The sequence below is a fragment of the Anomalospiza imberbis genome, chromosome 6 (assembly GCF_031753505.1).
Source record: "Anomalospiza imberbis isolate Cuckoo-Finch-1a 21T00152 chromosome 6, ASM3175350v1, whole genome shotgun sequence".
NCBI lineage: Eukaryota > Metazoa > Chordata > Aves > Passeriformes > Viduidae > Anomalospiza > Anomalospiza imberbis.
The window spans coordinates 17,806,437-17,939,604 of record NC_089686.1 but is presented as its reverse complement, the minus strand read 5'-3'; the positions used below and the strand labels follow the sequence as shown (position 1 = coordinate 17,939,604).

Here is a 133,168-nt window from a genome sequence, read left to right as displayed (position 1 = left end):
AGTCTTTTGGCTGATAGAGGTATTGTGGGGCATGGTGTGCTCAGATGTCTTGGCATGATGTGATTAGGTACTAGCCTGTGTGCCATCACCACACCGCTCAGGATTTCAAATCTGATGTTTGTGAAGCTCTGGTGGTGATGGGTATAAGGTGATACTGAGGTGAGAGGGCCTTGGTTTTGAGCAAAGTTTTTTTTACCTAATATCCCTTGCATTTTTCACAGAAACGTGGGTGTAGCTGTGGACATGCTGTACTTTGCATAAGCTGGAATAACAAGCTCAATGCCTGGAGCAAGCTCCCACTCGAATGACCTCATAATTGCTCAGATTCGCCCTTGCAGTCAAAAAACAGTTATTTCCTTGCTCACAGCCTGCCTGGTGTTAGGCCATGTGGCTCTTCCTCATAACTACAAAAAAATCTGAACATGGGTCCAGAAGGAAACTCATTTGCAGGGTTTTGACAGACCACATTTCACAGCATCACTTGCTGTTACACACGTGAAAGAACCATCAAGCTTGATTTCTGTCATGACCTTCATAGACTCCAAAAGTGAGGGTGGCAAGAAATAATATTCATCCACCTGAGAGATAAAGAGGTGCTGATTTCAGGGTCTTTGAGAGTCTAAGAGGATCTGGCCCCCATCCTTCACACATTTCTATTCTTATAGCCTTGACAATGCAGCTGTGTTCACTGTGATGATTTTCTTGCATTCACTGAGGCAGAACATTTCCCCACTCTACTGTAGTCAGGATGAGAGAAAGGAAGACAAAAGATCATGCTTAAGAGTTTGCATCAAATGATCCAGCTGTTGTAATTCGCTGGTTTAAGTATACCTACCATTCCCAAAGACTTTTTGAAGGCAAACCCTCTTTTGGGCAGGCTGTGGTCTTGACCTCTAGTAGCATTTGCTACATTTTAAAGATCAGTGTTAGCCCAAGTATTCTCCAAGGAAATATTTCATATATTGCTGCTTTTGCTGGCAGTCAGTGGCAAGATATACTATAAACCTCGTGTTATGAATGTAAGGACAGAACATGTCCTCCCATAACTAAACTCACTCAGCTGCTTATTTATTGCATTACACAGAAGTTGCATCCTGAAAATTACTCAGTAAGAAAAATCACAAATCTAATAATTAACAAATCCAAAGCTTTGCAATATGACAGTCAACAATTCAGGAGAAGTAGAAATCTTCAAATTATTATTTAATGAAACTCCTGTTTCCTCCATTGCATACAGGAATTTTTTTAGTGGCACACAGTTTTTATGGAGCAGTAGCCATTTTTATTCCTTACACAGATTCTTCTCCTGTACCCGTTCACTAGGCACCTCTGCAAGCCATTCTTCAAATGTCTGCAGGGAAAGCTTTTCTTCTCTAACAATATTTTGCTCTAAGACTGTGCAAAAATAGTCTGGATGCGACAGTGGGAGGGGTAGATGAGAGTCAAAACTGAGAAAAACAGCACATACTAAATATTTAAGTGCCTAATCTTTGTAAAAAGGAATTCTCTTAAGTCATTCTTTATCCATTAGTCTCTTCCACTGAGAAAAGATATTTAATGAAAATATCTATAACCAAAAAGAAAAACTTTTACAGCATCACCTAAGCATGGGTTATGCTTTTTTTTTTTTTTGCTTTCTCTGGTAAGAGCACACATTTTATGTGTCTGTCACAGGATATTTGTGACTAATGTAGTGTTGAAACATATTGCATGCTTCATTCATAAATTGACACATTCATGTGGACTGTCTTTTGGGTTTTTCATTACCTGAATCCAGTACATCTTGTCTAAACACAAATGTTGTGTGACACTTCCTTTGAGAACAGCAGGTGAACTCCTGCTTGCTGCACCAAACTCAACTTGAAATAAACAAGTTTTAAAATTAATGTAAATAAACATAACTTTAAAATAAACATAGCTTTCATTTCACTGCCTTCTGACTTCAGGTATGTTTGCTTCATGATTTCAAGATATTGGAGTCTTGGTTTTGGTCTTGTTCTCCAGAAGATTCCTGTCTATATCCACTTGTGCAGCAGACACCAGAAAAGGGATTTCCTTCATGCTTACTGTTCTTTAACTAGATTTAATTTTCTTTAAATTAATTTTCATCAGACTTCTGCTCTGCCTCATTGACCATGCCATTAGGATTTTTCATCTGAACCATTCCATCCACAGTTCAGTCTCTGAACAACAAGAGAGCACCAAATCTGCTAAGTACTATACAGGAAGGGAAAAAAACAAAAGCATCTTACACTCTCACTGAGTAAAAAATGATGTTATGAAAGTCAGAACTAAGGTTTGGTGAAATAAGCAAGACATAAAGTGCTTTTTCAAGATGCCCATTTGTGGATCAAAAACATTCTAAGTTTCCCTTGGATCAATTCTCCAGTTCTCTTTTTGCCCAGCACCCAGGAAGTTCTCAAGGGACTACTTTCAATCTGGAAGAAGCAGGCTATTGGCTATTTCCACAACCATCTTCTATAGAATAAATCCTCACAATAATCTTCCTATTAATCAAGATTTTGTTATCTCAGAAGTCATGCAGAACCGTCATCGTTCTAGGCAACAGACGGGTTACTGACTGCAGAGGATGTGAGTGGGCAGAATGGGGACAAAACAGCTAGAATAAAACAGAATGAACTTTGCAAGCCAGCCATATTTGGTAACTGCCCATTTGTGGGTTTAGTATTTGTTAGGAGCACAGTTCAGCCTTCTACTAATTGTCGGCAGTTTGGTATGTGGAGTCTCACAACAGCCTTAGTCATGACCCAACAGCTTTAGTCATGCAACGAGTTTAGATTCATGACTTCTGTTGCTCATTTCATTTCCCTTTGACAGGAATGTAAAGAAGATATACAGCTGCAAAGATCACCTCTTCTCACTGCCTGGCTGGCCTTCCACCATTTTCTGACTGAACCCAGCAGTGGAAAGTGTGTTCTAAATAGTCAAGTGTATTTTTTGGAGATTGGTTGTCACTCCTATCCATGGTTTTGGATTAATTCTTTTTGTGGGAACCTACAACTGGGGCAATTGTTCCAGACATGCAAAATGCTGTATCTGCAGGACAAGTACCTGGCACTGAGTATGACCTACCTCATCCAGGCTTTTTCTGTCACTGCATGCTCAACTAGAAAAGAAGTTCCTTTCAGTGGATATTGACACACTGTCTCCAAAACCAAAACTTTCTAAAGGAGAATCTGGACTAAGTCAAAGTCCAGGCAGCTTCTGGAAGATGAAAGAAATTGCTTCCCAGGAACATATCTGTCCTACCTCCTGGAAGGAAAGGTGGGCTAGAAGCTGAGGAGTTGCACACCACGAGGTCTCCTGGTTCACATGGGCCCCTGGGATGGGCCAGCCCATCCCTGTGAGAGGCTGTACCCACCTGCCAGCTGGGGCTGCACCGCAGCAGGGACGTGACCTGGGACTGACATGGCTGACAGCCTGTTTTTTCAGGCCTCTCAGGGACAGACAGACACAACCGGCTCCATTCCAATCAGGCAAATGAGGCACAGCCAAATCCCAAGAAGAGCACACCATTAGAAATGCAAGGTTCAGTGGGATGGGCAGCACTAGAATGGGTGCTGGAACCACACTTGTGCATGGCTTGCAAACCCAAGGCAAACGGGCATAAGGCAGCATTTTCCAAGACAGTGTAGATACAGATTCCAACATCATCTAGACTTCAAAGAGTACCCAACCCAAATGACTTTTATTCTAAGTAAATTTTATTCTACAATGCCATTACAGTTTTTCAAAGCTGCAATTTTATGATTCATCTAGATCGACTGTTATAATAGCAAATCTTTTAAATTAGTGCAGTGTCCTTGCACTAAAGAAGTGGGAACGGTCATGTGAAGTAACTTACCAGCACGTTATGGGATTTTTCCTACCCTCATGCCAATTCAAACAGATGTATCTGTCCTGTGTTATCCATTAACATTTTAAGTGACAGAAGATATCATTTGCTGACATGCAGAAAATATATAATTAAACAGCTGGCTAGTCAAGAAAACAGCTCACTGAAGAACATATGGAAAGTAAACTGCTAATAAATACATTGGGAAGCATGAAGTAGTATATTAACTCATTTAGGTGATCCAGAGGGACTTATGATTTGCCTTAATGAGATACCTTTGGGGCTTTTTCATTTGTTTTAATTTGCCTAGAACACTACTGCAATCAAATGGCATTAAGGAGGACCTCAGAATGCAAATTCCTGACCAGCTGAATGATGTTTAAATAATGAAATTAACCATACATTTATTAGAGTTCTGTACCAGCACTCCAAGCTGGCAAGACAAAACCATATTCACTTTCACATAGTTTCTGCTGGGAGACTTGGAATATGATTTTTACAGATTGCAGGGAGGCATGGGAATTTATACCATAATGAAATCCATCAGTTCATTATGAGCAGAGAAGTGAAGATCATCCAATATTTTACTCTGCAGAATAACTTCATTAAATAACTATTCCATTTGCAGTGTTTTCCATCAGAAAGTCAGAATTTCCCCTTAAATATTTCCTTACACTTATAAGAGATGCTGTCAGATACTGTAAGTGCAGAGTAGCATATGATATAGGTAAGCATAACTTTATATTCTGGATAGAAAAAGTTGATGTAGTGCTTAACTCTGCAAAATATTGAGAATGTATACTTACATTTAAAGTTGGTAAAGATGTGAAAACCCCTCTGTTGAGAAGTTCAGTACTTATTCTTCAGTACTGTTGAAAGTTGTTTTCCACTACAGTTCTCCAGCAGTAAGCCACACCCTCCATACTGAGAAAGCAAATACACTCTTCCAATATAAACCAGTTTTGGTACTGAAGAGGAAAGTCCTCAACAGACAACCAAAGATGAACATTATTTTCTGCAGAATTGTCATTAAAATATTGTCTGAGTATTGCTGTAATGCACAGCCAGCCAGAGCAGAACACCTCATGTACATGAGGTAGCCTCGGAAACACTGATCATTTCTCAATGATCTTTCATCCCAAAACTGTAAGAGTGACTTTGGGACACTTCCCATTTCCCTGCTTTCTGTTATCATGGAAACACCTGCAATATTGAATTTAAATCCAAATTTTGCTAATATATTTTTTCCTGTGTTCAGTCTTTGTTTAAGAATCTGTCCACATCAGCTGGTACTTCTAAATCTTAGTGACACTTTCTAACAAGCAATGTATTGGATTTCATAAGCTATTTAAATATAAAACTTCACTGAAATCTCCTTGATCTTTTATCTTTTTCTGCTAGCTATAGATATTTAAGAATATTTTCCTGTCTTTCCTTCTTTTCCTTCTGCTTGTCACAGAATTAAATCCTTCAAACAAGAACAGCATGACTTGTGCAACAATGATTATTATTCACAAGAAAATTGGCCCATCACACAGTATGTATTCATTTTTATGTGTAAATGGGGAGCTTTTGAGGTTTGAACATCACTGTAGAAAACCAGAAACCTAAGCATCTCTAAACTTGCTGTCATTGTACCCAAATCCTCTGCAGCTTGGCCCTTGTAGAAGTATTTGCATACACTCAAACCAAGAGGAAACCTTTCAAATCTGGCTAGCCTGGCTTGTCCAGGCAGAGCTCTGAAGGGTGAGCTGGTGAATAACCATGCTCAGCACGTCTGCCACGTCAGGACTGGGGCCTGCTGAAATAGCCATCTTTGGACAGGGTCGGGACAAGTGAGAAAAGGTGAAATGTAGGAGGAAATGCAAGAAGCCTTCACTGAAAAGCTAAGCACAGAGAAGATTACATGCAAAAATGGCACTTATAAAAATGAGATTCAAAAATGCCTGGCCTCAGAGGACATTTGCAATCACTGCTGTGCTACAAAATACAGAGCTCAGGTTCATCTCACTTTGAGACAAAGCTTCTGCTGAGTTTCTTCTTCCAGTCCAGATGAAAAAGGCTACTCAAGAATACTCTTTAAAATGTGACCAACTGAATTCTATGGCAGAAAACCTGAACTTCAGCAAAATTTACCCTGAATTTGCCTTTTGTTTTAGTGGGATTTTAAAATATTTATCTTAAGACAGTAGCATTCCTTATTGATCTTTAGGGGGATCTCTTAGGCTCTTTCAATGTTGACTTAGAATACATTTGAAATAGTTTCTAAAGGATAAAACTTAGCAGGGCTTGTTAAAAAGCCTCACACAAATCTGTTAGGACAACCTTGCCTGCTACATGTTTGGAACATTGATGAGAGAAATCCAGCAGCTGAAGGTGGGTGGAAAAGAGTATAAGCCACCTGCTCCTTTAGCTGGTGGAGTGGCTGAGCTGGACAGCCTATTCCTCCCTGCAGCTAAATGCAAAATTTCTTAGGGAATGAATCAACAGACCCTGTTCTCAGAAACAGAGCCATTTGTGACCCAAGCAAGTCAATACTAGCAGGGTTTTCACCACCCTCTGTAGTTTTTCAGTAGCTCCTTTTCCTCTGCAGACTGAAATATCTTTAGCTCTTGCAGCACCCTTCTGAATCAATTTTGTGTCAGCACACTGGTGGTCCAGAACTGAAATGGAATTAACCTTTACTCCATTCTGCAACAATATCACTCTGTTCTGCTGGAGTGGAGGCATAAGCTACTTTTTGTCTGGGTTTTGAACAACTTAACATCATATCATGAGGAGAGGAAAAGATATTAGATAAAGAAAAATGGGGTAGGAACTATGCTTCTATTTTGGGAGGGAAAAAAGAAGAAACTGTACAAGCAACAAAGAACAAACTTTTTGAATAGAGAAGACAGAATAAGCATCCAACTTCTAGAAACTTTTCTCTTAAGGATGAGAAAAAGGCTTCTTGGGGGGAAAAAAAGATATATCCATAGAAACTACACACATTTCAGAGGCAGTTTTCAAGAAATTCTGTATAACATCTACCACTTAGGACAAAGACCCCTTTACCATATCACCTCAAAATACAAATGTGATGTGGTGCTTTTGATACAGCTAAAAAGCCATGCATGACACAGAGGAGCATTAGCAAGGTCATCACAGAAGTGTCTGCACAGCAGAGTTCCTGTTGCTTCACTCAGGCAAACATAACCTGTATTTGAGCTCTTACATCATTCCAGAACTGGCTGGGCCTGTTTTCCCCAAGTTTGTAAATTTGTGAAAATGTCAGCCACAACAAGAAATCTGTGGCTTTGCAGGTATGCCAGGAGCACGTGCCCATAACAGGACTTTGCAAACGAATCCTTGGAATGCAGTTCAGCCAGACTTGAGCTAAGGGTAGCATATTCCCACAGCCACTCATGTTGAAGTAGGTTTCCCAAAGTAATTTTAATTTAAAATTATATGACTGCTGCTTAAATACTACGGATATACTTCCTGTGAATTAATTACCAACTTAGATGAATGGACAAATTATTGTCTCCACAAAATAATTAATTCCCCCCAAAATCTCCTTTTCCTGGTCATTACTGAAAGCAGAATACATCTGCAGAATCCATCAAAGCAAATATTGCAATTACACACTATTCAGAAAGGCCTTGGGGAGCAAGAGGGTTTTTTGCATGTTGACTGTGGCCTTTCAAACACATTTCATAAGAATTTGGTCAAAACTTTTGTTAGTTTTGCAATAATTGTCTTTTTAATCAAGCAGTTGTTGAAATTAAGGTGGAAATGATACCAAGGCCTGATTTTGGGCATTCCAATATACAGATTAATCAAAAAAACAATAAATTTGTTTTAAAGTAATTTATTACATATGTATGAAACATTAGTTCTGTATATATATCTAATGCTGTAGTATTTTAATACAGCCTAACATGAGTCAAACCTTCCTCTGCATACACTTTGGCTAAAAGATGTCAGTCACCTGTTTTATTGCAAATTTAGTACTTTTTCTTGTGCTTTGGTTTCAGTAGGCTGGCACTTTGCAGGCATTATGAAATAGTATTTGATGCTCCATAGTTGAGAGTGAAGCTGGATGAATTTCATCTGCACAGATACTCCATTAGTCCTTAAAAAAAAAAAAATATTTTGTAACTCTCAGTTAAATTTTTAGTTTATTACCAAATCTCAATTTGATAATTTTTAGGTGGTAGGCAAAAATATCCTTGCACTGGGAGGACTCATTATCAAAACATGAAGGAAAAAAACCAAATTGTCCTGTCTGCCTTGAGTAATTGTACAAGACTTCAAGTGTATTATTGAAAAAATTGTTATTGAAGGCTTCTGGCAGTCTGTTTGATTTTTCTGCATCATTACATAGATTTAAATTCCCACAACTTTTGAAGGTTGTTTCCCAGCATAGACCAAACTTGTTATAGATCAGATACCTTCTTGTCTAAACACACTCTGCCTGTACTATGAAGAGATGGCCTGCACAGTATTAGCAGAAATAAAGCTCTGGGGTCTGCCCTTATTGTCCATCTGCTCCGTGCCTTTGGCAGAAATGAGGAGCCCAGGTCACAGGCTGATGCTTCATGCAGCTCTTACCCAGCAGAATTCTGCTGCTAATAGAAATATCAAATAGGAAATGCTACAGAGTAGCTAGCACTGGCAGACTTCCTAAAGTCTCTTTTTTGGGGCTGGTTTACAAACTAAAGCCTTAATAAGACTTTATCACCTCCTTTAGACCTGAGACAAAGGGAAATGTTTTCAAGCCAGAGGAAGCACTAGAGGTAAGGTTTCCACCTATGCATTAGAGAGGATCCCAGAATGAGATCTGACTTGCTTAGGCAACCATGCACTCAGTAGTAAGCCTGAAGATTAGGATTAGTTTGCTTGTGAACGCTTTGACAGCTCAGCTGCACTCTTCGGTATCTGTAGTGATGAAAGTGGTCAGGTAGCAGCGATGGGCTGTACCCAGGCTGGACTCGTGGTCAGTCATGCTGAGGCTCCTGCCCTGGCTACCTCTGAACTCTGCAAGCCCAGCAGCTTGGGTGAGGCTAGGCACTGGAGGCCTAGACAAATATTAGTACTTCTCAATATTGCAAAGTTTATGAGGGTTGCAGCATGAAGATGCTTGTCTTCATGTGCTAAGTGTGGCAAAATTTTACCTCCAGCATTTTTTGGTGCAATATTTGGGTTACAGTATTTCAATTCACTGCTTTCAGATATTAACATTTTCCCATACATTTGAGTAAAATCAGTTCTGTGGGTTTCTTGGGAGGAAAAGGCACACTGATTCCTTTCCTTTTGTGTCCCCAGCTCATGTCTGGGATCAGCACAATATTTCAACTTTGACAAACAGAAGCTTGTAACTGGATTAATAACTGTCTTTGGATTAAGGAAAAAAAAATGAAGTCAAGCTCTTTAAATAAGCTGTTTAGCAGCCAGGAGATAAAGAAACCCCTGAACGTCACAGCTATGAACATAAATCTGAAACTACAGGCCCATCAATTCCTCTGGGCAGGTTACCTGAACAAAATCAGTGATATGTAGGTAACTTTGGGCATGAAAGCTTTTTTTCACAAGTGGTTTAAACTAAAACCAAATAAAAATAATATTTCCTTCCTTTTAATTATCATATTGAAGCAGAAATCACCTACCCATGACAGAATTTTTGAGAATTATGAATTTTTGAGAATTATGAATTTTTAAGCTATTAAAAAGCAAAGCAAACAAAGTTGTGGCAAGGCAAGGAATTGCACACAGATTTACCCTGTGCCATGGTCGATGCACAGCCCTAAGGAGTCTCATTTGGCCACTGTAGACTTTTCAGGTTGGAGTCTGAAGAACAGACAGGTCTTTCAGAGTCTGGGCAAGACCTAACATAAAGAATAAATCCAGAAATTTTAGATATTTATGGCATTCCACACTGATGAAGGCTGAGATTTCAAGTGCATTTTGTGTTTTTGACATTATCTGGCTTCAGATAGGATCATTGCAATCAGAGAGAGCTTCCCACAGGGAAGGCATTTTCCACAGAGCAGCACATTTATCTCCTCACCATTTATTTCACTTCCCAAGGAACCAGATGCATCTATCCCTGAAAAAATTCTGGCTGAGGAAAAAGAAACATTAAAATTGACTCCATATGTGATTTAAATGAAGAATAAGGGAATGTATCTTCACAACAAGCTTGTGTGAGACGTAGATTTGGACCTGCCTGAGCACGTCCACGCACACGAGTGCCCGTTCATGGCAGCAGGGATACGTGTCCTGCTGCTCTCCTGGCACCACAGGCAAGAGCAGGTACAGGGGCCGTGCAGACACATGCACTCCCACACAGCTTTGCAAGCCAAGCACACTTCAGGTTTCCAGGGCTGGAGTGTTTCCTTGGCACTAGCTGGTGTACACACTGGAGTCTTCTGCACCTGTAACAGAGCACTCACCCTCATTTTCTAGGTCTGCTCCTATTTACCTGTCCTAGGTATTATAAAGCTGCTGCTGGGTTGCCTAGCTCTCCTGGAATTGCTTCTGACATAGATTTCTAACTCTAAAAGGTTCACTCTCACTGTGTTATCTTCCAAAGTTCCAGCTCCTGCTACTTGCAGGATCAGAGTAAAAATTTGAATTCTTTTCCATTGTTTTTTTACTCTACTGCCTTGAGCCATCTGGATGATAAGCATTAATATAAATGATTGCTTCAATTATTAACACTGGTGACCTTTGCTAAAATGCAGCAAGGAGGAGAAAAGCATAGTCAGGGTGCTTTGCTAACAGTAATAATCAGCAGGATGTCTCAGTGGGAAGAGAAAAACATGGAGTTATATTATCTGGCAGTTCAAACAAGGAGGCAGAAGAGAAGCAGAAAGCAGGAGGAGAAGGATTTGATGCATGTTCCACTTCTACCTCTGTATCCCATGGTACTGTCATGTAAAACATTACAGAGAATTTAGTGAGACATGAAGCCAAGAGATACACTTGGTATGGCCCAGCACATCAATATTCTTACTTGGTTTGGAGAGCTGAAGCACATTTCTAAAATGCTCTAAATGCTGTGATTCCCAAACAGACAACTAGCTTCTCGAGTAGTGTTTTTGTGTTTATTTGTCCTGGATTGAACCTCTGAGGACCACACACTGTTACAAACCACTTAGGTATTGCCAAGCTTATTTCAAGTGTTTGGGCTTATGACAATGCTCAGGCAAGGGACTGAATAGGTAAGCAATCTTCTCCCCTGGGGATGATGGCCTTGGTCTGTGCAATGTGCAGAGTTCCCTGGTTTCTCCTGATTGCAATCCCTGTGCTGAATGGCAGGTGGGGGAGATAACACAGAGCAGAGAACAGCAGCTCTCCCTCCCATATCCCACTACATCCACTCCACTTTGGGGTGAATGATGTAGCTCTGTCTTAATCGCAGTGAGGGAACAGTCCAAAAAACACCAGACAGTGAAGATTAGCAAAACAGGAGTCCAATATGGCAGGATGCTCAGGCACAGAAGCTGCCAGAGAACTTAGTAATTTTACCATCTGGTTGTTCTCCAGTTCTCAGTCATTTTCAGCCACATGGTTTCCCCAGGGAATATGACAGCAATTAATGGTGATTTTCTTAAGTGGAGACATTTCTGTAGTGTTGTGGATGAAGTCCTGTGTGCTGGCTGGAGCAGCAGTGCCTTGGATGATTTTCATGCCCTCATCCTGAACAGTAGGGTAAAGGCACAGCTTTGCTTCCCAGTGCATGGAGCCCTGGTAGCTCAAACACAGAACAATGTGAGACCACCAGGATTTTCAACCTATGTTCCAAGAGTTCTGGTACAGAATTTTGGTGCAAGACTAGCAGTGTACTGCGTGAAATACAGTAAAGAGGTTAATTAGAATTTACTCACTGAGTTGTGAAAAAGTCTCTGTTCTCTTGTTGAGATGCATTGGTTTTGTTGCTACCAGTAACATCAATGTTATAAATAGCTGTGCTGAAAACAGTGCCCAGGGCACTTGAGTCTTTTACCACCCACAGAGCTATCTCTCATCCTCAGTTCCTTCCCCTGACTTGTTCAATTCCCTAGCACACAGCTCTCCTAACCCAGAGCATGGGGAGATTCTCCTCATGGCCATTCCCCCCTTCCTCTCTAAACTGAAGGAGGAGCACCTCGAGTAGCCTGGAGTCTATCAGATGGACTGTCCAAGCTGATCCAGGCACAGCAGCTTTGGGGAGAGCAGGTAAAGCAGCACATCCACAGCTGGCATGGATGCTCTGTACTGCTGCAGGGGGTCTAAGACACTTGGTAGTAGTTAAATCTCCTCAGTAGTTAAATCCAACCCTCTCCAATTGAGGGTTGGATTTCCCAGACTAGAGTTTTTATTAATTTAGTCTTCATAGTTTTTAGCAGACAAAGCAGGTGACTTGATCTGAAGTGCCAATCCTACTCTCCCAGTATTAGTTATCTTCTTTGATGGGACAGCTCAAACTGCACTAGGCCCTTGGAGGCTGGGGCAAATAATTGATAGAGACTCATCAATTACAAGTCCGTCTGCTCTCTGAAGGACTCCACCAAATGCCTGAGAAAGGCTCTCAAGTCTTTCCTCTCCTGGAATAGAAGTATTGGCAACATTGGCTTGAGATACTGAGGCTCTCCCTGAATTAAACAGGTGGTGACTGTCAGCAGCACAATGGGTCTTACCCAGGATGATGCCCACAAACATCCTGGCAATGCTCCCTCTTCTTCTAACCCCAGCAGGATCTCTGTCCCAACACCAACTGGGTGCTCAGTGACCTTCCCCAGGCTCAGGTGGCAGCTCTCCCCAGCTGCACTTTATGCAGCACCAGTCCCTGCAATTAGCTCTGATGTAATTAGAAGCAAGGAGCAGAACATACTACGTATGCAGAGATGGTTTGGGAGCTTGAGGCAAAAGGCTTTTGTCCATCAGCTGGTGGGCTGAGTAACTTATAAATTCTTAAATAACTGGTGCTGGGCTCTAGAAAGTATTCAGAGTATAAGAGAAGCAATTTTTTTTCTGTTTTTTATCTGAGGAAGAAAACAATAAAGGGAGACAATAGGAAGTTCCCAGGGGCTTATTTTAAAAGACATTGATCATAAACAACATGAAATAGTATCAAAGACTTGAGTATAAAAGGCAATACAACCTGACTTGTGTTGACTAGAGATTTTGATAACAGAATAGTTGAAAAGCTATGTTAAAAGGAGGTAAATAAATACTCTCAAAGATACGGTTCAAGGAACAATTACTTCACTGTTGTGCTTCTGTTGAGTTCAGACAATGGCTGCAGTTTTCCCCACACTGAAAGAAGAGGCATTTTTCAAGTGACTGTAAGAGCACCTGTTATCTTCTCTGTCCTTTTTGTGGGAGCCATGAGGACACAGCGTGGGAAGGGCAGGTGGGACAGCCTGTGGTGGGGAGGAGCTGCTACCCCAAGGCGGGTCAGAGGAGGAACACCCAGTAGCCACCCAGGACTGTTCTCACCAAGGGTTAGCAATAAAGCCCAGAACCACCCCAGCACATGGAAAGGCATATTCATGCAAAAATTACCATCTCACCTTGGGAGCTGATTCTGTTTTCCTACCATCTGCTTGTTCTATATTTACTGCACAGTGAAGACTGAAATGCATTAGAACAAGTAAGTAGAAAACCAAGCCATATGGGCTCCAGAGTCTTTTGAATCATCTGCAGGCTCATCAGGAATCACTCAGCTGTCTAGGTGAACACTAAGACCTCACAGAGCCAGTGACACTTGCATGGAGATAATTCCTTCTCTCTCTTTCTCCTGTGGATCCCCTGAGCTTAGAAGGAAGCCCAGCATTTATTTCATCAATATTGGGCAATCTCACACTTCAGAGCCACAGCTCATCAGCACTGAGGACTGAAAGGGGTACCAGAAGCCACATACTACACTAAGTAATGGAGGGCAGAACATTGCCTGACATCTCCTTGTTTGCCTAAAACCACTTTACCACAAAGCATCTGGAATGCACAATAGCATTGCCACAAGGGACAGCAGGTCCTAGGTCCTGTGCCAGGTCCACATTCAGCTGGAGAGGTAATCCCCTCTCCTGGCTTGTTACTGACTTCAGACTTCACTTTCTGGATGCTTTTGTCCCCATGACAGAAAATCAGCACCTGCCAGGCACAGTGACAGTACAACCCTCTGAATGAAACAGCACAAGGCCTTTATGAAGTTAATCTTCAGTAAAAATGTATGAAGTCCTAAGAAGGGGAAGGAGACAGGAAGCCTCTTGGGTCTGTTTGAGAGAGGCAGATGTGAATACCTCTAAATGACATATGTGAATTTGATTCATTCAGCAAAGGTCTTTGTTGCCTTTGTACCTGCTTAGGAGACAGCAGAAAGGAGGCATTGCTGTCAAGCCATTATGCACAGGCAGGAATCCACATTAATCACTCCACACTGGCTGCTGACCATCTCAGGCAAAAAGGACACACCGCACTTTGAATTAGCATGATGGTTAGAAGCCACTTGTAAATTAGTGCAATAACCTCAGAAGACTATGGCTGGCTAACACAAATGTGGTGACTAAAAAATGAAAAAATGAAAGGAAAACATAATCAATAATTCAGAAGATTTCCTGAATGAGATACGATTCAGTGTGCTCCAAACCCTTCAGCTCTCATCTATTCTTTCTGCTTACAGCTCACTGAAGCAAGTTAAACATTTTTTGCTCCCTTTGATGCATATATAAACAGATAAACTCATTGAAGTGGCATGGCATGATAACATGTATTTATGATACTGGACATGCACAGCCCTATTTCTCTATCACCATTAGCAGGGGTCCTCTGAGATATATTGCCATATTGTAATGAAGTCCCCATTGTACTCAAGACCAGTCCCCATCCCTGACAAGTGTCACACTGGCTCTGCCATGCTCAGTCATCAGCTAAACATGAAAATGCAGTGCATAAAGAGGTCTTTGAAAATGCAGCTCCAATGTCTTTGCAATTTATGACTGTAAATATTTCCTTATGGGGTTGATGGGTGAACAGTGTCTCCATTCCTCTTTGCTCACAGAGGTTCACAAATGTTTACATTAAATTTAAATTATTTATATAAGAAGTAAAATTCCAAATTTACTCCCCTGCTCCCTCCACATTTTTCATAAAGGATTGAAATGTCCTTTGATACTATTATGTCAAAACCACTTCCTCAATTTGAAATGGAACTAAACATTTACTGTATAGAAATCTATGGAACAACAACTGTGACTCTTTGAAAAGCTTTGTGTGCCCTGATTAACAGGCTACTGAATTCAGAAATAAAGGTTTTCAAAATGTAGTCTTTTGGAGCTGGGCAAAAAGGCAATTATTTTTTCATTCCAAATCCTTTCAGTTATAATACTTATAATAGACCTTGAAAAGTTAGAGGATGAGCCTTAAATGTTCTGCCCTCTTTGTTTTAGGGAATTATATTTTTGCCCTAGAAAAGACTAAGTTGATACAAAAGTGACTCAATCTCTAAAACAGCTGGTAAATATTAGGCTGATATGTGTGATTCTACTCTGACAATTTGCCATATAAAGCTGGTAACTGAACCTGTCCATGTTGTGGTGTGTATTCCAAGCCATAGCAAAGCAGTGCCAAGACTAAATACTTTCTACTTCTTACCCCTGTTAGCCCAGCCCAATTAATGTAACCAAGGGAGAAGGAACTGCACTAAGGCTTTTCTGCATTTTACTTGGGCCTCACTGAGATAATGGAGTGGCTCAGCCATGACAGGAAGTTCAGCTGGAAACAACCTATTAAGGCTGATAGACTTCTAATAAGCAGACCTTCAAGAAGATACTGAAATTAGAAAATGACTCTGTGACATTCCAGATCAAAGACTTCAAGACCTCAGTCTGCCAGAGCAATTTAAAAAGTAGCATTTTTAAAAAAGTTGCCAGAGGATGAACTGGGGCATTATTAAGGCCATTTAAAACAAAAAAGCGAAAAATCAAATAATCATATAACAAAAGAATAACTAATCACAGGCTGTAGAAGAATAGATGCACTAAAGAAAAAGCACAGATTGGCACTCTATTTAGAGATAATTATGTACAACTTGAAGGAAATACAGTGAAGTACAAACAAGTGAGGTCAAGCAACAGATTCCTAGTTTCAAAGCAAAATGTGCTGCACTATTTTAAATTTTTAATTCAGATCCAAAAGTGCAAACCAAATTCAGTTCTTACTAAAATCTGTGATGGGGATCTATTTGGGAAAAGAAAGATACTTTTCCTGGAATTTTGACACATTTTTTTTCTTTCTTTGTAGAACGAAAAAGAAGAAAAGGTATAGGGTTAAGTCTACCTGAGCTTATAACTAACTACAACAAAAGAAGAAAAAGAAAAGGAGATTCCTGCTCAGAGTAAAGCTGTTTTCATAAAGGTATCTGCTCATAGAGGATTTCTCTGGGATGGGTCAAGATGGATATGGATAGGTCTAGTACATACAAGTGGCTTCCAGGACAGCTTTAAGTGTCAAGCCTAGAGGAAAATGTACTACACAGAACAGAAGGATAGCATGGGAGACAAACATGAGAGCCCCCACTTCCTGCAAGACTGTTCCATAAGCAGCAGAAGAGGCACTGGGGTGCACTGAAGAGCCCATTCCCTAACTCTTGACAGGCCAGACTGACTCAGGAGGACATTCCTCATCTCTCCTGTTACTCTCTTCTCCCTGAAGCTCCTGTTCTTTTCCCCTTGCCAGGACAACTGGCCATATCAAAACCAAGAGACCCCTCATCTTCTAAGTATCAGCTTCACCAGATGGCACAGCTGAAAGCACTGGTAACATCTGCATTGGTAACATCTGATGCTCACAAGACTTGGGAGAGGGAAAAAAGGGGTACAGCAAAAAATATTGAACTTGGCAAGAAAAAACAGTGTTGGACAAAAGAAGACTGGATGCTAGTGTAGTAGGACTCTGGAGAAGGGTCCTATTTCAGGATCTCCCTCACTAACTACTCTCTTGTTTCCCATTAACTGATGGAAGTGGGGACAGAATGCTAAGAAATGTGTGGTCTCAGTGCATTGCCCATGTGGAAGGCAGCTTAACAGGCAGTTCCAAAACTGAGCCATTGTTTCCATCTTTGATCAAAGAGTTACTCAAAATCCATGAGCGACTTTTGAAATATTTAAGGTGAACAAAAGCCCCAAAGTATGGTGCCTTGTAGTTGCAAAGCCAAAATAAAAATTCTGCCTGAAGCAACAGGAGTGCAAACTGTGCTATTTCTGAATCTAATTGTCACAGATACATGTGGGAGTTCCCTTTAATTCCCTTTTAGAAACCTGGAACCCCATGACTTTCTGGAATACTTCAACTGGAAAATTGCCCTTTTCTTTTATTGAGCTTTTGATTAACTATAAAATAGTATAGGTTTGTGGAGATTTTTGTATTTCATGTACTAACTTCTGCAAATTTAAGATTTATACCAGGATTTAAACTGAACTGCACACATGAAATATTTTTTGAAGCATCCATGGTCTTATCTATGTACCTTTTACTTTTCTCCACAGATTGAAAACAAAGCAGCAGTATGCAATACACCCAGGGCACAGAAAGGCTGGCTATTCATAATACATCACCAAAACTTCACTCTCTCACCAGGGAAATATTTGCATTATGCTACTGTTTTTCTTTAACTCGTTATGCTGTACTTCCTTTTTACAGATGTATCTTCATGCACTGATATTCCTTTATTGCCATTGCTCCAACATGGGTTAAGATATGCAAGGCTTTTTATCTGATTATCTTTTCAGAACTTGGAAAGAACTTCAGGACAAATCCAATAACCTCTTTTGCATCTAAAAGGTTGATGCTGTAATAGCAAACATTCTTGTCTTGTTGCCTTACCTAATACTAACTTCTGTGTTGAATGAAGAAAAGAGTAAGTCTCAAGTGTCATTCCTCAAGCATTTTGCTTAGACTTTAATGAAAACTTTCCAGGATGTGGTATGTCTTCAAAAACTCTGATACAGGAAATAGAAGAGGTCTCTTGGTTTAGGAAATTAAATGCCCCGATAGAAAACTGCATTCTTTCTCCTTTCTCTCCTTGGATATGCTGAACAAGCCATATAACCAAGATTTTTTTAAGGTGATCAGAATCTGTTTCACCCTCATTTTCTGGACATTTATCCCTGGAGCTGTTATATCCTAAGGTGCTACATACTATTTTACTAAAAGCTCAGGTTCCAAACTCCTCAGACTCCATGGTGTTAATGGCAAGGCACTTTTTGTCCTTCGTTCTGCCCTCTGAGCGGAGGAAAAGCACTGCCTTACCTCCCTGCAGCACCCCTCAAGGGTAGTCAGTGCTTGTGAATCATTCCTGATGCACTCATGATTAACACTACTGCAAAGCACATGAGAAAAGATCAATCCACAGTGTGTGGGTGGAAGAGCTTTCAGTAAATAAGGCCAGGGCTGATATGGTGAACATGAAGGAACAGATGAAGTACTCCATAACTGATCAGAACTCATGGCATGAGACAGAAAACCCATGACAAGTATGAGGTGATGTAAATCAAAGATTGTCCTGTAAAGCAGATATAAGAGGAACTAAGGTGCATAGACGATCTCAATTCCGGCATCTATCAGTTTTGTGAAAGCCTGACTGCAATTTAGCAATTAATTAAAAAAAAAAAAAGTACATGGAATACTCTCAAAGCTTAATCCAGCAGTTTATTTATAGGAAAAGCTGTACCTGAGCCATTGTATAGTCAAGAAAGCATGGCTGGTCAGCTACTACATAATAACAAGTTAGAGCTAAAACCCTTGCTTAGACACAGGTTTCTGTGCAACCTGAATTATCTAATTCATTTCCTTTGCTATGAAGTAGGAATAAGGATATTTCCTAAGTATTTTAACAACAAATAATTGTTATTTCCTAGAAAATGAGATATGGTAAGGAAGTGTTCCTCTGGGGAAAAAAATGTAAGTATACATTAATCATCACATCACTAACAACACTACAATTTTTTCTGCACTTCACATTCTCCTATCTTCCTAATGCTTCATGTAAATTCTGTGACTTTAAAAATACAACACAGTACATTCAATATGAAGCTGAAACAAGAGCCTCAAGGCAGAAAACATCCTCTGTCTAGAATTTAAATTAATACATAGATAGCACTTACTATGATACCAAAATAATTTAAATTATCATGAGTTCATACATGCCCTAACCTTAGTATTGGCTGCTCAATTTAAAATTGGTTCCTTACATTAAACTCCTAATGGGAAAAGTCTATGTTTCCAAAACATGAGCTTGTTTTTTTTATAGTGATTTAGTGAATGTGTTCAATGCACACTGGTGAGTGAACACCTCAGAGCTGCCCAGAGATTTAGTGTAGAACTGTAAAGAACCAATCTGCTCCTAGTTGAGCCATATATGCCTCCTGCTGGCTAAACCATCTGACTTCTCATTTGGGTTGACAAACCAAATTCAGTTGAATTATATGTTGGTTATTCATCTGAAAGGAAAAAAAAAAAGGAAAAAAGAAAAGACAAGGCTTTTTTTTCCTTCATAAGCCCTTTTTTCCCTTTGAAGTAATATATGGCTACTCTAACTTTCAGGGAAAAGTTCATTTTAATGGAAATGTGGCATTTGATTTCAGATCGAAAAAATAATTAATTCCAATTGAATTTGACTGGAGTTTTTTTACTGTTTTTGTATTTCACTGAGAAGATGTTATTTCAATTTGGTTTGACCCACAAATGTTGCTTGCTTTTTTGGTTTTTTTTGGCTTGCAGAGGTTATCTTTGAACTGGAAGATCAGTAGTTCTGAGCTCCAGTTTTACCAAGATTTCATCTCTTTTTCAGTCTGTCTTTAGCTCAGGTTTGTCATACTGTTTGGCTAGGCTTGTGCAATTTTGCCTCTAATGTTTGATCAAATCCCTATTTCAAGTCTGATCCAAACATAGCATCCCTTAATCCAATCCATTCCTATTTCACTTTCCTAAAATAAATTTTAAAAAACAAATCTTATTGTTTAGCAGAGTTGGCTTCTCTGGAAAACTATTCCATCATGACACGACAGAATTTTTGTTACAATTAAAAGAAAAGGTGAGACTTTGTTTCTGAGTATTTTAACAACCATAACAGCAAAGTGAGTACTTCTGTCTCTAAATGGACCAGAGATGCCAAAGGGCTCAGATCACAGTAGAAGAAAGCCCACTTCTGCCTACTCTGCACTACTCCTCACTTAATGCTGGCCCTGCAGTGTCCCCACAGCCAGTGACACATTCACATCTTTGCCTGGCCGAGGGACCCTGACATATCTGAATTTGTGACTTGACAGGCTGACATCTCAGCCAACATCTTCTGATTTCTGCACTCCAGATACACATTGATTGCAATGCAAGTTACCGATGATTACATTAATGGACATGAAAAATTATGGACATGATTACATTAATGGACACCTCCAAAGAGTCTTCACCTTCTCCCTCTAAGACAGTTTTCCTTTCCAAACCACACAGCACTGTAAAACAAAGTCCCTTTTCTGGGTCCCATAAGCACCTGTAGTCTTTTTTTTAATTCTTTGTACAGACTGACCAATAAACTGATTGAATAATTAAGCAATACTGCCAGACACAGAGAGGAAAAGACTTTACTATTTCCTCTTATTGAGCTACAAGGTGTGACATACAATACTTTATTCCTTTGGAATTCTTTCAGCACCTGAGAGCAACCCCAGTGTACTCATTTCCCCATCATCCGTATGCTTAATGGAACTGTACTGTACATGTTAATAGCAGAAAAGTGTGCCTACACCAATACACAGAGATCCACACACCAGAGATGGTCATTGCTTAAGGCAAAGAGCCTGAGGACCACAAATATGATGGTCACTATCATATTTATAGAAAGTACCTCCATTTTCTTGGCCTTCATATCTTGGCCTTACACATGAAAAAAAAAAAAAAACAACCATAAATCAGCAACCCCCTTACAGAGAACCCGGATTAAAATTACTGCAGGCAAGTCCCTTGCCACGGGTGTTAGTGAGGAGCAGACAAGCAGGAATCAGGAACCCAGGGAGGGATGTGTGGCTAATGATGGGCAGACAAGCAGGAATCAGAAACCCAGGGAGGGATGTGTGACTAATGGTGGGCAAGAGAAATTGCCAAGCACAGCCTGAACCGCTTTGCTATTGCATTAAATTGCCTTATTTGGGAATTGCCAAATAAGAGCTAAGAGCTCAGATTGCTTCATACAGGATTGCAAGTGGGCAGGGCTAATTTATTAGTACTCAGCCTGGGGGAGGGAGGTCCATTCTATAGAGAGGAAGCCACCTGTTTTCATAGATTAGTGAAGGCTTAGCAAGGCAGGAAACTTAAGCAATCAAAAGCAGGAACGAAATTATTCATTTAAAGCTCTTGTTAAGCTGTGAAATATAAAATAACTTCCTGCTAAAAAGGAAATCATAGTTGCAGGATGAGTAGTAAAAATTTTATTTTCCTTAAAATAATTTTATTTCTGGGCAGTTTAAGACAAGCCCAGATTTCATAGATTCCTCCTCTTTTCCTTCTCGTAAGAAATGCAGTCATATACCTTTCTCCCAACAGCAAGACTTGCTGTTTCTAAACAACATTATAAATGCTGTTATAAATTATTCTCTGCAGGCAGCTGTGTTGAAGGAATCCAAGGGGGGAAAAGTGACAATTGCAGCCTTTAAGGGGATACTTGCTGCTATTTTGTATTTAGTTTGTTTTTTTTTTTTTTTCTTTCTTGGCTTGACAAAATATGTTTCATTTGTCAAATTGAGCTGCACCAGACTAAAAAATGGAAATGAAAGAATATAACTGGCTTCACAGCACAGCATGAATTCCTCACAAGATAGACCTGCTCTAGGATAGAGTCTGGGCTAAACACTTGAGTAGGATGTTGTTTTACAGACACCCACATTTGGAGGATTAAACATTTTGGTGTAAATCCGACAGCACAACTTGTATCTTTTGGCACCTAAGGCACACCTGAAATCTTGTTGTTACTAAGACAGTGCCTATTATTTCCCTTGTTAGAAAACACACAGTCATCATTCATTTGTGCTTAATCCCTCGAACACCTGCTGCTCTATTCACTGTGGAGGAGTTATTGATTAGCCTTGCTCCAGCCTCTCCACACTTCAACAGATGTGACAATGATTGCCAGGGCTCTTGTTTTTCCTGCTGCAACATCTTAAAAGTCACTCTCAGGTCTGTAATTTGACATCATAAAAATGATCTCGTGAGGTTCCTGTCTGTATTTAATGACTCTTTGCAAAACAGCCTCAGTTTACATGCTGTTTTGTTTCTTTTTCAATCATAGTGTTCCCAGCTTGTGCCCTGGAACGCAGTGGGTGTTTTTTTCCCATAAACCCTTGTAGGAAGAAGAGATATGCATGCCCAACCTCTGTCCATTGTGGAATTTTTTGTGTCTTTTTCTGCCCAGATATTCATGCAAGGGGGAAGCAAGTTCTTCATATGCACAACCAAGATTCAGAGTCACCACATGCTTTGGAATGTAATACAATCGTAATTTACAGCTTTATTCTTCTCAGTCAGATAATTGTACTTAGAGGGAAAGAGTGGCACAGGTCCATTTAGCTAATTGCTTCAAGTCAAACCGATGATGTCCATCCATCCTGTTTAAATTAGGTTCAGTAAAAACATTTACATTGCTTTGCTTCAGAAATGGCACTGTCAGAAGATTTCTCCACCAAGAAAAACATCAGCACCTTGTGTCAGAATGAAAGGAAGGGATGACCCAGAGACATTCTCCTACAGTGGGGAAAGTCTCCAGGATGCTCCATGGAAATGATCTAAAGCTTTGCTAGAAAGCAGTGACAACTGCCAGGCCAAAAAATGTGCTGTGAAACCTCTGTGAGATACTCCTTCCTGAACTATTCACTTTTACTATGTGACTTTATTATTATATACTAATTTATTGTTTTTAAATCAACTTTAATTGGTTTTCTACCATGTAGCAATTTGTTTGAAGAATAGTTGGTATTATGCAAAACAGCAGACTGTACTGAGAAAATCATTTTTCAGGAAGAATCTTAGAGAAACCCTCAGCATCCTGCATACAGATTTTGGAGAAATAAAAAGGTATTTCACAATTTGTCACACATCCACCCTTTGGATTTTGCTGGCTTGTTGGGAGTTTCTTCTTCTTTTCTTTGTCTTTCTCAATCACTTCTTGGAACAGTGACGTGGGTCAGTTTGCTAAATAGGTCAATTTGCTGGAGGACTCCAGAAACTTAAGTACCATCTCTATATCCCAGGCAATTGGTCACAAAGTCAGAGCAAACAGCTGTAGCTTGATAAAGTCTGGACCTGGAAATCAACAGGCACAATGTGCATAAACTTGAAAATGCAAATAATCTTTTTTTTTCATGAAAAATAAGAATGATACAGGGTAGCTAAAGTAGGTCCAATTAAGAGACTCATAACGGAAGACAGAGAGAATTTGGAGATGGAGGTGGGCTTTGGAGAAATATGTATTAATTTGCCCAGTTAACACACAACAAGCAGCAAGAATCAGTATGGACAGAGTAGAACAAACAGCATATAAAAAGGAGTACAAATACAAGAGAGATTGTTTTGTTCAATCCAGAGAAGGTTTGTTGTTTTTTTCTCAAAGTCAAGCAAAGGCTCAGCCATGAGGGATCTCTATACACACTATGCAGAACTATGAACCACGATTACTGGAATTTTTTTATCACCCCGATTTGCTGACAAAAGGAACCACAGCTCAAGAGTTTGCACCCTCTGAGTGGACTGGCCTGTGTTGCAATCTCCCAAGCTAAAGGAAAAAACAAGACATGAGGGAATCTGAGGCCCAACATAGAAAGTAGTCAACACAGAAACATCAAAAAAGCTGCAAAAACACAAAAGAATTCACAGTAAAAGACAACCCAAAACTTGTCTGTGCTTCTCAAGGTCAAAAAGCTTCACCTCATCTCTCCATCTGTAAATTCTTCCAGTCATTCCGGCAAATAATTTCTATGTAAAGAAACTTGGAAAGAGAGACCAAGCCTCCTCAAAGTTCGGATTCATGCTTCCCTATTGACTGGTCATTAAATGCAGAAATGGCTAAGTATGAATAGAAGTATGGCTGAAAATTTGTGTCTCTCTTTTGAAACCAGCCTAGCACCATGGCTTCCCAAATTAGACACCCAGGAAATATGGGAATGTGGATCATCAACCAAGAAAAGGCAGAAGGGGCAAAAAAATGCTCAAAGGTACAGGAAAAATTATATTACCAGCATGCACTGTTTTCTACAGATACGCAAAAGAGGAGGTTCATTACAGTTCCTCTCCCATTTCTGGATGATAAGACAACAGAAAGAGAAGAAAAAAAAACAACAAGGAAAATGTTTTCATCTGGATGGTCTTTGTTGCATTTTTTTTTAATCTTTCAAAACATTACATCATAAAATAAAGACAATAGCAGCAAAACTTATCAAGATGGTACAAGCACATTTTGCTCTGCACTCTGGTAATGACATTTCTGAAATTTTCATTTTCTGAGAATGCCTTTCTAAAGCACCATTGAATCTTACATAAAGAGTAAAAGAGGGACAGAGACAAGAAAGTAGATAGAATACCATTGCAAGTGGTTTTACTGATTGTTTATAGTATAATTTGGAGTTGATCAGGAAAAAGTTTAGAACAGCATCCCAAAAAAATGTTTCCCCAAATTTTAAGAAACTTCTTTTTTAAACACAAAGCTGAAAATTACTACTAGTGGTTTCTCAGTACTGTCCAAGATCTAGATCAAGTTCTATCAAAACCTGGAAAAAAATCACTCCAAAACTACATTGATACACTGCCCTGAAAAAATTTAAGTTGTTGGGAAGATATGATCTAGACACAAACTCCGCTTTTTTTTCTAATTAAAGCTATTATATGAATCCAGGATCTGAGAAACTGCTAAGTGGTAGACTGAAAGCTGGTATGTTCAGCTTATATCTCACAACAGGCACCATAAGCTTTCCTCTTGAGAGCATTCAGCTCTCACAATAAAAAGGACTTTGGGGATATAATGTATTTGGGAGACAGAAGTATTCTCACATGCCAAGTGTCACCTGCCTTTTCTTTGCTCTGAAGATCAGCGAGGGAAAGCAGATCCTCTTTGCCTCAAAAGGCTAAATGCTATAGAAATGTCCACTTTCCCCCAGAAGCAGCAGCCCTGTCATTTCCTGGTGATAAGACTTAGCTCAGATATGAGCTGTAACCAGAGAGGAGAGAAGAAGTTTGCGTCTACCTGCATGGAGCAAGGAGGCATCACCAGAAATTCTGTGCACAAGAGCCAGTTATGTGTGACACATGAGGGGTGTTAGCATGGGGCCATTCTTCATCTGGTTCCCAAGAACTCCAGTGTGGTGGATAAGGCTTGCCTTTAGGGTGACCTTCCCATCACAGCATGATCTAGCTCACAGATTATGCACAGGCTACATCGGGACAACTCCAAGTTAGCTTGTGCAACAGCTTCCTCCATGATTTCAACAGCACAAGTCAACAGAGACTAACAATGTTATGAACTGCAGTTGCAGCGGCTGGAAGAAAAAATACAATCCAGTTTAGCAATGGTATTAAGAAGAGTAACTGTTACTGATAGTAAAGGAGATGGGGACCTTGGGAAAATTTCAGCAACCCAAATGAATTTTCAGATCTACATTTTTTTGGTGATACATTTCAGCCAACCAGTTTCATACATTAATCTACAAGCCTTTATTTGAGTTCTGCAGATTTGTGTTGATTTGCCTTGTTTTTCATTGATAATTAAATGCCTAGGGAACTGTTTCTGAAGCTGAGCTTATTTGTGTTAAGTATTGATATAATGCCATTCTAGTAAGTATAAATTGCACAGTAGAGATGAGTTATAACAGCAGGCCTTTGCTATAAAAAGCTTAAAAATAACAAGGCAGCTTCACTTTACTGCAGAGACTTAGAGGGGCAGATTTTGGCCTAGATTAGACAAAATGTAGCTCAGAACAAGTAAATGTACAGGGAAGACTGAAAAAGTCCCCAGTCACCTTTCAAATTCATATCTATTTAGTAGGAGACCTCCTGCTCTCGGTTAGTACACAACATAACATGATGCTTGGTCTTTACCTGTAATTTATTTCTAGTGGACGATGGGAGAAGAGAGAGTAGCAGACATCATGCAACCTTGACAACACAAATAAACCCCTGAGAAAACCAAAGCTGGCAAACAAACAGCCCATGTACAGCATAAATACAAATACTTCAATGAAGGGCTTTTAAGGACAAGCTTTTAATAACCTGAACTCAGACATAATTTAATTTATTATGGGTTAGAGATTTTTGTAGAATGTCTCTGGCATAGCCCTTTAATGGCTTTGGAGGAAGCAGACTGGTACTAGCGACATCCTAAAGCCAGGCAGCAGAAGCTCGGGTGATTTATAATTTCATGGTCACAATCCAAATCAGGTTCCATGAATATAAATCACTGGGGGGGGGAGGGGGAGAGGGAGAGATTATTGTATTTTATTTACTATTATTTCTAGGATTTATTAGAAATAATGTTCTCTATTAAGTGGTAAAGAAATTACAAATCTTTTGAAAACCAATATCTGCACAAGTTCAGTGATGCTTATGATGGTTAATGGTTCAGAAGGATCCCCAAAGTGGCATAACAGAATTCTCCTGCACAAGGCAGTGGAAAGTGGGACTGAAGAGCTGAAAGCTGTAGGGATACAGTAGCTGATTCATCCTCTGTGTGTGAGGGCTGCAGCTACATACAATCCATGTTTCCTTATTTTTTCAGGTCCCAATTCCCATGTCAAGTCATGTTATGCTCAGGGCAGGATCAGAGAGTTAAAGTCCGTAACCCACCCTTTTGTTTGACTTCTTATTTTCAGGCTGCTGGGAAAGGGCCTAATTTAAAGAAAGAAGTTTTGGATATGGTTTAGACTACTTTTGCTAAAACTTTTCTATAATGGCGAAATAGCCTCACTAGAAATAACATGACAAGTTTTTTATAGGTGTTACTAAATGCCAGAAGATGAGAATTTTAGCCATAAAAACACTTGATGGTTGAACTGAGATTCTCTCTCAAGTTGTTGCAGACAATTAAAACCAAGGGATGCCATTTAAAAGGGAAAAAGCAATTTAGCTCATTAAAATGTCAGTTTAGGTGTCAAGATGTTTCTGTCTGGCTCCCTATGAAATACACCATTTACACTTCCCATATTGTAATAAAAAATTATGTATATTGAGGTATTTAATAGGCAATCATCTAGCAGAAAATATTTATTCCTATCATAGCCCGACAACTTTCTCAGCAAGTTTTGCAGACACAGAAATGGAGAGGAATGAAAGAGAGCATTTTGCTTTCATATAAAAGGTCATCAAATGCTCTGCTCAGTATCTCACTGAGAGTTTATTGAGCATCACCTTTTGTCCCTGAACTATTATATCCCATACCAGGGGATGCTGAAGAAACAGCTGATAAAATGTCAGCCAGGGGCTCCTGCATGGCATGGCCAAACAGAAACTAGAATGACACAAACACCATCACCTAGAATCTGGACAGGGGACAGACTGATAACTCAGAAAGTTGTGATTAATACTATGCCAAGATGTCATTGTCCTTCTGTTCCATCAGAGCAAACAGTTCTGAGTCTGCCCAACAAATTTTGCCTCCTCATTTTTCCATGTTGACTTGTTTTCTGTGATTTGCCTGTTGTCCAACTCCCTGTTCACACAGACAATTCCTACAAGACAGACTACTTTCCCTGACCCTAATCAGAAGAAATGCCCTGGCAATGGCAAAAGTTTATATTTCATATATAGAAAATGCATCTCCCATATCTTTACAGACGTCTGTGTGACTATGCAGAACTTTTCTATTGCAGGCAAGCATTTCTTGTGAGAAGAACTCATCTGAAGAACAGATAACACTGCATGCATGATGTTGATCTTGGCATCTGGTAATCAAAGAGAATTATTTGCAAAACTGAATGTATTGCATGCTTTCAGAGTCAGATGAGATGTTTTTGGGTGCCAGATCCTTCACAGATGCAAAGTGCAGGATGATGTAACAAGGAATTATTGCAATTCTCAGACCCAAATTGTACATCTCAGCACTTCTGAACCTTTGCTGGAATTCAAACACAAATCTAAACTGTAGCTTTCACTCCTAACCTCCTACCAATAAAACACCAGATCTGAACAGCCTTGGTACATCCAGATATGCTTCATCCATCCTGACACTACAGAATTAGTGATGCTCATGGATGAGACTTCAGAACATTTGCTCATATGTGGAACTCAAGGCCTGCCCAAAACCAGCAGTAACAGGTAAGCTAAAAGCTCCAGATCTTGAGGAGACCTGCACCTTGCTGGTGTTTGCCTGGGGCTTGAGGAGCATGGGATCCTAGGATGGTCACCAGCCAGCGTGTTTGTGAAGCCAAGCACAGGGCTGTCTGGCACAAAAGTCTCCAGAAGCCACGACAGCTCTTGAGTTAAGTGGAACTTTCTGAGGGTCTGGGCTTACTGCCCTGTCTCTGGTAAGGTGAAGCCACAGTGCAGCCCTGCACCTTAAGAGATTCACTGGTGAAGTAAGCAGAATTCATTTTCTCTTGGATCTTATCAAGTTAGAGCAATCCCAAATGACCTGTAATTTTTCAAATGTTGCTTTTTCTTCCTTGATTTTCAGACAGATAATGAAATTAGAAATATGATAAGACATTTCAAGAGACGTGGACCAGTGGACAGAACAAACTTAAAATCTTCTTTCTTCCTCTGCACTAGTGGAATTTGGCTCACTCCTGCAAATTCAGCAGAGTCATTACATATGCAAATATATATATATACTCAAAATTTGCATACACAGTGCCATGCTTCCATTCATAGCTATGGCAATCATGAATTCTGGTGGCCAGTTTGATTTTGAGTTGTCTTATGGTGCATAAAATCTCAGAAAGTATCACAGAATGATACATGCACTTTTGTGTATGCAGACATCAGCATGCAATTCCAAAAGCCTGTGTCTGCATGACCTGTGGATGTCTGCATGTTTGACTAGCTTGCAAGAGTCTCTGCAATCAACATCCATGCTTACCTTACCTATAAGCCTACAGTTTGAATTGCAAGAATATTTAGGATTTTGTGAAAGCTCAGGGAAAGCATTGCTGGTACAATCATTTGTATCTCATTTCCAGCATGCAAAATCTTCTATTTCCAATGGCCCACCCAGTAGCCCACAGGCCAACACTATAAAAAATGTAGTATGTTTTGCAATTCCCATTAATTATTTTGCAGCATTTTCTTTGAAAACACAATTCTATTTTTCATATCCTTATGCCCAGACAGCACAAAGGATTTTTAAAAATGCTCACATTTTAGTTACATTTCACTTTAGTCTAGAAATGCAGAGAGCTCATGTTTAGTTTTTATCAATAAAAGGGATAGCAAATTTCCAACAAAGATCACACTTGAAAGAAAATGAACAAAATAATTCAAAATACTTGTTTAAAAAGTTACAAAATATGACAGCATTAATGGCACTTAAAGTTATAAGCACTTAAAAGATTACCACAATATTTTTTTCCTAATTTTCTTTTTTGTCTTTTCTTTTTTTCTTTTTTTTTTTCTGAGACTATGACGGCAGCTTATGTCTAAACCAAACCCACTAAAAGGGAGCAGAGAGACCTGAGATTCTATGGTAGCCCTGGCTCTCATTTGAATCACATATATGCTTTTATGTCTATTTTTAAAAATTCAGATTCAGCTAGAGAACAGCAGTTTGCTGACATGCAAAAGCTACAGCTTCCCTTCTGTCCTTATAGTCTTACAGCATTAAAATAGAAGGGGCTTTTTCAGTGGTGGAAAGTGTGAATGAGAAATTCTTTAAAAAAAAAAAGTTGGCCCACTGTTTCATACTTTTAGCCAAATATCATTAAATTGATGTTTCTTTTCTTTTAAGCAACATAACATGAGATGTATTTTCTTCATGTGCACTTTCTTGCTGTGACTTTACACTGAATTTTCCTACATGAGAAAAAAAATTCCATTTGTTTCTTTTCTTTTTTTGTTTTTTTTCATTGCTTAAGATAAATACCCACAGAGTTGTTTTTTTTTTGTTTTGTTTTTTCTTTTTCTTTTTTTTTAATGAAAAGAGCAATCCAACCCTTACTTATGTAAATGTTGATTTTCCAACCAGCACCCAGCTGCTAGCTGTGTCCACAGACATTCTTTTGGCATTTAGAAAGGTAATGCATCTGACTCCAGTATAGAGGAAAAAAAAATCTAGCTTGGATCACGTGCCAAAATGTAAACTAAGCCTTACTGAAAGTTTCTAGTTCACTCCAATCATTTCTCCTCTTTTTAGTCACCAGGGGAAGGCTTTATGAATGTATACTCCATTACAAAGATACACTGTGTTTCATCCCTTTCATAGGCCCTGCTTGCATAGCTGCCCTTTGTCTAATATCACACCATGGTAGGAGCCCTCTGGTGATACTGCCATGGTCCATTCCCTTCCTTTGTGTCTTGCCCTGGTAATCTTATAGAGGCTGAAATTTCCATGTGCGTAGCTTTCTGTTGCCATTCTGCAGTGCTGTGTTCCTGATTTGTTTTGGCAGAGCAAGCTTGAGTCTTTATGGCACAGTGAAATATTCTTGGATGCTATATAATTCAGACTGGATAAGGAGTCTGTATAAGGCACGTGTCTCAATATATATGTATATAAAAACACCAACATTGTTAATTCAAGTCAAGCATCTTTTACATTTAACTTCTGTCTTAAAGTAACACTTTGTTTTTATGCTTCCTTTCTTTGGCTTCATTGGGAATCACTCCATTTTCCAGGTCTGAGTGCTGCTGGATACAGTTGGTCAGAACTGCAGTGCTAGAGGTGTTCTTGGAATTACACATCTTCTCTGTCTCCTCTTCCTTTTTTTCTTCATCCAAGGAATAGTTTCTGAAGGTCTCATAAATTTTATGCATGTCCTCAGGCATGGTCTTTTTGAGGTCTTTGTTTTTCCTTTTGGTCATCTTAGCGGATGATCCAAATTTGTTAATGATGTTGTCCTCAGATGCCCCCTGCCCATGCTTGTTGAGCTTATCTGACCCTTTAAGGCGCAGGTTGTTAGGCCTGTTGTTGATGCTTTCCTGAGAGGAGGCTTTGAAGCGTCCTGTTTCCAGGGTAGCAAAGACAGAGCGCTTCTCTGGAGAGAGCATGTCCAAGGAGTGGGCTCGCTGCTCCAGGCCCAGGCGCCTGCGCTCCATGCTCCGGATGGTGGCTGCCCGTTGAAGCTTGTCATGGATCTCCACACTGAGCCGCCTCCGTGTCTCTCTGAACTCAGCCGTCACATTTGCTTTCCACTCTGCTGCGTGGGCTTTTATTTCTCCAACCTTCACAATATGAAGAAAGAGAAATTAATTAAAAAAAAAAAAGACAAATCTTTCCATCTTTCCTGTAGAACAGTAACACAAGCACTTTCTTCTGTGGCATGAAACTGGGGAGAGGTCCTATCTCCACTGCATCCATCTGGACCCAAACTTCAGTAGTAAAGGGATTACACTGGGCAAACTCTAAACATACCAACTTGGTGGCTTTTGTGACATAGAACTCATCTGCCTGTGTCACTTTGCCACTCCACACATTTTATAGCTGTGTTACATGGTGGGACATGTTCATGCTAATCCATCCTTGATTAAGAATAAAATTCCTGATTCATAATGTCAGCAGTAGATGGTCAAGAGTGGGCAAAGTTAATCACATATAGTTAAACCACTACACTTCAGAACAGCACAACAACCCGTGCAGCAGTACAGGAATGTGTTTTCCTGTATTGCTTATGGATGCAGATGTTTAGTCCCACTGAAGTTTCTGTTCAGAGCCAGAGAGTCACAGAGCAGTTAATGTTTAATACCCATTAGCTGATTTCAAGTGGCCCTCTGACTTCTCCAGTCTAGGGTTCATTTTCAGGGACAAATGTAGCTGTCTTTAATGGAAATTTCCATTGCACAATTGTCCAAATACCACACTGTCAAGCTATCTGGAGTTTTCAACACACATTCTGTATGGGCATATCCTTGAATGTCCTACTGTCTTTCTCTGTTTTACTCCTTTGCACTGGAGGCTGGAATAATGCTAAGAATAAAACACTAAGTGATGGCTGTATTCAACAAATATGCCTTCCAAAATGAGAAAAATCAAGATAAATGACCAAGCAATATTTCAGTTAAAACAGGCCATTCTCAAAGTTCAGCTAAACAGATTCAGGAGTGCAATGTCTGCAGGAGCCCACCATGGTCAATGGTTTGCTTGTGCTGCTGCAGCCTAAACTCAAGTTTTTGCATCCAATAACCCACAAGGAGTCATCTTTTTTTTTCTGCAGGCCAGATGTACAGGTGTCCATTTAGCACTGTGGCAGAAGGCATCTTGCATCTCTGTGGGAGACCAGATTCTTCACTGTAGATGCCTGATGATCACGGAACAGCCACAGTCTCTGCAGTCCCCTTTATTAATGGAGATGCATGGGGGATGCACCAGGCCTTGGGTGATGCAGATGCCTTCAAAAATTAGAAACAGCACTACCCCCCTGCCAAATTTTGCCTGCTATTTGGTTAACCCTGCCAGGTAAACTTTGCTAGTAAAGCACGGTTGCCTTAAAATTTGAAATTATATTACTAACATCTTCCACCACAGGCTTCAGCTCCAGAGGCATGGCAATTGCCTTTCTATTTTCCACACTTATTTGAGTGTGGAAAATATCCTCACTCAAATAAGTATGGAAAATAGAAAGAGCAAAATAGAAAAATAACAAATAGAGCAGTATCATTTCTGAATCAGGGAGGGCACGTTCTGAGTGAATTTAGTCATGCTGTCCTTGATGCTGATTACTCAATTTCTTCAACTTTTAGAAACAGAGTACACAGTAAGGAACCTGAATCTAAACTTCTATTCAGAGCCATATTGTCTGGCATAGGAAAAGACAGGAAAATCTCCTAATTTTTAAGGAGAAGACACTGACATTTTTAGTACAATTTCATAGCTGGTTTCAGAATAAAGGCTGGCATCTCATTCCATAACTGCAATCCTACTGATGTGTTCTGTGTATTTTTGAGTAGTGATAGAGATGTAACAACCTTGGTTGCTTCTGTTGCTTTTTCCCCTCCTTTGTGAAGGAGCTGAAGATCAGAGCTAACTGTATACCAAAGGCAGACAGTGAAGCGCATATTGAGCAATGGTCATGCAGAGCAGCATCCTTATTGAGACAAGCAGGAATCAGGCACTTAAATCTCTCTCGTAAAATGACAAACCACTGAGAAATTACTGATCATACCTCTTCTTGTGTCTTCTTGGACAGGACTCTTAACCAGTCTCCAATCATACTCAGAACGGCAGCAAAGTAGGCAAGGCCAACAAGGATCCAGAACCACACTAAGGGTTTATACCACTCCATGTATTTGATGTCAGCATTTCCTCCTGAAATAAGCATATAATTATGCTTACAAATCATGAGGTGCCAAAATCATTACAAAATATCTGCAATTCTGAAAAATGCCTAAAAGTATTTCCTAACTCTTGTCAACAGCACTGTAGTTCTGATAATAAGACAAAAAGCCTGTCAGATGGGAGGAACCCAGTCTGTTTTAATTTAAGTCTTCAAAATTACCTACTGTTCTACTGCTATGTGACCTGACAGAGCACTCAGTAAATACTTTCCTTTGTACTGTTCATATGCTGAAGCGGCTCTGAAATTCTACATTGATAGTACTTGCAACAGCACAAACATCTGTCCAAGAAAAAAGTTTAATACAGCTAGTCTTCCTTATTCTGAACTGCCTGCAGCCTCATAGTTAAGAAAATTTATAGATCAACCCCTTTAAGTGATAGAATTTCAAGACTTTTTGGGTTTAGCTCCAGGTTTGAGAGATCTGTGTGCAGAAAAAAGAAATGTAGCTTTGTCTACAAATCAGGGTATCTGACAAGAAGCCAACCATGCATTAGCCCTGAAAAAAAGGCTGTACAATCTTGGGTGTCATTCAGAGGGATGCATTCTCTAGCCAGTGACTTCATCGGAGATATGGATCAAACCAAGCAACAAATATACTATACAGTTCTTCATGCAAGTCTCTGGATGAGCTTGCAAAACAAGAAGTGAGACATTTGGCAAACAAAATGAACTACGAAGACCCCCAGATAAGTGTGGTAGCAGCCAGGTTGCTGCCTATTACAGAGTAAAATACAGAAATTTCTACAAAAGAAAGCAACCACAGTTTCAAGACTCTCAGACCTATCACAGTGCTATGTGCACTGCAAGAATGAGCCAGTGAGAGGCAGGCACAGCCCTGAGTGGGAGTGAGCAGGACAGAGTCTTCAGAGCCCCATGGGCACCGCCATATCCCTCAGTGCAAGTGAACATCACCTTGGTGGTATCTGTGTCGATCCCTGCCCAAAGAGGAAGCCTACCAGGAGACTCAGGCGGAGGTCTGCACATTTCCTGTACTCCAGCCTTGGTTAGAAAGAGCTAAACACGTATACCTCTGTACAGCTGCAGAGAGATTTTAGGGGTTTTCCCTGTTAAAATCACCAGACGACACAGCATTTTCCCTTTTGCTTTTGCAATCTGAGACATTTCTATGACTCTTTAATTTTATCAAGATTCAATACGAGTGTAGTTAGAGTGTTTGAACACCCCCATGAAAGGTCAGACATTTGAGACTTGGCAGGGACCCAGACATTGGTTTTGATGTTAATCTCTCCCCATAGACTGCTTGAATCACACTCCTTTTTTCCAGTCGTTAAGAGTCTGAAACAATGGGAGGTAGGGACTGCTGTTGCTATGGTACGAGAAGCCTCCTCTGATCATACATGTCCCTGAGGAAGCTCACTAGGAAATGGATTGTCTGGCTCTATCTTGCACAGTAATCAGGTGACTGAGAAAGTATGAGACCACTTTTTTCAGCCTATCAGATACTGTGTTTTTTCAGGCTCCATGCACAATTTTATTTCCAACTGTAGTACAAAAACCTCCCAGTTTCCCAAGAACTGGGATTTGTTCTAGGTGGAATAAACCAGCATATCTTCACTGATGCTGTTTTAACCATTAAGATGTAGTATATTTGATTTGCTGTTGAAGGAACAGAGATACTGAGAGATTAGAGTGGCAGAAAATAAAATGGGCAGAAAATGTCGCTCGAAACCAGCAATAAACCGCAAATCTCCTGGTGATAACCTGCCTTAAACTCTTATCATGAAAATGCCTCTGAAGTTTTCTTATTCAGGGTCTTCTATATGATTTTTGAAAAAACAAGCTTGTTAGTAGCCACCCAGCTGTGGATCATATTCTCCTAATCATGTGCATATAGAACAATTTAATATTCAGAGCTTTTTTATTACCACATTATTAAACAATACTGAAATGTTGTATTAAGAAAAATATTGTAAATTATTTTTATTTCACACTGTGATACCTCAAAGAATATCAGTGAATTCCTCTAAGTGGTTAAAATGGGCAAAGCTCACACAATCACTTCTGTAACTGAATGCTCCTAAAACTTTCTTTTTTATATGTGGGTCTTTCTTTGTTCAGTGACTTTTTTTTTCTCAGTAATTCATGTCTTCTATGCCAGTATGTCATAAAAAGCAGGATTAGAGTATTCTCTATAAAAAAGACTTGTCTACTGTTTTTCAGCAAAGAAAATTTTGTAGTTTTATTTGATGTTTTTAACTCATTCTGTTTATAGAGACTAAGAAGCATAATATCACTGTTTTTAACACAGGCAACTTAATACCCTTAATTAGGACCACTAACAGGAATGAGAAGTAGAGGTCATGGAGTGATGGGAGAAAATTCACTTATTCTGACCCCCTTTTTGTTAGCAGAGCAGTTGTGTGAAAAAAAAAAGTCACTTTCATCTCTTCAGCCAACTATCTCAATTCCCTCTTTGGAAATTGTATATGGGTAGATATTTATAGTTCCTGCTCGTACTGTATTAATCTTGGAGGGTCTCCCCCAAGCACTGACATACATACCCCATTAGTCCTTCTTTCCTACAAGAGTTTTCCTTAACAGGGCAACTGCAATGTCAAAATTTCTGCCAAGGTTAGGAAACAGAATGCAAGTTTTGAAATGCTGCAGCTCCTGTAGTAGTAGTCCACAACTGCATCTGACCAGAGAATTCTACAGACCTGTGGCTCAGTTGTCCTTTGTGAAAGCATCCTCCATTCATCATTTGGGCTACTTGCTTCTGCAGTCAGCCTCAGACTGAGCCCTAATGGACTAATACAGATCTTTAATTCAATGGGAAAGTAATTTTACTTTTGCATAATTCATTGCATGATAAAGGATAATCAGGACTTTCCAGGCTCCTGTTATCTACACTGCTGAAGGCTCACAATCTACAAATGGCAAGGCGCCTGGACCTTAAATCAGCCTGTGTTATACTGCACAGTAATCCCAACAGAAGCACCTGGCATCATTTCATTGGAATATAACACATTGTGAAGAGCCTCCTCTCTATACCAGAAAACAAATTCTAAGAGCCAAGGCCCTTGTGCACAGCATCTTGGCTCAAAGCTGCTCACCTGCTACAAAATCGCCAAAGCCAACAGTGGTCAGAGTGACAACTACAAAGTAAATGGACTCCAAGGCTGTCCATCCCTCGATGTATTTGAAGATAAATGCAGGAATGGTGACAAAGACAATGCAGCCTGCCAGGATGAAGACGATGGTGGAGATCACCCGGATCTTTGTTTGACTCACTTGTTTATTCTAGAAAAAGGAAATAACAGGAAAAAAGTGTTTGAGTGGATTTCTGGAACTGTATTCTTTGTGAATGACACACTGATTATGCTGGTGTTACCTGGTATGTCTCTTTCTGCCTTTTGTGACCTTGTTGAATGGAATACAACCCTCTCTCCCTGTTAGTGAGAGTCCTGTCCAGGCGATAGTAAACCCCCATGTGTGGCCCCACTTCATCATGATTCCCATTTTCTATGCACTAGGAAGTGAGTACTTTACCACAGCCACCACCTGGAAAAACATTCCTGAGCTTCAGAAAGGCATCAATATGCTCCATGTCAGGTTCAATGTGTAAGAAGAAGTGCACATTCACACCTCCATACAAATAAGTGTACACCCACATGGCCTCAACAGCACCAGGCATTCAACAAACAGGACCAAGATTAAAATGGAAATAAACCCCTTTTCCCTCACTGAAAAGATGCAATTTTTTGTAGAGATAACTCATGCTTTGGGTTTTCTAGACTCTGGATTTCCGGCTTTCATTCACAAATATGAAGGTTAAATCTTCTTTTCAAAAATAGAAAGCTGTATTATTGGTTTATTCCAGAAAAAAAGGATTTATGTCAAATACCAAACAGCCTCGGATAAAATTACCTATGTAAACCCAAACTGGAAAGCTCTTGAACAAAGAGTATGTGTTACTGGCTTCTGTAAACTGAATTCAAATATAGTCAGTGTAATTGTAATATTTTACACTCCCAAAACTCTCAATTTATTTAATATATACTTGGATTTTGTTTCTATTAATATTGATGAAAGACTGGATTAACACAATTGATTCTAGCAGATTTATTTCAGATTTTCCCTGCTGTGAATAAACTGAGCACACAATAAAGTTTCATGAGAAACCTGCAAATTACTAGAAACCTTACTGTGGATTAATTTCAGTGGCTGTGTAAATTCTCTATTTATCCTGGAAAAGCAATGTGGAGGTCACTGTAAGTCATATTTCCAAATTAGTTTTCCAAATCAAGCATCTCAACCCAAGAATGAGATCTCATTTCAGATTAAGGAATTGCCTTAGACAGGAAATAAGATCTCAGAAGTTATCTTTGTAATATATAGAAGGGATATTGCCTGAACTGGTTAATATCTAACCAGCTTGTGAGCAATACTGTGCTTCCCCTAAAACGGAAGCATTTCTTTTAGAGATGCAGTGCCAAGACCCTCATTAAGGGTCTCTGATCTGGGATGCATTCAGAACCAGGTAGCATAAATATGTCATACTTCATAGATACTTTTAGTTCTGAAACTGTTTAAGATGATCCCTACATCTACTATTTTATTTGTGTGTGTTTATTTTCTGTGTCTGGATGGATGAATAGAAATAGTTCAATAAGATTAGTAATATGATGCCAAATATAAGATATGGAAGAAATAGCCAAATACCAAGGGGAAAAGCAACACAAAAATATAAAATCTGAATTCATTCCTTATTAACTCTTTTTCCAAAGAGCCATTCTGAGTATTTTGCTAAAATACCAAAGGACAATCTATCTTCTTTAAGAGGTATGGACACACATTCACAATGGCAGGATTTCAGACTTATTCAATGAGTAGTGAAAGGAAAAGAACAGATCACATGGATGTTACATAGTGTCCTACATTGGCACCCATGCCTTTTTTCAGTGAGAACAAGGATTTAACCAAATTGATGTTTAATTTCTAGTTTGACCAAGGCAACTTCTTTACTTCTACTAAATGCTTCCATTTCCTCGTATATAAAAATGAAATGTCAGAAACCTTGCCTTATGTAAGTTAGGAGACAAGTGCCTCTTGGGCATCCTTGAACAAAAAGTAATTTGGAGCTGCATGGGCATCAAAGTTATGTACAGTAATTCTTCCTCCAGTCCCCACACAGAAAAAATTAAAATGCATTTCAGTATGTGTCGGAATTGTCTCATGAGAGAGACAGGAATGAAAAGAATGCCCTTCAAATCAGTAACAAATGTTCAGGACATCCCCTTGTCCATGAGCAATAACCTCAGCCAAAGGTTTTTGGTTTTTTTTTAGTAAAAATGGTAACAATGTTAATGAAAGGATCTGTAAAAGGTCTGACTCATGGTTATTGTGCACCTTTGTCATTCACACAAAAGCAGAGCAGCTGAGGGTACAATTGAAGGCAGAAAGCAATAGTGAATCAGGCACAGCATTTTTAGAGCTGCTGAAAAGAGCACAAAAGCAGGACTCAGAAAAAGAATTACTTAATGAACAATAACACATGAAATGCAGGACTGACACGAAAAGGAGGGTCTTTTTACAGTTAGGCATCCATTCAGAGGAAATTCACAGTAGGGTCTAACTGCTACAGATGAAAAAAATGCTAAGGCATAATTGTACTTATAATGGAATATGTACATTGCAATAATGACACACTACAAAAATGTAATCCACTGTAGTGTTACACCAAGTCACCAAGTCATTATTATAATAAATAAATGAATAAATAAATAAATAAATAAATAATCACATTATATAACACTAAAGGTTGAGAAGTCTGAATAAGTTCATACAAATTTCTCTTTTAAACAGTATTTTCAGCTTGGAGCCAAATATTGTCAAATAGCTGAGCAACTTCTGCCCGGCTATGAAATCATCTGAACCCATTTTGTGGCATGAATACAGAATTTTCTATAGGTGTCAAAAAGAAATAATAGCAAACCTCTTCCTCCAGAAAACGTAGCTAATCCTATAGCTGTTTAAGTAAAATTAAAAAGCCTTTAAAAGAGACGCTTTCCACTCTTTTTTTTGCAAGTTTGTCTACCAACAAGTTCTTTCCACAGTGACAAAGCAGATAATTTGTAAGACATTCTTCAAATATAAATAAATTAGTGCCGGCTAATTAGACCAATTTAAATCCACCTAGAACTAATCTGGAAAACATAAAAAAAGTAATCTAAGAATCTAAGAACTGAGAGTTTTCTGGGCACCCATCAGGGTCATTCTCATTTTTCACTGACAGTGCTGATTTTATTCTTGAGGTGGCTAGGTGCTAAAATGGCAACATTACTGATGTCAACTTGCTTACATGAATTCAAACAACCTACTGTCAATCTGCTCTAGTGCCAAGAGCAGTAAGGACAGACAGAGCAATAAAAACACCCTTATCAGTGGAATTTAGTTCTTATCCATCTTTTCCATCAGTAACTGCAGCTTCGCTTTTTCCTCATTTTGTATTATATATACAAGGGTTTTAGTAGTTTTGGTCTTACCTAATAATTTCAGGAGTTAAAATAAACCTCGAGGTATTTACTTTCTTTTTTCTCTCTCTGGCCCAATAGATCAAAGCCGATGTAGTGGATTATTTTATGTTTTCTGCTTTCTTCAGGTGAATTAACTGAGGTGCAATTTTTCTGATCTGATGGTTGGCACTAAAAGTACCAAACAGTGATTTTAAGTTTGCAAACTGACACCACCCAGTTGATATATATTCCTATGAAAAATGAGCAGGAGTCATTAAGTAGGGGATCAAAAAAAGCTACAGTCATTTATCAGACTAGACTAAATGCTAATATATGGAACATGTACATTTCCATGAGCAGCATATTTCACATAAGCATGTTCCAAGAGTCTGTAGTGTCACCTCTCATTTCATAGAAAGCTCCCCCAGTATACAGTACTACTAAACCAAAAATAGCACTGGAACACTTGCTGCTTCACAGTGAGCTCAGATGGATTTTCCATCTTCCAAAGTTTTCCTTTTCTGAATTCCTGACAAATCTCCCCAAGGCTCCTGGCAAGCTGGCTACCTTTATTTGCTAGATGACCAATGGCATATTTGTAGAGATAATGTAATATACCTGCATGGAAAATGCTGTCCTCATCTCTCCAAAAGGCTCTGTATTTTGAAACACATTTCAAACAAAATACATTTCTTTAGTATTTCTTTTGTTCCCTTCACTTACTCTTAACTTTGTGCCCTTCCCCATGCTGCCAACTATTCTCAGAACAGATTGTCTCTGCCCATGCATTAATTAAACAGCTTGTCTTCTAAATCACTTTCTCTAGACCAAAATATTTTAACATTAGGAGTGACAGTCTTTGTACCAAAGCCATAAACCAGAATTTCACATATATCAGCTCACAAACATTTGATATATCCGTAGTCAAAATATGTTTGCAAAGCTAATGTGGATGGTGCAGGCAGTCACAGTTCACACTGCTTGTCTTTCAGCTCAGCCAAATGCAAGCCAGTCCTGGTCCAGAGCCTGACACACATAGACAGGTGTGATGCCCTTCTCAACAGGCTATATGGAAATCTGGCACTGGCTTGGTCATCGTGATTTAGTCACATCAACCTCTTTTCTGCCTGTAACAGTCACTGTGGATTTCATTGTAACTTGTCTGAGCTCCTTCACGTTCAAAATGAGATGGAAACTAAATGTATTTTAAATATCACTGACTTGGACATAACACCTAAGAAAAATATAACAATATTTTGTTGTTCTCTGTTCTCTGACACTACTGGTTCCTGTCAGCTCCAACAAACCCACCTCAGGGCACTGCTGAGCCACTGAGATGACATGGTGGTACCTCTGGGAAAGTGTGTTTAAGAAAGAGCAGGAATGCTGGACAGGCAGAAGACAATGGAATAGAGGAAAGAACAAGAGAATAACAAGGTCAGGTGAGTGGGAGCTTCTCCATGGAAACACAAGTACTGCAGGGTCTGCAGCCCATGGAGGACCAGCAAAGGAACAGAGGAAAAGAGTTAAGAACAGCAGAGAAACCACTGTGTTCTGACCCAACCCCTGTGCCATTTGCTGCTGCACCAGGGGGACTGAAGGCGACCCACAGTAACAATATGGGTGGAGAAGAGGTGTCTGGAGTGAAGTTGAGCTTGAAAAATGGGGAAGAAAGGCATTTTGAGTGTTTGTGGGGATTTTGTTTCCAAACACTCAACTCAGTAATTAATATTTTTATGCCAATTGTCAATAAATTAATTTAAAGTCCAAGAGTCAAGTTTGCTTTGCCTATTGGAGTGCATGGTAAGTGACTTTGCTATCTTTATTTTGACACATGAGGTTATTTAGAGAACATTCTAATGTTCTTCCCATGTTCTCTCCATCATTGTAGGCGAGTGAGCAAACGGCTGTGTGGGTGCTTGCTGCCAGCCAGGACCTGCTCACCACAACAGTGAAGAAGACAACACTCCTTGAAAACAAGCAGCAGAATTATAATATATATTAAAATATATATTACATTTCAGATACCTCCATGGGTTATGAAAAAGGGGTTGAACCATTCTACTAGATATGGGCTTCCTCTATGCTCTAACTTCAGTGCCTCAGTGTTATTCTCGTTTTCATGTTGTATAAAGAATGCTGCTATGGCTGCACAAGACAGTGCAGAATCCATCCTCTGCTTTTTAACTGTAGTCAGCAGCAGAGGAGAGATAGATATTAAAAGCCGTAAGCAGTCACATTTATTACTAAGCTTGGGAGGCACAATCCTCAACTCATACCAGACACAGGTCAGAGTAAAGAAGGATTTATTTTATTTTTAACATCATTTTTCCCCATAAAACCACATTTCTGTGGGGTGTTTGTCTAGACCCAGATGGAATATGCAACAAGCTTCTCACAGAGCAGCAGCTTTCTCTAATGTCATTTTTGTAAATCTCTGTGCATGGATATTGCTGCAGTCATAATGTGATGCACTGTGTCATGAAAATACAAAAACACTGTCTCAGACATTTTCTAGGCTGGATATACCCTTTTCCAATCTTCCTCTTACTAGAAAGCACATTTCTGATATGGACCCACAAATTTATGCATGTTGCTTATTACAAAAATAAAAATTACGATCCTAAAGCTCTGTTATGCTGAGCAGTATCCAGCCCAAGAGAAAAAAAAAAAAAGAAGCAAAAAACCAAACTGAATAAGAGGAATACATGTATATATATGCTTTTCTCAAACACTGGAGCAGAAAAAGAACAACAGAGGTTGATGGCATAGACTTCTGCAATTTTAGAGGCTGAGTTTGTAATGTGTTTCTCCTACCTTCCCTCCTTCAACTCACATCTGAGTTACACCTATACTCCCCCACAAAGAGAGTGCAAAAATGGGTTAATAAAGATTGTTCCACATAACTTCCCTGTCCTTGTATGGATCTGATCTTGCCATTCCTGGTATAACATACTCACCATCAAAGACCAGAGGATAACAACAAAATTAGCAAAATGTCTGCTACACTTAAGTTGCTTTACTTCAAGTGGAATAGCTGTAAGCTTCACTAACTAAATTAAATACCCAATTAGAGGGCCTAAAATGTCAAAATCTGGGATCCACAGATTTTCTAATTGACTATTTAGTACTATCTTAGGTCTGTGCAGAAAAAGATACTTTTCTGCAGCTCAGATATAATGGAGGGCGTAAGTGATCCAAAGAATAAACCCAGCATATTCAAGACAGTGGTTTAACCTAAAACAGAATTCAGAGACAAATTTGTCTCTGGTTGATGAGGAGTCACCACCCGTAATGAAGTCACAACCCTCACCATCAAGCCTACAAGCACCCCTATTTTAACCCTGCTCAGGGAAATGTGTCTCTTAGAAGGAACTTTAAGGTATTACAGGCAAAAGAACAGATCATGAGCTGAGATTGTTTACATGCATTTGTTCTGGGTTTGTAAATCACCTTTCTAATCACTGATTTTTAATATTTCTTTGCTTTTTTTTTTGGTGGAAATTACTCAGCAAATTGTTAGGCTGAGGTCTGAACCCTGAACTTTCAGCTCATAAACCTTGTATAATTTTGGAATAATACTGTGAATGTGCAACAGTAGGTTGAATTTCACACCCTGTCCTAACAGCTCTGTTCAGAGACAGGATGCCAGCAGATGGCAGATAGATCACTGCATCAGACAGTTACTCTGTGGAACTTATGTGAATATATATATTTTTTTAATTTTACCTTTTTCTTTACAGAAAATCACAGTGAATAACACTATATTAAAAAAGAAAATATAAAGTGTTAATATGCTCAGTGGGTTTTTAGTAGCTGATGTAATAACACACTGATGCTGCCTAGTAATGCAATGTGGTTATACAAAATAAAAGAGATTGTCTTGAACAGAGCAAATCCATGAACAGAGGGGAGACTATGAAAAAAGACTGCATTTTTAAGTGCTCCTCCTCTACACAGTTACTGTCTTATACTAAGTTTCTTTCCCAGATTCTGTTTGCCATTCACTTTCAGGGAAGGAATTTGTACAAACAACTCCTGCCACTTTAGTAGTAAGAGATCAGAGAAGCCAAAAATCTTTAAAAAGAACTTGAATCTTTAAGTGAAAGAGTAGCTAGAGTTGATCAGATGTATTCAGAAAGAATACAGTTTAGAATACCTTTCTTAAACAATAAAGTTTACGAAAGGTAGAGCTTTAACAGGTGCTAAAAGAAATCTTTCCACCAGCTCAGTGGGACTACCCTTACTGCTACGCCAGCCCCATCCCTACCTGCCAATTAAGAACTACTTTTCCTAGGACAATTCCAAGGTTAGGTGATGTGTACTGTTACCTTTCAGAAAAATAATAACTGTAGATCACTTTCATAGCATGTCTCTGAAAACTAGAGCAAAACATGTTCTCTGAGCTGAAAACCTGAAAAGTCAAGTAGCAGATGTGTCTGTTCCGATGAGTCCCTGGTCCAGTGAAGCACAAGTTGCCTACAGAGGCAATGCCTTTCTGCACAAAACTGTACTTTCAATGGTGCAGCCTTGCCACCACTCATGTCTCTGGCTGCTTGCTCACATCCCAGTATTGCAATTCAGTCTACCAGCTGTGCTGCCAGACCTGTCTTCTGTGTCCTGGTGGAAACCAGAGGAGTGAAAGCAGCAACCAAGCCCAGGAGCTGCTCACAGTGGCCTCACCTCAAAAGCCAGAAAATCCTGGAGTGCTCTCAGAAATTCACTGTGCCCAGGCTGAATTCCTGCATCAGTACTAAACTGCAAGATAAGGGAAGATCATTCAGGGTATGCTAAACCCATCTACTTCTGGTGAGAATCTAAACACTCGTTCAAGATTTGAAAAAAGACTGTCTGAATTAGCCTATATTTAACTCATGATAATGGCAGCTGCTGTGTTCTGTAACAGTGTACTCTGCCTATGGAGTGCCTTCTATCTTTAGATGCTTGCAGACACTGTTTGTACAGAGCATGTCAAGAGAATGGGGCTTTGTTCTACTGTTTATTAAAGAAACATACATGCATGAAGAAACTTATGAACAACCTGTGAAAGATAAAAATACTACTTTTATGGCATTATGTCATCTTAAAATGCATGTTTCATTTCTGTTGTGTCTGGCCTCGTACATATTCATTTTCTGGGGAATCATACTCGTATGCATGTAAAAACAGATTGGGACCCAGGTTCTGCCCTAGATTATTGAACATGGAACATACAGGAATAACCAGGAGCTCAGAAGCCAGGGCTTTTGTGGGGGAAGCTTTAGTTTACATCTCTGACCTGGTTGATGCTTATTTACTTGTACCAAATATAATCATTCCATTAGGACAGATGGCATAGACTATTCAATGCATGCTGTTTGGGATAGCATCATCCTGCCAGTGCCTCCGCTTCCTAAAATGGCACATGAAAATTTCTATTTTTTACAAAGCATTGTTTTGCAATGAAATACCTCCAGCCCTACCTACTCATAAATGAGTAGCTGTTTTCCTGGCTAGTTACACACTGAAATAATGGTAACATTTTGGATTAGAAGATGAGTGGTGGCATGTGCCCAGCTCCTCTGCTGAAATATTTTGTCTATACTGTTGGGGTAGTGTGTACTTGAAAAGAGCAGATCTCTTTCTCACTTCATGTAGTTCAAATTGTTTTTAAAATTCCCACAGAATGCATGGGCTAATTACTGCATAAGCTAAATGTGGGATTCCTAGGGTCTAATTTGTGGTGTTAATTAAGGTAGGGTTGGTGGGACTCTGCTTAGGTCATGTCAGAGGCAGCAGAAGTGCACTAGCACAAGTCCTCTGGGAGGAATCCTCCTTTCATCTTTCCAGATATGCTGAGGAATGCCAGAGGCAAGCTGTCCCTAGTGTGGCATGGGCTCCAGGCTCACAGATATACAGCTGGAGGGAGCAAGAGACCTGTTAGGGAAATGCTTTGGGTGAAAGGACTGTGGTGACAACAGAAAACTCTTCCTCTCCTTCCCACGTGCCGATGTGTGCATACCACATCTTGCCTAGCTTCCAAAATGATCCTAGCCACAGTGCAAGATCAAGTTGCCCTCAAGTCCCTTTGAACTCTACAGGCAATGACAAAGTTGCAAGGATTTCCAGAACTCTCGCTGCCCTGACACCAGCCCTGCAACATTCCTAAGAGTGAAGGGCATAAACAGAGGCAACTGGATACGTACAGAAGCAGAGTGCTGAGGCATAAGAACATGGAAATTTGATGCATTATACATGTGCTAAGTTTCTTCCCATTCTTTCCACAAGAAACTGGACTGTCCCAAATTGCCTGTGAGGACAAATAATACAGGTAGGTAGTTTGTACTCTCTCTAGAGCACTGATGCACTCAGTGACTTCTCAGCTACCTCCAGAAGATTCGTCAGGCACACCACCGAACATTTTACTATGTTTTTCGGTGTCTTTTTAGCCTATGTTTGTTCCTTTTAGTTTCTTGGTAACTACTCTCCTAATTTTTATGTCCTCTCTTTACAGGTGGTAACAGGTTGTTTTACACCCACAAACATGCTGAATTTCAGTTCATTACAGAGATGGTTACAGAATAAGAAACAAGAGTTACACACTGAATTAAAATTTGCTCAGTGATCAGCATTAAATCAAGAACTGTTACTCGAGGCTTCATCTGATTAGGTACAAACATTTATGAAGCCTAACAATGTAAATATAATGTGATAATAAATTACACAATTACTAAAATAATAATGATTATTATATTTTACATATGCCAAATGTTAAATAATTACCTAAAGTGAAATCACTGGTATTAAGACTATTTACTAAGATGCTTGTAAATTCTAAACTCTATCAAAAATATTTCAAATAGCTGAAACTCATTAGTAAGAATAACAAAGAAAATTATATATAACCCTGTTCACCAAATCACAAAATAACAGAAGCAATGGAATGTAATGGATTTCTGACTATCAAAATAAAAGGAATAAACACACATCTTGGCTAAACAAGAGGACCACAATCTCTAAATTCCTTTGGAAGCTCACAAAATACGAAGGAGGAAAACAAATACTTTGGATGGCTATAAGCAGTAAGCAACCATATTGACTCAAGAAAATGAAGGAATACTTTGAATACCAAAAGAACTCACATTATGTGCCAAATGGCTATATTCTGTATGAAACATTAGTGTCAGCATTCATCTGTGAATCGTAAAATACTTCAAGTATGTATTATGCTTTAACAGGAAGGCTGGACTAGATGATCTCAAGACATCCCTTCCAGCCCCAGTCATTCTGTGATTCTCTGATTATTTTAATCATAAACTATCCTACCAACAGTTTAATGGTCTTGTCCATGTCACTCAGAATTACAACACTCAGCTGACAATTAATCAAAGATTTTCTGACTCTCAATCCATATAATGACTTCAAGATTGTCATTTTTCTTGGGCAGAAGCAGGCTGGAATGTTCAGAGATTCCACTGAAGTGAAGCAGGTGTAATAAAAAGGTAGACAAAAAATAAATTAGGGATCTTAGTCACGTTTTCACCAAATGGAACTGAGACACCTTTCAATAAGTTTCTTTTCTTTAAATTAAAATATAAGCCTTTGAAGTGCTCTCCAGACAGGCATGTACATGCTTACTCACACATAATCACTAGTCACTTTTCTACACTTATTCTGATATAGTATTTATGTCTGGTCTGGGACACCTAAAAGTCATTTAATCAAAAAGGAAAGTGCTCATTCTTCAGTCTAATACTTAATTACTTCCTTCCAAAAACAGTTACAACCAATTTGCTTTCATCTGTGGGAATGTTTTAGAACTAGATGTCTATTAAACTAACCAGCTTGGGCAGCTTCTCATCCACTCCATCCCTGGAGAGACTTACCTTCAGTTATGCCACTTCCAAGGGAAGTATCACACAGGTCACCTCTAGAACTTCTGCCTCAAAGTGAGAATCCCTGAAGTGAACCACTAGCAAGTTAGAAAAACAGCATTTGCCAGGTCTGCGGCACTGCTTGCGAAAGAACCGCTTACAGCAATTCAGACTCAAAAACAGAGGGTACTGGCAACATAATGAGGAAGTCTACACAAAAATTTAGGGTAGGATGTCTTCCTAGTAGGTAGGGCAGAGAATGATCATGATTTCAGCCAGCGGCATTACAGCAGTTTTTGTAGCAGAGGTGCAGATCTACACCAGCACATCTGTCACCCTGCAGTGAAGGCGTATCACTCAACCATCTCTCTTCCCAGGTTCACATTCACAAAAGCAACCCTGCTTTCCTGCTTTTCTTTCAGGCTGTATCAGTAACACAGTCAGGACCTACTCCACATCCCTGTTCTTTCAGGGAACCATTACTTTCTCTCCATTTTCAGTGAATAGATGTACATATCTAAAGCAACTTGAAGTGTTTTGAAGACTGTTTTACAATTCCTTGTAAGGAAACTAACTTAGGAGACATATTCCCCAGAAATACCCTCAATAAGGAAATTCAGAGTCTAACCTATAGCCCCTGCATCATCATCTAGAGATGTCTGTTTCTCTTCACTGACTACAGAGATCCTTACAGACATTAACTATCATCTCAACATGCAAAGATTTCACGGTGTCCAACATTTAAAAAATGCCACAGGTAATAGCAACAAAATTAAAAGCAGGCTATACAACACAAGAAAAAAACTGTCAGTGAACTTACTCTGAAAACTTTTTCCACCCTTGCAATACTCTTCCCAAAGATGGTTCCAAGTTGGTCTCCAATCCCAGCCAGCAGGAAGCCAAACAGTGGAATCCCAAATAGGGCATACAAGATGCAGAAAACCTTGCCACCAACAGTGCTTGGGGCCATCTTCCCATACCCTGAGGAGAAAAACAATTGTCAGTCTCTCAGAACTTATACACAGCTTTTTAGAAAACAAACTAATTGGTTTTTAAAAATTGCTCTTCCTGCAGGCATACCTTTGTTCCGCCTATAATTCCTATTTATAGACTTTCAATGGCATGATGTCAATTCCTGGGTAAGCCACCCTCTGTTATTCCATTTTTCTTGAAGCCTCAGTTACCCCTATTTTCTGTAGATTCTGTCTATCTAAAATTGCTGTTTGCTTAATTGATCTAGCGGATGCCATGGCACAAAAATCCCTCCCTGCTGGCCTAGCACCTGCATGCTGTTGTTCCTCTTGGCCTGTGCCAATGGTTTCCTGATAGGGGTGTGATTCATCTGACAAGGTTAATTTTCAGTGGACAAGGCTCATTTTCAGTGGTTAGCTCATACTTATCTCAACCTCTTAATCACACTGACTAGTTACACTGCAGCCTCCAAACTGTACCCACACCACACAAATCTACCCTTTAACTCTTTTTCAGTAAAGCATTATGACTCCAGTAGACATGGTATTTCTGTTAAAATGTTAAAGAGGAAAAAACCCAAGAATTGTGACAGTAATATTTGCACCTTTTTATTTAAGATCAGCCATTTTAATTGAAATGCCACAGAGATTTTAACGATACAGAATTACTTAAACATTAAAAATTATCACATAATCACAAATCACTGATGCAATAATGTTGCCTTGAGAGGCTACCTCGAACAGAGGCTAGACAGTGTTAAAGGAATAAAGTTGGTATTTATTAAAAGGCCTTCAAAGGATACACCTTGGGCAGTACAAGAGCCCAGCCAAGGCTACAACTAAGATGGATGATGGGTCACGAGTTTCCACACTTTTATAAGTTTGGGTCCGTTTACATATTGGGGTTAATTGTCCAGTTACAGCTTCAGGTTATGAAGTCCCATCCTCCCAGATTACTCTCCTCAGTTTCCCATTGTTTATACATTTTGGACCTGGAGTTGCAATGCTATCCTTGGTTCTTGGGCTGGAAAAGGATTGTTTTGTCTAACTGAACTGTGAGAACTTGCTAACACTTTATATGAAGTTCAGAGTTACATACTAATGCAGTACAGAATCTGGAAAATACGAAAGCTAAAACTTAAGGCATCAATAAAGCATCCAGAGAGGAGGAAATCTATGTAAGTGCCAGGTCCTATTCCTGTTGGGTTGGTATCACTGGCACTGGATATATCTCTCTGTCATGGGATGATGAAAGAACTATGTTGACACACAATAATGCATGTGCCATAACCTACTGTCCTTTTCACAGCTGCATCCGTCATCCCAGATGTCTCCTAAAATTCCAAGAAAGTCCAGGCTCCATGGGCCACTGGACTGAGGTTGACCAGGTAATCTCCTGAAGTTTCTGCATAAGAGGAGCCCTAACAGGCCTCTGGTGGATAAACTGAAACCATTTTCATGCCCTGACACAATATACAGACTTTATGCAGCCTATAAAAATCTCATTCATGGAGAATTTACAACAAATATGGGCAAATATACACGGTCTTTTCAAAAAGTTATTTAAATAGCAGATGTCAATGAATACGCCTGCATGAACTATGCCTACATTGTGGCACTTATTTAATGAGTAATTTAAAAGCTTGTCACTTGGGTCTATTGAGTAAACAAATATTAAGGGGGGGGGGGTTCTTTTGTATGAATCAGAAATGTTTTCTTTCTTGCCACCCTCTGCTTTTATGCTACCATCAAAAATACATGGTAATGTTGCTTAATATAGAGGAACACAGATTGTACACTCTATACATTTCACTCTTTCCCCCTCCCTCTGACAGCAAAGAAAAGGCAGAGCCAAAGGCACAGACTCTACTGTTAGAGATGATCACCACAGCAAGTCTTCAACTGCCACAAGATTTTTTTTGTTGTTATTGTATTACCTGCATAAAAAGCCTACAGAATTTAGTCAGATTCTCACACTTTATTGAAGGGTTATGTGATTATCAAGTGCATGCAGCACAGCTGTAATGTGGAGAAGCACTTTGTACAATATTTAAAGCAGAATAATACTCATAGAAAATGAAAATAAAAATCAACAATTTGCCAGTGATTTCCAAATAATTAGATCTCTTGATCTGATTATTATGACAGCACTGAAATCAAGCTTAAAATTATAAAACTACTGTATAATTTTCTGCAGATTAACTGTATCAACAATGCTGTTGGTTTATTTTCTTTTCCTTCAGACCATCTTCTGAAATCCAAGCTTGATGAATATTCTTCAAGAGAGGAACTGGCTTATAGAGGAGATATTAAAACCCTTAGCATATCTAAGGCCAACATTCAGAGGTCAAATACTAAATATATTGGACACAATGCATGGGGAGAGAGATGATAAGGGCCTGAATAATTATCTTATTAAAATTAATCGTTCAAGAAAAATGATTGAGCTGTTCAGTATACTCTTCATTTACTACAGAGAAATGTGTAATAATTAAGGTAATGAATTCTAGAAAGAAAAAAAAAGTTGGTTTTTTTCTACACAATGCATCCTTTGTGTAATTCCTTCCAATTGTTAGTAGGAAAGCAAGTAAGAATTTTAAGAAGGGTGTAATAGTTATAAGAATACATTTCCAGTTATGGAAAGGAGGAAGGCATAAGAAGAATTGCTTCTTCTCAAGCAATTGCTTGTAGATTGCTTCAATCTACATCAAGAACAGGGTTATAACGCCTGCAGGAATGTTACCTGTTTTCAGCTCAGCATTGCTATTCTACCCTAATTATGTAGACACCTTCTGACACTTACCCAAAGACTCAGTGCCCTTAACACATGCTGGAGTCATGTCTTCTTCTAACAGAGAAATACACTTCAGCTACTTTATTTCTTTGTTGCCTACCTTCCTCAAATTTATTCCATTATCTATGTCTCAGTGTGACTGTGTCTTTTTAAAAAATAAACAATAAACATACCTATAGTAGTGATGACTGTTCCAGCAAAGAAAAAGGCACCTCCAAGGTCCCAATGACTGCTGTTGTTAGAGGAATTTCCAACAGGACTGACTCCTGCATTATCAGCATCAACAGCATGCTGCAAAAAAAAAAAAAAATGCAAAGAATCAGCATTATGCATGCCTTACTGTATCCTATGCTAGTTGGTACAGGCTCCAAAGGGAAATTTCTAGGACCATGGAAACAGCTTCAATTTAAGTTTTTAATATGTGCTCATAGTATAGTAGCCTTTTCTGTGCACATAAATTGAATATATGAGGGAACTGAATATCCATTAAGGTGGAAGAAAGATACAATGCATAAACAAATGACAAAAGATACAAAGCAGTTGAGAAGTAAAGGACAAACACCACAAATTCACCCATAAATATTGTTCTTGTAGTGACTACTACCAAAGGAAAAAATCCTCATTGGGAACAGCTCAAGACAGAAGCAGCTAGAAAGGTGGTAAATACAAATAATATTTGTGAAATCAACTGAAGCTAGTCAGCCAATTAAATTCCCAGACTATCAGTAATTGTTTAAGTAATTTATATTTTATGCTAACAAAAGAAAAAATATGGCATATATATATATATATATATATATATATATATCCTGTTTGAAATTAACAAATAAGGTATCTATGGAATCATAAATAAACTTTGTGATCAGCTCAAACTTCCCAGCTGCTACACTACACATGATCTCATGTCCACAAATACAGCATGATACAGAGACTCCCAGACAGTGCTTGAATGAAATATATTCTGGACAGAAGCTGAGGTAGCTATACTTCTACCCGCTCACTGTCCTGTGTCCCACATAATACTGAATCAAACCAGGCAGACATATCAGCCTCCTGAATGTTTGTTAGGAATTTCTAAAATTGCACCATATTGTATCATGGGGACATACACATTCACTTTTCATTTTAGCTTCACAGTCCAAAGGAAGACAGAGCTGAATACATCAGCTTACAAAGCACAGAAATAAATCTCTCATCAGAATCTGGTATACTCACCTGAATTGCTCTAAGCCGACTTTTGAGATGCCCTTGGGTATGTATTTTCAAGTTGCTTTTAGATCTCATACAAGCTATTCTTCATCATAGAGAAATTCAGACCTCACTCTTGAGCAGAAGCAGAAATGACAGCCTTTCTCCCTTCCAAATGTTCCCAACTGAGTCTAATTTTCATAAAACCACTGCAGAGGAACCAAGCTTCTCTTTTTCTGCCTCCTAACATTTCCAGCTCTTTGCTTTGCTCCCATTCTGCTCCAACCTCACTTCATGTTGCTGTCATTAGCTGCTGACACTACTGCCAGACCTTCTCCTTCTCTTTCTGTTATTTGCTCCTCCTCCTAAATTTTGCCACCAATCTTTAGCCTTGGTAGTTTCAGTGATCTTATTGCTGGGATCAACAAGTGAAGCAAAGTGCTACCTCTCGCATCCTCTTTGTCTTTGGCTTTGTTCAACATGGAATTCCCACCTATCAACACAGGTTTGACTTTTCTTATTGCATTTCTTTAATTATTTCTTTCTTTAATTTCTTGCATTCTCTTTTCCTTGTGATTTATGATCTATGAATTGTCACGGTGGTTTTCTATTTCACCTTTTCCTATACAGTCTATGTGCAAAGCAAGGTTAGCCATTCCATTTTAACATTGCCCCTCTTCTTACCTGATCTTGTCTATGAGTTCTCTCTTGATCTTCTCTAAAACCTCACATTCTCTTATGGGTTTAGCACTGACTTTTAAACACATCCACTTAACACCACTTGTCTCCCTAGCCTTCATGATACACTTTCCTCCACATTAATCTCTTTCCACCAATGGCTTATTGGTGGAATTTGCCTCATCTTTTCTTCCACTTCCATTTTTCTCACTCATTTTTGCCTATATTTCCAACTGACTTCATGGACATCAATGTTCCTCTACTGCTTTTTTAGACTGGGCAAATTTCAGCTAATCTGCTTCCCAGCTTTTAGTTATTCATCACATTGTCTCACAAAAGGGAAAGGAGTGGGAGGAGAGGTGTATGGGCAAGAACAGAGACAGCTACCTCCAAAGAGATCAGAACAGACAGCCTTTTTTAAAAGTAGAGCTACTACCTGCCAGGCTAAGGTGATAGTGAAACTATAGCATAAGCAAGTTCCAGGCTGGACTGGTTTCATTTCATGTGGGCAGAAAGCCAGGGCTCCTCAGCACGTCTATACCTCAAGAAATAGGGATATAGAGAAAGGATGTGTTTCAGACCAAACCTTTTGGAAGGGCTTCTGTACCAGTTGCTGGCATACTGCAGGTGGTGTGAAAGCAGAGATCATTTGCTGGTTTATGCAGAACAGCATAAATCAGCACAACAGACAGGTTGCCCGTTTAAATAGCCCATGACACACTGTCAGCTACCCTGGTTACTTCTGCCAAGGAATGCTGTCTGCCCTCCCCTTAAGTGTGTAAATGTCAGCAAGCTAATTACACTTAAATCACACTTGAGATTACACAGTTTAGCAAGTCTTTCAGGGCCAACCACTAACCCCTGAAGTGAAGGAGTATCCTGTTGCCTTAGATAGCTTTGAGATTCTCAGGCTCCCTTCTCATCCAGAAAAAAATCATTTTTTCTTTAAAGCTTCACTGACATCATTCATTTATAAATATCCAACTATTCCAATGCTGTCTTTTAATACATAGTATTTTGCATACAGCAATGGAGGACAAAAAGAGAGCAGCAAAACAAAAGCAGCCAGCAGCCTGCAGCTAACAGCATTTATACAACCAACTTCAGCTCAGGCGTGAGAAAAAGATGCCTTACTACTACCACCACAAGTCCACCTACACAGAACCATCCTGCTAGATGGAAACTGACAGAAAATTTAAACGAAACAATTACTGGCAAGACTCTCCCAGTTCACACAGACCACGAAATTTTGCAAGTTTCCCATCTGAAACTTCAGATAGGCTTTGCAGCAGACCTGAAGAGCCTCCTCCTCAGGTTATCTCAGAGTAGGAAAAAACAGCTAATTTCCAGAGTGCTAAACACTATGTTAACAAGCCTCATATATTTAAGATATTTTAAACTAGTAGTTTAAACTACTTTTATAGTTGAAGCATTGTTGACAGTAACAGTTCATGAAAGTGCCCAAAACTGTTTCCCATTTGCTCCTTTCCTGATCTCCTTTTCCTTCTCCAGAGGAGCTACAAACACAATATACAAGTACACAGTATTTTTTCAGTGTAGTTTATTAACTGAAAGAGCAATCTTCTTTACTGAATAACTACCAACCTATGGTAATTTTTTCTTTCGAAATGGCACCCATTTCAGGGAAGGCAATAATCTGAAATACCCCAAAGTGCTGAAATTGTCTTTCTGGATGTTCAAGGTAACAGATGTATGCTAAAGCCAACAGGCAGGTAGGGGTGAAAAGAATGACAAAACTACTGAAATAAATAAAAGTGCTTGATATTATTTGTTTTTAAAAACATGTCTTTTTGATCACAACTTTCTGTTTTGCTCCCTATCATTGCGTAGATGAGTATTTTACTCTCGGCCCCTTTGGTATCAACACAGTACAGTCCTCCTGTAAGAAAAAAGACATGGTCTCGTGACACGGTCTGCATGGGACCAAAGGCAAATCCCAGAGCAGAAGTCCAGCATTTGTGGTGATACTGGGACAATCAAATCCTGTATTCCCAAAGAGAGTGAAATCAAACTGCATCTCAGTCTGAAGTACACTTACATAAGCAACAAGATAGCTGGAAGCCAGTGCAGCTGATGAGGAGAGAGAGGAGCAAAACAGACTGTTTCTGGTTTCTCCATGAAGAAAGGTTTTTATCTGGTTCATTTGTTCATGTTTCTGTAATTTCTCCAATAAGATCCCAAGTATGAAGAAGACAAATCTTTTTCAAGGACCAGTGTAATATCCCTCTCAAGTGATGAGACAGTCAAAGATGTACCTACCCTATGTGTTTTCAAGGATAGGAATTTGATAGGAAAAGAAAATTCTTGTCCTTTTTTTTGCCTAGCTCTATTAATTCCTCTTCACAGATCATTCTAATACAAAAATTATTATCTCCCTCTGCAATTCTTTTTCCAGGCAGATTCCTATCAAGCATACAAAGCATTACTTCATTGCCTTTCATGCTCTCTTATTTCTCAATTAGGATTATTAGGATGCTTCTCATTAGCAAACAGCTTTAAATAACTAATTCTTTAATAACTTTTTAATATACTCCCTCTCTACTTATTCTCACCACCCCTTACACAGTGATTAGGGACTCTCATTATAAATTCACATTTATTCACTTTTCCACATCAGCATTTCCTAAGGACCAAGGCCAGCAATTTTTTTTTCTGGTTTAATCAAAAGTAACAACTTTCAAAGCCCATTCCTTAAATATTTCTACAAAGGACTTTAAAAAACAATCAGCATAAGAGTGATATACCTACACTTAAGAGTGATTTCATAGTCATGCATACACTCTGCCTGAGGGTAGACCTACAGTATTTAACAAGGGATATGCACAGAGAACTAAGTCCAAAAGGTTTATGTCCCTGCTAAAGATGTCAGCTAAGTTCTGGAAGCAGCATAGCTACTGGACAGCTGCAGACTTGTGGAGCATCTTAGGCTCAGTGTGTCTCCTACACAGCTGGAGTAGCTCTGGACTGATGTTACAAACCAGGCTGCCTGCACCAACTAGGACAGAACCCAAGACATCTGAATCCTTTTTTCCTATCCTTTTAGGAGAAATAGGGTAAAATAAAGACAGGGCAGAAGGGAAGTTGGGACAAGATAACCTCCAGAGACACAGGTAGAAGCTTCAATAATCAGATACTTACCACTTTTTTTCTTCACAGCTCAGTCTTTTCTTGTCTTCAGCAACCTGTAAGTCTTCTCCATAGTTAATTAAAAGTACTATTTTTTGCCTGCTCTATCTAGAGTTTTCTTCTAGCACATGAAAATTATTTTCCTTTTACATGGAAACAGCCTGGAAAGAAAAGCTGGCTTATGACACTAATGAACCAAATAAGCAGCAGCAAAATGAAACATCTGTACAGGATGTTCCTTTTCTTACTTACCTTCAGAACTGGTTCAGAACACTAAACCAAAGTGCCTATCCAAAATATGAATTCTTACTAACAAAATGCCCTCCTGGTTGCTGTGTTTAATTTTGAAGAAAGAATTAAGAATTTAAGACCATTTGAAAATTTGTAGAGATGAGGGCATAAGTCTTGCACATCTGTCACCTCTCTCAAAAACTTTTTCCAGATTCTAGGTTCTGCTTTTCTTTGCACACATCTTTTATTATTCTAGTGAATACAAGTACCAATCTCTTCATTCTCATGTCCACTGACAGGACTCAAGGAAATGACCTGAATCTGAGTCGAGAGAGATCCAGGCTGGATATCAGGAGAAAGCTTTTCACCCAGAGGGTGGCTGGGCACTGGAACAGGATCCCCAGAGAAGTGGTCACAGCCCAAGCCTGACAGAGTCCAAGAAGCATTTGGATAATGCTCTCAGGCACATAGTGTGACTCAGGATGTCCTGCATGGGGTCAGGAGTTGGACTTAATGATCCTGATGGGTCCCTTCCAACGCAAGCTTATTATCATTCTATGCTTCTATATTTACAGTATTTTGGAAACAGAATTTCTGCTTCTCAGACCTTAAAATGACGGGGAAAGAGCCTGCTCTTCACACTGCCCATTCCAAGGCCTCTGTGAACATTTTTGTTCCCCACCAACTCAGCTGGTCAATAAACCACTGAGCTGTTTCCCCTAACTTCCAAGAAGTACTATCTTCTTCACGTGGCCTACCTGAATCAGTGTCTCCAGCTCTAGCTCGGTGACACAAACGTGCTCCCGAAGAAAGTCAGCCTTCTCTGATGCGATTGTGTTCTTCTGCCTGCTTTCAAAGGGCTGCTCCAGAGCACGGAAGACGAGTCCTCCCGCCACCAGGTAAACTACCACCACGATAAAGATGGCCACCACTGCTCTCCAATCCATGACTTTCTGCCGGCCTTGAGAAGGGGCTTCCATGGCAGCAACAACAGTGGCTCGGGAGGAAACAGAGAATTGTGGTGATGGGTAGTGCCCGTTAGTTTTGGGCTCAGGCTCACAAGCTGGCACTGGTGAGGGAACAGCCACTGAAACACAAAGCAAAACACCTCATTCAAAATCAAATCTCTTAGGGTATGAATTGATTTACATTAAAAAATTCTCAAATAACGTTTTTCAAGACTTTTACATAAATCATGTTCTTCATATGGATATGGTTCTTCTCATCTGCAAAGTTCCATGTCTTCTTTGTTCATCCATACTCAATGGACATCTAAAGGGTTTGCTTTGCCCATTACCTCTAGAACTTCACCCATTACCTCTAGAACTGGATAGGCCAGTTACATGTGCAGAAAGTTCAGAAATATGCAGAAAACCATTTATGCAAAATGAACATGAAAATTCTCACCAGCTAGCATATAAATTACGCATGATGGTGTTTGGTGAAGGACCCTGGCAGTGATTTATGTCCTTAAATCATAATGCTAATAGTATTAATGGTGCTAAAAAATTGAACTGCTAATGAACACTGATCACTATCTGATCTGGTATTAACAGAAACAGAAAATGCTTTGCAAACCACAGTGCTATTTGGCTCACTAACATAAACTGGCCCATACTATTTACCTGGATTCACAAAACCATCACTCATGAAAATGTCCTTAAAGACTGGAAGCTTCACAAAGTTTAGCATAAATCACGTGTCAGCCAGAGTATATGAGATGTCTGAGGTCAAAATTACATGCCAAGCGCAACTGTGGACCTCTCACCTGGGGACTGCAACACTGTGTAGCCCAGACGACCTTTACAATACATCAGAGCTAACAATCCTGACATCCAGCTGGACTTAACAGCCCGACTACTGTGTCAAGCCACCAAGGCTTGGTAAACCAAAGCTGGGTCACCTCCAAATACTTCAGTTGTTCCATCATCACACATCCCCGCTCTCTGTTGCTAGTGTTACCAGTGGCAAGATGAGGCCAGGTTCCTCAGCATCCACTGATATAATGGTACTACATGTAGGATTTGTAGATGCTGGATTAATTTTAAACCAAATTCCTATGTAATCTTACCATGGTACAGGCCGCTGGCCTGTAATTTCTTTGAAACCAAATTAATTTTTTGCATATCAGACCTAAATCAGATTACAGTTAAAATACAGCTACTTTAAGTGCGTGCTCTGAATTTATTCACAATGTGTCTGCGCTGCTTCACTTAGAAATTAAAGCAGAAAGATTTACAATATCCCATCAGAGTGGCATTGTAACCCCATTCTCTAAAATTTAAACATACAACATGATTATACCTTGATTCTGAAGTGGGCCACAACTCTTTCCCAACAGAAACCATTTTATGATACTGAGTAATTTCAGAACTCAGGCATTTACTACAGACATGTTTTCCTACAAGCAATATAACTCTGAAGCATTGCATGGAGGATAGATCTTCCAGCTTACTTGATAATCAATAAAATATAGAAACCTATAGTTGCTGTACACTTACAGTTAATATTTCATTTCATATATGCTTTAGAGGTTCCAGATACCAAATATCTGGTGTTGTGGTTGATTCCTTTTTTGTTTGTTTTGCAACAGCCTGTGGCACAGCTGTTCAGTTTGACATCCAAAGATCCTTATGATTCCCAACACTTATTAACCAGGACGGGGTAATATCCAACTTAAAAGGATATTTCTCTTACCTCCAGATATACTTCATGTGACTGTTAAGAACTTTATGTGACAATAGGAAGAAGAGTGACAGTGTTAGAAAAAAGTCACACATTTTGTGAGATACCAGTATATTTATTCTCTAAGTCTCCTGAAAGTATTATTGTAAATGCAGTGAATTTCAGCGGGAAACACCAGAAAAGTATGCAAAAGAAACATAAAATATTGAGGTTATATGAAACAGTTAGATCTTCCCTTTCTCTATAGGCAAGTATTTTAAACCTAAGCCACAACATCCCCTTACTGAACTAAATTTGAGTACTCAAAGAAGTGGCTCAGCTGATGTAACTCAGTGTAACATAGCTTCCATAGATTCCATAAAATTCATGCAATTTGAATTAGAGCCCATAACTACTGTATATATTGTAAACCAACACAAAATCTATGAGCCTGAGGGCTGATTTTTCACTCTTCAGATTACTCAGCATCAGGATCCAAGGCTCTCATGGTAAGAAGAAAGCAGAATTCATGTGATAGAATGCCACAGAACAGATTTTCTGAAACAGGTATCCACCTTACCACACCTGGCATAATCCAGTATAGACTGGGTGAGCCTCTCAGTGGAAAGCAATGCCTGCCTTTAATATGACACACATAAGTCAAGAAGATGGAAGTCAAGGGCTGGTATCATTAAAACAGCGTTAGTGAGCTTTCTTTTCCTGTCTGCTAGTAAAAATGGTTTTTCTTATTAAAATAATGTTTCTGACGAAGTGTTAGTAACAGCCTTACAGTAAAATCATGGCCTGTTTGATTCTGTCTTCTAAGGAAAATGTGTTGTACTAATTTAAGAACAAGATGGGAAGTTCACAGTAAAGAATATAAAACGTTCTTATAAATATTTTGTCAGTTAAACAGCTTAGTGGATTACTGTGCTCAGCTTGCTTATCTGTAAAAAGAAGAGGAAAACTGTCTTAGTTTTTCATTTTCTTTTATTAGTAATAGCTATCCTAAGTGAATATAGAATTGTTGATCCTAAAATATTTTATATTATATAAATAAATTCACAGAAGACTATACTAAAGCAGCTAATTAAGTAACTAATGTGCAACAGAAATGGTCTTCTTACAAAGCCAATGCACAAGGCACACCTACAGTCAATACTGCAGAGATTTTAAGCAGGAGTTAGGTATTGGAAGAACACAGTAGATACTCCACCTAGGAGCTATCTCACATGACAATGGTCTTAGTGACTTAAGCACATGGTAAGAACTCATAAATCCTGATTTTTAATTGGAATACTGTCTCTGTGAACCTGTACTCTCACAAAAGTGCTGCCATTTGCCTTTAAGTCATGGCATCATCAACTGGAAAAAGAGAAAGTAGTGCTTACTTTTCTACAAGTTCCCTGGGAGAGTCCATTTCTGACAATAAGAGCTACATAAAAGTCCAGAATTTTAACAAGTAGTTTTACTAAAATCAAAGGATGAACTACATTGGCAATTCAACAATGTGCAGAGGTATAAAATAAATAAAGGACTTCATAAATTACTGCATTTGTGGAGATGGTTTCGACCATAGTTTAGGACAAACATAGAGCAAAAGAGAAGTGGACACGTTTACAATAAATGCAGAACAATCCCTACTTCATTTGTTCATGTTCTTTTTCAAAACAAGCCGCTGTTAGAACAGGCTTTTCCCCAAACAGAGCCTTATCCATGTGTTTATTAAATCATATCAAAGAAGACTTAATCAGCCTCAGTGAAAGCAATGATAGATATCCATTCACATGCATGCATTATATTAGTTGACAGCTAATCTCATAGGTACAGGAACCCTCAAAGGAATATTCTGGTGTTTCAAAACAGGCTTTATCCCAATAAAATGATGCCAGAGAGCAAAGAGAGATAAATTCCTGATTTTTTGGATAACCTTGAAAATGAAACAACGGAAGATATTAATATTACAAGTGAAATTGCAATGTTAGGATCTGTACAGTTGTTCACATCTCAGATCACCACATTACCTGCTCTTGTATTGGTGAATATCACTGCCAGGGCTCACACTGATGCGTGAGGAGCTTAAATCCCTCAGATTTCTGCTAATATGGGTGGGAATTGAGGAAGCAAAACTCTCAGTCATCATGGAGATGAGTAAAGCTCAACTGGTTAAAGTTGCAGACAATTCCCTCCTGCGGAGAGCGGAGCGCTGCCCAGGCCTAGCCCGCAGCAGGGCCTGCTGCCGCTGGCGCCTGGGCACGGCCATCACCGGGGCACCTCCCAGCCTGGCGTGGCCGCACGCTGCTGCCCGGCCGCTCTGCCACGGAAGGGGCCCGGGAAACGGCAGCACGTAGTCCAAGGGTGATCAGAAAGGACTTCAGGGCCTTCAGATGTTTGGTAAGGGAATCTGGGGGGAAGGGGAGGGTTATTGCCTCCTCTCTAGTTACAGCTGAAGGCAGCAACATGGGAAGAAACGGGCAAACTGAGTCCGTGGCTTCACGGCTGGTGTCATCATCAAAATTTTGGGGGTTTTGACAGTGGAATGGTTCTACACGGCCCCAGGCATGCTGGCATCAGATGGGATTCACCTTTCTCAGTGGTGGAAGAGAGTCTTTGCTCAGGAATTAGTGGGGCTCACTGGCGAGGCTTTGAACTAGATGTGAGGGGGTAAAGGGGCAATATGAGGCTTGTCCCTGGCAAATGTGAGAAGATAAGAAAATAGACAGATAGAGGGACAGGGTGCTAGCAAGGGCTCTTTGCAGTGGCTCTGAACTGTGCTAGCTACCCTGGACCATACCTGCAGTCTCGGGGGATAAGCCAGGGAGTCCTAACACAAGACACAGAGAAACACCAGGGAAATATCTGAAAGGAATAATTCCTCTAGGAAGGCCACCTGGCAATCCCCAGGAGCAAGAAATTGGACAAGCAAGGCAAGACACTGGTATAGTTGAGACAGAGTAAGGAGCTGCTGGTCGAACTAAAGGTAAAGAGAAGACTGCACAGATGGTGGAGACAAGGGCGTGTAACCCGGGAAGAGTACAGAGATGAAGGGATGGGGTAAGGAAGGCTAAGGCAAAGCTGAAACTGAACCTCACAGGGAACACCAATAATAACAAGAACGGCTTCTACTGGTATATTAACCAGAAAAGGAAACTCAAACAAGCCCCCTGTTAAACAACATTGGTAAACTGGTAACAACAGATGAAGAGAAAGCTTCGGTACTCAACAACTTTTTATCTCGGTCTTCAGTGACAGCCTGTGTTCAACTGACTTTTGACTATGAAAACATCAAAATGTTGCTTTGCCACAGTGACCTCTATCCTTGGTAACTATCTTATTCAATATGCTAACAACACAGGAGATAAAAAGAAACCTGGTTTTGGAGGAGAATTTCTTAAATAGTTTAAACCAAATAAATATTTTTAAAGTAAACATGCCCTTCTCTGTGTTATTGATGTCGCAATTTCTATTGTGAAAATATGTAAGACAGGTTTAATAGTGTCTTATTTAGTACCTCATTTTCTTCCACATTCCTGTGTTACACAGGCACACAGGAATGTATGTGCATTTTAATGAGAGAATAATAGACACATCTAATAAAAATGCTGCTTTCACAGGATTCAACACAGAATTGCATAGAGGCCATATGCATTTAGACATTCATAAACTCAGCAACAGGCTTTAAGCTTGAAACATGAATTGATCAAAAATGAAACCGGACATTTCATCTCCGATTTTAGTGGTGCCATCAAAGGAAAGAAACAAAATAATTTCAGCTCAAGTAAAAAGGTTTGTTGATGGATGTCTAAAGGTACATACTATTTTTTTCCCAAAATCCTCATAATACAACAGGAGGTGTCTTTAAAGAAAGGAAATAATGCATTCTTCAGACATGTTCATAGTCAAACATCCAAAATTTCCCATGAAGACTTTCTTATGTTTATATTAAACTAGAAATTTAGTTAGAATTATAATCTCATCATGTAGTCCGGTTTCACTGAGAAAATTCAGGAGCAAATAGTCTTCCTTACAGCTTTTTTAACATCCTACATTGTGTTATTGGCACTTCTACATCCTTCCTGTAGCACTACTTAACAAGCCAGCATTCCTTCCTGAACTACTATAGAAATACAAATTTTTTGTCAAGTGTATGAAGTTGCAGGACAGAGCTCTTATGCATCAAAGCTCAGAAATGCCTATGAGGTGTTAACCAAGTCCACTACAGCTTCTCTGAAATGACCACTAAGAGTAGGTGGATCCACCTTCCTGAGAATGGATCATAAAGGACTGGGGGATGAAGGGACTTCACTGACCATAATTGTTTTAAAGTCATTTATTTCAATTTAACTGGACAGGTTTTTTTCCTCCCCCAGATCCTCTCTGAAATAGCCACACACTGAATTTAAGATTAAAAGGCTTCCTGACTGAACAATATAGAAGGCAGGGAAATGAGCAGTCTACCAGTGGATAAAATATTAATCTTTCATTCCAAGGCTCTTGCTCATCTCTAAACAGAAGTTCCTGGGGGATGTGGGCATCTAGCATTTGCTTCCAATCTCAAACCTTTCCCACAGACTCCCCAGGTTCTTTCAGATAAGGGCTGCTGGAGTTAGGATAGCAGGGTTCTGCCTGGAAGTCATTGCAAGTGTAAGAGGTATGTTAGAGAAATTAGTGGAGGCATTCAGTGCATTAAGCTGTCACCTATATGAACTTCTCAAGAATGTCACAAACAGAAAATGCATGCAGATCTACCAATGAAGGGAACTGGATGTCTAACAGGAAGCAAGTGAAAATATTGGAACATTGAATTTTCTGTCCATGTGTTATCCAAAAATCATTAAACCATCAAAATTTTGCATTTTGATGATATGGCAAATAATTTCTACTACCTGATTTGCTTGTTATTCCACTCTCCCTTAACCCCCATTCACCTCCTTCTGTTGTGGTTTTTAACCAGTTTTGAAGAGAGCATCCATTTAACCAGCACAATGAATGCTGAATTTTTATAACTGGGCATTCAAAAATCTCATGCTGGCTTAGAAAGTCTGGCTTTTAGAACAAAAATCCCAGTAGACAATGGTCATGTTTGCCTTTGTGTTTGTGCAGCATCTTTGCATGTTGTGGGCTAATTAACAGGTGACATTACAGCTGTGATCAAGAAATGGGAGAAAATCCTGCCTACGGGCTATGATTACATCTGGGACAGAACACTAGTATCCCTATGGCAGTTTTTCTGGATTGAGGAATAAGAATAATAAGAACTGCTGTCTGGGGACCGTGGAATACATACAGTCATGGATCAAGAAAACTGTTATCAGTGCTGACATGTTTTACACCAGTTTGGCCCTGGTCCTTCTGCCTATCCTCAAGGCACAGAAATTGAGCAGTGGAAGTCATGGCAAGCTTACCATACAAGGGGAATTTCACCCTACTGCTTCTACAGTGTTTTCTGAGAACTGCCACTCAAGTGAGAAGCATTACTATTGCATTTACTGTTCATGAAAGTAAAGCTTGACATATTGTTTGTTAGGAAAACACAGAGTGGCTCTGAGCATAGAGCTTTTCACTGCAGCAACACCCCCCTGGGTTAAATCTAACACTGTTTTCCCTGAAGAGGATTCTCTAATGCAGCATTAGTGCTGCTGACTTCAGCAACATCTCAGCTGTCTGCTGCAAATGCAGCCATCAGCAGCAAGGCATTACATGGAGTATGAGAGACAGGTAAAGGCTGAAAGGGCAATACACATTAAACAAAATAGATTGGATGTGCTGTTAGAAGAAAAGTAGTATTGATTCCTCACAATTGCCCCTTTCCCTGAGTGGGGTGGTGAGAAGGGAGGAGTATGTTAGGTTACAAACCTGCATAAGGAATAAAGGCACTGTTTTCTTCCTATTACAGGGTAATGTTAGTGAAATAGAGTAAAAGTTCATAATTATAAAAAAATACTGAGTTATCTCTGTTGATGGGGAGAGAAATGTCAGCAATATGTATCAGAGGGAATTGTATCTGACCATTGTTTTGCCATCCCTGGCAGCAGCTTTGGGAAGTATGTCATACAAAAAGTGTTCTGCAATTTCCGTACCATTTGTCATATGTTCCCATCTAGTGCTCAAAATAATGATTCTCAGTAAGCTTCCAAAAAAATCTACGTAATTCTGCTGTATCAGTTATAAATGAAACATACAAATTAATAGCTTTTGGAAAACCCCAGCTACTTAATTAATCTGGAACACAGTTGTTATGAGAAAACAAAAAGGCACGGTTTTATAATGTTTTTCATTCTTTTTCATTAGAAAACTATAGTTTAGGCAAAAATTAAAAAAAAATTAAGCAGCCTAAATTGGAACATGGTAGAAATCAAGAAATTAGTATGGTATGAGTTAAGGTATCTCTTTAGAAAGAGCTTTCCAGTGATGAGAGTGTTCACATAGTGGTGGTGCTGGTGGAACTGTAAACCATCAGAACTAAGGAGAACCTAAGCCTCTTGTCTCTTCCCAAAGAGTTTCTTTGGCATCAGACAAGAACTTAGCTATGCAGTAAGTAATGAGAATGAATTTTACCTTCCACTGAAGGACAGTATCACTCCTATCTGAAATCAGTTTTTCTCCAAAAGAACAAATCTTGAGGGAATCTTCTCCAGTTTCCACAGTCCGTACTACCAGAACATACTGCTCCCATTTACCTGTGCAGCAAGTGCCTGACAGAAACAAATACGTGGCTTAGGTGGCAAGGTGATGGGAGCAGGGTGGCTACAGTGGTGGTCTCTGTGGAAGGCCTGGGGCTGCCCCTTTCTGGACAGACAGATCCTACTGATTCCAACAGACCCACAGCAGAACATATCTGAGCCCATCAGCGAAGCTGATAGCACTTCTGTGAAAGCATACTTTAGAAAAGGAAAATATTGTGCAGACTTTGAAGAATGAGGAAAAAAGTGTGATAAAGAGTCCTAAAAACACCAAAGTCAGTGAAGGAGAAAGAGGCACTCCAGGAGCTATAAGAGGTATCTTCCTGCAGCCTGTGAGTTTCAGAAGAGATCATGCTGGATTTGGTATTTCCCTGGAGCTCATGGAGAGGATCACACCAGTGCAGTTATTCACACTGCAGTATGTGGAGGATCCCAGTCCAGGGCAGGCTGATATTTCCTGAAGTGCTGCTCCCTTTGGAGAGACCATGCTGGAGGAGGTTTATCCTAAAGGACTGCAGCCCCATGGTATGGTCTCATGCAAGAGCAAGGAAGAAGTATAAGGAGAAAGATGCAATTTAGAGGAGCTAGACCCACCAAAAGCCCCCACTCATTATCCCCTCTGCACCATGTGAGGTGGAGAGGATGAAGAAGAGTCAGGAATGAAGCAATAAAGTTTCTAGGAAAAAGTAGGGGAAGCAGGGGAAGCTATTTTAACCTTTGTCATTATTTCTTACCACCCAAATCTATTTTAATTAGCTATAAAGCAAATAAACTTTCCCCACATCAAGTCTCGTTTGCCTGTGATGGCAATCTCTAACTGGTTTCCCTGGCTTTATCTCAACCCACAGTTTCCAGTCTTATTTTCTCCCCCTCTCCTGTTGAGGAGGAGGAGTGAGAGTGGCTGGGTGAGCATCTGGTAGCCAGCCAAGGTCAACCCACCACAGAGAGTTTGCACAAGTGCAATAAAGATGAGGGCACAACTCAGACTGTATTGTTCACCAAAGCTTTTTCTTTGAGTCCCACCAATTACCTGCATGTGGATTTCATGAAAAAGTCATCAGTCCAAGCACTAAGAATATCAATGTATAGATCAGGATTTAAAGTACAATGATGAACAGGAGTTAGCTACAGAGGGAGCAAACATCCTACCAACAATAATGAATATTTGTCACTCTCTACTGGAGCTGGGTCAGTTTGGAACAAAACCACTCATTTGTCTTGTTGAGTGGATTTAATATTTTCACTTTTTATAGCTTTCATTCTGGTTTTCCCTTTTCAAACATAAGCATTTTATTTCACTCACTTTCTACACACATCTAAGAAAAATGGATGCCAGCAGCATACATTTTCACATAAAGCTAAATGTCAAATTGATTAAATATTTCATGCTGGCAGGAAGTGCATGCGTACATAACCAATGAAGTACCAATACAACGTGATGCCTCTGACAATCCTAAAAAAGTATAAGAAAACCTCAGTCTTCTTGTAGATGTTAAATGGCTTGAAATTGGATGCTGGGTAAACCTGACAGGTTGGATTACTTATTAATCTAGTTGTAATCAGTTTAACAAGTATGCAAAAGATTAAAAAGTCTATGCAATTATCATTCCCCTGAGCTATACGATGTGCCTCTGCTTTGTGAGGCTGTTGTAAAACTCTGCTATTCTATAATTTAGCAATTCTGAACCTACTGTCCCTAAAGAGACAGAAAAATATATGTATCAGCAAATTTCATTTTAGTCAAGGAAGTGTAGTGAGAGAGGAGGGTCTGAATACCATTTTCAGACCTATTCTATTTCTGAAAGACAGTGCTACAGAGAACTTAGCAAATTAATTAAATTCAAGAGTAATTTCAAAAGTTGATTAAACAAGCTCTTTTTCATATCTGCATCAAGAAGGTACAATGACTTTTCATCAATCTATTAGCAAATTTTCAAGTCTTTTAGGGGACATGCTCTTTTCCACTACACTTTACAGAATGCCATTCTATCTGTTACAAAATTAATCGACAGCCATAAACCAGATTCTTTCTTTTGTTGGTTTAAAGGCAAAGTATTATAACCACGTGTAAGCTGCTCTAGATTATTATTTACAAGAACTTCCAGATTCTGAACCAGCCTCTCCCCTGTCAGAACTGCAGTCTGAGGGTGCTCATGAACTTAAAATGGACTGCCCAAGAGTTAGTCTCCTGCAAACACAGCTTTAAAGCTCCTGCTACTGAGGCTATGCAAATGTCAGGGAAACAACAGGAAGCCCAAGGCTGGCTTGAGCAGGTATCTGCCAGGACTTATCCACTGACAATAAAAAATCTCTGTAAAAGTCATGGTCATAGGATGCTGGGATACTTTCCCCTCCCTCCTCCCTCTCCCAGGCACTGCGCTATTCTAATGCATACGTGACAGCTCACAGGTCAAAAGAATGGATGTGCTAAGGCAGGACATGAACTCCAGGAATAGCTGAAAGCATCAGGGTTTTTTTTTCTAGTTTGGCTTCAGGACAGCAGTCCTCAGGGAGGATCCAAGCTAACTGGCATTCACAGAAAGATGCACTGCTGCTGACACCATTTGTAGCACTACTTACAGAGCTGCCAAGTCCAGACGAATACTTGATAGAGGTTTGTCTTGTGCTGGAGTGAGATTGTACACTCACTGTTGGAGGGTAGTTTGGATTTTGTTTCCCTTGCTTTTGCCTTCTCTCTCTCCTGACCTCTCTTCTACCCTGCCCTCCTCCAAATCCATCCATCTGCTCTTGTCCCTCACTTCTTTCCAACCGTGCTGGCAGCATGGGAGGTAGCACACCCCTAACTCTCTGTTCAGTTTCTCTTATTGGCACTACCCTTCCCATAGCCTCCAACACCTGAGCCCATGTTCATGTGTGACAGGGCTCATCAATGAACTTCAGGAGAATGAAAAATTGAGCACAAGAGCATTACAGTAAGGAGAAGGAAGTACTGAGGGGAGATTACAAGTGATTGACAGGGCCAAGTCCCAAAAATGGAACCCTCCTGCTTCAAGATTGGTTACTGTGTTTGTTCCAGCACACTCATTGGCAGCAGAGCTATTATCAGCTTTATGAGGCTATTTATAGAGAAACTGAATACAGACAAACCCATGAAAAATTCTCACCTTTCTCTTCCTGAAATAAGACTAAAACCAATAGATCATGCTAAAACCTGTTTCCCTAGCAATAGATTGGCAATTCTTGCTCCTGCTAAAATTGAGAGATCTAGTTCATGCAGGTCTCTGCTCTGCCAAATAGGAAGCAAGTGCTTTTGGATGTAGAGATGACTTTATGAAAAAGAGTTCCTGTCAAAAGAAATGACCATACCATTGTTTCTCCTCATTAGGTAACATATATAGAAAAACTGGTATTTTGTCAGTATGGCACAAGCACCAATGAATAAACAGCTGTTCTCTAGCTCTCTGCAGATTTCACCCTTCAGTGAATAACAGACAGATTGAATAGTGATGCTGCTATTTATCCATAATCTTCTTTTAACAGACTAAACCAAAAATTTTCATTACATCATTATGTGTTTTGTATGAAACAAGTTGTTTAGTTTTCCTCAATAGGAAGTGTCCCAGGATTCCAGCAACATTTAGGAAGAGTCTGAATCTCCCACCACAGGTCTTCAGTGTGTTCCTCTTCAAAGTATTCACAGGATGATCTAGACTCAGGGATTTTGCTGGGATCTTCCATATATTCTATCTCACAGATTCAGAAAAGAAATTCAGCCAAGGGTCTCATGGCCAGACCAAATAGTCAAGGAAACCTAAGTCTTGGAATTTAGCATAAGAAGGCCTGTGTACAAAGGGAAGGACTTTCTTATTGAAAGAAACATAGTGGTAAAACAATCAAGTGGCAGAGACAACAAAGCAAAGATTCATGCTGGCCTTCCTAGAAGAATGCTATCTAATCTACATTTGAAATATGATTGATGCTGGCTGTCTGCCAGAGGTACAGCCTTACAGTGGAGTGAAGGAATTTATTGATCATCTCAGTCATGAGAAGGGGACTTTAGCAGCACCACTAACTGGACATCAGGCTAGTGGTGTGTCCCTCAGTCTGACTACTGATTGGGATCTATAGAAAAATACTTTGAATTCAAGCAAGTCTCATTAGCATTTCAATTAAGTGATAATTTCTCAAATTTTCTGTGCAACAGCAATAAAAGTGGATCTTTCCATGTGGCAATGGTCAGAAATCTTGTAAGGAGCACATCGCTTGGGCTGGTTTTTAGCTCACTGAAGCTATACTATTTGCATAACCTGAGGATCCAATCTAATTCGTGGTCTTAAGTTCTTATACACATTAATATACTCTTAGTTAAAGTGAATGAAAGCTTCCCAATACTTTAAAAACCTACTCTGGAACAGGATGAAGAATACATATAAGATAGGTAGGACAAAATTAATCTCTGCAAAAAAACACTTTTCACAAGGAAGAAAAAGTTGCTGTTTGAAACACATTTATTCATCATAAGCATTTTTATATCCTCTTTTTCTAAATTCTTTATAATAAACAAATTTTTCTTCTACACTTTCAGTGTGTAAGTCAGCAGAAACAACCCTTGTCTCATTTCTTTGCTTGGCTGTAACTTGGAATACATCCCATTCATCTGTCAATACAGATGTGGTCAAATCAATCAGTGCAGCCTAGAGAGAATCTGCTGATCCCAAACCAGACATTAACTGAAAATTCTCCTGGCTCCAATAACCGTATTTGCCTATAGTTCCCTTAACCATAGCACGTCCTTAGACACTTAGAATACCCTAGAATTTCAGATACCTACTTATATTTAGCTGTTTTATTCTCCAACTAAGTCACACTCAAATTATACAATTCAGTTGCCCATACTCACTACCAAGTGAGAGGTTATGAGATAACCTAACTGAAGGTTAGGCCTTAAGGTGTGCTCCAGAAGGTCAGAAGTCTCCCTTAGGTTTATCGTCACATATACCAGGCCTATACAAATATGTCAGCTATCTTAAAGCTCCTTAAATGTCAGCAAATGCTTATTTTTATAAAACAGAATCAACAAAAAAAAAAAAGTCTGGTAGCAATGAGAAATTCAGGTCACAAAGTTACATGTCAGTATATCACTGTAACCCAATAAACAGACTCTATTTCCTATGAAGACAAATTAGGCTGTAGGATCACGAAGAGGTGGCTCTGAGTTTGTTTCTGCTGTTGTCATGATTGCTGCTACTCAAGGCCTCTCTGCCCAATGCTTTCTTGTGCAATCCAAACTTAGCAATGTTAACATTTCAGTAATCAGTGATAGATCTGGGTTAACCTAGAAGAACATCTTTGAGATGTTCCTGCTGCTTCCTGCATTTCAGCTGGGACCTTCTGCAGTACCATTTCTTTCATAATTCTTTCATTAATTAGGTCTTTCACACACAGTAGCTAGCGACTGTCTTTTGTTTCTCTAAGATGAAAAGCTGAAATTTGAGAGGTTAAAGGCCCTAGACAAGCTGTTAGTATGTATTTTCTGTTTTCAAATCACGCTGATATTATTATATTGCAGTATCAAGTAAGAAATAATCCAAACACCCTTCAACAACATATCACTGAATCTTCAAAAACTCAGTGGCACAAGTTTAAAGTGCCAAAATCAAAAATCTTCATCCAGTAAAGTCAGTGGCATGTTGTTTTTTCTTCCTAGGGAAGAAAAGATGAGTCAGTCCTGCTGAGATATGAACATATGGATCTAACAAACCTAGGTACTCAAAGCCTGGTGCTTAAGGCACTGTGATGATCCTGTAGGACAGTGATACCATAATAACTTGTATTGCTTTCTAAGATTTTTAGGGTGTTGTCTTTAGTCATCCTCTGCTAGCAAAATAGTCTATTGTCTTCAGCAAAAAAAAAAAGTATCACAGTCTTGCATAATACAGAGATTACCAGAAAAAGAACTGACGCAATTTAAAGATCTATTAAATGCATCCATTTGGGGACAAAATAGAGGGACAAATGGAAGAAACATTAAGCATGTTTCTCAAATGAAAGACTAGTCAAATAAACAGATCATCATCTAAGATAGATACTTAATTCATGAGATAAAAGTATTTTGTAATATGTCCATGAGATTATTTATAATGTGATTTAGTTTGGGTCACAGAAGACGACCTTGATACATACCTGAGGCACCAATAGAGAACAAAAAGATATTTCAGGGATTTTTAAAATATGAACTATGATAGATGCTTACTTTTAAAAGTCACAAATAACACCATGTGGTTTAAAACAGTGAATTCTAGTTGAAGGCAGACAAACTTATCTTTATGTCCACACATTTATTTTCTTTTCACAGCATTTTCAGCCTTACCACAGGTACACTGTGCTCATTCTGCATTTTCTGCACTTCTGCCAGCAGATCTGACCCTGTCACACTTTGTACCCACTCTTTTGTAATCTATTGTAGCAGCTGGAACAGGGGCACTCCACAATCCATATTTCCTGAAGCAACTTATTTTGTCTCTCTTTGTTAGGTCTTTATTTCTTTTCAAATATCTTCTAAAATTTCAAATAGCAAACTCTCACAAAATGCTAGAACTAAGTATGTCTGGATTTCAAAAAAGAATTTGAACCACACCCAGATTTTGCAACTGATTACTACTCCTATTCAGGACTCCAGATCCGAAGTGCAGCATGTTTCAAGCCCTTTCATACATGCTGTATCTCACACCTCTTGTCACAACAGCAGCTTCTAGCAGGATGTTCCCTTTCCACTTTAAAAGCAAAAAAATACAATTAAGCCAGGCTTGTGCATTCTCTTCCACATTTTTATTCCCTCATATAGGTTTCAATAACAGATTCTATCACCCTACTAGCTTTCATTTCAACTTCCAACACCATGATATACCCACACTGACATTTCTACCCTAACCTCAAAATTGCACCAATGTTCTCCTATGCTCATTATGTTTTAGGACAACTGGATAACACATATTAACACATGTACTTGAGACATTTTGCCAACAGTAAGATTTGTAATAGCATATGGATCGATTAGCAATTAAAGAAAAAGAAGAAATCTGAATTCTTGGTTTCAGCATTCCCAAACCAAGGAAACAGTCCCTAAATTCTGTGACTCATTAACATGGTAAGAAATACATAGTTCAATTTTGAAGTATATTTTTGTTTAAATACTCTGAGTTGATATTTGATTGTGAGAAAAGCAGTCCAGGAAGTATATTGGGAGAATAATAGTGATCCATGGACTAAAAAGGATTGGTACTACCACCCTGAAGTACAAGGGTGTAGGATATATGCTATTCTCACCTGTTATTTTATCTCATTGAGGTAACCAGTGAGAACTGTATGGCACATAATTTATGAAAGTCAGCAGGTTCATCTTAGAGCTTGTTTCCCATTATAGACAAACAACAGAAGTATAATCAATGTCTCAGGAATTGGGATATAAGCAGCTTCTTTTTGACAAAGGCCAGGTCCCCAGATGTTTTTAACTCCTACAGAAAACAAAGACCAGAGATATTCCTATGAAAAAGGTATTTTAAAAGGTATTAATTAGCCTTTTGCTCAATATCACTTCTTTTACATAAAACTTCTATATAAAAAACAGACAACTGTTCAGCATTCATATTCTCTGCTTTGGCCTTTGCTATTACACTGAGGTTATTATAAAATAAAGGTTAGGCACTTGCATCACACTGAGGTCTTGAATAATCTACCTTGAATACTGGTGTGTTGCTTATCCCTTTCTCATATCTAACTCCTCATTTTTCCCTTCCCATTTCACTCCAGGTACTTACCCTATCTAGAGCACAAAATCTAGGGCCTCTGTTTTCCAAGTAATTCCCGGCATTCTCTTACTCTTAACTTAGTAGCCTGCGGCAACAACACAGTTCTTTAAAAATGAAAAACTGCATTTTGCTCACACTGAAGTGAGTGGTAAAAGTCCTAGCTCTGGATTAAATAAAGAGGGTAAGAAATAAACTGTATCGCCATCTATATGCACTCTTCTGTCTGAAGCTGATATAGTCCACACACTAGCTACATAAATTCACATAAATGCCAAAAGCTGAACCAAAACCTGCCCAATTACAACTGGTATCATATATCTTCATCCCAAGAGCAAACTCCATCGCTTCAGGTAGCATCAGTTTTTTCAAGAGTTGCCCAAGGGACATTTCTGTCCAAAAGCCATTAACGGATTACTCTTGTACATACACAGCAAAAAAGAGCATTGGTATTCTTCACTGAAATCATAATCCTGTCCTAACCTCTCCCACTGGTGACAATTCTATTGCTCTTCCTATCTTAGACTTACAGCTTGCTACTGCCTTTGATTTTTTCATTCCTTTTTCCTCACACTACAGATGACATCTTAATGATACCCTACCCTCCATATTTTTTTACCTTGACTAGAGTTCAGTCTTCCTTCACTACTCTAAGAAAGCTACTGTCAAGTCTTTTGCTCTGCCACTTTCTTACTATTAATTTTACTTTTCTGAATCCTTCCTTTTACCATTACCAGGGCACCCTAAAGACAATGACAAAACTAATAGCTGTCTGCTGTCTGTCTTTCTCTCCTCCTAATTCAATTGTATCTTTCTATCTTTTACCACACTGGCACCCACAGTACTCATCTGTCTTCTCTGCAGGTTCCACATAGTCTTCAGTAAAGTTCTGATTTTTTCCTTCTCTTCTTTTTGCTTTCCAAACTCTTCAAATTTTCCACCTTACTGTATTTGGCACTATTGTGTCTACACCATGCACTTCCAGGAGTGTCCCCCAGTTTGTCCAGTTTATACCCTCCTTCAGATATCTCATTTAAATAAACTCCCTGCAGCATTCTACAATCCACACTTACTAGGCACAGCAGAGTCTCAGTCTATCAGATGGGTGGGTAAGTAGCCAATATGACTTTGTGGCACAATTAGCACAGGGTCAGTAGCCTCTTGACCATGGGTCACTGGCAGGGATCAGACCTACTTTTTCACACATCTTCCCAGAACAGTTTTCATCTACTGAGCTAGTAACAACCAACTTGCTAGTGCAGAAAGATATTGTCTAACTCACAGTTGCATTCTACTCCTTTTTACATACCTCCTTGAAAACAGAGGACAGAAACAATCACCTTTATTCTACTCATCTATGCCTTTCTAATCAAGTTTACCTTCTGCATTGGTCTCTTCAAACAAAAGAACAGAGAAAGGAGGTACTGCAGCAATTTGTAAAAATTCAACAGCAGCATCAATTTAATTTGTACTGAGTACGGAAGTTGAAGATTTTTCATATAGTCATCAAGGGATGGTCCACTCCTGATACCTGCATGAAGGCATTTGAGACTCAGCTCATTGTCCCACACATAGGTGTCCAGTGCTGCCTGAGGTCCCTCAGGTCTGAGAAATCCCAAGGCCAGTGACAAAGGACCTATGGAAGATTTGAGCTTCTCTAAAGCAGCAGCTGGGGAATATCAAAGGTGTTCAGATACTTCTAATGGCAAACCCAATTGACTTCAGTGTCTGTAAAGAAGTGTAAATTATACTAGTTTCCTCTAGATGCAAAGTGCAGAGACAACCTTATTTCTTAATTGATGTGATCTGTGTATGATGACAGGCTGTTTTGCTCCCTCCTAATTGTTTTAGCATTTAATTGCAATGCCTAAGCTCTTCTTTCAATAGCAGATTTTAGATTGCTCTAAACAAGTTAATTATATTTCACAACACCCATGTGCATTAAGGAAGTATTAATATTCCTGTTTTCCAGTCTAGGAAAAAGGGAAGACAAGAAAGGGTACGTGGCTTCCTGAAGGTTAAACAGTTAGTCAGTAGCAAAATTTGAAGAAGAACTCCAGATTCTCAACCACAGCTTGAATTTCCCACAGACCATTAACTCCCATGCTAAATGTAAGGATGGTAATAAATACATGATTTTAGAGTTTCAAACTGCAAACAGTGCATTTGTGAAAGGATGCAGGAACTTGAATGTAAACTTCAGAGTTCCAAAACTTTAGTGTTGAGGTAAACATTGAGCTGGATATCCAAAAGGTTCTGACAATCCATATCACTACAATGACAGCAGAAACTGCAGGCACAAAAGAACAAACAAGACTGGATTCCATTTGCTCCCTGCTACGAGCATCACAAGACATCCTTCCCTTGAAAAAGACATCTCACACTCACCCTAAAAGACAGTCACACTTGGGGATAATTTCTAAGCAAATTTGAAGCTGTCTCATCTTTTTTTTTTTTTTTTTCCCTACAAAGAAACATCAATTTTAAGCAGATAATTTTCAGGAAAAAGTTGATATTGTTTTAACATCCAGATGTCTCAGACAGGATAAAGGACACACTCTGTTTTAGGTACTATATAAAACTAAATGTGCAAAGATGTTATGAGCTAATTCAAGCACAGAAAACAGGTGGGTGTAGCAAACAGCAGGAGGACAGCAAGAAAGGAGAGATATGAGCAACAATTATGAGAAGTGAAGTCTTCATATGCTGCTAAAAATCCAATCTTATATTCTGGAAATGTGCACCAAATCTGAGAAGCGACAATAAGAGACTGGCAGATCAAATGTTTTCTGATTAAGAACATACATGCTGATTCCACCAGTAACACAAAATAGCAAGCTTATTTTTTAAAATGTAAGGCCAGGTACTGTGATATCCTTTACTCCTACTCAATATGTCCAGTGCTCCCTAAAATATTCTTGAATTATCTGCTTGGGGTTTTTTTTTTAGTAATTTCTTACCTACCCTATTCATCCACTGAATATAAATTGCATAGGTTTTAATCAACATATATATAATTAAAGGGCATATTTCACATTGGATTGCAAGGCCAAGTCCCAATGACATATGTGATCTAGTTTGATCTGTTTGTTAAGGGGTTCATATAGTTTGTTTGCCTGATGTAGTATGGGAACTCCACCATAGGAATCCAGACTTAACACTTCAAGATTTATTAAATATTTGGTTTATCTAGAAAATACACTCAGCATTTACATGTAACACAGAGATATACTTTATGCCCAAGACACATGAAGATAATACACAACATGGTAAAATCACAGTTTCTTCGCCAAGCCCTGCTTGGACCAGTTTAATGGCCAGGAAATCAGTCTCCCATCACCTGTCAGTCAGACCATTCTTCATGTCAATTATTTTCTTTCAAACACCTTCTCTCCACAAAGTCTTTCTATGGTATATTCATCTTTGCTGATGCAAACTGAGAATACCAGTTCTATGCCACAAGAGAGTCACCAGCAGCCCCTAATCTATTTATCTATGTAAATATTTATAGTTTAGTCAGCATTATGGCATTTAGCATTAATTCATTTCCACGACTATCACTCTGACCTGGGTTCAAACGAGTAATATCATCAATTCCAAGCCAGCCACATCTCCAGAAAAAGATTCCCAACCTTTAGAAATGTGTATATTTTCTAGAAAATATTGTCTGGAATAATCAAGTCTAAACAGTCTTTTAGATGCCATAGCTCTCACTTATGTCCTTGGGCTGCTAGCTTGCTTGGCAGGAGCATCTGTTGATCTATTCCAAATACTGTTAGCCCAAGTTATCACAATTCCTCCTAGACAAAAGTATGGAAACTGCATGTTCTCTGGCTGACAACTAGAACTGTGCACAGTCATAAAATACACTCTGAAATGAGCCTGGTATTAGAGTGCGAATGCTAACTGGACATGAGCTGTGTCTAACTTAGGACTCTTTGCATCCCTTCACCACCAACTTTCTACACATTGATTGTTGTATCTGAGAAAAGCTACTTCAGCTCTTAATTCCAGAGATATCATATAGGATGCAAAACGTATCATTCTTGTACGTGCAGAGAACAGACTATATATGTGATTGTAAATCAAATTCATTTTAGAGTTTTTAGCTATTTCACATAGATCATTGCTAACATTTATATCTACATAAATATATTTTTGTTTCAAAAATAACAGAACTCTGATCTACTTGGTCTTCTACACATATAATTCTTCAGTGGAACTATGCGAATACAATGTCAGTGCACTGTTCCTCTGTTGGTTAAAGGATTGAGACTTTGACAGCTTTTCCTTGCCAAATTGCTTTTTTTCCATTACACCAAATTTTATCTATTTTCTGAGTCTCTTGGAGAATTAGAAAATAACTTTTTTTGCTTCATTCTTGGCAATACATCAGCATCCTTTCTGTCTATCTAACAAAGTCAATACACTGAGGGGAAATAACTGGTAGGATTGTGAAGTTTTTAGCAGGCAGAGAGGAAACCTGTTGGGTTTGGGGTCTTTTAACTGCTACAGTACTCTGTGGTTTTATCACATCCGAAAATTGTGGCCAACCACCTGTTGGATCCATATGCTTTAAAGCTGATTGCCAAGCAAAGGAGCTGCACACAGAATGCCATCCATACATCCTCCCATGTGCCTTGTCAGAGAAGAAAAGCAGAGAGATTTTTGTATTAAAAGACATTTTGCAATTCATAAAATGGATTTAAATTAAGCTGCAGCAAACACACATTTAGAAAAGCACCTGGGTAGACCAAGCTTTCACCACAAAGAATTTAGATCCTAGGATAAGGAATATACTGTTATTTAAGTAATCAAATCTCAGTTAGCACTACTATCCGTGTGTTCATTAGGAAGATGAGGGCAGAGGAGGCTGATGCGTCGATTTCAGCCTTCACCTAATTAAATATGTACTAAGGCTTAAACTAAACCTGAATTATGTGTACAGCAGATTGTTCTGCTGTATTCCTTCTGTAACACGAGAAAATAATGTTTCTAATGTTTCATTTTGTAAATGTGAGGGTATGGAGGATGACAGGCAAATTGACCACTAAAACCAAACCTGTGGAATAAAGAGGAATAATCAAAGCCCATGTTATCACTTCATAATTCCTGCAAGCACTGCTGTACAGCAACTGGCTGCCAGCACTTCTGCTGCAAACCTGAGCAATGGCTTCAAGTTTTTCTGCTCCTGTACCAATGCACAGAAATATGACACACCAGTGTACAAATTACCAATAGAGTTTTTTCAGTCACTTCTGTAGGATGCAGATGAACCTCCTCCCCATGTCAGGCAAGGAGAGTATGTGACTATGGTTTATTTTTAAATACTACTTGGATCATCTTATTGAAAACCACTGCACTGGCGTAAATCTCATTCCACCATCACACAAACACATTCCCTAAGATTGAGTCCAATGTAGTTAATCAAATTATCCATTTGGACTGATCAGCTGTTAATAGGACACAGTAAAGAGTGTAAAGGTCCCTTTGGGCTCCCTTATTTAATGTGTCATTTTATACCATTCAGACTAAAGGTCTGTCCACATTAAAGGTGATATTGCTGCCGCATTCTGCTCCTGCCAACAAACATGTGCCATCGAGGAGCCCCGAACAAGCACTCACATCTGTGTCCACTCCTGTACCACCCATTTAGCAGAGACAATGATCACTAGAAACAACAAAGGAGGCACTGATAAAACAAACAATGCTGTGAGCCAGAGATCACTGCCATGCCAGCCAAGTTTGTCTTGAAAATACTCAAGAAAAAGGGAGAGGGGGAGGCAAGAGAGATATCAAATAAAAACTCTAAAACTTACACCAAGAAGAGGTTTTAGCCATGCAGCCGCCCAAACCCCATATCTCAGTAGCATTTTCTAATGCACTGCTATAGGATTGAGCAAGAAAGACTGAGCAGTGCTCATGGGAAGCAGACAAACATCCAATGCCTCCTCCCATTTGGAGTCACACAGTCTCCTACAAGTCAATAGACACAAGGAATAATAATAATTGTTATTACAGTAGTAATGAGAGTAATAGAGAATCACCAACCTTGAGGATCCCAGTTCACCTGTTTTCTTGGAGTCTCAATTGGAAATTTCATCGCTTCCTTTTTGCAAAGGGAGTAAAAAGAATTAAATAAATTCCCAACCTTCCTGTCTGATGCTGCAGTCAAACAAATTAATTTCAAATTATAGGGAGCCTGCGCTGTTTGACAGAGGGAAACTGGTGGTTGCCAAGGAAAGAAATACACAAATAAATCGAAGAAGGTGGGGAGGGGCGGGCAGGGGAGTGGAGTGGAGGGGTTTGCAGGCACCCCAGCACAGAGAGGGGTATAAGGGATGGACTGAGGACAGGAGAGAATCTGGAGGAGCAGGAACGGAGCAGACTGAGGTAGGCAGCGGGTCCAGGGTGCTGCTGGCTCCTGGGGAGGTTCCCGCAGCTGTTTCGCCCCGTCCACCTGCAGATGTCAGGGTGGCGGGGTCCCCGCTGCAGCGCGGCCCCTCTGCTGCGCCCACCCGAGGGGGACCCGGGCTGGAGAGAACGCCGGCTTGCAAGGATCGGGGAGTCGTCCAGCCCCCCACGCCCCCAGAGACACCTCCCACACGTGCACAAGCTCCCTGGCCTCAGCCATCCCCCAAAAATGAGCGCACCTCAGTTCAGCCCCGGGCACTAGAGGGGTAGCAAAAGTCAGCCGTGGGGCGTGAGCCGCAGCAGCATGGCTGGGGCGAGGCAGGGGCGAGGCTGGGGACCACCCCGGCTCAATGCAGCAGCAGCCTGGCTCGCCCAGGAGAGCGGAGCAGGAAGAAGAGGAGGAGGAGGAGGGAGCCACCCTATAGCTTTGGAGGGAATTCACGGAGCCCCTCTCTGCACTGGCATAAAAAGGGGGTGGGGAGAGCCTGCGAGCCCCTTTGTAAGAGGCAGTGGCGGGTGCCTAGGGAGGGGGCAGGCTCCGGCTGGTACTCACGAGGTATCCTTCCCGGGAGGGGAATGCAGCCTTGTTTGGCGGAGTTTGCAGCCGGAGACACGCTCGAATAAGCTACGAGCAGCAGTAGCGGCGGCGGCAGCACATGGCAGGAGTACGGCAGCATCCAGAGGCTCTGCAGCGCAGGGGGAGGGGAAGGGCAGGGATCGTCCGAGCCCCCGCAGGCTCTGGGACCAGGACCGGGTACCCCGAAAGCCAGGGGACACCTGCACCCCTTTCTGTCCCCGATCCGCACTGTGGACGGGGACAGACAGACACTTTGCGTCAAGGCAACGCCTGGCACAGCGGAGCTGTAAGATGTGGCCAAGCTGCAGGGAGGGGGCAGGAGGCTGGAGGCCCCTCGAAGCTGCCCTAAGCTGTCAGGGGCTTTGGGGAAACGAGGACACTTGTGCAATTACCAGGCACTTGCTTCTTTCCAGATCTTAATTCTCCCTCCTCTTCCTCATTCTCCAGGCTTTCCCTCAAACCCAAAACAGGCTAGTAACACCAGAAAGGTCTCCAGTTCCAGTTACAATACATGCCCCAGCTCCCCTCCCTCGCCAGGAAAACAAAACCCCAGCCCCTCTGGGGGCCTGAAGGAAAACCGTGTGTGGTTAACCCTGTCCTGCCTATTCTCTTCCACAGTGGAAATCAACTCTTTGTGTGAAGGGGATCATCTACGGGGGATGGTTTAGTGGACAGATCCACAAACTCTCATATATCATGGTCAGAGACCACACCAGAATCAGTCGAGGAGTCCATAGATCTTCTGAATTTTCAGGAAATGTGGTTGGGATCTAAACCTGGTGCCTGTGATAATTTGTGCCCTGATTTTTTTCCCTGTACTTTTTTTCTGAACTTCCCTTTTTCTGTTTTTCTTTTCTATCTCTTGCTGGAGGTTAGCTATGTTAGCTATGAGCTAACCTCGTAAGACCAAAAAGGAGAAATCTGCCCTGGTGAAGAAAAAAAAAAAAAATAAAATAAAAAAACCAAAAACCAAACCCAAAGCAGTCCAAAATGTGTGGATGTGTGGTGACTCTCCTCAGGAAACTCTTACTGTGAAGACTGGCACACTCTTTTCACATCCACATTGTGAAACTTTCTCCTAGTCTTTGTTCAACCCTAAACAGGAAGAGGAAATCAGTACTGGGGAATCCACACTTTCATTTAGTGGTGGTGTGCAAGGTCCTGTAAAGCAGCATGTAGTTTGAAGAAACCAGATGGAAGTAACGCAGCAAGTTTTCTCGGGGGAGGTGCTAGGAGTCTCTCCTTCCCCTAATCTGAGCACCCCTGTGGCTCTTGTTTTGTGCTGTACAGGAGGAGGAGGGAGAGGCTGCTCTAAGGGAGGACATGGTGAGAATGATAATGAGCCTGGCTCAGTCAGACTTGAATTTGAGATGATTGCAATGATGACATCAGTAGCAGAAGGTATTTCCTTTGCAAGCAAACCACGATGCATTCTGAACATACTTCAGGATTTCTGCTGACATTACTTTTGTTCTGAGTGGGAACAAAAGTGAGGGTAGGCTTTGCTAATTGTGCTGTGTAATTGCTTAAATTATGGTTAGAGTAACCTAAAAGACTTCAGAAGCTTTCTGAACCCCCAACAAGACCAGTTATCAAATATGTATCAATAAAGAATAATTCATTTATTTATACACACACATGTATAACATATATATGTGTGTAAATAACTTTTCCTTAGCATGCAAAAGTTTCCATCTTACTGCCATCTTCCTTGTATATTACCAGGGAAAACCTAACATAAAGACAAATATTACTGAACTGTGTCACCCTAACCCAAGCACTAGCCTGTCCCTCTGCCATAACGATCAGCAGTTAACTGATGAAGTGTGTATTCTGCCACAGATACCTGTCCACTGAGAACTCACCTAAGATAACCAAACTGAAGCAGTCCACTGATAAGCTGACATCATTAAATTCCTGCTAAGACATGCAAGAGTCTATAGTCTGGAGGTGAATTCTTCAGGTTTAGCACCAGAAACACATCCTGATTGTTACTGGCTAAAGAAGAGGCATTGTCATGAAAATTACATGATAGAGACATCTCACAATTGTTTGACTTACTGTGAAACTAAATAGATAATAATGACACAACACCATATTCATGTTTCTTGTATCCCCTTAATGTTCCCATATTCCCAAAAAATGTCTGTAAGCTCTACATACTTGCTCTAGCTATATGACTGAAAAACCTTGTGGCAAACCAGTTGTGGTTTATCAGGTACATAAATGCGTGACATCATGTAATTGTTCTGCATTTTTTTTAAACCATGTTATGATTGTGGAAAACTTGCTCAATTATTTCAATGCCTCAAACCTGCAATTTTATTGAGTGGGCCAATTTATTCCCAAAGTAACTCATTTAAAATCAATGGGATTACTCCAGAGATAAATTTGGCATCTTTCACTGACAGCACAGCTGCTGCATAGAAACGTAACTATTATCTTATGCAAATAAAAGGCCTTTCACCCCTCAGTGATGTCATATTCTTATGACAGGGAGAACTGGTGCCTTGAAGCTATAGTGTTTCAAGCTGTTACTCTGTCAGCTTTTATAAGCTAAGTGGATTCAGTAATGTTTAATGATTAAATGAAAGATCACCAAGAAAAAGAAACCTAATTTAGTACCTGTATGAGAATTTTCAGGATTTGACTGGTCTTCCTAAGTTCTTACTTCTCATTCAGGGTTTATTGTTCAGACTTAATGTCCTCAGAGCTGAAGGTAGTTGAAAATCAGTGCCTTACAGGACAGGGCCTGTGACAGTCACAACACAAAAGAAAAAAGGCCTTTTATTACAAGCCATCTCATTGAAAAAAGAAAAAAATGCTAAGTGCCCTTTTACTGTTCATTAGTAATATGGTATGAGTGATTTGGAAGTGAATTTGATGTACTTCAAAGAAAGCCATAGAAAAACAGATTAATAAATACCTCTTTTATCTACTTAAATCTAGTGAGCAGGAATGGAAAAATGACTTGATCCTTGATAATAGATGGAAATTATCTGTAGCTTGTGTGTTCCATTTCTTAGATGCTCTGAAGAAATGAGATAGGGCTAGATGGAAGTCTAGACAGTCTTTGTGTCATCACTAACAATGTACTCATTTGCATATATAACTATTCAGTTTATAGTTAACTATATAGTTGTTTGAAATCTGGTATTTCTAATTGTGAAGATTATTCTTCTTTCAGTTTATTGCCACAGGAGTGCTGTTATTTACACTGAGACCTAGAGAACAACTCAAGTGAATTGCATCCTGTTCTTTATATTCTATTGACCCATTCTGCAGTAGTATTAATTTGGACATTATCCAATGCAGAATCCTTTTATAATTTTTTTATTCTCCAGGAAGTTTTCTGTCAAGGAGAATATTTAAAGCCTCCTTTTTAGGATAACCTGAAAACTTCTTGTTCAAATAGTTTTCAGAAGGTTTAGTGTCATTAGGAATCAGAGAGTTAACTAAGAATCAGGACTATGCAAGTAAAGGCAATGTGTTATTTGTATTGTCTTTTATTGCATGGAGTTTCTTACCACTTTTTAAGTTATATCATGCAGTGCCATGTTTTCCTTATTTCATGGATTGATCCTCATAACAGAAAATTTACTGATTGGCAAAAATGGTTTCAGTGAAAACAGTGAATCTGCTTGAGGAAACTATACATCAGCAATAAACTGTGCTGGGATGGTACCACAGCCTGTCTGCAGTTCCTTTGGCTAGTGACACTAAACAGAATACACTATGATCCTGCTTCTCACATCCTAACACATCAATCCTCTAAGTGCCAGAAGAGGACAGAGGGTACCTGGTTCACAGTTTGTAATCACCTTCACCATTCTTGGCTCTTTTCTGGCACCGATTCCTCATTAGCCAGACTCCTGCTTTCAGACACCTTTTATATCAGTCCCTTTGTGTGGCCAGCAGGGACTATAGTGTAGTAGTTGCCTCACTTTTTTGTTCTATTTGAAAAAGTATATGCACATTATTAGTGTATTAGTATATTGTAGGGGTTTTTTTGCCTTGTAAGAAAATATTAACTAAAGCTGCAGAGTACTGAGTCTGTCTGAACCCACTTACATCTGTTTCACATTAGTTTAATTTGACTTCAGTTCAATTACTCCTGCATCATACTCATGAGAGAATTACAATCTGGCTCTCAGTTTTTTCCATGATATCCCTGAAGAATCCTCATAAGATCAAAGGCTGATATCTGACAAAAATAGCAAGCCTGATTAATAAAAACAAGCCACCAAGTTCATTTTAAGCAGTACTATTCTCTTCCCTCATGTCATTTTTCTAAGATTTCTTACTTGATAGATACATGAAACTCTGTCTTAGCCATTTGATAACTTTCCTCCATATTAAACAGGAAATTTGGGAGTTAGCTTTCGAAGATACCTCAATTTCTTTGCCATTACCACCAGTAGCAGAGCTACGAAAGGAAGGGCGGAGGCAGGTGGCAGGAGCCAGCCTAGCCAGCTTTCAGGACCATGGACAGGAACAGCCTCTGCCACCCCGGCCGTCTGTCATCCACGGGTCCCACGGCGCCGGGGCTGGCAGCGCCCGGGGCTGGCTGCGGAGGGGGAGCAGGGCTGTGAGCCCCGCTGGGCATGAGCGTCCATGCCCCGTGGGAGAGTCCCGCCTGCCAAGGCAATGCAGTGCCAGTGCAGTGGCACTGTCACTTTGTGAAAGAACGCAGCAGCTGGCACGGAGGAAGAGTAGCACACAAAATATCCAGAAAGGGAAAATGAGAGGCAGCAGATGAAAGACGATTCAATATCAGGAGCATAGTGACAGAAGTATGGGCAACCATGTTAGTGGTGAGGTCAGAAGGGAGCAGGAAAACCCCAACACTTGAAATACAAATGAAAGCTCAAAGAATAAATGGCTTTGACATGAGAAGTGTAAGGATAAATAGGTGGGACAGACTCCCTAGCATGAATACAGAATGAGGGATAAATAAGTGGAAGAAATACATTAAACCACACCTTCACATGCGAGGTGCAAAACTGCACTGCTTGAGTAGAAAGGAAAGGAAAATAGAGCCAAACCCCCCACCGTTTTATGTATATGCTTGTTGCACTAACGTTCCTTTGTTTAAAGCCTTCATATATAAGAAATAAACCTACAAAGCTTTGCACTTAGAAGACACAGAGATCTTGGGCAAGAGTTCAGATTATTTTCTGTGTTGCTGCCTAGCCTGCATATTTGCTTGTTACTCAGCAGGACCAGTAGAACAAATGCAGCTACAAGGAAGAACGATTATCTTGCACTCTGACCTTACCTCCCACAGACCTGTCAGTGGCCTCATCAGCTAGTGGGGCAGGATCAGGGGCCATCCACACCAAAGACATTAATGCTGGTCTCAGAAGCATTGTCTTACAACCCATTTTGACTGAAAACTTCCGCATTTCTTAGAATCAAGTATTCCACTAACAGCTGCTGTTCCTTTTATTGCAATGCAATATATCTATCAGCAGCCTATTAAATGTGAGGAGTAATGCAGCTATAGAACAGTTGAAGTAGGAAGGAACAGTCTGCACAAACACCATTCACTGTGACTGGTCCTCCTATAGCTTTCAGTTGTGCTGAAAGTTGTGTATATTTCAGTTGTGTATATTTCTTTTCTACTCTCAACAGCAAGGGAAGAAAGAAGCTATACTGAGCATTTGAAGAGCTGACTACAACTCTTGCATTAATCATCATCACTTTTACAATACTCAGGAGAGCTTTACTACTTTCTAAATTCAGTAACATATTTCTCACGTGGCTCAAGTAGTAAGAAGCAGTTCCCAAAATGTGAAAGCAATGGAATTGAGATTGGAGCTGTGGAATAAGGAATGAGATGAGGCTTTCTATTGAGTTTCACTCCCAACACTGCCCCACATTTTTCCTCAACCTTGTAGTCCAGGAGATGCATTTTTTCAGCCAAATGTAGAACTTTTGCAATCACTAGTTTAGCCATTGCTCAGAAGGTTAACACTGGGATTTGCCTGTGTCCCCTTATCTGCACACCATTGCCACCTTCAGTGCAGGAGCTCTCAGGGGAAAATTACTTTGAAACAGGATGATATTTCAAGCAAAATCAAATCAACAAATTATTATTCTGTTGTAGGAAGAGTGAGGGCTGTGTTCTGAGTGTAAGTTAGAAACCATCAATATTAATAGTAGGAACAGTGTGTCAGGCAGTATAACAATCATGAAATCAGCTCATGACTTTCTTAATATACTCACAAGTAAAAAGCTATTTCTGCATTTCTGAAGATGCATAGTCTAACAGTAGGTGCATCCCAATTTGAGTTTCTACACAAATTGTGCATACACATGCATCTAGAGTCACAAAACAATCCCAAAACCAACCAACCAACCAACCAGAAAACCCCAATACAAATCCATGAGGGGAATCTAGTGGATTTGGCAAAAAGTGAGCACTGAAAAGATTAGATTCATTCTAATACATAATGTCACCTTCTAGAACAACTACCATTCTCCATTTCATTAACTGTTTCATAGTATTTTGTGGGAGAAGATGTAGTGGAATTACAACAGTTTAGATGCAACATGGCAAGAGAATGCAGTGTTATTCACACATGGCATATTCTCAGCAAAGTGAGAACCTCACTGTGAATCAACCCATAGGCAGTGACTTCTCACAGTTAGCAGATCTGCTACAGCCTACAGACCAAGAGGTGACATGCATTTCATTCAGCTACCTATCTAAAGAAATATGTCACTGTACATAATTATAAAAATGTTCTGGATCATTTGTATTCTAGTAATATAAAGGCAAAAAAGAGTTTATGTGATTTGAGAACTATAATATATCTTTGAAGATAATATATCTTAATGTTGAAGAATGGAAAAATGTAATGTATATTAATTTCCTAAGCTAACATTTGCAGGTCATCTGCAGGCAGCCTCCTTTATAGGTTTACATTTTGAATGAACACTTCCTTCAAGCCTTTTATGGAGTAATTCAGGAATGCACCTATACTACTCTAAACCAGCTGCAGTTACTTGTGTATGTAATGCATAGAAAAGCCTTGAGATCTTCTGCTTGAAAGGAACAATGGGTATTTTTACATCTTTACATTGTATTTATCTATAAAGCGCCCATTTAGTAATTATAATCTGCCTTTTTACTATATAAACTAATGTGACATAGGCAATATCTAGCTCCTAGAGACTTAACATTATTGAACAGTCAGATCAAAATTGCTTGTATTACAAAAGGCACGTACAACTCTGATGAGCAGTCTGAAAGCAGTCTGGATATTTTTTCCCCTTCTTTTTTTATTATCTCAAAGAAACAATTTCACAAGTTCCCAAAAGTATTTAGACAAGCAGCTCTGAGTCAATGACAGTTAGGTAGGCATCTAAGTATCCTGCAGATCTGTTAAGCACACAACACCTAATGTATCAGTACTGTAACCATGCTGGTAGAATGAAAGAAGTAAAGAATTTAGCACAGCACTCTACTGGCCAGCATTTTGAGTAAAGAAAGGTGATGGAATGAAGGCTCTGTCACCATCATAATTCTCTATATACATAAAGTTGTAATGGTGGACTCCATTGTCAATGAGTTCAGAAGCAGTGCACAGGTGTATATTTATGGCACAAGTTTTCTGAATGCTGAGTTGGAACTCAGAGCAGCTGTGGCTGTAAAACTATTTGAATAAATTGGACTCTACTAACATCAGATGCTGCTAAATATATAAAGAAGCATAGAATTTTGCTATTACAGGTCCTTGCCAGATAGATCAATAATTTGTCATTGCCAGTGCCCATACACACTATTTCAAGTAGAAAAATAATGCAACTAACTTTATTTTCTTTAGCATCTTCTAGCTCAGTATCTGAAAACAGTCCACAAGCTAAAGTGAATCATGAAAACCCTTTAGAATGAATATTATTATAGCCATTTACAGATTATTTAATTGCTATATGGAATGGTCTAGCACCTCATCTAATTTCATGAAAATTCTCAGTACAGTGAAAAGTGAAAATGAGGTTTTACAAAACACAACCACTTAATCAGAAAAAAGGGGTAATTTTATGACTTAAAAACCCAGACTGGTATACTGAAAAACACTATTGTTAATTAAATAGTATAAGACCCAAGACATACACAAAACTGTAATTATCATTTTGCTTGATAATATTATACCTATTATTCCAGCAATTTATTCAATACTAAATCTTTGCATAAAACCACTCTCTCCCTCAATTACCACAAACCTCTATAAATTATACATGCTGGCAATTTCATATCACTTTCTGGCAGTATAGCATCATCTTTTAATTATAATAAATATCTCGTTCTTGATATTTAACAGTCCAAAAATAATAGATCACAAAGGTTCTTTCATTTTTCATTTTGTGTAAGAGCAGAAATTTATACCTGTCAATTTAACCTCATGCCTCAATATCCTTTTTCTGACTCCCATAATGCTCTTTGTGGTTTTGACTTTCATTTCACTGTCTTGAGAAGCAGTGGTCAAAACTGAATTAAACACAGGTATGTTCATTAAATACCTATTTCAACTTTATCTAATTAGAAATCAAACTTTTTTTGCACTATGCTCAGTGCTTTTAAACATAATATTGCTTCTCTCATAACTGGGTAAAGACATTCACTCAAGGTAAACTACAGAAATGCTGGAAACCTATTGTTTGCCCATTTCTTTTAGGAAATTGTCAGAAACACTGAAAGCAGTAATCACTTAAGTTGTGACAAGCTCTAAAACAAATGAGGTGATATTTAGTATTTGTCTTTTAAACATTTTTTTTCATCTTCAGAGTTGTAGCATATTCATGGCACATAGAACATCGTTCTGCTTCACTGACTTGGGATGGATATTTAAACAAATGGGTTTTTTTTTTGGTTATGCAATGAACACAAACCAACAGATTTTGAGATACAGGGACCAGGACTTTGTGCATGAATATTCTCTAAGATTGTAGCTCTTTGTCATGAAGTTTTCCAAAATGAGTAATATGTCAGTTTTGGCTTTAGGGATGATGTAATTAAAACAAACACATAGTGGTAGGAGGAAATCCAGCTGTTGCAACCATTGGATACATAACAGTCTGCCAGCTGATACCATCTTTAGAGCTGGAGAGGCTGCCATGGGAACTAACAGTAAACCAATATAGCTATACATTTTATTATATGACAAATGAGTTTTCAAATCAGTAACACTGCAGCAGTCATAACACAGAAAACATGAGTTAGTTACCAGTAATGTATTCCTCAAAATCTTCTGGAATTCAACAGAAATGGCCAGTCAAATCTTTAAATGAAAGTTATCAGCATTGCCCAATCCCCCCCACCCAAAAAAAAAAAAAATCTTACTTTAACTTTAATTTTAAATCAAACATTTTTAATAGGCTCTAAAGTCTTACAAGGAACCTTGCATTCAATTCAATTTTATTTTGATAATGAGTGCTTTTTAAAATATGTTATCTTCCTTCTCAGACATTTTATTCCACCTCAAAAATTGCTAATGTCACTAGGACCAAGAATAACTAGGGCTACTTAAAACTTGCATTAAGCTTTAATCAGTCAAGCAACTTGTGTCTTAGATTGCTATCTCTTAAACCCCTTTTCTTATGAGATTTGATTAGAACACATTGTTCAGAATGAAATTAGTACACCTGCAGTAAAGTGAACAGAAATTCTTTTCCCATAATTTTCACTGAGGTAAAAAGAACTTCCTAATATTTTCTAATCTATGGTATTAATGTATAATGCACTGGATCCTTACTGAAGAGTTTGTTGCCTTATGGTTGTCCAGTGTCTAAGCCCTTCACAGATGAAGGGCTATGTCCTTACCTATCAGACATAGCCTTATGAGGTTTCATAACACAATGTAGATTCTCCAGACATCCTTCCATAGTTCTGAACAAGCTGAAAAGAGAAACCTTGGTAGAGAAACATGTCTTGCCCAAACAAAGCAACCAGGCTCAAGGGGATACTAAATAGCTGGAAAGCTTTGAACACAATACAGTTTAGAAAGGAGGAAAATTATCCAGGTAGCGAGAGGCCTGATGGCTTGACCTCAGAAGTCTTCAAGGATATGTTTCAAAGAAAGCAAAAACAAAGGACTTGCAGAAGTAATCAGTAAATGCAATAAAGCCCAATAGGCTTATTAATCAAATAGAACTTGAGGGGTTTTTAGATGCACTTAGCTAAAAGGGAGACAAAACATGTTTTCTTGATAGGTAAACTAGACGGATTGAAGTTATTAGTGATGATCCTAGAAAACCAATCCTGAAAACTTTTGATACTGTCATAGTACATTCTGTAAAATAGCTAGTTGTGCAAATAATAGGATGTGGGAATGTGTGAAAGGTATTGCCAATATATATAATATTTGAAGATTATTTACAGTATCTGCAGTATTAATACTGCAGATTTGTGTGGTACAAATTAGAAAACAATTGGTGTTAGCAGCACCAAGTGTAGAGGCATGCCTTGGCAAAGAAAGAAGAATTTTCATTATGAAAAGCAGATGACACAGGAAGAATGAGACATAGGAATATTAAATGAGCATGGAAAGTCTTAGAAAATAAAATTTATATCAACTAGGTTGAAATTTCTAGCACAGATCTTATTAGAGCATATGAAGGAAAACATGAACAGGGGGAATGGGAATGCTAACTTCTGAAAAGTGAACAGAAGAGCATGAGACTAATTCTACCTGAAACTAATACACAACATTAACTGCATATACACTGATCAGGAATATAAAGGTTTTGTATTCCTCTATGGAACTGATTTTTTGAGTAAACATTTAAAGAGGGCTGCAAGAAGAAATACATGCAACTTTTAAGACAGAGATTAAACAGCTTATGGAAGAGATTTACATGATGAAGTCTTTTATTAAATAAATCATTATAATACATAAGACTTTCCATCCTAATTTCTTTCTATATTCTATAACTGATTTGCTTACTCAGACTAAATTCAACTTCTCCTAGTCTTATGTGGAATTTCTAGACTCCACTACAGATATTCATGTTTAATACTAAAAATCACAGGCCTTACTGGCTTCTGTGACACTATCTTAGGCATAAATATTATTCCATGTATAGGTCTCATCCATACAATGTAATCTGCTGTTCTGATATTTATTATTCAAAGGATAGATGTAATTTCTGTACCTATGCACTAACTCTAAACACCTCCATTTTTACTACCAACTATGAATTAAGGTGATTCAGACTGCAACCTACTGAGACACCCAAATTGCTGTACACAAGGTCACACATGTCACTGACAAAGTTATAAAAGGACCCTGAGCATCCTGGCCCTTGGGCCTGTGAAACATCCATCAAACTGAAGCTTCTTTCTTTTCTGATACATTTAAACATGTTAATGGACAGAGGGGGCAAAAAGAGTGTATATCAAATTTTAAACCAGTAAATTTCAGTTTCTGTCTACATCAGAACATTGGATATTCCTGAAATTTTATGTTGTCAGTAAAAACATGTAAGTTTAGTGTGTAGTAGATGTTTTCCTTGGAACATAACTTTTAGATGAAAGGAAGTTCTAAAGAATATAACAGAAAGTACTTACAGTAATTCTTCCAAAGATTTTTTCTAAGTATTAATAAAATTATTCTACAGAAAAAATTACTCAAAGTATTTCATTGTAATAGTCAAACTCCACAGACTCCATTTTGATTCTGGTTATTTTCTTGACTATTGCTTTCTTTCACACATAATTAGAAGTGGTTAATACGACCAAAATTGCCATTACTTATGAAACTTTGCATGCCAGCTATTTTCTCAACCTGTGTCCTTCATCTTCCAGTTTATATAAACACACAGGCTTTTATGAAGTTAATGTGTAAATATTACAGTACCTTTTTCAGGATAAATAACACCCCCACACTCTTCTGAGCGGGAATTTAAGTCCACTTTTAGTAAAACTGTTTTTCATGTTCATGCAGATATTGAAAATGTATCAAGGTGTTTTGGAAAATCATAGCATATGTGTGTGTCTCATTTTGTAGAAAATTCTAAAGATACCCTTGAGAATTTCTCTTCTTGACCTTGACAAAGCTGGAAGAACTCTCTTTAGCACAGAGGATCCCATTTATTCAAGCATGTGCATGGATTAATACGTTGCCAGGTAAGCCTGAGCATGCTGTAGTAGCTGTGTAGAAAGTGGAGGTGCCACACAAAATGCCACAATGACATTCTTCTGTCTGCCTGACATGGGCTAGGTAGACACAGATGATCCATTCAGCCTAAACAGGAATAGCTTCGCTGAATTTACTGAATATATGTCCAATCTGGGTCATAAGTTTCTGGTCTTCATGGAATATAAAAAAAAAATCATTCTGTCTCTCATTAATTAGTATGAGTAAGCATTTCTATGTATCACAGTAGGTAAATCAGCTAGACAATAAAGAATTTCTTATGATCTAGACAACAGAGTTATGACCTTTACATGGGCTTTTTTACCTTTAAAAATCCAATAAATTTCATTAGTTATTCCAGTCTACATTCTTTAATACTTAAGAGTTCAATTAAAGTAATGAGAAAAGAACAGCCCTCAGCAGTCAGCCTTACTAAAGGACAGTTTTTCACCTAGAAGCCTTCCATCTGCAAACTTGCATGGGAACAGCAGATAAACTGAAAATGACACAATATAAGGAGAAATTCTTAAGATATAAGGATATAAGCAGATCTTGGGTCACCCCAGCTACTAGATATTACATTACAATAACATACAATTTATACAGGTTTCTTCCTTGACACATCTAAAAGTAGACTTGTATGACAGTATAGATGCATTATAAAACTCTGTATGGATCTAAGGAGAAAGAATAGTTGTATAGTGTACATCTGCACAGCAGCTTCCTGAAGGGGTTTTTGTAGCAGTTATTCTACACATACTGCAGGGGAGACTTTTCATTCTAAGCTGTTAATTTTAAGGAAGTTTAATACTGCGTTCACAGAAACTTTATATTATATATTCCTATAGTTGCCCTCTTATTTTAGGCTAGCTCCCTTATTGCATTCTAAATCACAAGGTATTAAAAACTATAGTTTTTAAGATCTGGATCATCTTCTCTGAAGTTTTGTTTTTGCATCATCTTTCCCACTGGAGCCCTAGCTTTACAACAATCTACGACTACTGCTGCCATACAGACAAGAACAGAACAACTAAATGCATTGCCATGAAGAAAGCGAAGGAGTCTGCAGCCCTGCCAAAACACATATCTCTCCATCATTTAGAAAGCTGCAATGATATTTCAAGACTGCACATGATTTTAAATAACTTGAAGAACCATATGATCAAAGAACATAGAGCAAACACAAGGCAGAAAAGATTGTACCATTCCTCCTGGAAAAGTAATCCTTTAAAAAATCCAAAACAAACAAACAACATATTTCAATAGCTATTAAATCTATTTTCCCCTCCCACTAGCTGTCTGAAAGCTACTTCAGTTGTTTCAACACAAGAATTTCCTAAGTAGGTAGCAAAAGAAAACTGCCCAGCCAGTCTGTTTAAATGCATTTAGAAGGTACCATGTCCTCTAATCTTTCAGGTAAATGTTTTTAGTTCCACATAGTTGTAGGGTAACAGACTGCATGGTCGATGGTCTGAATGTGCCAGGTGGGAATTGCTGCAACTCAGTGACAGCCCTCTGAGAGCTGCAAGGAGGAATTTGGAATACTGACACACAGAGCCACAGGCAGGTGACAATCTGCACTGAGATAGGGCACTTATACCAAGTAAATACTCAAGTAAACCCAGGAGATTTATTTCCATGATCAATTACATATTGTGATGAATTTAGGACTGTTCTAGAATACTCTGTGAATAGAGTGTGCACATCGGGTTGTTGGGCCATTTCCTGCCGACATACGTATGCTCACTTGACTACTGTAAGGAAAAGCAAGCATAAAAGAAAATCAATGGCTTGAAAGAGGAGGACTCTCCAAAGAACTGCAGATTAATTTTCCAGGGTACACACAAACTGTTTTTCCAAGAAAGCCAAATCCTACAGAAGCAAAGTTGTGACATTATGAACAGATCTCTGTCCCAAGTGAGCAGGTAACCATTTAAGGTCCTGCCAGACACACCATCTTTTTCAGAGGAATGGAAACTTGTCTGAGCTAAACATGCAAAAGAAATTGGACATCTTATGGGGTATTTCCTTTTTTTTTTTTTTTTTTGGACATATTTCTCTCTGTGTTGGTTTGTTGCTGAATATATGAACTGTAAGTTAGGTGTCTACACTCGACGATACAAAGGGCAGAAGTAATAGACAAGGAGGCAGTTGTTCCCTAAGTCCATGCCAGGGTGGGGACAGATGCCCACCTACACTTGCAAATGTGACTCTCATATTCCTGGTGCTTTCCTTTCCTCCCAGTTATGGCACATTTTAAAATTATGTTCTGTTGTAATGTATTCTAAGGAAAAGGGGAAAATGCCTGCTGCTGACAGACAGCAGGGAAAAGACAAATCTTACAGGTTTTGACTATTCTTCAACAATGGTAAAATCTTTGCAGTGATCTGTGTAACTTATTTCTGTACTTTTTTGAGTGGATCAAAATCCAGAATGAATTCCATTTTTGTTAAGGCTTTTTTTTTTTTTTTTTAGTTTAATGCGTGTTATGGGATTTAATGTGCACACTATTATAAAATTGTGTTACTACACTCAAAATATATATACTCTCACAGACCAAAGGGGGCCAAAAGCCACCTCAGGCCCATAAGTGAGACCAATTAGAAATACATAAAGCTTTGGTATGTGTTGCCACTGGTGGTCAAAAATTTCAGAGACAGGGCATCTCTATGATGCTGTGACTGCTGACTGAAAGGGAACAAATGGGAATCTCTGCATTCCCTCAGCGTTGCCTAGAAACCAGGGAAATATTTCTAAAAATGCCTACTTATATTTATGTGTTTTAATTATCTATGTGGTGGAAAAAAGCATAAGAACAATAAGAAAGAGACTATGAGAAATCTGTCATATGGGCTTGTACAGAACAGCCTAATACTGCATGTTGAGCACTACAAACTGAGTATTTGGGAAACTGATACTCAGAATTAAAAAAAAAAGAAACAAAAAAATAGTCCTTAAAAAGTATAGAAAGGTAACTATAAGCAGGTTTGGGGGGTTTTTGGGTTTGGTTTTTGGGGATTTTTGTTTGTTGTTTTTGAAAAAGCAGAGACAATGTTTTCTGTGACATGATCTCTGTAGTAGAGAGTAGCACGGCCAACAATATAGAGGTGAGAATCTTGTACACTTACTTTCATTCTCTCCAGCATCTTCAGGTATCTGAAATGTAAACTGTTTAAAGACTATCTCTACGTTTAAAATCTATAGATTTAACAATCTGAATTGTATCAAAGTATAAACCAGAGATCCTGAAACACAAGAACAATGGTAAATAATTTCCGGAAGCCCTTTTCCCAGATCTCTAACTTCACACACAATCTGCTTTAGAGAAAAAAAAAAGACAAAAATAAACAAAACAAAAAATAAAACAAAACAAACAAAAAAAAAAGGAAGAAAACCAAACAAACAAATGAACAAAACCCACACACAAACTCTTGGATTGTGGTTTTTTGGTTTTGTAGATTTTTCCTGGCACATATTTTCCAAGACATTGACCTCAAATCCAAGAGACATAAAGGAAAATGACAAAATGCTATCAAATTATTTTAATTTGACAAGAAGGTAAGGTGTTTGTGATCTTGTGGCTGGCAGTAGTTGAAATACCACGGCAACTGATGCTTTTATATAAAAAGAAGTCAGAAAGACAGAGGACCACCAGAAGATGGAGGACTGATGAGATTCCAAAGTATATATTCCCTTCCTGACTTCCCCCAGACAAATCTGACACCAACTACATTTAAGGATGATTTTAGAGAAAACAGACTGCCAAAATGATAGCTACAACCTGAATCACAGAAACTAAGGCTACATCAAAGGAGTACTTCATAATTGGTGTATCTAAAATTAAAAGGGACATCACAACATTCAATAGTCAGAAAACTACTGAGAAGTTTTTTTGAAGTATTTGATAGAGTCTACACAAAGTACTGGCATAGATAAACTTCTGGTTTCATCCAGCATGTATGTTTGTGTGACCAAGTAGGAGCACTGACTGAGGCAGAAATAAGGAAGAAAAGTTGTCTTCAAGTAACATCCCCTTGATTTTGCTATGATTTTGAGCTACATTCAAATGCATTTTTCTAGCATGTAAGGAAGTGTAGCAAATCATATAAAACACTGTATTTAGCCTATAATTAGTACTCATTTCTAGGTAGTGAAGAGGAATGTCCCTCCATATGGGACAAAGTGATTTTGTGATGTGTTAGGCTATGGAGCGGGCTGCGGTAACCCTGGCCGGTCAATGAGAAAAATCTTCACACAAAAAGTACAAAAGCCCTCAGAGATTTCACATTAGGGAAGACAGCAACCTGTCACACAAATTGTAAATACCACCCTATTGCTTCTTCACTAAGTTCAAATCCAGCACATCGGCATGCACACATTAATCAGGGATGGGATTAAAGCCTGCTTTTCAAAAGGTTATTTTGTGGTTCATTTTTAAGGTGCTGTTCGTTTTCAAAGACATTGAGATTAATTTCATCAGTGTAACGCACTGGCAACGCTCTAGGCTCTCGCTTTGTCACTCGTTCCCTCAAATATCAGCAAATTGCCGTAAATGTCTCCCGGGCATTCATTATTCTTCAACTTCCCGTCAAGTTACAAGAAAAAGGCCTAGGTAATGAGGGCCCGTTCACGGACGGGGACAAATCCTCCGGCGCTGGACGGGGGATTCGGGCCCGAGGCCCCGCGGCGCCTCGCCTGGGCCAGCCCGGGCCGGGGCAGCGCGGGCGGGGCGGGCCCGGCCCGGCCCGGCCCAGGGCCCCGCGCCGCGCGCCGCCATGGCAACGCCGAGCGGGGCCGGCCCGCGCCCCGCCCGCGCTCGGCGCGGCACGAACCGCCGCAGCCGCCGAGCGCGGCCGGCACCGCCCCGTCGGGCCCGGCCGGCAACATGGGGCTGAGGACGCAGAGCCGCGGCAGGCGGAGCCAAGGTGCGGGGGGCTCGGTGGCGGCTGCGGGCGGAGTGGGGAGCGCTGGCCGCGGCAGGGCGGCAGCTACGGCGCGGGGGACGGGTTGTCTTGTGGTCTCCCCCGTTCCTGCCGGCCGTGGGGGTGCGGGGCGCGGCCCGTCTCGCCGGGGGCTGGGGGTTGGGGGCAGGCGGCGCCTCCGCCTTCCCCGCGGGCGTGTGTGAGCGGGCCCGGAGCCGGCACGGAGCCCGCGGGCCCGGAGGCCGCCCGGGCCGCCGTGGCTCCGGTAGCGGGGCTCGGGGGGCCGCGCCTCGCTCCTGTCCACGCGGCCGCCCCGAGCCGTGCCGGCCCGTCCGTGCCGCGCGGGGAGCCGGCGGGGCGCTGGCACGGCGGTGGAAAGAATCGAGTGCCGCGGCTCGGGAAGGGGACGCGTACAGCCCGTGACCGGCTGTAATCCTCCGAGAGTCCAGGCCTGGAACTGAGCGTCCTACAGCTGTCACCGCACGGTGCCTCCGGGTTGTACCGGCGTCGAGTGCTGCTGTGGGCAGCGCTTCAGGCTGCCGGGATCGGCCGCGTTTGCGAGGCCGAGTTCTGTGCCCACTTCTTTTCTTAGTCAGCCTTCGTCTTCTCCAAAGCTGTTATTCATTGATTATAATGGATTGTACCCTGTGTGTGCAACATCCCCTGGCGTTTAGCTGTAGATCAAAGTCTTTTGGTTTGGTGGGATTTTAATGCAAGCGTAGTTGAATAATAAAAGACTCAAACGTTTTAAAGGTCTTACAAAGTGAATCCTTACCCACATTTAACTATCTGTGGGCTGCTCTGGTGCCCTGTTCCTATGAGTAGTCCTAGGGGCACTTGTCATTCCTGATAAAAAAAGGTGCAAACGTGCAAAAATGCTTGCATGAGCCAACTATGGCTCTTCGAAAATACCTAAAATATTTTCAGATATAAACTTGATTACATGCATAATGTAAAACAATGGTAGGAATTATTCAGTGTTGCATTGTAATGTCAAGATCATACATCGCTGCATAAAATCAGAGCCATTTGAGATAACGTTAGGCTGTTGTGTTGCATCTCAGTGTCAGATGTCACTTCAGGAGACAGTGACAGATGCCACTTCAGAAGAAGCCTGATATCAAAGTACAGTTTGAACATAAATTCTAATACTATATGGGAATATCAAATTCAGAGCCAAAACTAGTATCTTGTGCACCCAATTTTTATGCTCTCCTATGTAGTGTAAAGGAAGTTTTATGACAAATACATCCTTGTTCTGACTATTTTTACATTTGTCAAAATACTTTTATAGACAATCAGAAAGCATGTCGATTGTTGACCATAAAAAGGGAATAAATAGGATACGAGATCTAAATTTCATTCAGGTTGCAACAAGCTTTACTTGAATGATATCTGTTTAGCAAACAAAAAGTTCAAAAGTAGGGAAGAATTACGGTGTGTCTGTTAAATTGGAAAGCCATTGCTTGTGTGCGTAGGAGGTTACAATGGAGGCAGAAACGTGTGGCTGAACAGTCCAGTGTGGATGTTCTCAGGCACGCAGGAAGGATCCTTAGAGAGAGCAAGGATTAGCACAGGCAGAGAGACTAATACACTGAGCTGAGCTGGAAGTCTGTGTGCCTGAGCAAACTTGGCAGAACAGCCACTGGGTTGCTTGCAGTTCATGAAAGGGGGAGAACATATTTATGGTTTCTCAAAAGAGCTGTATCTAAAATGTTAGTACAGAGAAAGTGGGATAACTATTCCATGTCCTGGTTGTATGCCATTCAAAGTTTCTTGTTCAGTCTTAGCCTCATCATTTTAAAGAAAGAAGCAAAGTTTGGCACTTGTTTGTATCAGGCCTTGTTTTGTCTAGTGATAATACTGAGAAAATATATATTTTTTAATATATTGGAGTATGTAGGATTTTTGTATAGGTCTTGTCGAAGTTCAAATAAGGCTGAGATTTTTTTACCCTCCTAGAAATACCAAAGAATTAATCTGCTATGTTTTTCTTTAATTCCAGGTATAAACCTTGAAGTTATTTACTGTAGTATTTTCAGGAGCCAGTTAATATACTCACAGATTTATTGTATGACCTCAAATAATCTGAATACTGTAATTTTAAACCAGCTTTGTTGCTTAAATCCAGTCTTCTGCATTGGGCTGTTTAATTCCCGTTGCTCTTCAGGTATGTGTTCAGGAGCAGCAATACCTAACAGCACTGTGCACTTACTGTTAATCAACGACACACATTTGTGCCACTTTTATCTTACAGCAGTGAGGAACTCATCATTGCTGCTGCATGGAGGCTGCTGTTAGGTTTAGGCGCAGGCTCCCAGGATTTTAAAACAAAATTTAAATGCTTCACATGTTTATAGACAACATAATCTTATTTACATTTTTCCTTCCATTGTAGGAAGTCCTTGCATTAATCTGACTAGAGCTGAAAGTGTGTTAACACAGAGATTGTGAACTACTTTTGTTTTTTTAATTATTCCTTCATTTACCACTTGAACAAACAGCTTATTAAATTTACTAAATTATTCATTTGGTAGCACCAGTTTTTAGAAACTGAAGTTTTCTTTGACCAACAAGAAAGATGGAAAATTATCTAGTTATGTCTTCAAAGAAGGAAAAATATTTACAAGTTTTATTTGAATCATAATAATTTTAACTGAAATTGGGAAATGTTAATCCGTATTCTTAACTTTTTAAGTTAGAATTTTACTTTAATTTACCAAATTAAAACCTTCACTCGGTGAATTGTATATTGTGACTGGGAGAAGAGTCTGATACCCACCTCATCACAGCCTCCTTTCAGGTAGTTGTAGCGAACTGACATAAATTCATTTTCTTTTGCCTGCAGTTCATATCACAAAATGTGCTACTGACACAGCCATTTGTTTCTGCTTTTGGAGTATGAATGGAGCAATAGTTTGCATCCAGAACTTCCCTTGCTGAAGCCTGTAGCTATAAAGATTTTAACAAATATTTTTCCAGAGTTATTTAGTCAGATATGACTAAAGGCAACTGTATTATTTCATTAGATTCCTGAAATTTTTCAGAGGATGGCTTGACTCTTGAAACTGAAATACAATTTTAGTTGCATGGTTTTAATTAATACAGAATACTGTAAGATTATTAATTCTAAAGGTCTGAGAGACCTAACTCTTAGGCATTGAGAGTATGTGTAAAGAAGAGCTTTTGTGTAATCCAGCATAGTAAGTGTATAAATAGCACCCATCTAATTAATGGCTTAGGAGGTTATGTATAGCGCTTGTCAGGGGGTGTATAATTTTTGTTATATTTTGCCTATGACACAAATGATCCTATGCAAAATTCAGAGGAAACATTTGGGATTTTATTTTAAAATTGGAGTAGTGTTATTTCCTGGGTCTCTATTCATTGAGTTTGCTTCAGGAAGTTTAGATAATAATGACTATTATTTCTGCTGGTGAATTCTGCTATTTATTGACAAATGTTAAACGTGATTATTTAAAAGACGAATTCACATATGATACTTTATACTCCCAGGATTGATAAGAGTTTTGTTGTGAGTGAAACCAGAAAGGGGTCCAAGAGGCTTTTGTTCCACTTGCATGAACAGGAAAGAAAATACAGGTGTGATTATGACATGCTTGTTTTGCCTCACTGTAACTTTCAAATAAAACTGAGTACTATCTGCATTCAGTAAGTGGCTAAATCTAAAGCCACGTTTGAAGGCTTCTTGTGATTGCATAGGTGCTGCAGAAAAGTAGTGGAGACTTGCCATGTTTGCACCTGTGTTCTTCACGTAGAGAAGGAGTCTGTGGGTGGGTCACTGCTCTCTGCTGGCATTTTTGTGTATCCAGTTCTGCATCTCTTTGCCAGCTTCATCCATCTGTGAGTAAGAACTAGGAGCCATTAGTATTTCCCAGTGGCTGGGTAGGAGAAAACCCAACAAATTAATACACATTTTTTAGAGAAACTCATTCTGTTCTGTGTTCATTCCCATATATGTTAGTAGAGGGTAAGAACTAGGCAGCCAAGGATAAGCAACCAGAGAAGCTTAAACTAGATGACCAATTAGAGTTCCTATAGCACCTGGTCAGCCACAGCTGAGCAAGTAGGGTGTGTTTGAGGGGAGGAATGGCCACAAGTAAGGAAGAGGCAGCAAACTGGGGACCATGAAAGGAGTTTAAGGGGGATGGTTCAAAGATGTAAGCTACATGAATAGGAAAGCAGGCCTCATTAGTAGTACTACTAAAAGAATATGGGGTTTTTTTAAGTATATCATGCTAATATGAAGGCAAAGCAGTTAAAAATAGAAAAAATTAGTTTCTTATTTAAATAAAGTTTAAATCCAGTGTGGATTTTCCTAACTAGGTTAATGTTTTAATGTACTCTGAGCTATCGTCTTTCCTCTGTGTATTCATATATACAAAAATTTCTATAACATAAGGAATTAATGGATACTCTGGTTTGAAAATTCTCCTAGTACCAAAAGGCAAGGAACATGTATTTCAGGTCATAATTCAGTTTCTTTAAGTATGACCTTGTCAGACATATTAGATAAGATGCTTAAAGGAGTTTCCATGACTGCTTGAAGTTATTTCGAGTTTCACAGAGATTATTTAAACCACTTTTGTTATTTCCTCAGCATATGTACAGCATTAGTGTTCTTGTGTACTGTTAGTTGTATAGACTTAGAAGAGTTAATTTATAGCAGGAAGCCCACTGAAGAGGTCATAAAACTGGTTGTTAGAATAAAGGTGGTAGGGGTAGACATCCTTGATGTGTATGAAATACACAGCACAAACCTTCTGCATGTTGTTGCGTGAATTATCCACTTGGGCAAAGGTGCCTCTTTAACTATTTCTGGTTTAGAGCATTGAGATATTAGGGAAGAAAAAAAGGAAGAAAAAGAGTTGGCAGTAAAAGATTCAAGAATGCCAAACATTTATAAATCACTGTAGTGACTAGAGTGTTTGCAAAGCATTTGTCAGCTTGGGTCCTTACCAGGCTTAGAGGGATCAAATGCCCAAATCTCATGCGAATGATGCAATTCTAGTCTGTTAGAGGCAGAGGTGTTTCTGCATTGCCAGCTGAGAGGAGGCCACTATAGAGCTAGGAACGCGCGAGTCCTGGATCCACCAAAACCAAACCGTGCGCAAAAGGGTCAGTATTGACAGTGATGAGCATATTTTTCTGGAACAGCTGGAGAGACCTGAAGTTAAATCCACCTGGGACTGAGGGCTAAGCTCCCAGGCTAAGGTCTGGGAACTGCCTTTTGGAAATTACAGTGTTCACAGGTCTCTACACAGTTAAGGTTTCAATATCTGGTAGTGCTAGATTTAGATGCCTATATCCAATATCCCACCTAAGGTCTCTGTATTTTTATGGATTTTCTTTTAAGTAGCAAGTCTTGATGGGTAGGGGTAGCGTGATAGATTGATTTATTTACTTAATTTTCATTTGCTTGACTGAAGTACATACTTGTTATAAAAATAGTAAGTCTAATACTTCTGTTTAAAATCTTTTCTTGAAGAACATGCTAATGAAAGACTGGGCTTCTTTCCAGTACATATTCACATTCCAAATCTGAAATGGCTTTGTAGAAAAATCATTTCTATAAATTCTGCATATCCACTAACAACCAGGAAACAAAGTAAACCACCAATTTCTGTAACTTTTAATACTGTAAAATCAGAAGTTAGGATAGGATGCATTTTAAATTTAAATAAAAATATATTCTAAACAAAATATTTTTCAATTCTCTTTGGAATAATGTAGTTATTACATTTGTTAGATACCAGCTGGAAAGAATTTTAGAGAAAGCTGTTTTGGTTTTGTCTTCATTGTTGCTTAGTGTCATAGAAGGAACTAAAAGATCAAATAAATTTTTAGAAGTATTTAATTTGTTTGCTCTCTGTACTTTATGTATGTCAGTATGAAAATCCTGTTTTTGTATTCAGTGTGGACAGTCCACTTACATCTATAAGGGAATTTACATTTAGATCAGATAGTTACATGTGTCATGTATCAAAGATATTTTCCAAGTTATCCTCCCATTATTTGGTTTATATTTGATTAGCTATAAATTACTGAAAATCCCACCTTCTCCTTTAAAATTCTCTTCGCATATCTAAGCATTCAGCTTTGTTTCTGCTGTTGCACAAATAACTGAAAACAACAGCTGGAATCCAAATAAATATTCATTCAAGTCAAAAGACAACCTGAAATTATAGTTGTGAAACTTTTGACCATTAGCACTTTCTACCCTCCGTAAGGTAGAAAGAGTCTGCACATACAAAATTCTCCAGTTTCTTCTCGGACATTAGCAACATGTTTCTTCATTATAAGGGTAATTTCCATACTGTCTATATGTCCATAGTCAAAATAGAGCACATAGAAATATTTTTTATTTCTCCCGACTGACACTTTTTGACAGCTTCTTTCGCCTGTGAAATACTGATGCCGAGTTCTTTTTTCCTTCTTGCTCCTTCCCCGGGTACAAATTAATCGTAAAGGACAAAAGCAGCCGACAGTGGTTTTTCCGGTGGAATTTCCACTGTGCCATCTGCTGGTGGCGCACAGCAAGTGAACATTGTAAAGGCCAGCCTTCCTGCAGTGCTGAACTGTTGTGTCTGCAGCTGGAGACAGTAAAGGCAGCAGGTTTCGGAGTGTCCCTGATGGTGTTTAACGCGGGACAAAGTCATTTAGCTTACTTGAAGAGAATCAACTGCAGAGAGAGCAATGTCTCGGTTTTTTAAGTGACCATGCTTGCCCTTCTAGAATTCTGTCACATAAGGGTGAGTTAGAGGTGATACTGGAAGCACTTACCTAACAATACCACAGGTGCTTCCCTCTGGAATTATAGCCTAGCTGTGAAGCACAGAAAACAGTGGAATATTTAAGTTATTTGAGCAATTCTGAATGAAACACTTATGATTCTCAGTTGTCTGCTGTAATCTGGATTGCAGTTATATGTGCATGCAGGTTTTTATCACTAGAAAAAATTCTCTCAACTGGAATTTATAATCTAACATTCAAGTCCTCTCAAACACTTGCATTCTTCCAACACCTGCATATTGTAAATAACGGAAGTCATGGGTTTCAGGGTGGATCCAGCTAGACTGTGAATACCACTTGTATGTAGTAGTGTATGGCAGAGAAATAAAATATTTTATAAGGAAAGAAATGCTTTATTGGAAGAGGTTTTCAGTCATTGCAGAAATATTCTGACTATGATAAATCTAATAAATTCTTGCTGTATGTTTGGAATTTTAATATTTGAAAAATAATTTATTGTTTGTCTCTATGTATGTTTAAATCACAAACAGAGATAAGGAAGAATTGTACCATGAGTGAAATGAGCCATTTGAAATCGATACAGATGAGCAGGAGTGTTGTCCTTTGGCTTTAAAGATAACAGTATAAAGTTAAAACAATTGCAGGATAGTGTTGAAAAAATCTCCAGAGCATTTTCTTCTTTTTTTTCCTTTGTCCCTTTTCAACTGCTGATCTGGCAACTTTGCAGCAAAAGGAGTGGGAGCACTGTTATTGCAAACACCACAGCTAATACTGCAAATCCACAGGAGCCTGTACTGTATAAAGGCTGGCTTTTCAAAGTATGAACATAATTGAAGATTGCCCTGGTATTTTTTGTGCTTTGTAAAAAGGTTGAATCTGTTGATCCAGATTTAGTGTCATTTCACAACAGGGTAAAATTATTTTAATTTTCTTTTTTTTAAGATATTTTTATAGCCTCCTATACTACTCCTAGTCATTCAAAGTTTAGTACAGTATGGCTTTCTTATAAGGCCTTTGGATAAATAATGTTAAAACATCATTGGATGAATTATTTGTTTTGCTGTAATCTCTAATACTTAATATTTAAGACACCACGTTAACCATCTTGTGCAACATGCCATTGAAATTAAAAACAGAGCTATATACTATAGTAGTTATATATGTAATTGCAATAGTACTTTAACAGTCATTACATAACAGTGGGAAATGAAAAAGAAGCCCTGGACAGCCAGGTGCTGGGCATACAGGAGGTGAGCTATGAGAGGTGGGATTAAGAACTGTTACCATGGCTGTCATCACGGCTCCCTGCACCCCCCGGGTAGTTTGTAATGGTGTCTGCCTTTATCACCTTGGCTGAGGTCACTGGGAGGAGATTCCTGCTCATACTGGGTAGGTCCAGTGTGCTTCTTCATGGGCTGAAAGGGGGAAAGCCAGAGGTCAACAGGAGCAGTAGAGCAGTCGAGTTACCCACTTCACCTGCATGGTGATTGCAGACTCTTGAACTGACAGCTGAGAAGTACGACGGGGATGGGAAGACCGTGTGGACCTTGATAGTTAATAGTATTAAATTTGTAGAACTTGTCTGTACAGTTTTAGAATTAATGTTAATTAAGTGTGATTGATATATTTACTCTGTTAAAAAATCCTGTTTGTTTTGATTTACATCTTATATACCTTGGATGCCTTAAAGCAGTGCTCTGTATACACTAGTATTTGTAGTCCTGGCATATCTCCTGTCCAAATTTGTTCTAAAAGTGTTGCAGATTCTTAATTAGTTCCCATGCCAATTTTTAAATCTTAGGTTGCATGACAGCCAGTGATTTTCAAAGAGGAGATGCAGATTTTTTAATCTACATTCTCTCATTTTTTAGAACAACTGGTTGTTTAAGTTTTGTTGGCATCTCCACTTGTCTATGGAGTTCCCAGTCTGTCAAAGTGCCATGAACTTTGAAACAAATTGGAGGTTAGCATAGAAATAGAATCGTGGCCATATCTCTGTACGGTTTAATGACCAGTGTAAAGTTCAGACTGAAGTGTTCTGATGGTCTGTTCTGCTGTTTAGCTCCCTGAACCACTGAGAGCACTATCATTGTATCTTGGTGTTTAGATTAGGTTATTTAATTGCACTTGTAGTTCAGTGATTATAAAATGATTTAGTAAGATTTTGAAAAAGATCCATCAGAACCATTCTTGCATTCTTTGGAGAAATACTTTATCTTGTCTATAAAAATATGTGTGGGGATTTTTCTCTAACTTTTGGGTTTTGTTTCCCGTTTAGTTAAAGACAATGAATGCTCAGCTCTTGTCATTCCCAGATGTGGTCCAGCAAGTCCATTTAAAGGACACTTAAGTAATAAAAGTAATGGTAAGTAACATGTACTTTCATCAAAAGGTCAGCTTGGTTTATGTGAATTCATTGATTTTATGCTAAAATGTTTTTATTAAAACTTCTGCATCAAGCTTATTTGGAGATATTTAATAGTTCTTATATTTAGTATGCATTACTGAAAATATTTTCAAGGAATAAGTTTTGCCTTGATTGTGCTGCTGGCTACAAATTGGTAGCAAGATGAGCAAATATATAAAGATCTCCCATCTCTATTAGCTGTAATATACATGTATACATATGTTTACCACATAAAGAACCCCTGAGGTTTAACATGTTCCTTTAGAGACAGCAGTTTACATTGGCTAGTGTGTGATTCTGTGCCATACTGACACCTCATATACCTTTTTTTTTCAAAAGAGCGTAGAGTGAAGAACAGGAAGTTTCCATGTTAACATTTTCATAGTACAATTTCAGCCACTTTTGCAGATATTTATTGAATTAATGGCTCATTGTGGAAAGAAAAAGGATTGAAAGAAAGGATGATTTCATGTGATAGTAACTGGTAAAAAAAATACTATCTTTGAGCAAAGAAGTTAAACAAATGGTGTTTTAAAGTTTGTGAGTTTGAATTTTAAAAATTTTAAAATTCTGGGTTTTTTTGCTTTCCTTTCTAATGTTCAAATGTATTTTAATCTTACAGCTTTCTGCATTGGCTCCTCTCGAACTCTAACTGACCAGTACCTGATCAGAGATCACATGGTGGTTCATTATAACAGAATTCTTTCAGCCAAAGGTAAAAATGTGCATGTATGAACGAACTGTTTCCCTCTAAATTTAGCTCAGTCTCTCAGAATAGCCTCATACCAAGAAGGAATGAACTGGATTGTAGTAAGTTTACTATTCTTCCTTTTTCTTACCCAAACATGTGTCAGCAGGGAGATGTGGCTGCTATTTAATAATACTTTTGTATTATTGAGATAGGAAGTTTTGTGTGAAAACATTTTCCTTAAATGTTACCAAAGATCCTACCTTAACTTTAGAGCACTTTGTGCTGTATTGGCTTCATTCTGCTTTCAATGAAATAATGAATTATGAAATAATAGGCTGAACTGAAAGTCATAGTGATAGTCATAACAGCAAACATACAGTAATTATTTTAGGAATGAAGGCAGAACATTTCTACTTAAACTCAGATCACAATGTCTTTCTTTTATTATTTTTATTTCAAAAACTTAATGATCTTTTGTTCATCTTGCAGTGAATAGTAATAGCAAGTTCTAAGGACTGTGAAAATTGCCATGTGTGTTTGCAAATGAGAAAATCATGTTACTGACAGAGTCCATACTCACAAATACAGTACTCACAATGTTATGTCTCGTGACATACTCAGTATCCTCAGGTATGCAGGTAAATCCTATCAGAACAAAATGTACAGAAACCTTTTGAAAGGAGTCTTCATTTAGGTGATGATTCTTCCTTTAAATATGTGTTTTACCCAGGAGCTTTATTTCAAATGCTGTGACCATATTAATAGCAACCTAATACTTTAGGTACACAGTAACTAGCATGTTTTAAAATAAAGAATTAAATTAATCTTTGTTCTGTGTTGTTTATTACTACATTTTTGTAGCTATCACATATACGAAGTAAATATTGAATCACTCACATTTGGTGTTTTTATATTTTCAGCAGCTGTAGATTCTTCATTGCCCAAAAGTAGGTTGACCAGCATCAAACGTAAGTATTTGTTATGTATATGTATTGTTATTTGTTACATGTTGATTCTGCAAATGTTTCTGTAAAACTAACTTAGCAAAAGAGCCAGTGAAGAGTAACAATAGCATATAACCCTTGGCTGAGCATTCATGTGTCTGCTTGTTTATTCAGCTTTCACATCCTTCTTCAGCTACTGGTAGATGCATTGGATCTGCATCAAAGGGAATGCTGGAGAGATGGATCTGGGGTGTCAGTAATTAGTTGTGCTTAGCAGGGCAGTTCATTTGTCAATGGCAAAAGTGTCTCAACTGCAAGAGATAGGATAATCTTAAATATATGGTACAAATGCACAGACAAAATCCTGGACCTTTCTTAACAAAAGCCTTTGAGGATTTCTCTCACTGCTCAATGTGTGCATGTAACTGATTTTTTTTTTCTGACCTGCATTACTTTATATGCTGTTCCATCTGACCAAGATTCCTTTACAAACAGATAAGAAACTCTGCCATTTAGGCTGAAAGTTTTGCAGTTATCAAAGAGGTAATTCCATGGGAAACACCTACTTTCAAATTCATCATTTTTGGTCTCACAGACTTCTCAGTATTTAAAGTTAAGACTACCCAGACATATCTTGTTTAGTTTCTGCACTATCCTTATAAATTCTAGGTTTTTGTAATTAAATTAAAATTATTTCAGTTTTATTTCGTACCTGAAGTTAGAGTGGTCGCATTCTTTTCCTGTAGTTCTATGCATTGTTCATCAAGAAATGCAGATTTCTGTACTGTAATAACCATTCAACCAAGTGTGACATGTTCAGGTGTTAAGCTCAGTGCAGGGTACCATTTCTAGAGTCTCTGGTAAGCCACTGTAGAGTCATTTTTCTTCCTTTGTCATTTTGTGAAACAGATTACGTGGAGATGACAGCCAATTGCTCAGACAGAATGTTGCAAATATGCTGAGGAAGAAAAGTAATGGAAAAGGGGTTTTAGAATACTTTCAAAACAATTTCTTCTTTCTTGCTCAAGATGAGACACGTGATTTATCCAGGCACAATGTTAACTTCAATATAGTTGAATATCAGTGGTATCTCTAGTGTCACTGAGGATGAGGGGTCTGCACCTCTTTATTCCCACAGTAGTTCTCTTTAAGTAGTTCTCTCAGTAGCATGTCATTGCTTCAACTGAAGCATATTATTACTTTTTTCTCTTTGTGTTCTTTGTCTTACTAGTTATTTCATTCCAAATAAAGTTTCTGTTCCTTCTCTATTTCAAGATTTGTGCAAGGGGGTAAATTTAGTTTAAAATTATAGGATTTATTAACAGCACAGAGTTACAAAACAGAATTCCTGCAGATAGCGTTAAAAAATACCTCCTGAAAATGTGCTTCATGTCCTGCTGGAGTAGCAGGTGAGTATTCCCCTTTGGGGTTGTTGCCATGAATCAGTCATTAGTGTTTAAGAATTAAACATGATACTGTAGTTGGCATTCTCCCTGGCCAACTGAATGTGTTCTGTCCTTAAAGTGGATTTAGTTTCCACTGTTCTTTTCCTGGTATCTTAGCTGGCAGCAAAGCAGGCAAGGTGCCATGCCCCTGGGCTAGCAGTGAGCATGTTCCTGTGTGTTAGATCAGGCTTACTGACTTAAAATAGTTGTTAGAATGTGAAACTTCTTGAAATGTGAAACTTCTATGTTCAGAATTAGTCCAAGCATGTTGATTGATACCAGTGGCCATTAGAAGCCTGTGGTTGTGAAACTTGTGCCAGAAAACTTGACAAAGGCTGTGCCAAGTGAGACAGCTGTTGTTACACATGCCTGGTTTCTAACAGTACTAACTTTTCAACCCATATGTTTAGAGGTTTTTCCACAAGGCATATTGATAGTACAGCTTGAACTCGGTGATTAGTGTGCTTAGGAATGCAGGTCTCTTTGATACAGGGCAGGGGGAGAAGAAGAAGGAAAAGAAATACTCTGAGAAGTTACCCACCACAGATCTATTCTAGCCTGGTGGAACTTGAATTCTTGGAGGGAGGGCAGTGAGAGATGGGGAGAGGTAACAGTTCAGACTGATAGTAACATTGGTTTTCTGCCCTTTAAAGAGGTTAAGTTCAAGCAAAAATATCAAGAAATACATATTGTTATGTAATTCTGTATTTAAATGTCAATTTTCCCATGAACACATATATCTGTCTACACTTTACATTATGAAAAAGCAGAGATCTATGAAAAGCTGTCTTACATGTTTTGTTGTTGCTGCCATTTTACAGGAAGCTTTCACAAAATCACTGTCTTTTCTTTTCTGTTAAATCTTGTCCTTAAGGACGTATTTCTGAAAATGATAATTATAAGCAACCAAATTAAGCTCTTTAAATTCAAACACTCAGGTAATTCTAATGCCTGTGTTATATCTTTGGAAAGGTGTTCTAATATATTTATCAAGTCTGAAATTTGGTGAGCAGGAAAACTTACAGGTAAAAAATCTTTATGAATCTGTACTTTTAACTGTAGTGATTTTACTTTTTTTTTTCTTTCCAGAAGTTATTTACTGTAAAGTTTCTTCTATAATAAGAAGTGTTGAGATTTTTTATGAGAGGTAATTAATTTTACATATGTACATCAAAAATGCATTTTTCACAAAAGACTTTAGATCATCTAGTCTGACATCATGAGTTAAGCAAACCAAATGTTCCATCCCGTTGTTCTAATATAGAACTTAACAGCCATATTGAATATGGTAAATAAAGCACATAAACAAGAAAAGCCTGCAGTCTTGACTTGTAAAGGTCAAGAAATAGAGAAAATATTATTTCCTTTTGTAGCTGTTTCAGTAGTTATTCATCATTATTACTGAAAATATGTCCCTGATTTTTAATCTAATTTACCCAGCTTTACCATCTGTCTGTTGGGGAGGACTGTTGTTTTTATACAATTGTCCACCATTACTCAGGATTACAAAATAGCCATAACATACCACAGAACAAGAATAAAATGATACATTTCACTTATTTTCAGCGTTATCTCAGTACAGTGTGTCTAAATTGTCCTTGGGGGCTGTCTCAGTGGTACCTTGGAAAAAACAAATCTCTGTAAAGGGCCACCTAGAAGCCCAATGGAACTCTCTCTAGGGTGCACAAATGGAGGTTTACCTGGGCAGGCTTAGATGTTTCCTTCAGGGCTGGTGCAGCATTCCAGAGGTTGTGTGCAGTCACTGTTGGCAGGCTGCTGTGTTCTTCATAAGGCTGACAGAAATATATAGGAGATGTCTGCTGGATGAGGAGCCCATATGAGCATCAGAGGTGGATGGATTTGGGATAATCCAGTGCTTCTAGCCTCTTCTGAAATGCCTTTGAAGGATTCATATCTCACTGTTAGGCTTTGTTTCCAGGTCTTAGCAATGACCAGATTTCACCATTAGTAGCTTTGCCAAGTAGTATCAGATTTCTGAAGTACATACCCTCTTATAGCCATTACTTTGTATTTGGTACAAGCAAAGCTTTACCATCAAGCCCTTAATAAATACTTTGTCACCCTTTTTTATGATGATTCCTCCCTTGTTTGATGAAACAGTGCTACTGGTAGTGGATGTAAAGAAGGATTGCAAAATCATCTGAGTTATGAAAATTAAAATTTCTACGTTAAGGAATTTAGATTTAGACTTATAAGGGACCTGAACTTCATAGCTAAAGGCAAAATTCAGTTTTCATTTGATGAGGTCTCACCCCAGGTTGCTTAAATTACAGTGTACTAGAAATTCACGTAGAGCTAGGAAACTGATAGTAAAAATTCTTAGAGAAGGAAGAGCTTGCTTGCAGAACTAATATCACTGACTGATACACTGGACAGTTTAGTTATGGTCATTAGGCACTTCAAGCTCAGCCAAGATGATGTTTGTATGATTTATCTAAAAAAGAATTCAAAAGGGAAATAATAACTCCACGTGTGTTATTGCAAAAATAGCTTATATAAAAACACAGTAGAGAAATTCTGAGTGTTGGATAATTCCTTTAAGATACATTGTTCTGTAGGCTGAACTCAAATCTAACTTTGTATTTCATTGTTGCTATCAATTATTTACATCAAAAATGAAATAACTTGAATTTTAACTGTGAACTGTTTTGTGATGTGACATGATAAATTTAGCAATTGGAAATTCAGAGCAAAGGACAACCACTGGCATTCCAGATCATACTGTCCTTCTAAGTGCAGAGCTTTCGAACTGACTAGGACTGTGATACATATGATTAGTTTGCTGCTTCCAGATTTATGACATTTTTTTATAAATTTAAGCATGTCTTAAAATGCTACTGCAGTCTAGACTTACAGAAAAAGTAATTCAGCCTATAGAGGGAGTATTCTAAAAGGGAGATAAAATGATGTGATCTCTGCTTTGAAGTGTGGTGTACTCTGGGAAGAGTATTTGCCTAGGCAAAAGTGACAGATTGATCAGTGTCTTATAGGTATCTCTTTATGAGGAGTGCTGCAGTTTAACATCTGAAATTCAGTCTTATGCTTCCTTTCACTGACAACAAAATTAAGAGAATGGATTCATGGAGTGGATGCAATAAGGTATGGAATCTGGGTTCACAGACTGAATTTATCTGATTTACAGAATGATTAAATAGTTTATATTCTAGTACATTTTCTCTTACTATACTATGAATCTGTGGGGTTTTGAGCACAGTAGTTAAAGAGATACAATTAACCTCTAAAGCTCTAATAAGACTTTTAAAGGGACTCATTATTTGGATTTACAGACCGTATTATTTTATTGCCACACATTTTGTTCTTCTCTTTTAAAAAGATGAAAAGTAACCCAGTGGTTTTTTTTTTTTTTTTCATTTATTTGTCACAAGATTTTTACTATTATATACTTTTCCCATATTTAACTCTACATATGTGACATGTTCCTGGAGCCAGTGTTCAAATAAAAGCTACTTGCAGTGAAACTGTTTTAAGTATCTGTTAACAAATGCAGTTTATGTTTATTTCCCACTAGTCTATGACAGTATGCCAAGGGCACTTCTTTCAAATTTATGGTCCTCACTGAAAGCTAAAGCTTTATATCTGTAATGGATTTGAAGCAGAAGATGCCTTAAACAGTGAGCAGTGTTTTCAATTAAAAGCTAAATCTCTCTCCTGAAATTGGATGTCTCTTGAATGCTGGTCTCTTTCTTTCTGTGATTAATATATTCGCACTGCAACACAAGTGGTTACGCATGACAGCCTTAAGTATCTTCAGCTCCTCTCAGTTGTAATACTGTAATTAATGCCTCAAAGTTCCCAGCAACTTTTCTATCTGGCTGAAGTCAAAGCATAAGACTGGATTCTCCAGTCCTTGCATGGGTAAATGACATGTGAACTAAGGAGAGGTAGGGCACCATGCCTGTTTCTGCATTTGTCTGTGTTACTTGCTGGCTGCCTGAGAACTATCCTGACTTACCTACAGCTGTTTGCATCTACATTAACTCTTTTTAGAAGATTTTCTCTGTTTCTTACTTTTCTGGTTTCAAAATTCCTAGCTTTTACCATAGATCTAGCCTGAAAATTCCTGATTTGGCAATAAGGTTTGTATAATACTAGAGTTTTCTGACATTCTGGTTTGCATGTCTGTGCTGCGTTTCAGTACACGAGTGACTTTATGGCTTTGGAGCACAACTTAATGGATTAGCTGAGCTAAGCTCACTGTATGACAGGTGCGAGGCAAGGACTCCACATTTCCCATGCAGGTGATGGTAGTCCTAGTGGCTCGTTCTGATATCTCAAGATAGCCTTAGCTGGAATCCTTACTGTTCTTTCATTCTTCATTCTTGGGCATAAGCCATGCTTTGGGTGAAAAGTCACAGCGCAAAGTCCTGGAGGTGGTTTTTTTAACATCTTTGAATGCCAGTAGTAAAGGCATTAATGTATGTCAAAATTCAGAGTTTCTCCTGTAAAGAGCAGAATAAGGGACACATGGAAATTCTGTTTTGCAGCGATATTTACACTGCTTTGCACTTTGCCAAGACACTCCTGTTAAGCCATGTCGTGTAGGTGGAACATACAGTAAAATGTTACAGCTTGTATTGTCTCAGGCAAACTCACTTCTCACCTAAGCACCTGAGTGTAAGGAAATTGCTGTTTCAGACACCTACTCGCCCTTAACCCATACTTCTGTATGTATTGCATTTTTGCTTTCTAGGGTTCTTATTCACCCATTGTTGCTCTAGATATTTGTTCAATCAGCCATCACCATTTTACCTGAGCAGTAGTCAAGATGGGAGTTTTTATAGCCTCCGTGCATGTGCACACACAGACATGCTGTATTGGTCCAGAATAAGTAATTCTTTATCGCAAACATATGAAATGTCTAACCTGTCACTAATTTTTGAGTGCTTCTCTGTAACTTTTAAGACAAACACAATTAGAAATAACAGTAATTTAGAACAGACACAATAACTCAGTATAGAAAGAAAAACATTCCATTTTAATTATTTAATGGTACAGTATATTTTATCATTCTGTTACAATTAATATTTTTAATTCAGAGTTGTATAATGTAGCATTTGCTAACTTCAGCTAATTTTTCCCATTAATTTAAGCAGTCTCATAAGTACTCTTATAGTGTATGATGGATAAACCAGCAGCCATAAAAGAAATTACTCTATATTTTACATATCAATTGTAAGAATTAAAAGAAAGAGAAAGAGGGATTTTCCTGAGCAATGAGAGCAAAGATTTCACATCTGAAAGATTAAATCCCATCTTAAAAGGGGACTAAAATGTTTAAATGCACTGAATACACTTAAGTATTTCCTGGAGATTAATCTGTATGTAGAGTACATAGATGAATGCATTTTAAAGGTTGATTAAATGTCCTCAGATTGCTATAGGTCTCAGCTGTGTAGAAGAATGTACCACACCAATCCCTGAAGTTTTTTACATTTCCATGCATTAAATATAGTAGTGCATGTGCAGATTGAGGTCTCCCAGAGTATGATATAAATATATGATGAAACCAGAGAAGAAATACTCAAAGGCCTTTGTGTGTCTCTATCAAACAAATGATTCATGCACTTGGATATGTGTTAAGTGAATGAGAAAATTTTCATTTGGTATACAGACTTCAAAAGCGTGTTTGCTTATTTTTTCCCTATTTGGGAATAAAATTACTTTTTCATCAGCCTCATTTTGATTTTTCAACTTTGCCAATTTTGAGTGTTTTGCCCAGTTCTGGGCCCCTCACTTCAAGGAAGACATCGAGGTGCTGGAGTGTACACAGACAAGGGCAACAAGGCTGCTGAGGGGTCAAGAGCACAAGTCCTGGGAGGAGTGTCTGAGGGAGCTGGGGGTGTTTAGCCTGGAGAAAAGGAGGCTCAAGGGAAGCCTTGTCACATTCTACAACTGCCTGACAGGAGGCTGTAGCCAGGTGATGGTCAGTCTCTTCTGCCAGGCAACCAGCGCCAGGACAAGAGGACACAGTCTTAAGCCATGCCAGGGGAGGTTTAGGTTGGACGTCAGGAAGAATTTCCTCATGGAAAGGGTTGTCAAGCATAGGAATGGCCTGCCCAGGAAGGTGATGGAGTCACCACCTCTGGAAGTGTTTAAGAAACAACTCGATGTGGCACTCCGTGCTATGATTCAGTTGGTGAGGTGGTGATTGGTCAGAGGTTGGACTTGCTCTTGGAGGCTTTTTCCAACCTAAATGATTTTGTGTTTAATCTGTGAAACCTGGCTCCTCACAACATGCAAAAACTTTGGACTGCATTATATAAGATTGAGGTGACTGAAGGCAAACTCATAAACAGAAAATTTACCTGTCTTTTGGGCTACTTTATCTGATGACATAGATACCTGACTCAACTTCTTGCACTTCAGATGAGGTCTTGGACTGCAGACCAGTATGGACTGATAAAAATCCGCCACTCTAACCTGACAGTAGCCCTCTCAGAGCTGGCCTTCATTTTTTTGTGTTCTTGACAAAAATTTGATTGTTCTGCCCTGGATTTCTGTATTTAGGAAATTCCATGTTGTAAGCATGGATTTTTTTACATGTCAGATTTGCTAACAATAAACACAGGGGGTTTTGTGAAATACTGGATGAGGGTATCAAATGACTTCTAGCTGTAAGAAACTGATATAAAGCATGTAACTTTTTGAGCAAAATGCTCTGTTAGCAATACTGATCATGGAAGTCCTGTGTGCTGGTGTTTTTTGTAAGAAAATTTCAGGAAAGTTAAGGCGCAGCTTCTGCTACAAGTACACTCTATTTTTTTTTCCTAGGAGTAGACATAAATTTTATAACTGCTATGTGTTGGAAGTGGAATGTATCTCAACAGTCTGACTTTACTGAGCAATTGGGAACCACTACAATTTTTTCAAATCATTTAGGGAAACAAAGAATATTTCAGTTTGGATCAGACCAACTTTGTCTCTTTCCTCAGTTGCTGACCAGCAAAGAAGAGAGAAGCTGAAAAAGAAGATAGCCAAATGTAGAGAGAAAATAAGTCTGTGTGAAGCTCCATCCTGTCCAAGAGACAGTGGAAGGCTGCTGCCATCCTCTTTTAGAAAGGTATGTATTTTAATTCTGTTTAGTAGATACTAAACAGTAGATGCTATCATACACTCCCCTCCCATCGGGATGATCACTGCTGTGCAGCAGTGGGGGCTGGCATCTTTCAAGCAGCAGAATGTAGACAAAGGTCGTCCTGGCATGTGCCCAGCACTGAATGCATGTCTTGACCTTCTGACAAAGATGTCAGGTATCTGGATGAAGAGCGCTTGCAGTAAATACAAGCTCTAATTACCCTTGAATTCTCTTGCTTTCACCTCAGCTGAAATTCCTGTCCTCTGTCACTCCAGAGTTTTGTACCATTTCCTAAGGCAGAGCTCTGTTACCTCCACCCTTCCAAGCAGAAGAATCAGGAATCTTCCATTTTTTTCTTAATGAAACGTCCTAGTTGATAATACATTTTTATCTAACAGTATACTAAATCATTCAGTTGCATTTCTTGAAAGGAGAAATAATGCTTAGACTAAAACATACCACTCTGTATGTATATGTTCTTCTTATATGCATAGGCTCACTTAGTTTGTCTGACATTTCATCAATATATGCGGTGTGTATTTCTAACTAATAAATAAATATGTAAATAGCCCAATAAATTACATTCTTGTTCATCACTGTAAATGAGCAGTTGCAGTTTGAAACAGAATAATGATTTAACTCTGTGATTCTAACAGCATAAGCTTTATACATTGTTTAAATATCTGTAAAGCTAGAGGACATTTCCAAGTAGTACAGCAAACACTGTCACTTTCTTTCTGTGTGACTGATTTTTGTAGTAGGCAGCCTGAGTGTGACCTTATTGCAGTGCAGAGAAATAATGCTTTGAAATTCAATACTTGGCTTCTAGTTATGGATGAAAGCACAGACATGAATAAGAAAAGGGAGGAAATGTGATATTTAAAATCTGAATTTTATTTTTATTAATACCATTTTTTTCCTTCCATGTTATTTTTTGCGAACCTGGGGCAAGCAAAATTCCTTAAATTGTTTCATTGAAAAACCAAGTAACGTGTGTCTCTAATTACTGCATGAACTCCCAGCTTTAAAATGAAAGGATGCACTATAGCAAAGTGCAGCTTTTTTCCTTTGTTTTTCAAAATAAGATTTTCTAAAATTCTACCTGAATTGAGCTGGCCATGAGTAAAAGCTCTGATTTGAACAAGACTTGGTATTTCATTTCTCGTGTTCAAGTAATCCTATTAATAGGCATTTCTGGCTGCTAATGAATTTTTTAAAATAAATTAATCCATGCCAAAAGTGAGTTGAAGTAAGGCTGCTTCATAGGAGGTTAAATTTTCTCTTTTAACCATTTGAAGTGTGCCATTGCCTTGACCTTTCAAGATGCCTTTCACCCTGTTTTTTGAGATTATTTTTTTAATGAAGAATGAAAGTTGTAGCCATCTGCTTCTGCATATGAAATATAGATTGGGAAACACCATTAACTGGTTCTAGTCTCTTGTTAATTTTGTATGCAACATACATGTGGCTGTGTGAAATGCCCACTGAAATGCTTTATATTTAAAGATTTATTACACTCTTAAGGTACCAGCAGTGTGAATATCTATTGTGCTTAAATTGGTTCTGTCATAATGAGAGATGTCAGTGATGAAACAAAGCAGAAGAACCTTCTGAGCGTCAAAGAAAGTTGTTTTCATTGGGAATATTCAGATTTCCTTTCAGGCTTCATAGTGACAATCACCTCTTGTACTGGTTGTTTGAATTAATGCACACTCAGTAATATCCCTTCTAAATAACATCACAATATTTGATAAAATTAGGAACTACTACATTAAAGAATTGACACCTACACACATGCAGAAAATGAAAGAGTGTACCAGGACCATAGATTTGAAAAACAGTGATACCAAGATACAAGCTAAATATGTTTTTAGAAGGTCCAATTTGTTCATGTATTTGTATGAATCTTCTCTAAAGACAGCTTGTCATTTCCTATAGGAGAGTTTTGCTCTATCCAGACAGCAGAGAACACGTGCTCAGCTGACTTAGAGCAATATTTAAATGGCCTTCTCAAGTAAAAAGAATCATACACTCATTTATTGCAAATTTGCAGCTTCTGTGTCCTGACAGCGCAGTTCATAAAGCATCTCTTTGATCTCATTTTATAATGGTAGATGAACTATTCTCTTGGAAGACCTTTTCATACAAGAACAAGTTAATTTCAAGATTAAACTAATCTTACTGTAATTTCAGTGACCCCAGTAAAAGCTGCCTTGGACCTTTTATAAAAAAGTATTTAGCAACCTTTCTTTTCAAAGTTTGGTTTTTGTAAGGCAGCTGATACTTTAGTGGCTTTTGAGCTGGGAAACTAAAATTCGTGTAGAAATTAAAAGTAACTTATAGAGAAATGTGGATTCTTCCTCCGTATTACTATTGCCCATCAGTTGACAGCAGTATGCTTTGATCTCTTTTTACTGAATTTTCTCTTCCACAGAGTCAATGAAAATTCAGAGGTCCTCTCTCTACATGCTTGCTGCAAAGTACTGTTCAGTTTACCCCAGTTTTGTGACTAATAAAATTGAAGCATAAATGCATACTGCATGAAACTTTTAAAAGGAGTTGCTGAAATGTATCGTTGAGTGGATTTGTGTCTTTCAAAACAGATTATACTTAGTTGAATTAACAGAATTGAAACATATTGATAAGCAAGATATAAGTCAAGATTTTTTACTCCAAATTACATTAGTTATAATTCTTAATAGTTCTAATAGCTAAAGCTCAGATCCTATAATGGATTTTTTAAAATTTTGTATGAAGAATAGAACTAAGTATATTTTAATAAGTGTGCTATTTGTAGGCATGTTCTGTCTATAAAAAACATCAGATGTTTAAGTTGTTTCCTACTTAAACAACTGATGTTTTTTATAGAAAACAGAGCAGAAAGTGAACATGCTTGCTTGCAGTTTATTTGCAACACAGGATAATTTTCTGAAAGTTCAAAAGAGACAAATTGTAAACAGCATTCTCTGACACTTCTTAAAATATTTTGAAGTGACATAGTTCCTTGTTCATGATATTGTTTCTTTGTCTACTTGGAGTGTACTTCTCCCTGTTGGAGTAGTAAAGTTTTGCCTCAGGATAAGGACTTTGAAAGACATTTTTTTCTCAGTATTTGAATGAGTACATCTCACAGCTGGCACAGATGCAGTTTTGGGTTGCAATTCTCTCTAGTCACGAGTGAGCTACTTGGTCTGTTCTACTTACGAAATATTTGAGAAGATGACTGCCTTAAGCTTCCTCATATATAGGGAGTGCTTAAATTTAGGATATTTCCGTGTCAACCTTGTGCTTTTGTCTTGTTTTGCATCAACTCAACTGCTTTTGAGGAACAGAACATGTCATTTTCATGAGGGGTAGATAAATAATTGGCTAATACAAGTTCATATCTTTTCTTAATAATTATTTTGTATAATGCAGGGAACCAGTCCTGGAATGCTCGCAAATGCTTCTAGAATACTGTTTATATTGCAGCTCAATGAACTGCTTTAGTCACTGAGAGTAAAGCATTTGCAAGAATTAAGCTGTTTATAATAGACTCTGAAGGGTATGGAATTAGCTTTTATATATGTAGGTGGATGCTGAAACTTTCCAGTCTTATCTGTTTTTTATGGTGCTGAGCTACCACTGCAACTACTTTATATGCAAACAATCACACTGGTAAGCCTCATTATTCTGCTTGCTATCACAGGCATTTGTTTGGCATTGTAACTGCATGTTATCAGTTCAGCATTTAATTATGCTGTAGTAGTAAAATACAGTTCACTCACATGAGACACCATCAAGAAGAGTTTATTTTGCCTCAGTTAAGTAAAAGAAAAGTTCTTTGCATTAGGCACCTGCAACTCTGGATATTTTGGGGTACTGGAATAGTTTAGATAGATCTTACTGATGTGAGGGAAAATGGTTTTGAAGGAAATATATGGTATGATGGCAGTGTGATCTGTGACTTAATTTTCATGATGAAATACCTGCATTTTTAATATTCCTGTAAATAGCATTTATTGCATGCTACAAAATGTATATTCATCATAATTGAGCTTTAATTTAAAATATTTTGTTTGAAAGGAAAAAAAAAGAAATAGTGTAGATTCTAAGCAATAACAGTAGCAGTGTTATGAGAAAATAGGGCATTTATACAGTAAGAACCTATTGCTAAGAATTTTTAAAAACACCTTTTTTAGGGTTGAATGTTAGAACAGAAAATCTGTGTATATTTACAAGCTATACTACCAATTATATAGGTTAATATACTACACTATATCTTACTGGTTTACTAGTAATATATTACTATCTTACACTATCTATTTGTAGGTTAGAATGTCATGAATTTTCAATAAATGTATAAATACTTCCAGTTTTGGTCATTTGGTTTTTTTTCTCTCCATGCCTACCCCAGTAGGAGACTTCAGAAGTCTCAGGACAAGTATTGATTATCTTGCAGAATCCCCACAGGCACTTTCTTTTACAGTTGTTTTTGTGACTTTTGTTGGCATTCATTCCATTGTCACTTCCTGGTGGGGAAAATCACACATCCAGCCTTCAATCCACATCTTAATCAACTGATTATTTTCAAAAACTTAAGTGTTTTTGAGGATTTTCTCAAAGTTTATATTGTGCTTAGGCAATGAAGCCCCATTGCAAATGCACTGGATCTGTGTTTGTCTTACTCTCTCAAAGTAGTTTCCACATAGCTTAATTCTGAGAGCAGGATAGGCTACTTGGTGATACTGTGAATCTTCTCAACTGGCATTATGGTTGTATGTCATAAATAAATGCATGTCACAGCACATGTATAGGTTATACCGTACTGCATCTGCTCTTTCTCAGGCTTCCCATAGGGCACGTGTTCCTTCAGTAACTTCAGTAATGTAATGCTCCTGCTTAAGAGTTTTTACTTGGTTGCTAGAAGTATAATAGAGATGAATGAAATACATATGGAAATCATCTTCCTTTTCTCACTGCAGAGCTTATGGTCTGTACTGGAGTCTCGTTATCTTCCTGGTCTTTGTTTAGGTGGTGGAAGTATATGGACAAGTTAATTTCTGTGTTAGCCTAGCTGAACTAAACTTCAAGTTTGTTAAAAACCTCAAATTACCTTAGAAATTTAATTTTCTTCTTAGGAAACACCTCTACTTGTATACATTCTCTTAAAATCTTACAACACTTTGTTGCTGATGATGTGGACCTATATAAACTGCCCTAGTGTTGGGAAAGTATGATAGTAATTTTAGAAAGTTAGCTGTTGGTTTTGAATTGGGTTTTCTCAGATGTTATAATTCAGCTGTTGTTTTGCCTGGTGGATTGCACTGGTACAGCAGTGAGATTTTCCAGAATAAAACTATCCTCAGCTTGTCTCCCTCACTGTTGCACTGTAAGCCCCGTCTCTGGGAGTTGTGGTGCTAGATAGTTAGAGTAACACAGTAGGAGTCATCTTTTCTGTATCATGCAGTTGTTGAATTTCATAAATAGTTACATGTGTGGATGCAATAAATTGGTTTATACAAAATTTTGTTTGCTGATAGGTTTCTGGTTTACTCTTCCAGTTCTGCAGTATGCCTGCCCATGGAGACTGTAAAATGTCATACATAATTTTCACTGATTGACAGAATATTCAGTGGGTGGCTGTATCCTAAGTAGGAAAAGAACATAAAACAGCTGTTTTCGTAAGGTGTTTCAAACACATTGTAAAGTAGAATTACGAGTGTGCATACCCTGTCCAGGTATTTATGCTTTGATATTGCAAATTTTTCAAAATTCTATGACTGAAATAAAATTTCTATTTAATTGTTATTTTTAATGTAGAAAACAAACAAAAAATTGCCCAAACCAACCAAAAACCCCACCTTAAATTAGCACTTGAATTTAGTTGTGTTTCTGTCTTATTTGTCTTTGCCACTTGTCATAATACAATTCCGGAATAATCTTGAATTTTTAAGCATGGGATAATTATGGATAATGTTTGCCTTAGCTTGCCCAAGTGGTATGAACAGAGCATATCCAGATAAAATAATTTGCCTCAGTGGAATGATTTCTTGACTTCTAAAAATATATTGATTAAACTCTTGGTTTGATGTAGCCATCAGTGTTCTGTAATAGAGCACCAATGTTTTGCTACTGAAGTAAACCATTTCCTTATTAATCTCTTATTTCCAGTGACTAGGTTTTAAAATCTGTTAGCACTGAGGCTGCTGTGAAACCAGTTTGATTTTACAAAAATTGAAAGTTTTTACTTAGAAAATACCTTCAAGTTGGTAACTCCCAGTTACCAACTGGGTAGCTCCCAGTAATAGCTGGGAGTACCATCATAAGCAAAGCAGGTAACTTGCAAAGCAATCAAATGTTGTTTTATTTTTTCCTAGAGTCTCTTGGAAGCAGATGATCTCTCACCCTCAGCTGGCCAGGCACAGTACCTACCAAGAGCACCATCTCCTTATGGCGAGGATTGCTTGCTTCACTCCAGTCCAGTAAAATGCACCGGGAAATGTTCTGGGAATACATGCGGGATACATGCGGCACCTTACTCACACTCCAGTGTCTGTGTGTCAAGGCCACCAGGTAAACGCTCTGCACTTCCACGCAGTCGCTCCATGGAGAGTTTTGTGAGCGTGAGGTGCCAGAGGTGCAAAGGAAACCACCCCAGAGCCAGCAGCGGGGATCTTCTAGAGAGGCACTCTGAATACTTCACTAGGAGCCAAAAACCTTTTACTCCACGCACCTTAATATCAGATGCTAAACCTTTCCTGTCAGAGTACAGGTTTTACACTCCTGCTCGAAGAAAGAAGAAAAATCACCGCAAGCAGCGCGTGGAAGCTCAAACACAGACTGATATGATCAGGTACAGAGATTGAAACGTTATTGTAAAACTCTGGAATTTAGATGTTATCATAACATTATCTTCATAAAGGCAAGATGTTTTGCTCTCATTACATTTGTATAAAACCAGAATAATTATATTGATGCCTTACTAGAACTTAGAACTAGAATAATTATTCTAGATACACCTTAGCAAAAGCTAGAAAAGAATGTGATTTTCCTTTTTTTCACTGGCATAGTTTGCTGTCTTCTTTCTGGAACAACTGTTTTAATTTATACAGATTGGATACAAAGTGCCACTAAATTCAAACTGTGGAATCTAACATCTGCTGGGGATAATCATTCCTTCTCTCTTCCCTATGCTCTCTGATGTATAGTTCTGTCTTTTAAAGAATTAACCAATATAAGCATGCAATTAGTTCCCCACTGTTGCCCCTGTAGTCTCGTGCTTTCCAGTCTGTTAATTAATACATCATGCAAACATCCTTTTTTAACTCCTGAATGCAGCTCTTCATTGGTTGTTTAGAATTTGAGTACCTTTGGATATACTTTGTATGAAATATTTTAAACAAAATTAGTGTCCTCTTGCATTGAACTTCTTGGCAAGTTGAACAGCTCTGATTTAGTTCTGTTTCTACTGATAATACCTTGTAAAGAGAAATCTTTTCCCTTTTGTGTCCTCCGTGCCTGCATGTCCAACTCCAGTTTTGTCATAGAATAAATTAGGAATTTCCTAAGACTGGAATTATGATAGCTTTGGCTCTGTATTGCAGCTGTTGATTTTCTGGCTGTGGTTTGTCTATTTTCCTGGTGCACATTTAATTTTAGGGTCATCTCCATTCTTAATTCTGAACAATTATTTTGAATAATTCAGTTATCCCCTGCTAATATGCAGCTAAGCAATTAATTTAGATCAGCTGTCTGGCAGAAATTTTCTGACTGTTCGATACTACATTCTGTTCAGGTTGATGAGACATTTCCACAGTGGCACTGCTATTCTCATTCTGCATTTTTTGCAAGTAGTCTACTTGGGAATCTAATACCTCTCTAAATTTTGTAGCTTTCCATCTGCAGACAAAGTGCATGTGAGAAAAGTTATGGGTGAAAAGCAGAAGATCAAATCAAAGGTAATAATGCATCTATCAGTCATCTGGGTACTCTGCCCACACCCCCCACCATCACTGTGGAGTAATACACTTCATCACTGCCACAGCAGTGAGCAGCTGACTTAGGTGTTCTCTCTATTGCCATGACATGAGTTAGTTACATAGAGAAGAGAGAATTTCAGAACACTGAGTGGAAACTGTAAGAAAAAACACTGAGGCACATAAGGGATCTCTTTAATTTTTTAAATTGTTTTTATAAATGCACTATCAAATATCTGCTAAGGTCATAGATAATTGGTACATGACTTTGCAGCAGAAGAAGGCATCCCGTTTGTCTCTTTACCCAAAGTTTCTCAGAAAAGACATGGAATTTCTAGGGCTGCTTAATCACAGAGAGTTGCTAGATTCATTTTAATGGTAAAATTTGCTGTGTATTTGCACTGATAATAAAGATTTTTATTTCTGTATTGTAGGCTGAAGATAAAAGATATACTTTGGATGAGCCTGAGAGAGGAGTAGATGATTTTCAACACTCCATCCTAAGGTGCCTGATTTACAGCAGGAGGGAATATTTGAAATGTTCCTTTCTATACAGCTGGTCCTTAGGCCATAAATCTTCACTAGCATTTCGCTTTACAAGTCCTCTTCTACGGAACTTTTATTGGGTTTTTTATATCAATTACTTTTCCCGACTTCTAAATTCATTATTTTCTTGTGATAAGTTCCAATGGGAAGCCAATTAAGAAAGAGAGCTGTGAAATATATGAGTATTTTTATCAGAATTGACTGATGAAATATTAATACAGTTGTTAGTTTTGTACATCTGAGCTCACAGACTACATAATACTATAACTAAATACTGCATTGCAGGAGCATTTCCCACATCTTTTTCTGAAAACTTAATACTGGGATAGCTGCAATACAAGAGCAGTGTTGGAAATGAGGCCAGAGCCCAAGGGCTCCCAGCTGACTCTCCTCATTGCTGACCTAAGTGTCATGCATGACTCACTGATTTGCTCTCTGGCCTTTTCAAAGGCATTTTTATCTGAGAAAATAAAAAGTTCTCTGAGTTAAAAAAGCATTCTTACAGATAACAGAGACTGAATAGCATCTAAAGTAGCACCAAGGTCTTCTGAGCACTGCATCAAGTGAGGTGGTGTAATACTCTTGAACAGCAGTCTTTCAGGTTTCAGTGCCAGCAGCGTATTTTGCTACTGGAGCAGGGTTTAAGGGTGTTATGGTGGGGTTTTTTGTGAAAAGAAATCATATAATGGCACTCCATGGCTCCAGAAGAAAATTACATGTAAGGTAGTATAAAAGATGTTTGTAATGTTATTCTTTTTCTTGCCCTCTCATTTTCTGATTAGAGAGACATCATGGTGTCCTCAGAAGTCTTCACCAAAGAGAACTGTCGATGAGGAGTAAGTATGCTTTTCAACCATTTTTCTTCTCATTTACAACATCAAACTAGAAGGCTTTCCTCAAAACTGATGAACTTGAAAAATAAAATACTTTTAAAAATTTATGTGACTCAAAAAACAAAATTCATTTTAACTTCAGAAGATTGTACAGTGCCTAGTTTGTTTCCATTTCTTTTCAGGTCTGTAATCTCTGAAGCAAATATTGGCAAATGAAGCACCAAATTGAAGGGCATTCTTACCACATTTCTGCACTGAAATTTGATGAAAATTAGAAGAGTTTTGAGTTATATTCAGAAACACTACTAAAGCTTCACCAAGTGGCCTTGGAAAAGTCATGTAATTCTTTGTGCTTTAGGACAGGCTTGTGTTTGCCTAAGTTAAGGCTTATAATAGAGGTCTCAAATTCCAGCTGTAGGTAACTTTTCTTGACTATAGAGGGAACCAAAATTACAATCTTTAGGCACAATAACAAATTTTATGTAGTGAAAATCATGCAAGATGTATTTCATTTTTTTATTTTCTGTTTATTAAGACTAGAGAATGACTCAGTAGAGTTTGATTGAATGCTTTGGGAGACTTAGAAAGATGTTATGAAAGAGAAACAGCACTGAAATATTTTATTTTGAGGTTTTCTTTCCTGTTGTCTTTCAAGCAGAACTCCAGACTTTTTGAGAGTGTCCAGTTTAGAGTAATTGGCATCAACAACTCTTTTGGATGTACTAAAATAGAGATAAGAGGTGAAACTCACATCTCACCCTAAGATTTTATCCATCAAGGAGATATGTTTAAATGAGTGGATGCTGCCAAAGAAGCAGTTAAATCCTTCTCAGCTTCCACTTAAGACCAGCAATTTTCAGCTGCAGTCAGATTCTCTAGAAGCTCCTTTGGAAGCCTGTACCCAGAGCATCAAACTGCAATTGTACACTTTCTTCCCAATTAGCTCCCCTTTCTTGAGTGCAATGCAGGTTCTGAATACTTGCCAAGATTCACTGATTCCCTTGCTTGGGGTCTCTGTGCTAATATATACCACAACAGAAAGCATAAAGACAAAGCACCATGACCACCTTTATAACAGTCTCATATTTTGCAGTTTTTTATTATCCAGATTGAACAAAAGGCTTAGCTTGTCATGATAGCCTTACCTTTTATGAAACATAACTGCTGATACAAGAACTATAAAATCTTCTTAATGGCCTTACCAGAGAAGGTGATTAAACCTACTAAAATACGTCATATGTGTTTCTGTGGTAAAGCATTTAACACTGGGGTTTCTATTCTTCCTGCAGAGAAGAGGAGCTGTTGTATTTAACTTTCATTGAAGATGTAACAAATGAAATTCTTAGACTTGGCTTATTTTCTAACAGGTAGGTTACAGTTGTTTTCAGTTTTGTAATGCTATGTCAGAAACCCATGGACTCCATAAGTAAAGGAAGTAGTGATTAGTAATAATTTCTTTATACACACATATACACAGTTAGCCCTTGCTTTTGTTTTGTTTCCTCTTCTTTTTTTGTTTTATGTAAGAAAGGAGAGGTAGGAAAAACCTTTGGGTCATCAACTTTGATCTGCTGCTATGTACCATGAGATAAAAAACTTCTGTTAAAAACTGACCTGGAACCCTAGGTGGAAAATTACTAAGAACTCGTTTTAGTCTGCAACATCTGTTTTGCTAAATAAACTGAGTTACTAATCTTTTACACAACAGGTCCTTTGTCCCCTTCTGTCCTTCCTGCTCCAGTATGAATTCAGTCTTCAGCATAGGTTGCAAGGGTAACATTCTCTTGCAGATAAAAGTTCACCAGCTGCTTTCAATATGATACTGGCTCTTTCTAATAAAGAACTCTCAATTTATGAAAAACATTGCAGTATTTCTATACATACACAGAATCTTAACAGAATCATTGCAGTATTTATATCTATATACAGAATCTTAACCCATTTTTGAAGTTCTGCATTCAAGGTATTCTAATTTCATAATATTCTGATCTTGATCTTATCAGTCTAATATTCTGGTTGATAATGTTCCCAGCTGGTTTTGCTATTCTATGTGCTCTTATTTTCTTCTTCTTATGTCAAGGCTGTCAATAAGAATACTAAATACACCGAGTAAAAAAATTAATCTTCAAGAAATTTTGAGAGCAGTCTACCTCTGGCTCTTTACAGTAATGTTTTCTCCACTAGAACCCTTCTTACACTTTTTAAAAAATAATTTCTCATGTAAGCTAGGTTAAATTCACTTGACTTTCTAGAATTCTGTTCCAGTGACTGTGTACTTTAGTTGTCACAAAACACTTTCTTTACAGATTTTTTTTTCTCATTCAGCCTAAGAAACTGAAGAGAGCTCTCAGGACTGAGGTCTTTTCTCTGGATTTTTTTTACTGAAGCTGGATTTTATTCCTTTCTTCCTTCTTTTTACTTATTCCTGGGTATAGCAGCCACTATGGTGCATCCAAGAGATTTTGGATACGTCAGTATGCCAGTAGAATCACCACTGGATTGCAGCACATAGGCACAACAGGTCAAACACACACATAGTTGTACTACAAGTCACCCCACAATTGCCATGTGCTGCCCAAAGCCAAGTCTGCCTGCTGAGCATGTGTCCACTGGGTTGCTGACTACAGGTAGCCCTATTTCTGACAGTGGAATTGAAACAGTCTTAGAGGTGCCATTCAGCTAAGAAATGGAAATAAAAACCTACTGCATTAGGTTATGGGCATCTTGTAAAAGTTGTTTCCTCCTGTGAAATAATTTGATTTTTTATTTATAGGGTTCTGGATCAACTGTTTGAGTGCCATATAGAAGAGAATAAGAACCACCTTGATGAGGTATGTGCTGCCCTTACAGTAGTCTCTGCATGTGACTTAGGTGACATTTCCAAAGAGCAGGGCAAATGCACAGGTATATTGGGGGGTTAAGGTAACCAGAATACGCAGTGGGGAGCCTCTCTCTCTCCAGAAATGAGATCTGCTCACTCATGGATCACGGCAGATTAGGAGTCACAGGTACAGTGATAAAGAGTGGACAACAGTCAGTTCAGTTTGGTGACACTCAATGTTTAATTTAGTCACTTGATTGCAAGCAGCCTCCCTTTCCTTCTGTCAGAGTTAAGCCCTGAGTCTGAGCAGTGCTCAGGTGCCATGGGGCTGGAGAAGTGTCACCCTTTTCCTCCTTCACCCCTTAGGGCAAAATGCGCCGGATGTTGGATGTGCTGAAATCAGACCTTGGCTGCAGCCAGGACAGCGAGACAGAGCTAATCCATGCAGGTCAGGAAGCCTCGGGCCCCCTGGATCTGCAGGAGTTTGATACAACAGAAAAGCTTGAGTGTACTAGTAAAGGTCACAGGCTGAGGAAAGCTACAAAAAATGAAGAATTCCTTGAGACCATGGACTTGTTAAATAAACCAAACAAATGTGAATTACTGCCACGGAGCAGAAGGTCGAGTGAGACACGGGGCAAGGAGGACTTCTCAGAAGATATGGGTGCTGGGACAGAGTCTGATTTCTGTGGTGTGGAATTTGAACACCCAGACACTTCACCCACCTGTGAGGCAGCTTTAAATTTGCTTGCTTTTGACAGTGATTTGGAAGTCAATGAGGATCTTGATGAACTTGGGGAAAACTTTGCAGAGGCCCTTCACATTTCACATAACTATTCATAACTGTAACCAAAACTTACCTGTTAAACAGGGATAGAGCTCCTTCTGTGGTGAGCTGCCATTTGTCAACCAGTAGTAAATTATTCAGTTTATTTTCAGTTATTTCTGCTTAAATACTGCTAAGAACTCTGTAGCAGGATACTGTTAATTGGGCATTGATCTCTATATAAGTTAGACCTTAAAGGATAAACAGTCAGGTATCAGAAGAATTTTGTGTATTTTGCCTATAGTATAACTCAAAACAAACTTGAGAATATTAAAACTAGATTTATATTTTTAGGGCTGTAATAATAAGCTATGAAATATTTATTGATTTAAGTAAATTAATTGATAGTGCAGCTGTAGTCCTGCTATAAAGATCTGAGATGTTGTAGTCTGCAAGAATTTAACAACTTGACATAAACTTAACATCAAACATTGTCCTCTTCCAGAATGGACAAACAGTTCCACCATGTTGTGTACTATGTTACCTCTCACAGAAGCCCACAAATGAAAAAATCAAACTATTTCACATGAAGAAAATCAAAGTTTTTACTGATCTATGAAGATTAACAACTGCAGTTTTTTATTTTCAGTTCTTAACTGAATGAGACTGCTAAGTTCAATTTCTTGCACTGATGACAGCCATGGCATAGCATTCTGCATCAAGCTTTGGTTTTGGAAAAGGATTGAATTGCTTACTGTTTGATGACTAGGACGGTGTAGAAGAAGACACATCAGGCACCTTGTACAGCAAATGGAAAAGAGGTGGTGTATTTTCTGGTTTAAATTGAAGTTAGTACATGCATTGCACAAAATTAACCCAAATGTCATTGTTTAATCAGTGTACAGCTATTGCCTGACATTCCCATTGCCGCGGAATGATCTTAACAGGTTCTGAGGAACTGCTGGCAAGTCACATTGTCTTGCTGTAGGTGAGGAACTAGGAGAAGTCTTAGGTGCCTGGATAAAACCTGTCCTTTAATATCTCCTAGGGTCAATTTCTAACCTTCCTCCAAGGACAAGCCCAAATTGTACCAGTTCTTACATAACAACTGCAACCACCTGCCTCCCCTGTGCCTTGTGAGCATCAACCAAGGTCTGTGATTCTGTCAGCCAGATGACCCATTGCAGCTTAAAGGAGCTCCAATAGACACAGGCCACTGCTTCACTTATGAAGCATAAACTTTTTGACAAAAAAGAAATGTCAAAAAACAGCTAGAGGAAGCCAGTCAGAGAAAATCATGTCTGGCACAATCATAGCACTGCAGTGCAGAACACAATTCCCACTTTCCTGGGTACCTTGTCCACAATAATAAATTGCACTTGTTGACAATGACAGGAGACCAGAGTTTATTTTAGCCAGGTACATGTGGCTGGGCAGATGGGCACCAGCCTTTCCTCTGCCATACTCAGTTGGCTGCCTTGTAAGTCTGGCCTGCAGCACGAGTGCTCTGGCTCACTGAAAAGCAGGTGAGAAAATGTGAGGACTTCTTCATTCCCCCCATCAGAGCCTGTCTTGTTGAAAAGATGTGACCACAGGGCTGAGTTGGTACAGTGCAGGGAGGGTTTGTCGTCACTCACAAGTGATCACAGACCTCCTCCCATCCTCCAGGAAACTCTCTCTCTATTCCTTACCACAGAGAGCTGAACAGAAGGGATGCCCTAGGAAACTTGTTTCTACTTTATGAAGGATTCTGACACACAGGGACTGGTTTGAAAACTAAAGAGCATGTTTTGATGCATACAAGTATAAAGCCTCTATGCTCCTCAGTTCTTCAGGACTTCACCCACTCTTGGGGCCTTCCATTCCAAGTTTTCAATTCTTGGTCAATAATCAGAATTTAGTGTTTTGTCCCTGCCTATCTCTACACTTGGGACTTGTACATTGTAAAAAATGTCACTCAGCAAACTTCAGTTTCTTGTGAACATGAGTCTGATTAAAGATTAATAAGAATTTCACCTTCAAATTCTGTAAATGAAAAAATACTGTAGGAAAACACCACAGCAGTGAACCTCAAAGAAAGGCACAAGTAATGACATACTCATGTCCTGTAATACAAGTAACACAAAAATAAATAAAAACAGTTTCTTGGCCATATTTCCTGTTGATGAACTGTCTCAACATCAATGACCTTTTTTTCTGGGTAGATGCAACTTAAAAGAGGAAATAAATTGATTAAAACAGACCTTTCACAAAGATAGCACCTGTCTGCCTAAATGGTAAGTGTGAATGTTTATTGGATCCACAGTGGAATGTCTGGTAAAGAACCAGAGAATTACACACCCCAGTATCCAGAAACTGGAGCAGTCAGTCCAGTCCAAAGAACTGGTTTCTCTCATTGTAGAGGCACTCCTATCAGAAAAAAACATTCAAGATAAATGTTACCTATATAAAATCAGTTTATCTGCAGATCCAAGAGCAAACTCAGGCCGCCTTGGATTTAAGATTGTCTCTCTTCTATTCACATTTACTTTTAAGGTGGTGCTTAGAACATAAGTTGTTTTAAAGACCTTGATATGCAAGCTTGACCCACATCACTGATAAGATTAATCAACACTACAAGGTTTGGGGATTTTTTCTGAGGGTTTTAGTTGGTTTGGTTTAAATTTTTTTCTCTTGTCACATTTTACTTTGTGTTATACTTGAGGCACAAGCAGTAGCAGAACAAGGCAGTCACACACCATTACATATCTGAATCCTTCAGATATAACAAACTTAGGAGCAGTCAGCAGCGGTGATCTGCAATGTAAAGACTTTTTTTCTGCCCAGATTCATGTGGGCCATGAGTACATACATCATAACATCAGTGTTCTTTTCAAATAGACAAAAGCCTGCTAGCCATTTTGCTCCAACAGAATGGCCTCTTATCTTTAAAGCTACAGTTTTGTCATGACTGCTCCTTTATTCAAAGGTAGGATTCTGTTTATTTACAAAGCAAAGTGGGGCTTTTGGTCATTTGAAGTAAAGAT

General features: G+C 38.8%; 2 protein-coding genes and 1 long non-coding RNA gene across 4 annotated transcripts; 2 read left to right on the top strand and 1 right to left on the bottom strand.

Annotated features, from left to right (window-relative positions):
• Positions 1-24,211: 24,211 nt before the first annotated feature.
• KCNK10 (potassium two pore domain channel subfamily K member 10) lies at positions 24,212-79,947 on the bottom strand. Its single transcript, XM_068192665.1, has 7 exons — positions 79,836-79,947; positions 57,430-57,758; positions 51,601-51,718; positions 48,483-48,643; positions 36,408-36,594; positions 33,160-33,302; positions 24,212-31,222 (listed from the first exon to the last, which is right to left on the bottom strand). Exons 1-7 carry the CDS (start codon positions 79,885-79,887, stop codon positions 30,611-30,613), a joined length of 1,602 nt encoding a protein of 533 aa, XP_068048766.1. The 5' UTR covers positions 79,888-79,947; the 3' UTR covers positions 24,212-30,610.
• A 109-nt stretch (positions 79,948-80,056) lies between these two features.
• LOC137475404 (uncharacterized) lies at positions 80,057-93,051 on the top strand. Of its 2 annotated transcripts, none has more exons than XR_010999869.1 (3): positions 80,057-80,177; positions 82,066-82,176; positions 92,790-93,051. It is a non-coding gene; the product is annotated as an uncharacterized lncRNA (long non-coding RNA). The 2 variants fall into 2 exon arrangements; XR_010999868.1 differs by lacking the exon at positions 92,790-93,051 and adding an exon at positions 82,618-82,958.
• A 4,637-nt stretch (positions 93,052-97,688) lies between these two features.
• On the top strand, positions 97,689-132,296 carry SPATA7 (spermatogenesis associated 7). The gene is made up of 12 exons (XM_068192664.1): positions 97,689-97,843; positions 106,893-106,979; positions 107,644-107,736; positions 108,633-108,680; positions 117,076-117,203; positions 123,578-124,053; positions 125,092-125,158; positions 125,611-125,681; positions 126,505-126,558; positions 127,845-127,922; positions 129,329-129,386; positions 129,743-132,296. Exons 1-12 carry the CDS (start codon positions 97,804-97,806, stop codon positions 130,217-130,219), a joined length of 1,677 nt encoding a protein of 558 aa, XP_068048765.1. The 5' UTR covers positions 97,689-97,803; the 3' UTR covers positions 130,220-132,296.
• The last annotated feature ends 872 nt before the right edge of the window (positions 132,297-133,168 follow it).

Excerpts from the sequence above, each read along its gene's own strand:
- KCNK10 (XM_068192665.1), bottom strand. The coding sequence starts at position 79,887 with ATGAAATTTCCAATTGAGACTCCAAGAAAACAGGTGAACTGGGATCCT. Across the intron at positions 57,759-79,835 it reads GGTGAACTGGGATCCTCAAG|TGGCTGTTCCCTCACCAGTG; the intron begins GTTGGTGATTCT and ends TTTGTGTTTCAG. Across the intron at positions 36,595-48,482 it reads GGGTGGAAAAAGTTTTCAGA|AATAAACAAGTGAGTCAAAC; the intron begins GTAAGTTCACTG and ends TCCTTTTTCTAG.
- SPATA7 (XM_068192664.1), top strand. The coding sequence starts at position 97,804 with ATGGGGCTGAGGACGCAGAGCCGCGGCAGGCGGAGCCAAG. Across the intron at positions 97,844-106,892 it reads CCGCGGCAGGCGGAGCCAAG|TTAAAGACAATGAATGCTCA; the intron begins GTGCGGGGGGCT and ends TTTCCCGTTTAG. Across the intron at positions 124,054-125,091 it reads ACACAGACTGATATGATCAG|CTTTCCATCTGCAGACAAAG; the intron begins GTACAGAGATTG and ends TAAATTTTGTAG.